Source organism: Heloderma suspectum, chromosome 2 (assembly GCF_057233095.1).
Source record: "Heloderma suspectum isolate Gila_16-S chromosome 2, 16-S_ref, whole genome shotgun sequence".
Classification (NCBI taxonomy): Eukaryota; Metazoa; Chordata; class Lepidosauria; order Squamata; family Helodermatidae; genus Heloderma; species Heloderma suspectum.
The window spans coordinates 69,697,361-69,841,539 of NC_139459.1; the positions used below are offsets into that span (position 1 = coordinate 69,697,361).

The window sequence follows — 144,179 nt, forward strand, 5'->3', positions numbered from 1 at the left end:
TAGCTTCAGCATCATTTGTCACACAGCCAGGTACTGTGTGACATTGGTACTTTTAGCAACAGGCTTACAGCCACAGAACAAGAGCTCAGAAATAATGCTATATGCATTTTGTTTAGAGAATTCTAGAAAAAAAAGTGTTCCATCCCTTGTCAGCTTCTCACTGAAAACTACCTTCACTCCATACAAACTTCAATATTTACTACATATCCCACCACCAGCCCAAAAAATTATAGTGAAAGAAACCTTGTTGTGGAAAAATACTAGTGATTGCATCTGTTAATAAAATATCCAATATACCCTGCCACAAAAATTAAAAGAATGCTTGTCAAGGTTGGTTGTGAGACAAATGGTAGGAAAGAAATAGCAAACTGAACCATATTTCAAGTGTTAAACATAAACAGAAAAATGATTAGCCTGAAAGTAGGTTACATGCTATCAACAGCTCTTTATAAGATCCATTAGTTGCTTTGCTTAATTTTAGGAGGATTTAGCACTTATAGACAAACAGTAACAGATGTTGGAAATAGGGATGTCAGAGAATTTCACCACGAATCTCGGGGAGGCCGAATGCCAGCACGTTCAGCCCCCCAAAATTGGTGGCGAAATGGTCTGCCTCCCCTGCCCCCCCCCAGGACAGGACTTACCTTGTGTGAATGTCCCTGGTGGTGGCGGCTCCGGCGGTGGTTCAGCAGCAGTTCGGCAGCTGTGGTGGCCAGTCTTCCGACCGGCTGCCACTGCTGCCATTTCCAAGTTAAAAAAAAAAAAGTGATAGGCTACGTAAAGATTTACGTAGCCTATCATGGCTAGATTTTTTAAAAAAACACCGTTATAGGCTATGTAAATATTTACGTAGCCTATCACAGCTGAGTGGGGGGGAAAACTGCGCGTATGCAAATGGCGGCGCCCATGGGCGCCGCCATTTGCGTACGCGCGGGTTTGTTTTTTTTTCACTCAGCCGTGATAGGCTACGTAAACATTTACATAGCCTATCCCGGCTGACTGCAGGGACGCAAATGGCGGTGGCTACGGCCGCCGCCATTTGCGTCCCGGCCAGCCAGGATTCGCTGAGGGAGGGACGGGGCGCCTCCCCTCCGGCCAGAATTTCGGGGGGAGGGACGGAGTGCCTCCCCCCCACCGCGAATCAAGTTTCGTGAAAGGTAAGGGACTTTCGTACATCCCTAGTTGGAAAGGGAACTGAACCCAACTCAGAGGAATGAAAGGAAGGTGAACAGAAGACAACAAAAGAGACATATGCCATGGAACTACTTCTTCTTCTTCTTCTTCTTCTTCTTCTTCTTCTTCTTCTTCTTCCTTTTCATTCTTCTAGGATAATTTGTATGTTGTGAAGAAAGCCCCTTGGTTCCACAGGAATGCTACACATGGTCCTCAAAGATTTTTTTGTCAAACCTAGAAATTATAAACATGCTGGATGACCAGGACCCCCTCCCACCAAATATCTTTATACAACTTCACATAGTACTTTTGTGTTAGATGTCTCTGGTCTTTTAAAGATTTTTCTTTAGGGCACAGACACAGACACGTGTGTGCACACACACAAACAAAGTCTGAGGGCTAATAATCATATCAGAATAGCACCTTATAAAAACGGGTGCAGAATATTCCCACCCCTGAACCACAAGGATTCCTGAGGCAGCTAACAATATGAAACAGAAAATAATATAAGGAAAATTCAGGCAGATAAAACAGTTCACCAATTGACTCAGTCACAGCAACAGGCATCAGATACCATTAAAAGGGGAGAAAACAACATTTCGAGCTGTTTCCTAAAAATCATCAAGGAAACAGCCTGGAGAATGTGCAGTGGGAGGGAGTTCCAGAAGCCAAGTGCCACAAATGAAAATGTCCCCTTCTTGGCACCACCCACCTCACCTCATAAGGAGAAGACGCTCTATCATGGCCTCTAAAGAAGATCTAATACTAGTAAGACAGATTTGTATGAGATACCCCCAGACGCTGCAGTCCCAAGCCATTCAGGGCTTTAGAAGTCAAAACCAGCACTTTGAATTGTGCACAGAAACTGGTTGGTAACCAATGTAATTCTTTAAGGATTGGCAAGATGAGGAATTGCCTTTGGTGATGAAGGAACAGTACAGATATTAAAAAATAAATAATACCAGTTAAAAGTCCAGGTGATGGATTGTACATACAGATGCCAGTGAAGTTTGCCTGAGCCTGGCTTGGAAACGAAATTTGGAGGTTTGTAAGAGGATCTAAAGAGCCTCTTGTTGAGGGTGAAAGAGGAGAGTGCAAAAGCTGGTTTGAAACTCAACATTAAAAAAATGAAGATCATGGCATCTGGCCCCATCACTTCCTGGCATATAGAAGGGGAAGAAATGGAAGCAGTGACAGATTTTACTTTCTTGGGCTCCAAGATCACCGCAGACGGTGACTGTAGCCATGAAATTAAAAGACGCTTGCTCCTTGGGAGGAAAGCTATGGCAAACCTAGACAGCATAGTAAGAAGCAGAGACATCACCTTGCCAACAAAGGTCTGTCTAATCAAAGCTATGGTTTTCCCAGTAGCAACGTATGGCTGTGAGAGCTGGACTATAAGGAAGGCTGAGCGCCGAAGAATTGATGCTTTCGAACTGTGGTGCTGGAGAAGACTCTTACGAGTCCCCTGGACTGCAAGGAGGTCAAATCACAGTCAATCCTAGAGGAAATAAACCCTGAGTGCTCATTGGAAGGACAGATACTGAAGCTGAAGCTCCAATATTTTGGCCACCTGATGCGAAGAGAAAACTCTCTGGAAAAGACCCTGATGCTGGGAAAGACTGAAGGCAAAAGGAGAAGGGGACGACAGAGGATGAGATGGCTAGATAGCATCACCGATGCAATGAATATGAACTTGAGCACACTCCGGGAGAGAGCGGAGGACAGGAAGGCCTGGCGTGCTATGGTCCATGGGGTCACGAAGAGTCGGACACGACTGAACCACAACAACAAAACAGGGCTAACGTCAGCACCTGGTATCCTTGGACAGTTGCCAAGGCATCAGGGCCCTATGATGATGACTGTGACTACCCTGGGCCCCTCTTAAGAACTCCTAGCAGCACAGGGCAACTGGATCTAGCCATTGTTTTAACTTCCCAATGTCCCTGACTTAGTGTCACTCTAGTGCATTGTGGGAAGTATAAAGACTGGTTAGAGATATAGTCATCCAGTGTTGCTTGAAGCTCTGCCACCACAGTCAAGTAAGCCTGCCAGGTCCAGTTACAGAGGGTGATTTCCACAAGAAGACACTTTGTCCAGGGTCGCCTCAAACCCTGCACAGCGAATCCCACCAAAAACAAAACAATTGAACCCCCCCCCCCAATTTCTCCCTGGCTGGCAAAGACTTTGTACAGCAAAGTCTTTGTCGGCCAGGAATCAGGAAGGCTTTGACAGCTAAAGTCAATAGCACTTTGTCTACCAAAGACACCACAAACATCTTAAAGCTGGGTCATTACAGGAACAATTTTAAGAGGTGCAGGGGCAAAAGAAAAAGTGGATAACAAAGATCTGAATGAGGGTGATGCCACAGGTAACATGGGAAAAAGCCATGTTGACTCAAATTGTAGTCTGTACAAGTTTGGCCGTTAAGTTAAAATGACCTTGTGGATGTGTGTTTACCAATGGGGAATAAGAAAAAGTGCTTTGTCCAAGGCTACTCTTCAATGGAAAGATGGGCTGCTCTTTCCCTGTGTATGCCACATTCCCAAGCAGTTTTTCAAAGGAATCTCTTTGGCATGCATTTCTAGGTAAATGCACCTATTACTACATTGCTGCTCCTTGTTGAATGGCATGGGGCATAACTAAGGAGAACACCATGATCGGGTGCGCGAAGTGAATAATTACACTCACCCATCAAAGTACGTTTCCCTGTTGCAAGCAGAGATGGGTAAATAAAGAGACTGACACAGGTTCTTAGGTTCAAACTGGGCCACATGTATTGATAAATCTGCAAAAGGGAAAAACAGGATGGGCAACTAAACTCGGCCAGCCACTAGCTGTCCCTGACATGGGCGAAAACATTCAAAGCCTGTGTGGTGGCATGTCATCTCACCACACCATAGGGCTACCCCTTTGGGGGGAGGTAGGCCTTCCCCTGTCACCCCCACCCAGGCCGCAAAACACCTGATGGGTGAGGTGAGTTGTCCTCCCAGGTAACCGTTATCTCCCCAAAGAGCAGCCAAACCCAGAGCGGGAAGTGTCAGGCATCACCTGTCACAACAACTGTGTCTCTGAATGCTCACCATCCCTATTCTCATTCCCAATGCCCATCCTAAGAGCCACAGGGAGTGACAAGCCTAATGCTTAGTCAAACTCCCCCCACCTGCACTGAATTACTTCCTGCAGGCCCCTTTGCAGATCCAACAAAAATATATCATTACCTAAATTGGACAGGTGCACCCCGTCCTGCCTATAGAGCTCCCCCCGCATCTGTAGAATTTCTGGATGAAAAATGATCCCATCTCCATGCTGGAATAGCCCCAGAGCTATTTCCCTGTTAACTTTCTGCTGAGCCCTTTCAATGGCCTGCTGGTTCCTAATATTCTGCCAGAAAAGTCTGGGGAGCAAGTATAACCAAATGATAGTTACCCCCAGCCAACAGTGCCTGATAACCTGAAAATCCCCCAATGCTTGCAAAATAACACCCTTGCCTTTTAAACAACCTAGGTCGTTCCCCCCAAGATGCAGCACCAAAACCTGCAGGGGGACATGCACCAAACCTTGATGGAAGAGTGGGTAGAAGGCACTCCCACCGCATGCCGCATCTACCAAGCCACTGTACGCAGGCATGCCATGTCAGTCCGAGCTGAGGTCCACAGCCTGCCCTAGAAGCCCTCTTAAAATCTTATCCCTAGTGGCGGGCAAAAGGTGAAAACCTAGTGGTGTAGATGTACTACCACTACCAGTGGGTATGGCATCCTTCCCAACATTAGCATATGGGTCTGCATGTATCGAGGAGGACTGAGTAGGGATGTCAGAGAATTCCGCCATGGATCCCAGGGAGGCCGAATTCCAGTGATTTCGCCCCCCCTGGAATCCATGGAGGAAGGGAGCAACCCACCCCACCACCCCGCGAAAGCCCTGTGAAACAGAGCCTACCTGGCTGCGGCTGCGGCAGCAGCGGCTCCAGCGGTGGCAGTGGCAGCAGTGGCGACAGCAGCAGCCGCGGTGGCTCGGGCAGCAGTGGCGGCTCTGGCTGCTGCCGGGCTGCAGCTGCAAATGGTGGCCGCTACACCGGCTGCCATTTGTGTCCCTTCGCTGAGCCGTGATAGGTTGCGTAAATATTTACGTAGCCTATCACAGCAAAGAGTGGGAACATTTCTGTTCTGTTCTGCTGTGCCATTTGCGTCCCCGCTTTTGCCATGATAGGCTACGTAAATATTTACATAGCCTATCATGGCTCAGCGAGGGGACGTAAATGGCGGCCGCTATGCCAGCTGCCATTTGCATCCGCAGACCTGCCGCAGCCGGATGTCCAGCTGCGGATGCACCCGGCCGGCAGCTCCACGGAGTCGCAGAGGAGCACAGCCAGCTGGGGAGGATTCCGGGGGGAGGGACAGAGCTCCTCCCTCCCCACCACAGATGCCACATACAAAATAGGTAAGTGGTTTCGTACATCCCTAGGATTGAGACTGGACTCCCTTGGCAGGGCCCACAGGGCCCTGCCAAACTGATGCTCAGGCTGCCGTTGCTGGAGAAGGCTGACATGAACTATCCTCCAGCAGGGTTGCCCTGCCAGAGGCGCCGAAAGGGGCGCAGAATCGCCTCCAGGCTATGTCGGGGGGTGGGGGATATGGAAGTTTCTTGTGCACTTACAGCAGCAGAGGCGTCAGAGCTGGGATGTGCTGTGGCTGACCTCCCTGCTGGCATTCCTAGGACAGCTGGGGGCTGCATGACTACCTGAGGCAAAGTCTCATTCCCGACTGCATTTGTGTCAACTTGTTCTCCAGTAGGTGGAGAAAAGGGCCATGTAGGGGCAGCCATCCATGGACACCATCCCCATGGCCCCATCCAGCCCCACCCTGGCCAGTGGAAGGTGTCAGAGGCAGTTTTCTCACCTGCAACTTGGGCAGTCAGAGCTGGGTCCCCCAGGGATGCAGAAAGCAAGGCTGCGCCCAACGCTGATGCCTGCATCGCAGCAGACGTCGGTCCGTCCTCTGCAGGGGGAGCCGGTGAAGGATTCTGTGTGGAGACAAAGCTGGAAGATGCCTCAGTTGCATCTACACGCTCTGAAAGAGAAAGCAACAATGTGCTGTGGGTCTGCCACCTAGTCTGTTTAGGCTGTGAACCACCCCACATGCTTGGCCTAGGTTGGTGGAGGTTTCATCCCCTTATCTTTTTCCATGGCCTCCACATGCGCAAGAATCAGTGCCAAATCGGGCTCCTCTTCCCCTTCTGATGAAGACTCATGCCTCCATTGAGGCTGTTTTGCTGCTGGGCAAGGGGCTTTGCCCTTTCCCTTCTTGCCCCCCTGTCCTTTTTTAGGGGGCATATTGCCAAATGCTGACTAAATATGTATGGGTTCTCGTGTGGTCACCCCCACCAACACCCCCAAGACTCAAACTCACTCAGTATAAGGAAGGCAAACCTCCCCACCCTGACCCCATGCCTCCAACTGGGTTGGATCCAGGATCTGCCTTCTGTGGTTGAAGGGGTTCCACTCACAGAAAGTGTCTCCACTTAACTTTCAGGAATCCTCCTTCTCTCTACAGTGCATCCCACCCCATTCATCAGGTTCCCCCAACCCTCTCTGTAGCATTGGGGGGGGGGAGATTAGAAGGGCTTCCATGATGAGAAGGGATTGAGGAAATCTCCTTCAGCCAGCCCAGTTGCATGGACCTAAATCTGGATCCAACCGATTTAATAGGGTTTTCAGATTTAATAGGGATGTCAGAGAATTCCGCCACAAATCTCGGTGAGGCCGAATGCCAGTGCATTCAGCCCCCCGAAATCTGTGGCAGAACGGCCTGCCCCCCTGCCCCCCCCACGGATCCTCCCCGGGACGAGACTTACCTGGGGCGGATGTTCCAGGCGGCGGCGGCTTTGGCGGCTGGTCTTCTGACCAGCTGCCGCCACCGCCACCATTTGCAGTCTGGCGTTTGGATTTTTTTTTTTTTTTTTTACAAAGACGTGATAGGCTACGTAAAGACTTATGTAGCCTATCACATCCCGGTAAAAAAAAACAACGCGTACGCAAATGGCGGCGGCTATGGCCACCACCATTTGCATTCCTTATTTTTGGCTGTCTTAGTCTACATAAATATTTACGTAGACTATTATGGTGAAAATAAAGGGGAACGCAAATGTCATGACCCCGTCATACCCCCTCTTTAATGAGCTTCCGACTTGCATTAAAAACGTGGTTGTTCAGGCAGGCATTTGGGGTGGGTTAGGGTATTTTAGAAAATGTTTTTATTGTAGAATTTTATTGTTTTAAACTGTTTTATTTTATGTTGTACATCGCCCAGAGTGGCTGGGTGACCAGCCAGATGGGCGATCAATAAATTTAATAATAAATAAATAAATAAATAGCATAGTGGGAGCTATTTGCGTCCCTTTTTGATTTGCCGTTTTAGCCTACGTAAATATTTACATAGGCTAAAACAGTGAATCAAAAAGGGACACAAATAGCGCCCACTACGCTATTTGCGTTCCCCTTTATTTTCACTGCAATTAATATTTACGTAGACTAAGACGTCGAAAAATAAGGAACACGAATGGCAGCGGCCGTAGCCGCCGCCATTTGCGTACGCCTTTTTTTTTTTACCCAGCAGCCACCGTGGCCGGAAATCAGCCGGCTCCGTGGAGCACAGCTGGCCATCGAGGACTCCGGGGGGGAGGACCGGATCACCTCCCCCCCTGTCGAGGATTCCAGGGGGAGGGACAGAATGCCTCCCCCCCCCATGAACAGAATCCGCGGAAAGGTAAGTGACTTTTGTACATCCCTAAGATTTAAAAACCAGAGGTCAAATGGAATCTATTAATAATATTTGCTGGTTAAGTAAGTATGCCTCAAACTCAGTTGAGGGGTGTGTACATAAGATTTTAGAGTGTAATACTCACAGTGCTTTTGCTCAAATATACACAAAGGCTCAGTCCAAAGCCAGATCTCTCCCACTTTGAGAAGCAAACTCCAATTTTAGGGGGGGGGGTCCCTTTGTAAGTGGAACATTTGCCTTTGTCCTGGCCAAATGAAGTTTTCTAAATAATATTTTTGCAGTAAAGGCTAAGCTTACAAACTGCAAACATTTGCAACACTTCTTAGGTCCTTTGTAAGAAAACACACTGAACAACCACAGCATAGTCCCACAACCAATAGAGTGTTGCCAAGTAAAAGCACGTAAATGAGCCTTCTCGGTAGTGACACCCACCCTCTGGAGCACCCTTCCATGCATTGTTCAAGAGGCTAGAAATGTGTCAAGCTAATGCCTCTGTATACACAGTCTTTCCCTGATTGGCAATGGATTATGACAGTGCTCCGTTTTATTATTGTCTTGCTGTAATGGTTTTAACAGTGTAATCCTATGAATGTCTACACAGAAGCAAGCCCCATTGCATCCAATGGGGATTACTCTCATGTAAAGGGCTATCCGATTGTAGCTGCTGAACTAATGATTGTTCTTTCACTGTTTTTATATTGGTTTTATACTGTCTTTTATATATACATGTATTGTGAACTGCTTAGAGTTCTTAGGATGTTAAGCGGTATAAAAGTAGCATAAATTCATAAATAGTGCATCTGCAACATAACTAGCACTTTGAAACACTGCACAGCTCCTCTGAGATCGAATGAGTGCATCATACATTGTCCGGGTCCTTTCAAAGTTGAACTTTGCACCAAAATACCCTTTTTGGCCAGACAAATTCACCCATTGCCTTGAAAACCCCTGCAACGAGTGCAACTGTGTTGGGGGGTGGGTTCTTCACTGCTGGAAGAAAAGAAGTGGAACACCACAAATACTCATCATCATCTCTTGTGTTTCGGAACTAAATGCTTGTATGCAACTGCTTAGCCACATGAGACCATTGTCTCTACAGAACTAAATTATTGACCTTCAGCTTCTACTACTATTATTTACTATTTTAAAAACAACAACAAAAACCACTTCTTTTAATAGAGCTTTTTAAAACCCCATATAAACCACACTATATAACTCCTCATATTATGGCAGCTGTCTCCAGAGGCCTAACAGGGATAAAGATTCACCTCTTAAATGTTCCTACTTTGGTAATTTAAACTCCAGCAGCAAAATGTCTAATCCCTCAATCAGCCAAAGAAAAAGGAAAGAAGTGAAAATTGCTAGGAGGATCACAAAGAGAAATTCTGCTGTGTTTTCATTTCATGTGACAAATCTTTCAGATGAAAACATTACATCTGTATAGAGTTACTAAAATATTTATAATGCAGATATTAAAATATGTAATATATGTCCAGTAAAGAAGGGGGAAGTGTTGCAACATTATGCCTCCATGTCCAAATTTAGTATAATGCAAATGCATCATCTTCCTTTAGAAATATGGATGTATTCGATCAGAACTGCCTCTTCTTTCAAATATCCCCCCCCACACACACACACACACACACACTTCAAAATGGTCAGGCCAACAATGAACATTCCATTAAAAAATGCAGTATTTGTAAATAGTAAGATTGGGAAGAACAATCCCCTTGTTTTGAGCATAATGGCTACCCTGAAATAAAGAGAGTAGATCGAATGGGAAAGCATTTGCTCAAAGAAAGCCAATCAGGATCAGATTTCTTCACTCAATGCACATAGAAAAACTGAAAGGCCAGCTTGTCAGCAAATGTTTAACTACAATGAAATTCATGCCTGCCTACAGGTTTCTAATTGGATATTTCAGCATAATTTTGCTCTGGGAAATTCCACAGGGTAATCTTAGAGCAGGCTTGCATCTCAAGCTGGAGCCTGATTATAATTAATAGTCTCTGAACATTGAAGGTGTCACCCTTGGATTCGCTTGTTGTGGGGAGGGGAGGGGAAAATAGAAAGAAAGAAGTGAAGTGGATTTAACTTTGGGAGCAGTTCATAAAATATGACATGAGGAACCAAACACTCATTGGGGCCGTAAAAAAAAAAATAAACGGGGGAAGTATTACCATAAAGCAGAAAGCTACATTGAAGTGAATTACCTTCATGAAAATTTAATGCAAATGACAGAGGAGCACAGCAATGTTTTATGTTCTGGTGTTGAAAGGAAGCTGGTAGAATTACAATTTATGAAACATTCTCTCTGTCATGCTTAACGTAGATCATACTAGTGAAAACAAAGAAGGCTCTCTCTGCCTTATTACTTTTGCAATATATGTAGCTATTTACCAGTAAAATATTTTCATTGCATTTGTTATTTGCTTATATTTCCCCCTTACAATATTCTGTAGTCTCTTTTACAGCCAGCATATTTTCCTTTTCTCCAAAAAGACCCCGGACCACAAGAAGTGGATCACTTTTCTTTTTCAGATATGTTTCCAAGAACGGGATTAGTAGTTTAAAATATCTAATTAAAAGTGATTGCATTGTTCAGAAATAGCTGTTTTCTTCAATATCCTTAACTTCAGAGAATGAGCCTGACAAAAAAATCTATGTTTCCTATTGCCCAGAAACGGTGCTGAATTAAGGTCACCACTTCTCTTTTTCTGACAGGCTCCTCATTTTTAACAGCTACATGGCAGGCTGGGAACAGATGCACCTACTGAATTTTCCTGATGCAGATGGGTGAGAATTTCATTTGGTTCATTTTTTGATAGGATCCTATCAAAATTCACAATTTCATAAATAAAATAGAAATGAACTTGATATTTAAAAACAAATCTAATGTGCGAGAAGATGAAACTGACAGATTCATCCATCCCTACCCATTGGTCACCTCTCACCTGTTCTGTTCCCAGCTACATCCTGCTCTTGTATAGTGGAAGGGGACAGAGGGAGTGTCTGGATTGTGCCAGGGGCTTTTGAGCCCCCCAAGTCCTCTTCCTGCAACCCACAAGCTCTGTGACTTCAGAGATTGCTATGAAACTGCGGCTGTCCAGGAATCCAGCCTAATCTTACAGAACCTTACAAGAGCATGCTCCATGGATGTCTTATTTGGATGGCGTGTTTTCATGCATACGCTCTGTGTACACCATTACCATGCCTTCCTGCCCCTTCTCCCTCCCCCTTCCATGCTGAAGCTACCGCACTGCTCCTGGAATCTCAAACTCCTCTTTATCCGTTTTGAACTTATTGGCATTTCTCTGATGCCAGGCTACAGCTCAGCGGAAGGCTGCTTCCTTTGCATGTACAAGGTTCCATTTTCAACCCCCAGTGTCTCCAGGTAGAGGAGTGCTAGAAAAGGCTCTCTTCTGAAATCCTGGAGCATGCTGCCACTCAGTGAATAAAATGCTCAACAAGATAGACCAGGGACTAGGGATGGGAGAACTAGTAAGGCTCACTGGGATTCTCCTGGTCTCATCTCTGAGCTTGGGTTGTCTCATTCCCATTCCTGAATGCAAGCTTCTTCTTTTTTAACTGAAAAGTGCACATTTTGGTGCACATTTTTAAAGTGAGCACCCAAAATGCACACTTCCCCCCCCATAGTTTTGAATGTAACCACAAGTTTGAGAACTTGCGAGCTTTTCCAGAAAATTATGCTCCTGTTTGCATTTTGGGTTGCAAATGGGGTGAATTTGAAGTGAAAATGAACCCCAACTAGGTTTTAGTTACAACCAGACAGAAGTCTAAAAGAACTATCCAAGGTGCTGGGCCCATGTTGAGGAGAGGGTCCAGCACTTTGGATAGCTCCTTTAGACTTCAGGCTGGTTGTGACGAAACCAGAATGGGATCTCCACCCCACCAAAATTGAAGCCACCTGCCTCCCCTGCTTGAAGGTCTTCCCAAGGAACGTTAGACACACTGCTGTTTAGTACTGGCAAAAAAAGCACAAATTAGAAGGTAGGAAAGTTGTACAAGAAAAGGAAGGAGCTGAATACTATAGGACTGAAAAGAAACAACCTGCTTGTTCACTCCATTTATTTTAACTAATCAAAGCTCAAATACCTAAAGACAGCTTTGCAATATGAAGCGTGACTTTGTTTACTTTTAGCTTTGTATTCATTATAATGGCTGGTTTTATTTATATTAAACTTATCAAGATATCGTTTTGTTTCTTTACTTATTAAATGCCGCTATTCCCCTGCCGCCTGGAGTTTCATCTTAATTCAGCCTCCAAAGACTCTTTAGTTAATGTATATTTGAGGTATCACTCTGCTTACAATGAACTGTGTTGAAAAGTATCATCAAGCCTTTAGCGCAGAAAGAAATCAATCTAGTGATGGTAAATGGTCTGTGGTCTCATAGGGATAGGCTCATCTGTTAAAACTTTAAAGCCATACAAATCAAATATCCCTTCCCTTTGTAGACAGCTTTATCTGGAATTAATGTGTATTAACCCTCTGAATACTGGCATATACCAGATTGCCAGCCATGCATCCAGTGTCTTGAAGATACATATATATATATCCCCAATTTTTTAAAAAAAATCAATAACATTTTGATATTCTTTTTAATGTACAAGAAATTCTGCTGACCGCACTTCTTTCACAATTATATGCATTTCACCAAGTGTTTGTAATATTCTAAATTGTCTTAAGCTGACAAAGGCAGACTGGAATATTTATTATGATACATTAAAAATGTGTACATGAAACTTACTTCTCTTGACTCTGCCACAAGAGATAGTCTGCTTTTAGATTTTGGGGGCAGTTTCTATACAGTCCCACTCAGAACTTCTGTGGTCCTAAAAAAATTAGTATGATTTTTCCCCTTCCATGCTAAACTCATTTGTTCTAGATTAATCCTGCTGGGATCAATAGAGTTACTCCAGGGCAAATGGCTTAAACAGCTGTGCGCTGCAATCCTATACACATCAACGCAGAACTTATCCCCAGTGAGTTCAATGGAACTCCCAGGAAAGTGTATATAGGATTGTAGCCGTAGACTTCCAATTACTATTTTGCTAAAATAGTACCCTATACTAACCTACCTGAGTCTTTACGCACAAATATCAAACTTCGGGACCTCGATTGGGATCCCAAATAGTGCCATGGCCTAGGAGACATGATCTTTAGCTGCAGTGGAATCACCAGTTTGTACTGTGAGTCAAACTAACGTTACATTAAGGGCTTAATCCTATGTCCAGTAGAGAGTCTCTCGATGGCCATAAGATTTTTCAGTTTCTGGAAACTGAGCTCAGAGCCAGAAATCCAACTCCCCACCCCCTCCCCCGCCACCTAGTGGGAGGCATAGTTCTTCCCCGGCTCCGTGCTTGGAAGAGCAGTGCAGAGCAGCCAGAAAGGGGGTGTTCCTGGGGACAGGGAGGGGAGGGAACCTTGGAAGCACCATTATGACGGTCCCTATGCACCGTCCAGCCTCATTCCATCCCCTGCTCTGAGATGCCCCAATTAGACAGCCTAGATCAGCCATCTAGCTGCAAATGTATGGTGGCTGGATCGTGGAGGAGAGGATCCCCTTCGCACGACATCTGCCCTGCAGTGGATAGTCGGCTGCCTCCGAGTACGGAGGTGACTGACTATCCCCGTAGGATTGCACCTTAAATATTAATATTAATTAATATTAAATATTAAGATGGCCTTGTAGGCCCCTTCTAACCCTACTATTTTATGAAATATGTAGTAGTGCAGGGATTAAATATGTAGTGAACAACAGGCACCAATGTGCCCCAAGTCACCTTCCTTGATGCCAGCTGAGACATTCTACTTCTGTGGTCTCCAACGTGGTGCCTGCGGACACCTCTTTCATTGCCCTCCAGGCTTCCTGCCCCTCCTGATTTATTTATATATATAAACTAGAAGGCTGGCATGTTGCATAGCAAAGTGCTGGCTTGTACCACTAACTTGTTTGTTTTTGTTTGCTTTATACCCATCCTTTCTACCAAAATAATGGCACTCAATTTCATTTCCAATATGCCTCTGGGCTCCAGAGGTAGTCTTTGAAAATATAAAATGTGGGTACCCCCAGCCATGCCAAGCAGCCCAGAAAGAAAGAAAAAAGTATGCTGGGAAATGGTAGGAAGCATCTGGAGGGGCTTGAAAGGCTAGTTTGTCTGTGTGGGGTGGGGGGGTGGCTTGTTTGTTTTTTGTTGTGGGTGTAAGGTGTGGGTGGGTGTTTTGCCTCTGTGTGTGTGTGTGTGTGCATGTGTTTCCCTGAGCCCCTGCAGTTTGCTTTCTGTGAAATGAGTATTTTTTTGTACCTTTGGGGGCTCGGGGAGCAAATACATGATTTGGCATTTGGGGCTCAGCCCTGCCTCTGCCTTGTATTAAGTTTCTTGGCCCAGTTACTTATCTCATCAGTTTTCCTTCTATGAAATGGGTGTTGGAGCAGAGAGCTACAGGTTCAAAAGAGTGGTTTTGAGTTTTTGAATTCAGATCCTGCCTCTGCTTTGTCCTTAGGTTCTTGGGCACATTACTTTTCTTTTAGCCTCACCAGTTTGCCTTGTGGGACATGGATATTTTGTGGCTGGCCACATCCACCACAGGAGCCATTTTGTGAATGGGCAACCCCACACACATGGTAACCATTTTCTCGGAGTGCCAGCAACACTTTCTGAAAATTCCATATGTGATCACTGACCCAAAAGCTTGCTTACCCATGATGTATTGGGAAGTTGACACTCTTTGTTTTTTTATTCACAAGTGCACAGGGCCCAAATCTATGTTGGGACCACCATAGGCAAGCAGGTGAGGTTGAAACCTTCTCCACACCACCACCACCACCAATGGAGGCCTATTTCTGTTTTAGTGACCTCATGGGCAGGGACAAATTTTTGAAAACAAGCAGCTAGGGGAGGTGTTCCCAGTCTGCATTGCGGTCCTGCATACTTACTTGTGAGTAAACAACAAAGAGAGGCTCAGCTGCATGCTATATATTTAATATAGTTTGACCCTGGCTTGTCCCTTTTTGCATTGCATGCTTGCCAGGCAATGTTCTACCTTTTCTCTTACTACACGGAGTTGTTGACAAACAAGTATGTCCCAAGCTACATGAGTCCTGAGGACCAAAAAAGCCCATTGAGTGTTATGTAAGTCAAACAGGAAAAAAAACTGTCACTGCTCTATCCCTGTGTTTACCCATGTAAACCAGCATAACTGCCTTTACCTGAGTGTTTCCACTCTGCAAGCAACTATAATAAATGTCACACTGTTTCTGGGTCTCAAGGGAACTGACAGTGTATGTGTGGTTTCTTCTGCATGGTGGCTGACAGGTATTGCATATAGATATTGAATCATTGTAAGTTCCAAATCCAATGCATGTTTACTCAGAAGTAAGTCCTTGTGAATTATGGGCTTACTCTTAAGTAAGGGTGCATAGCATTGAGGCTTAGAAACATAACAACAGCAACCAAAAGCTGCTAAGTTTCATTAGATATGCATTGTGTTACCTGCTTACGTGGTGAGAATCATTTTCTATTTGGGGAAGAAAACAGTGGAATTTTCCTCAGTGCAATCTCCCATTGAAGTCATTAAGAACAGAAGGCCTGGAGTTTTGCTTGAGTAGTAATTAAAGATCCAACTGTACATTTTACAGAGATCAAAAGGGGACACAAGGTACAAATGAAATTTGTTAAGGGGAAATAGAGTTTTTCTTGTAAACAGCTTCATCTCCATTATGAGGAGAGAATGCCATCTATCAGCATTTAAAAATAAAGCAAGGTACACCAGGAGAAGGAAACCCCCTTAAATCGATTAGCCAGAATGGCATTTTTGATGTTAGTCTTGTGGGATTCAGTGTGTTTTTCATTATTTAAGCTATAAACCATTTCAAATTAAGGGAGTGGTTGTCATGGATGGGCTTATTATAAAGCACTAAAGTCCAGGGTTGAATTAGTTTATGATAACCACATATCCTAGAATAACCTTTTGCCATTATAAGAAAAAGAAGAAGAAATATTTATAATGTGGGCAAAGTATGTATTTTTTGTGTTAGGAGAATTTAAACTGGCAGTTCAAAATGTTTAATAGCAGTTCCAGCTGAGCACTGTGGTTTATGCGGATTAAACTGCCTACTTAGAATGACAATAAGACAACCAACTCAAATTATCCTTCAGTCTAAGCAGTTTTTTTAAAAAAATCTCATATAATGAAGACCAGATTTTTTTGTGGGGGAGGAGGAATCATGAATCCATACATGAATCCACGTTGCACCTCAACATAATTTTATTGTTTTCCATAAATATATAATATTAATACTACTGTCAGGTTTCTGAGAACTTTCAAGCTTCTCACCGTCAACAAACCTGTACAAGATATTATGCCATCAGGTGGAGCAGCAACCATCTGCAACTAGGGATGTACGAAATTTAGGGATGTATGAATCCCTTGCCTTGTTCCGTTGTGGGGCTTCCACAGTGGGGGGGAGGCACTTCATCCCTCCCCCCGGAATCCTCCCTGGCTGGCTCCGCTCCGCAGTGGCTCCACGGAGCCGCCGGCCAGGGCCGTCCACAGCCGGACATCCGGCCACTGGGCAGCCTTCTGGGGAAAAAAAAAACAAAAAGAGTATGCAAATGACAGCGGCTACAGCGGCCACCATTTGCATTACCTTTTTTTCGCTGTTTTAGCCTACGTAAATATTTACGTAAGCTATTATGGCGAAACAAAGGGGAACGCAAACAGCGTAGTGGGCGAAATTTGCGTTCCTTTTTTTTCTCGCCGTTTTTGCCTACATAAATATTTACGTAAGCTATTACGGGGGGGAAGGAATGCAAATAGCACCCACTATGCTATTTGCATTCCCCTTTTTTCACCGTAATAGCTTACGTAAATATTTACATAGGCTAAAGCAGTGAAAAAAAGGGAACGCAAATGGGTCCCACCATAGCTGCTGCCATTGGCATACGCAGTTTTTTTTTCTTTGCTTGCCGTGATAGGCTACGTAAGTATTTATGTAGCCTATCACGGCAAAGGCAGCTACTCAAATGGCGTGGTGGCTGCCATTTGAGTCCACAGCAACCAGCCGAGAGACCAGCTGCCGCTGCCAGAACCTCCACCAGAGCCGCCGCCGGAATATCCACCCCAGGTAAGCTTCGTCCCAGGGGGGATTCCATGGGGGGTGGGAGGCCGTTCCACCATGGGTTTTGGGGGCCAAATGCCAGTGCATTCAGCCTCACTGAAATCCATGGCGGAATTCTCCGCCATCCCTAACAAAATTCTTACCTTGCTCCATGCTGGGCAATCCGCAGTGGGGGGAGGTGCTCCGTCCCTCCCCCCGGAATCCTTCCTGGCCGGCTCCACTCCGCAGCTACTCCATGGAGCCGCCAGCTGGACATCCGGCCACTGGGCTGCACAGGGACGCAAAAGGCAGCCACTACGCTGGCCACCAATTATGTCTGTGTCTTTAGCCGTGATAGGCTAAGTAAATATATACGTAGCCTATCATGGCTAAAGAAATGGATGCAAATGGCAGCTACGCCATTTGCGTCCCTGCCCTGAACCGTGATAGACTACGTAGATACTTACATAGCCTATCACGGCTTGCCAGGGACACAAATGGTGGCCGGCATAGTGGCCGCCAGTTGTGGCTGCAGCCCAGCAGCAGCTGGAGCCGCTGCTGGAGCCACCACCACCGCCAGAGCCACAGCCAGGTAGGCTCCATTTTGTGGGGCTTTCACGGGGCTTTTGCGGGGTGGTGGGGTGGGTTGCTCCATTCCACCATGGATTCCAGGGGGCCAAATTCACTGGAATTCAGCCTCCCTGGGATCCATGGCGGAATTCTCTAACATCTCTATCTGCAACTCTACATATTTATTTATTTATTTATTTATTTATAGTATTTGTATACCACTTCACATCCAAAAACCTCAGAGTGGTGAACATCAAACAGGATAAAGAGTAAAAGCACCATGTTAAAATAATTTTGAAAAAAACACACAACAGAGTTCTGATAAAACCAGGTTTGATAAACTGTGGTGGGTCCCTTGAGGAAGGCTTTCTAAAATAGCAATGTTTCCAGAAGGCACAGAAAGCAACACAACGTTGGTGCCTGCCTGACCTCCAAAGGCAGGGAATTCCATAGGAAGAGGGGCACCACATATTCCTGGTGGACTCCAGTCAGGCCATGGGTCCATGTGGAACCACCAGGAACATGCCGTCCGATGACCTCAGTGACCGGACAGGTTGGTAGGGGAGAAAGCACTCTCTCTGGTATCCTGGCCCCAAGATGTGATCACTTCACATGATCTCACTGTCATCACTCTGCTTTTATAGATATAGGCTCCAGGGCATAGTCTGAAGGCACATGAGGCAGCTACCTTGCTGAAGCTAAGCAGGTCTGGGCCTGGTCAGTGCTTGGAGGGGAGACCACCTGGGAACCAGATGTAGCCACCTTAGGGATGTTGGAGAATTCTGCCATGGATCTCAGTCAGGTCGAATGCCAGTGCATTTGGCCCCCCAAAATCCATGGCGGAACAAAGCCCCCCGCCCCACCACCTCGCGAAAGAAGCACGAAATGGAGCACTTACCTGGTGCCATTTGCGCTGCTTTGTGAATGGTGGCCGCATCTGCGGCCGCCATTCGCTTCTTCATTATTGCCGTGATAGGCTACATAAATACTTATGTAGCCTATCACAGCTAACACAGGGATACCATTTGTGTCCCTGCAGGGGCCGTGATAGGCTACATAAATATTTACGTAGCCTATCATGGCAAAAAAACCAGGAACGCAAATTGCGGCCTCCGTAGCCGCCGCCATTTGCGTTCCCTTTTTTTTGCCGTGATAGGCTATGTAAATATATACATAGCCTATCATGGCAAAAGACAGGAATGCAAATGGTGGCGGCTACAGCAGCCGCCATTTGCGTCCCTGCACAGCCCAGCGGCCAGATGTCCAGCTGCGGGCGGCCCTGGCCAGCAGCTCCGCGGAGTCGCTGCAGAGCAGAGCCAGCCGGGAAGAATTTTGGGGGGAGGGATGGAGCACCTCCCCCCCACACCACGGATGTCCCTGGATGAAACCAGTGTTTCGTACATCCCTAAGCCACCTTGAGTTCCACAATGGAAGAAAGGTGGAATATAAATGTAATGAATAAATAAATAAAATAGATATTCGGAGATGGTATGAATTTTTTTTCTGAGTCCATATCTTGGGACAAATCTCAGTGTTTGAACCCAAAAGAGTGCAGAAATATATAATGTAGGAAAGAGGGCTCATAGTTCATGTTCAGCTACCCTGTGATCATGGTTCTTCAATGAAAGTAACAGAGAAGCATACCAGCAAATCCATTCCAGACTGACAATTCTTGCTCCTCCATACTTACTGTTTTCCTCCCTCACTGTTTCTTCCATGTCTTCTTCTTCCTCTGGCTGGAGAAAGTTAACAAAGCAACTTGCAGCAGGGTGCCTAAGATGGACATGATGGCACAGCCTTCTCCCATGTCACACATCTGGCTGCAGGATACTTGTTTAGCTTTCACCAGCTGGAAGAGGCACAATCACCAATGGCAACTGACTAGTGAATGAAAGAAAGCATGCAGGGGAATGCTTGAACCAACCTTTGATTCACTGGGATGTTCATCTGTTAGAGCAGGGTGCCCAACGTGGTGCCAGTGTGGACTTCCAACAGCACTTGTGATGTTCTCCACTCCCTGACCCTGTCAAAAAATTATTTGTAATAAAAGCTTGAAAAAGTTAGGGCACCAGGTTCTCCTTCCTGTTCACAAATCTGTTGCTGATCAGTGGGCAGAAAGAGAGGTAAAGAGTTGCTTCCTGGCCCCACCCAATATTCTTACATCTACCCAGAACACCTCCCTTTGCTCTCTCTCTCTCTCTCTCTCTCTCTCTGTCTTTCCATGCCCAGCTTCTAGCCTTTCTATTTCTCTCCACCCAACCCTTTCCCTTGCCATTTCTCTCCCTTCCCTTCCCCTCCCCATCCCTAGCCTTCTTCTTTCTCTCTCTTCCTAATCCCTAGCCTTGCTCTTTCTCTCCCATTCACTCCTTTATCTTCCTGCTTTTCTCCACTTCCATTATCTAGCCTTATTATTTCTCTTCCCACCACCACCTCTTCACCTGTTTCTTCCCCTTCCTGGCTCTAGCCTCACACTTTCTCTCCCTTCTACTCCCTTGCCTTGCTTCCCACCCACCCCAGCCCCTAGTCTTGCTATTTCTCACACACACACACACACACCTTCACCAATTTCCACACCCACCCACTCCAGAGTAATTCATTTCTTGCCATGGATTACAGTTAGTCACCAGCTAATGGTGCTAGGAAGGAATTTTACCTGCACACAGATTGGCACCATGGTGCAGGGTTTTAGCCTTCCCCATTGCAAGACTATTAACTCAGTGATATTTGGATTTGTTTGGCTTGACAAGTATAACTTTAAGGTTGGTTATAAAACTTTCAATTCTAAGTCACAATTTTGTAAGCATGGAAGGCATTGGGCTGGATCCATTTGTAAGGGGAATGGGATTGGGTGCCCCATTTTCTCCTTTAAGAGGGTGTCCCCTTAAGGGACCATGGGGGGGGTCATTAGGACCCAGCTTAATGTGGGGCTGCAATCTGGGCCACACCCCAGGGAAGCAGAAAGGGGCCCACTTCAACAGTCTGTACCATGGCCTCTGACTCCTGCCCCCCCCCCGAGGCACCTGGAAGAGGGGCCAGGTTGATGGGATCGGACAGCAGGCAAGTAGTCTGATTAATGAATCCATGCCCTATGCCCCTGCCAACTCTGTTCCAAGCTGAACCAATAAAGTCGTGGCCAATTATTTCACCCATCCAAATCTATGTCTGAATTTGTTTCCCCACCTCCCTGTTCTGCCCTAAAGGGACTAGCTATGTGCTGCCACACACAAACAACATACTGAAATCAATGAGATTTGGGCTTGATTCATGCAACACAAGCACTCCTAATCCACAATCAGTTGTACAGTCACATGGGAAACAGTCATATGTAGAAACATGTGAACTGGAATGTGCAGGGGGAAAACAGCACCGATTTACATAACTGTTGTGACTGGAAGATGTGTTTCCATCAGTATCCTTATCCCCCTGGTTCACAGCAACACTTTTCTCCAGGCAACTGGGTGTATGCTTGTGGCTAAAGAGAGGCTGTGGTTATATGACTGTGTGGAGGAAACTGACTGTGTGAGCCAGTAGTTACTTACAAGTAAATGTATTTGGAATCCAGATTCCCAAGGCACTCTTACATCTCCAAGCAGATATCAATTTAATGTGCAATCTTGCTTGTTGTAGAGTAGCTTCAAATATTGTACTATTTTTAATTGGTTGTGCCACTTAATACTTAAATAAGACGGGGAGAAATTATGGAGGGTAATAATTTGGAAATATCCTTACAGACACCCTGGCCAGGCACACACTTTCATTTTTCTGTGTCTTCATTTGTTCTTTTATAAATAAAAGTCTTGTTTGAAATACACATACACCTACCTTTTTCAGAAATCAAACAGGATTTTTATTGTTCAAGAACATTTACTAATACTAAAAGTGTGTGTTTACCTCCCCCACTCTGGTTATTGCATCTGCTGCCCATCTTTCTAACATCTGGGATGATGACCGTTCCACTAAACAGCATAATCAGTGGTTAGAACTGGAAGGAACTTCTTGTCTCCACAAGCCTTCTAAAATATTGGAAAAATGTCAGACGTTCTACTGAAATTAACATATAAGGAAATTAAACAGAGGAACTGTCTGGAATGGTTGTTACTAAGAAGGTGGTTAACTAAAAACATTTAAAGAGTTCAGCCCATTAATGTGCCTCAGTGCAAAAATGTAAAAAGCAGGCGCTCACACACAATGGCTGAAGCAAGCAAATCAGTAACATGTCTGAATACGGCTGTTCTAGCTTTGTTTCTTTCTATCACCAGTTGTATCTCTTGGACAAAGGGCGTTCTTCTATTTTCTATTCTAAGCAATATCAAATAACTAATAATGAAAAGGCAAGAGTATTGTAACATTCTGTTGTTTATATGGAAGCTCAGCGTTAACAGGAACTATTCAAATGCTAACATTTGGCATCATGTTACCAGAAAAATCCCCACAAAGAGTGCCAAGTTTAAAGAAACACACAGCTAATGTAATTTAGTTTTTATTTTAAAAGAGAATCTATGATATAAGCATATAATAGATTCTCTCTTTAAATAAATAAAAAAAATAAGAGTCTGTTTGCAGTGGGAACTGTTGATAACGCTGAAGAGTTGCTAATTAAAATAAAATGAGGATGCATTTTAGTTGATTGCAGAAATGTACTGGACAAACTCTTAAACTTTCAGCTGAAGAAAAGCTCTGTAGTTTGGGAAGCACAAATGTAACTTTCGTCTCTTTACAAAATCATTGAGCAGGTTCACATTAGAATGCTGAGCGAAAGAGACTGTCTGACAGAGTGGTTAGAATGTTGGGTCTGGGTACTGAGAAGAGATATTCGAATCCTCCTACAACTGTGAAGCTCACTAGGTGGCTTTAGGCAAAGCACCTCCCAGGATTATTGTGAGACCACAAAAATGTTGCTGTGAGCTCCTTACAAAGGTAATAAATAAAGAAACTCAACGCCCGGGACCTGCGTAACAAGTAATGTCTCGATACATCCACACAGCAGCTTCCATACTCAATCACTTTGCATTAAAGGCAGGAAGTGGACTCATGTATCCGTGACCATGTATCAGTTTCACCCACTTGTGGTGTCGACAGGGCAGGAAGTGGTTAATAAAGAATGAGCACAAGATGCACTCATTAGAATTGTATTTGGCGGGATGTGACAGATGACTTCAAATAGCATTTAGTAAATACTGTACCTTTGAATGGGAAGTGAAGATTGTTAAATCTGATCTCTTGGTACATAGAGTGATAGAGTGGCACTATAGTAAAAGGCTATGTTTAGCATAAACTCACCAACCGTTCCCAAATTCCTCTGTTCCACATTTGTAAAAATATAGAGGCTTCTTCGAATTCTCTGTTTCTCTAGATGTAAGACTATGTCCTTAGGGGTGCAACCCTATGCAAGTTTAGACAGAAAAAAAGTCTGACTACTAGGAGTTGTACAACTTTTTTGTGTCTATGCGTAGGATTGTGCCCTAAATGTTCAAAATAAATCTTTTTTGTGCGCTTTGTGCAGTAATCCAAACATTTTTTTCTTCTAATAAAATTTGAAATGAGTGATGTTACTCAAAATATAATATTACCTGAATACATTCTCAACATTATAAAAAGACAGAATTTATCTGTTTTGTTTATCTGTTTCAGAATCTATCTGTTTTGTTTGCTAATACAGGAATCCAGTGGTGGTTGGTGGTGGTGATTTTATCCCACTCTCTTTAACAAGCTATACTCAAAGCAGCTTACAAACATAAAACTAACCATCAGTATAACAATATTTTATTCATAAGAAAAATACAAAATATGCAATTGAAACAATAAAATGGCACCATTACAGTAAACAGATTTCTTTAAAGCAGTTTGGGGGATTAAAAATAACAATGGTTATTTTAAAACCACTGTTTAAAAAAAAAATCAGTGCACATTAAGAGTCTATTTTCAGAATAATTTTCAGAATGGGTCTAAACAGAGGAAGAGAGAGCCCAGTGGAACTTCCACTGGAGGGCATTCCAAAGTTTTTGCATCCCCACCATAAAGGCCCTGTCCTCTTTATCTGCATATCTTATTTGCCATGGAGACTGAAGAGAAAGCAGGCCTCTGGAGTTGACCTAAAGGCTTGGGAAGCTCATATGGGAGAAAGAGGTCCTTCAGGTATACCGTTCCTAGGCAGTTAAAGCTTGAAAGCTTGAAACCAGCACCTTATATGGAGCCTGGAAACAAATGGCTAATGATTGTAGACAGTGCAGGATTAGCATGATACATCCTGATAATTAAACTCCAGCCCAACCTCAGGCACCTGGGGTTCCTGTTCGCATGAAAGCCTTTGCACATGGAGCTGTATGCACAAATGGGCATCTGGTTGGCCACCATGGGAACGTAATGCTGTGCTAGGTAGGCTTTTGGTCTGATCCAGCATGGCTCTTCTTAGTAGTATTATGTTCTTAACATCTGAGTCAGTGCCTAATCCACATAGAATCATAGAATAGTAGGGTTGGAAGGGGCCTACAAGGCCATCGAGTCCAACCCCCTGCTCAATGCAGGAATCCAAGTCAGAGCATCCCTGACAAATGGCTGTCCAGCCTCGTCTTGAAGGCCTCCAGTGTGGGAGAGCCCACCACCTCCCCAGGTAATTGGTTCCATTGTCGTATTGCTCTTACAGTCAGGAAGTTTTTCCTGATGTTCAGCCGGAAGACATGACCCTGGCACCTGGGAAAAACACACTTGCAGGGTTCAGCCTTGTTTTCAGTAGCCTTAAAGGTATTCATGGTAAACAACCTGGAGGACCATCACCTCCCATATGACCCTATGTGATCACTCAGATCTTCGATAGAGGTTCTGTTTTGAGTCTTGCCACTATCCAAGGTGCAGTGTATGGATGCATGGAATAGGGATTTCTTTGTCAAAAGCAGCAGAGACCCAGAAACTGTCTACCCTGGAAATCTCATCTGACTCCATCTTCTGGCATTTATTGGGTTACCAATCCCACATCTAACAGCCAATCCCATACTAACTAAAGAAAATACCTGAGACCCAGATAGCTTTAAGGCTGGTTTGGTGGAGGCATCCAGAGAAAAAAGATTTCCACCTGGTAGCAGCAGAAAAGGCCACAGGAAGGGAAGGGCAAAAAGGAGTGTAGTAACACTATTTTGCCTGTTTTCCCTTCTACCCATGGAACTGCCTAGAAGAAAGAGAGGGGGGGGGGACAGAGAGAGAGAGAGAGAGAGAGCAAGCAAGCAAGCAGGGTGCTTCCATAGCACCATGTGAAAACATTGCTATCCCTGCATGCTTTAGGCATGAATAAATTCTGTCTCCCTTCATTTTATGTTTTAGGCTAGTTACACTGCTTTTTCTGTGGCTCTATGTCATTATGTTTTACTCTTCCATTTACAGTTATTATTTTAGTGGGGTTGTTGTGTTACTGCTTGATAGCTGCCTCGGGAGCTACCATATCTGGATGGAAAGGCAGTGTATACATAGTTTAATTAATAAATAAAATAAATACTGGTATTTGTGAGAGCGGCTTGCATTTAGTGTGGACTACCAAATGCTTTTTGGCCACTACCTCTCAAGCCATGTTAGGAAGGTTTTTCAGTGGTGTGCCAAAAAGTGCAATCTGTGCTCAGATAATTGGTTTACCATTAGCAATTTTTGAAGCCAGACTGAAAACAAGCAAGCTGACTAGGAGTGTAAGGTCATGTGACTTTGCCCTTGGAGTCTACATTAAAACAATTTTAGAGCAAAATGCCGTGAGCTAAACTATATTCCAAACCTGGTGGACTTAGATCAATAGTGATTTTCTTTTCGATGTGTGCCATAGTTTCACTGACTGTTGTGAAGAGTCTTAGAAAGAAGAAATCCCTGTATATGTTATTAGGCAGAGTTCTTCCACACCCACATGAATCCATCCTTAATTATCTGCTGAAACTCATAAAAGAGAAACCACATCAGATCCTCCTTAGTGCATAACTCCTTATTAAATACAAAACCCCAAATACCACAAAACTTAAAAGAAAGCCAGCAAAATGACACAATGGTAATGTACTGTGAATGTGAATGTTACAACATATGGAGAGCAAGTATATAAAACAGCAAGACTTGCAAATCTAAAATTAACACACTTCAGACTCCTGCAGAGATCAGAGTGGACTTCAGAAAGAACACACTTATTAAGCTAAAAGGCTCTAATGAACACTGTGGACATACAAACAAACACTGTGGTCCTACCCTGCTGAAAAGCAAAAGGTCTTTAGTTTAATCTTACTCTAGTGTACAACAGAAGCAATTTCAGGGACCATTCACCAGCACAGAAGTGAGCAGCCTCAAACTCTGGTCTGGAAATTTTGAGGGCAGTTAAAATCAGAGGAAACGTTTTTTATTGTGTCCATCTAGCTCAGTATTTTCTACATACTGACTGGCACAGCTCTCCAGAGTTTCAGACTTGACGCTAAAGTCTTTCTCAGCCCTATCTGAAGATACCAGGGATTGAACCCAAGACCTTTTGCATGAAAGCATATTTTCACCGTTTAGCTGTAGGCTGGGCTCGTGCTGGGAACTGGCATTTAAAATTTGGCAAGGAGTGATAATGCAATCAAAACAACAATGACAATAGTGACAATGTCATTATGTTAAATAAATACTACATGATTAGGTCATTACAGGTGGGGGCCTACAATGATTTATAGGAATGGACAAATCTGTCAGTTTGACTTTCTCCTGCATTTGAATTTTTTAAAATCTCAAGTTCTTTCCATCCTAAATATGAAGACATTTGTGAGCTTGGGTAAATTTTTATCAGAACTAATTGAAACAAAATTTTCAGCTATTTGCACTGGTCAGATTTAATACATACAGCTATTCTGAGCATGGAGAGCCAACCATGTAGCTGTTAAAGATGAGGATTCTGTCAGAAAAAAGATGGGGGAAACCCCAGTGAATTTTATTTTAGTGTAATGTCTAATTGTTTTTAAGGTTTTACCAAAATTCACACAGTTCTTCATATCTGGGAGAGAAAGAACTTGAGATTTTTTATTTTATTTTTAAAAAAAAAAAAACCAAATGCAGGAGAAAGTGAAATGGACAGATTCACTAGGGATGTAGGAAAGTCACTTACCTTTTCTAAGGGTGACATTCACAGTGGGGGGGAGGTGCTGAGATTCCGCAGAGCCGCTGGCCAGGGCCGCCCGCAGCCGGACATCTGGCCGCTGGGCAGCCTGCAGGGACGCAAATGGCGGCTGCCGTAGCTGCCGCTATTTGTGTCCCTGTATTTTGCCATGATAGGCTAAGTAAATATTTACATAGCCTATCACGGCAAGCAAAAACAACAACAAATGGCGGCATAAATATTTACGTAGGCTAAAATGGCGAAAAAAAGGGAACGCAAATGGTGGCCGCCGTAGCTGCCACCATTTGCATCCACTGTTGTGGGATTTTTTGCTTGCTGTGATAGGCTACATAAATACTAACGTAGCCTATCACGGCCTCCGCAGGGATGCAAATGGCATCCCTGCGTTAGCCGTGATAGGCTACGTAATTATTTACATAGCCTATCACAGCTATAATGAGGAAGCGAATGGCAGCCACAGATGTGGCCGCCATTTGCAAGTCAGTGTGGACGGCAGCAGGTAAGTGCTCCGTTTTGCGCGCCTTTCGTGGGGGGGGGCTTCGTTCTGCCACAGATTTCGGGGGGCTGAATGCACTGGCATTCGGCCTCACCGAGATCCGTGGTGGAATTCTCTGACATCCTTAAGATTCACCCATCCCCAACAACAGTATTGCACCAAACAACATCCATGCTTTCCCTAGTCTTCTTCATTGCTGTACCTGCTGTATTTATTTAAATTATGGGACAAAAGGAAGGGGCCCTGAATGAGATCCACAAACCTAACCCACTAATTTTAACTAAAGCATGCCACATAACTTTCTAAAAAAAAGAAACTGTGGATTGCAACAAAAGCCAAGAACCCCCTGCCCTCGCAGTTCAAGCACCAACTCCATGGTGTGTCATATTTTGTACACTTATATTGTCATACATGAGTCATAGCAAGTTGGTGAAGGTCTTCAATATGCACTGTAGAGAATACTCTTCCGTACAGAAAATGTAACCTACTTTGTATCCCCAACCCCAGCCCAGTTTGTATGAATTATTAGGAGGGCAGCTGCCTTTACAATTGCTGTTCCTGCTGTTTCTGCAAAGATGCTGTTTATGCCGGAGCTCAATTATGGTGCTTTTAGTGCATGTCCACTAGTCGTTAGCCTTTTAATGAGAGTCAGCAGAGTAACTAATCCTTGTGATATGTATTAGCTGCACTTGGTTTATTTTCTGGCGATACTCCTGTCTCCCTCATTATTATTTTTCTAAACTGCATTTGCCTTAGCAAGCTTGAGGAAAGAGTGTTGAAATTCAGCCATCCAGCCCCAGAATGTCAGGTGATCAAAGCGATGAGTTGTCACAGCTGGCGGATACTTGGATGAGAATGTTCGGCATCCACACATGGGCAGAGCAAACCATCAGTGAGTAAAAGGCATTCCCACGCTACTTGCTTCTCATCACATTTTGTTAGCAGTAGCAGATGCCGCTACTGATGTCTCTCTCCCTCACACCACACCCTGCTCGCAGCTAGAGGTCACTGATGACCCCATGGCCTCTTTCTCTTTCATCCCACATGTTCCTTGAAGTTCAACTGGTTCCCCTGCATAAACCACACTGTCTTTTCCTAACCTTCAAATGCTCAGTCAATTTCTGTTTGGTTTGCCATCAAATCAGGACTGGTTGGGTGGTTTTTAAATCTCCCTATATAGAAGGTGACTATTTTGTCGTTAGGTCCAATGAACTGTGTTGGCCCCTGTAAACACAATGTTTGGGAGATGAATGTTGTTCAAAATCCAGTTCATGTAGATCTCCATCACGAAGCAATTGTGAAAAAACAGACATGTGAACTCATCTGAATCCAATCTGATTGTTGTTCTGTGCTTGTTTTGCTGATCAATCACACATAGTAATGATTATCTGTTAACTGCTGACAGGCCATTTGTCATCTCACTACTGTCATGTGCTATACATGGGGCTAACTTTGTAGACTGTTCAAAAACTGTTGCTGGGACAGAATGCTGCAGCTACTGTGGGACTGGACATTAGGATCAATCATATTACACCTGCCAACCTCATGGCTCCCATTTTGTTTTAGGGCTCAATTCAAAGTGCTGGTTTTGAACTTTTTAATATATTAAATTTAACTAATTGATTAATGTAAGTATGTATGTATCATTTAGCTTGGGGGTAGGTAGGCTTCAACCCCTTTCCCCCCACTATGGGCCCAATCTGGATCAGGAGCAAGGCCCCAGGTATGTGGGAGAGTACAGGGGCTATAACCTTTCCTCCCCCCTTCCTGTGAGCCTTATCCTTGCACTTGCAATTTCTATAGGAAAATAAAAAGGTAAAGGTAAAGGTGTCCCCAACCAGTTGTGTCCGACTCTAGGGTGTGGTGCTCATCTCCATTTCTAAGCCGAAGAGCCAGCGTTGTCCGAAGACTCTTCCGTGGTCATGTGGCCGGCATGACTGAACACCGAGGTGCACGGAACGCTGTTACCTTTCCCACCGAAGTGGTACCTATTTCTCTACTTGCAATTTCTTGCTTTCGAACTGCTAGGTTGGCAGGAGCTGGGACTGAAGACGGGAGCTCACTCCGTCACGCAGCACTTGGGTCTCGAACTGCTGTCCTGCCGACCTTCCAGTCTGCAGTTCAGTGTCTTAACCACTAAGCCACCGCGGCCCCTATAGGAAAATAGTAGTCCATAAAGCAAATGGATCACGATTTTTCAACAGAAATTGCAGGTGCGGTTGGGGAGCAATATGGATCAGGCCCGTAGCAGGGGGAAAGGATTAAATCCCCCTACCCACCCACCCTGATATTGATCAGGCCTCCTGCACCAACTCTATTTACATCTTTAAAGTAATGTAACTTACATCGTTAAGGTACTGGGAAGCCAGTGTGGTGTAGTGGCTAGAGTGTTGGACTGGGAGCTGGGAGATCTGGGTTCTAGTCCCCACTCAGCCATGGAAGCTCACTGGGTGACTTTGGGCCAGTCACAGACTCTCAGCCCAACCTACCTCACAGGGTTGTTGTTGTGAGGCTAAAATGGAGAGCAGGATTATGTAAACCGCCTTGGGTTCCTTAAGGAGGAAAAAAGGTAGGATATAATTGTAATAAATAAATAAATAAATAAAGTCCATTTTGGCTCTTAGGATCCTGATTTTCCAGGTTTCTAAGTCACAGGAAGAGCCTGCATGGATACAAGAAATCTCCCCGTAGAAAATTGCCTTCCAAATGTACAGAGTGACAAAAATAGTGATGGAGACAGAGGGAAACATGCTCCCCCCCCCCGCACACATGCACGCACTCACATTTAGTATACCTGGATTCTAGATGCCTGAATAGTGCTTAAAGGTGCAATCCCATGGGGATAGTAGGCCACCTTTGAACTCAGAGGCAACTGACTATCCAATGCAGGGCAGAGAAAGGGGGGTAATTTTCTCCGTACTCTGGCCACCCTGAATTTGCAGCTAGATGGCCAATTTTAGCTGTCTAGCCAGTACGCCTCAGAGCAGGGGTGGGGGAGCTGGAAGGCACATAGGAAGCATAATGGCATTTCTGCTGTCCCCTCCCCACCCCCAGAAATGCCCCCTTTTCGGCCACTCTGCACTGCTCTTACAATGCAGAGCGCTGCCTCTGAGGTCGCTTCCCAGAAAATGAAAAATCTTATGACCATCTAGACGCTGTCTAGTGGCCATAGGATTGCGCCCTAAGCTAGTTTTCCTTTTCCTTCAAATTCCTTTTCAACCCTAGCATCAATCATAGCCATGCAGACATTTACTATGCGATCCTATGCATATCTATTCAGGTTCAGAACCAAGTCCCATTGAATTCCATGGTGCTTACTCTCAGGTATGTAGATACAGGATTGCAGCCTTAGATTCATCGCCGTTGGTTCTTCTAGTGCTGGTTATATTAATGGTGTTATTTGTATTTTATTTATTATATTGTACTGCTTTTATCCTTATTGTGTATGGAATTCTGGGTACAACAGTAGAAGAGTAGCATGTAAATAAATAATTTATCATTATCATTATTAAGCAATATCAAGGGTTTAAAAAAACATGAATTAGTGATTGCACTGAAGTTATTCATTATTTACATTGTCATATTAGGTTGCAATAATAAAACTGAGACATCTTGAAATCCCTGGTTGATATCCAAATCGAGCGCCATTCCCTCTCCCAGCAAACTACTCTAGCTTGGATTAATAAGCCAACTTCTGTGCATACTTGATATTGTACAATAATAATCCATGTGCTGCAGATCAGGTGAACAAAATTAGCTGGTATATGCAAGGGATTTCTGGATGTTCTTCTGTTAATTCTTTATTCTCAGTGCAACACATCATGCTGGTAGGCACCAATCCAACTAGTGGATCCAAAAGAACAAGCCATCATCCCGCCTGGGCCACAAATCACGTAGTATACCCATTGGAAGCTTCATCCTGGTGTAGAAAAGAGATTTGGATGTGATGGTCTTATAGGCCCCTTCCAACCCTATTCTATGATTCTGTGACTTCCCATTCCACCCCGGATTTCTGTCCACTGTCCTCTGCTACTCAGTCCTCATCCATCTTTGTGCCAGCCACAAAATGGCAACACAAATACGGCTTCACTCATCCATTCTTGCACTTGGAGGTCAGTCACAAAACTGAGGCATCCGCATATGATAAAAATTATGGAAGTGCCAGTAACACCACCAGCTCGCATCCACCAACATTATGAACCTGGAGAGAACTTTGGGAGGAGGGGAAGGGCTTTTTCATGTCCTAGTCAAGAAATCATTAGAAAAGACAAATGAAACTGGGGGAGGGGAAGGGAGGGTTAGGGGGCTTTTCCATCACAGTGCTTGGAATTGTCTATTGCCAACTGCTTGTATTCTGTACCATTCCACGACTTGGGAGGAGAAAGGTTTCTGCTTCAAAGTTCTTATATTCTAAAATCTTCCTGTGTCAGCAGCAATGGTTATACTAGACATGGTCCTGTCTTAAATGTGGAGCCAATAATACCACCACCAACAACAACAACAACAAAAACCCCTCATGTTCCAACAGTTCCTCAGAGATGTTTTTCACAAAAATACTTGAAACATAATTTGAGCCTACTCGAGTTTTCTGGAAATTGCTAGAAGAAAGGAGGCTGATGGCTACGAACACATACTATTTACCATATCCTTTCTACAGTGTGTTTAATATACCTCTAACTGGTAGAATTGTTTGGGTTTAATCATATTTACTTGCACTTGACATGGGAGGATTGTCTCTATAGGAATCCTGGGTCGTATCTGACATAAATGGTCATTTGGAACAATCATGGCTAGTTGGTTAGAAAACAGAGAATACACTGCTTAAGTTTGAATCAGGTTGTCTCTCTGCTAAAATAATATGTTCTCTTTGAAGAATACATGACAGCGGTGTCAGTTCCAGGTTTTGGGGGGCCCTTGGCAAGATCCTCCCAGTGGGCTCCCCTGCCTGAGTAGATCCACCTCTTCCTCATAGCACATTCCCTTGTACCCAGTCTGTACAACTGTCTAGAGGGAGAGCACTAAGGATGGACAGACTCACCTGCGCCAACTGAGCATGGGCGCTCACTGAGTCACCACTGCCGCCTGCCCCTGCTCGCTGGACTGAGTGGCGAGCGGTCTGGGGGTACCCCACAGCAGCCATTTTTACGCAACATGGGGAGTCCATAATTTTTGCATATTCAATGCTGCACACAATGGCAGCTGTACAGGTACAGGGCCATTTCCACAACATTAGAGGAGTGAAGGGCCCCTTTATGGCTCTAACTTTGCAGAGATGGCCCTGTATGGCTGCCATTGTGCGCAACATTAAATATATCAAATGTATGGAGCCCCCATCTTGCATTAAAATGGCAGCTCGCAGCAAGGGGCAGGCAGCTGTGGGGCGTTCCCGAACTGCACAGTGCTCAAAGAGCATGCATGTGAGCGCCCCACAGCTTAGTGAGTGGGGGCCAGGGGGCAGGGCACAGGGGAGTCTGCTGGACCCCCAGACCCAGTCGGGTGCTCGTGACATCCCTAGAGAGCAGAAGGCCAATGGAGGATGCTGCTCCATATTCTCTCTGGTCATAGCTTGCATGCTTGGAAAGGGCAGGTGAACATGCCGTCTCCGCAAGGAGCAGCAGCAGCAGAAAGGCCGAGAGCTGGCAGTGTGCTTCAGCAAGTGCCCAACAATGCCTACTGCTGACGCTGGCCCTGCATGACAGGATACCCCCACCATCCATATGGGGAGATGGGGGGGGCACAAAATGAACACTCACAACAATTTAAATGCACATTTGGTTTTCATAGCCACATTTAAAGATTCAAATTTGCATTCTTCAAGCAAAGTCTGCAGTTCCGTAAATGTCTGCCACATTTTGAAGGGGATTCCATCAAGTGACATACAGGTTGCTAAAGCGCTGCACCTCCACAGCTCTTTCCACTCTTAGGCTGCAATTGTGTACCCTCTTACTGGGGAATGAACCTCATCAAACTCAGTGGAATGATGTGTGCAAATGTATAGGCACTGTAAGGGTCTGCACAGCTATGACTCATGCTGAAGTTGGACAGGAATTTGAAGGAAAACATTTCAAACGTATTCTCAAATTTGCTTTCAAAATGCTATTACATTGTCTCCTAAATCAATAAATCATTTTCTAAAATATTCTCTAATATGAATTTTGTGGGACTCCGTGGTTTTAGAGCTTAACGCCGATAAACAAGATGAATTTTACATAACATCCAGAGCATACTAGGAGGTGATGATCAAAAGAGACTTCACCATTTTACTAATATTTAGCATAAATGAATCAGCCAAACAATTCAGCATTTAGGTACCCCTGAATCAGTGGGAGAGATTTAAAGTCATACTTAAGTCTCCATTTGAAAACAACATACTAAATTGTTTTCAGTATTAATAATTTCAAAAATTAAAGGCTTTTAGACATTATATGCTTGTGCTTGCACAAATGGAAACACTGCAGACGTTTTAGGGTGACAGTAGGGATGGGGGAGAAATCCTCCATGGACCCCAGTGAGGCCGGATTCAAAAGAATCCGCCCCCCTGGAGTCCGTGGAGGATTGGAAGACTTACCTCCGCCTCCTGGAGAAATCCTCGCTGGCTGGATCCTCCCTGCCTGCCAGCTCCGAAGTGCCAGCGATACAGCCACCATTGCCGTATCACTGGCTGGGCGGATTAACTGCAGCTGCAAATGGTGTCCGGGCTGTAAAAACCTACCTTCACCTCCCTCCAGAACTATGCGGAGCTAGATCCTCCTTGCTGGCCATCTCTGTAGCACCAGCAATACGGCCACCACTGCCGTATCACTGGCTGGGCTGACTGACTCCAGACGCAAATGGCATCCGCTATGCCATCTGCGGCTGGAAAGCAATTAGATTAAGCTAAATGCAGCCATAAATGGCTGCATTTAGCTTAAACTAAGGGCTTTACAGCTGCAAATGGTGTAGCAGACGCCATTTGCGTCTGGGGTTTTTCACGCGATAGGCTAGCCTATCGCGTGAAAAACTGCAGACGCAAATGGCATAACGGATGCCATCTGTGTTCGGAGTCAGTCAGCCCAGCCAGTGATATGGCAATGGCGGCCGTATTGCTGGTGCTCCAGAGCCGTCCGGCAGCTCCGTGGAATTGCCACGGAGCAGAGCCGGCCAGCAAGGATTCCGGGGGGAGGGACTGATTGCCTCCCCCTTTGCAGACCCCTCCCACTGGAATGGCAGGTAAGTAATTCATACATCCCTAAATCCTGAACACACTTACAATTGAAAACAGTGGGACTTCTGAGTAAAGTTACATAGGATTGTGCTGTTAGGTTCCAATCTTAAGCACAAATTCCTGGGAGTAATAAGCACAATTGAACATACTGGAACTTACGTCTGAGTAAACATGAATCAGATTGCATTGTCGTTCTCCACTGTAGAAAGCTGCTAATTTAAAGCTATCCAGTAAGTTCATGCATAATAAAACCTTTGAATCCAGTTCTGGAATCCCACAATGTCTGCTCTTTACCAAACCCTATTACATTCTGTAGACTTTGGCCTTGATTTCCTCCATCCAGAACACTGACATTATATACCTGAGGCAAGGGGACCTGCAGTATTGGTTCCTTGCCCAGTATTCTATTTTTTGTTCAGCAAATATCAAGTTACATGTGATTAGAAACTATCCAATGAAATATAGAAGTTGGCACTGGTCACCTTGATGAATAATAGCTAAAACACACACCTATAAATTAAATTATATGCAATATTCTAACATTTATAACACCAGAAAACGGTTTTTAGAGCTAGTATTACCTTAAATTACATTAATGATTATTTTAGAATTTATGTCTTCTGAACAAGACTGAGGTATTTTGATTACATTCCAAAAGACATAATGTGCCTTAAAGCTGTATGCTACTGTGTGGATACACTGACAGTATTTTGGTGAGGTGGCTGACATTTGTCTGTTTTAGGTATTTAAGGTTGTTTCAAATTTTGTTTCCCCTTTATTAGTGAAAGTGGAACATCTATTTCGGAAATTTATCTTTCAAAATATCCAGGGGACTGAATTCCTCATTGATGGCTGTGATATTATAATATTACCACTGATCCATGGAGGGAGCAATCCTACGAAGATCGACGGTCGCCTCCAACCCCAGGGGCAACCACCTATCCAGTGCAGGGCAGGAGGAGTGGTGAGGACGGATCTCCTCCATGCTCCCCCAGCCCTGCTTTCGTGGCTGGACAGCCGATTTCAGCTGTCTAGCCATGGGACCTCGGAGCATGGGAACTGGAGGCCAGATGACACATAGGATGTGTCGTACCAGATTTCTGACTTCCCCGCCCAAGCCCACTCCCAGGAATGCCCCATTTTCACCACTCCATGCTGCTCTTACGAACACAGAGCCTGGGGCCTATCCACACTGCTGACAAGGGAGAAAAAAACCCAGTGTACACAAATGGCGGCAGCTACTGCCATTTGCATACGCTGGGTTTTCTTCCCCCTGCCGTGATAGGCTACGTTAATATTTACGTAGCCTATCACGGCTAACGCAGGGATGCCATTTGCGTCCCTGCAGAGGCCGTGATAGGCTACGTAAGTATTTACGTAGCCTATCATGGCAGGGGGGGGAAAAAACCAGCGTATGCAAATGGCAGTAGCTGCCGCCATTTGCGTACGCTGGTTTTTTTTCCCCCCTGCCATGATAGGCTACGTAAATACTTACGTAGCCTATCACGGCTAACGCAGGGACGCCATTTGCAGAGGCCATGATAGGCTACGTAAGTATTTACGTAGCCTATCATGGCAGGGGGGAAAAAAAACCAGCGTACGCAAATGGCGGCAGCTACCGCCATTTGCGTACGCTGGGGTTTTTTTCCCCTGCCGTGATAGGCTACATAAATATTTACATAGCCTATCATTGCTAAATAAAGGGACATAAATGGTGGCGGCTACAACAGCCGCCATTTGCGTCCCTGCAGGGCTGCCCAGTGGCTGGATGTCCGGCTGCAGGCAGTTGGAGCCGGCTGGCGGCTCCGCGGCTTGGCCACGGAGTGGAGCCGGCCAGGCAGGATTCTGGGGGGGAGGACCGGATCGCCTCCCCCCCATCGAGGATTCCAGGAGGAGGGATGGACCGTCTCCCCCCCCCCAGCAGAAACAAAATGGAACAGAAGGTAAGTGTTCCATCCATCCCTAATCATGGCTAATGCAGGGACGCCATTTGCATCCCTGCGGAAGCCGTGATAGTCTGCATAAGTATTTACGTAGCCTATCATGGCAAAAAAAAAAAAGGGAATGCAAATGGCGGCCACCGTAGCTGCCGCCATTTGTGTTTGCTGTTTTAGTTTTTTTTTCCGTGATAGGTTACGTAAATATTTACGTAGCCTATTACAGCAAAATACAGGGACGCAAATGGCGGCAGCTACAGCAGCCGCCATTTGCATAGGGATGGCAGAGAATTCCACCACGGATCTTGGTGAGGCCGAATGCCAGTGCATTTGGTCCCCCGAAATCCATGGCAGAACAAAGCCCCTGCCCCCCCAACCCACAAAAGGTGCGCGGAACAGAGCAGGACAGCCACCGTTCGCAAAGCAGTGCAGACGGGAGCAGGTAAGTGCTCCTTTTCATGTGCATTTTGTGGGTTGGGGGCATCCTGAGCGCCTTTCATGGGTTGGGAGGGTGGGGGCTTCGTTCGGCGATGGATTTCGGGGGGCCGAATGCACTGGCATTCATCCTCACCAAGATCCGTCGTGGAATTCTCTGACATCCCTACCTTTAAGTGACCACAACAGCATATGCTGGAGTGATGGGTTTTCCAGGAAACCCACTGCTCCAGCATACATTATTGGTGTTGCACTAGTAGTCATTTACACTGGCACTACATAAATAGCATAAGTCGAGTGGCAGCACTGATACTGCCCTGTGACATATTACATTCCCTAGGTTTTGTCACCATAATCTGGTAAAATTTGATAAATAATGTTTCACATAAAATTAATTGTAAAGACTTTCTTGTATATACCAGGGCTATTGTAAACCATGCACATTTGTACATTGATGGCACTACATATGGATAATGGATTCCCTTCTTGTGACAGAAGTAGCTTCGTCTGAAGGCTTCCCTAGACTACAACCCTGTTCCCACTTGCCTGGGAGTAAGCCCCACTGGATTCAATAGGATTCGCTTCTGAGTAGACATATAGGATTGTGCTGTTAGATGGAGAAGGGAACATTTAGATCCAGCTCATTATGTAGAAGAAATATACAGGAATCATTTATAGCACCTAATAGCCTGTGCCCAATATATTTCTTTTTCTCATGCTCTTATGACCAAAACAGACACTTTAAATCCATAGCAGGCACATATCTACACTAGGGGTGGTGGGCTTTTAAAATCTGGATTGGGAGCCCTGTGACTACTCTAGAATAAAAATGAAAAAAGATGTAGCTGCCTAGATATGGATGTAAAGTAATGTCTGTTTGGGCTCCTAAAAGCTCAAGTTTCCTCTGCAGGGGTGGGGGCCCAAATTCAATGGCCCATCCCTGGAGGCTGATGAAGCCAGATGGGTTTTTGAGGTCTCTTAGGGATTTTCCTGCAGGCTTTTTATTTTTATTTATTATTAAATTTATTAATCGCCCATCTGGCTGGTCACCCAGCCACTCTGGCTTAGCCAGCAGTCCTGCCAAGGTCCTGGTCACTGCTTAGAATGAGATGACCCGGGCTATCAATATGATCTCTCCCAAATGTCCTTGACCTAGTCGAAGAACCATGTCAGCTCTTTGGTATTCTGAGGAGCTGTCGAAGACTGGAGTGCAAATGGCAGAAGACTCGGAATTAATATGATTGAACACAGGTAAGAATCCATTTGCAATCTTATTCTGTGGCAGTGATGGTGGTGAGGAAATCTACTTCTCTGCCACCATTGCATCTGCTCAGTGTCATCCAGTGGCACGCTTTCATGTGGTTAAGGGCCTTTTAGCTGTAGGCCTTGGAACACAAGGCCCACTTTGAACAATTTGCCAGACACTTTTCAGATAACATTGCTCGTATTCATGCTGACTTGGATGCCATTGTTTTGACAGAGCCTGCTATGGACAGGGCTGGTGCAGCATCTAGTCATGTTATGTATACCTTTCAGCTTGTGCAACCTGAGGATGTGGACAAACTGCTTGGAAGACTGAGGACTGCTGCTTGCCCTTTAGACCTTGTCCATCCTAGCTTGTGAAATCTGCCATTGCTGGGCTGGATATCTGGAACTCCAAGGTGGTAAATACGTCCTTGAGAAACGGTGAGGTCCCTGCAGCTTTGAAAGAAGCTATGGTGAGGCTCTTGTTGAAGAAACCAAATGTAGATCCTATGATTTCAGATCACTATCTCCCTATATCAAATTTGCCATTCTTGGGCAGGGTGCTGGAGGATGTGATGGCCTCACAACTCCAAGATGTTTTTGATGAAACTGATTACTTAGATCCATTCCAGTCAGGTTTCATGCATGGTTATGGGATGGAAACAGACTTGGTCACCCTGGTTGATTACTTATGCTGGGGAATGGATGGTGGGAGTGCAACCCCGTTGGTTCTTCTGGACCTCTCAGCAGCTTTTGATACCACTGACCATCATATCCTTCTGGATCGTTTATCTGGATTGGGCTTGGGAAGAACAGTTTTAAGGTGGTTCTGGTCCTTTCTGGAGGAGCACTCTCAGAAGGTGGTGCTGGGGACTTCTCTTCCACCCCATGGCCATTTGCCTGTGGGGTGCTGCAAGGTTCTATCTTGTCCCCCCATGTTTTTTAACATCTACATGAAACCGCTGGGGGAAGTCATCAGGAGGTTTGGTCTGAAATGTTATCAGTGTGCAGATGACACTCAGCTCTACCTCTTGTTTCCATCTGAACATCCCAGGGAGGCTGTGGAACTCTTGAACCAGTGCCTAGAGGCTGGGATGGATGAGGGTGAACAAGCTGAAACTTAATCCAGACAAGACGGAGGTTTGTGGTTTGGGAAACCAACTCATTTGGATGGAGGTTTACAACTGGTGTTAGATGGGGTTGCTGTCCCCATGAAAGACCAAGTGCGCAGTCTGGGAGTCCTCCTGGACTCTGAGCTAACCGGGGAAACCCAGGTGGCTGCAGTGTCCAGGAGTTAATTTTATCAGCTTAGGCTGGTACGCCAGCTGTGACCCTATCTGGAAAGGGTGGACCTTGCCTCAGTTATTCATACATCTCAAGGTTGGACTACTAATGCGCTGTACGTGGGGCTGCCTTTGAAGACAATTCAGAAACTTCAGCTGGTGCAGAATGCACCGGCCCAAGTATTGGTGGGGACAAGGCGATTTGAACACATAATGCCTATGCTGCACCAGCTGCACTAGTTACCAGTGTGTTTCTGAGCCCAATCTGAGCTGGTTTTGACTTTTCAAGTTGTAAATGGTTTGGGACCGAGTTACTTCACCCATATCAGCCTGCCTGCACTTTAAGATCAGAAAGAGAGGCCCTTCTCATTTGTCCACCCATGAGAGCAGTTACATGGGTGATCACAAATGAGAGGGCCTTTTCTGCAGTGGCCCCACACCTTTGGAACAAGTTGCCATCAGAGGTCCACCATGCTCTGTCATTGCAGACTTTTGAGAAGGCCTTGAAAACGTATTATTTTACCATGGCCTTCTTTTGATATGACGTTGTTGTCATTGTTGCTGTGTTGCTGATTTTATTGTCAGCTTTTATTGTTGCTTTTATTGCTATTTTATTGTGTTTATGTTTTTATCACTTTTATGTGTTACTCACATGACAAGATAAAGTGTGTAGAAATGGGCTATGGGGCCATGCCTGTACTCCCACCCCCAACACTGTATGCTTCTTTTCAGCTCCACCCCCACAATCCAGTTTACATGGATGTCTGAGTTGGGGAAGTATTTGCACATAGACTTCTATGGAGGCTTCCATGGTTTCCAGAGCCTTCATCGTTCAGGGTTCCAGGATCTAGGGGAGCCTACCCCTGAAGAGGTCTAGACTTCCCAGCACACTGTCATACTTTAGCATCACTACAAAGAACAGAACACAGGGCAGGAATGTGCAGATGAAGGAGTGGGAAATATACAACTGGCTAAAGGGCAATGTAAACAAGTTGCAATGTAGGATGCCCTCCCAACAACAGGTTCAACAAAAAGGTTGAGCAGGTTTAGCCCTACTCCTATAGTGTCCTCAGATGAATCTTGCTACTTTCCACCATATAAATGAATGGCTGCCATTCACTCCCACGGGGAAGAATAAAACATTACACTTCAGAGTGTTAGGAACAATGTTAAAGAGGCAACAAAAAAATACCCTCTACTCTTGGACTGTATTGAACAGGACACAATATGTCTGTGTACACAAAGCTGACAGAGGTACATGTAACCACTACCACTCTGTGTCTCTGCAGTATACAGGCCTTCCCTCCTCACACATCACACCCATAATCATGACTGGTAATTCACTAGCAGAGATAAAGAACATTTTTGTTAGCACTTTCTATCGCAAAGAAATGAGGAATGAAAGCACAATATAATTCCCTATCATTCGCCATTGAGTTTTTCATAAACAGAGACAAACAACTTAGGTGTCCATTTTTGTAAATGCTTTTAACCTTTTGATCCTTGTGGCCTACTAAACGATTTCTTATCTCCTAGAAACAAAGTATTACCTGCCATATCCTTCAATGTTTCATTGCATGTGACATCTCACATATGTCAAATCAGTCATACTTTAACATAACATTCTGAAATATTTTTTACATCATTTTTTTTTACAACCTCTCATAGGTTGTATGACCTTTCACTCCCACCCATTTTGAAAAAGAATTTTAAAAAACAGACTTCAATCTCTAAGACCTTGATCCAAAGAATCCCCTGTTCTGGTGAGGATTAGGCTGTACACTACATCAAACATGAGTCAGTGAAGTCACCTTTAACAGCATCACTCACCTCATTACTGGAAGAAGGAGAAGTGGGGACAAGGGGAGGAACAAATTATTCCAGGTACTTGTCTGGGACATGAAATTCCCAATCTAAAAAAAGGTTTATCCTAACATGTTTTTTGCCACTACACAAATAGCCAATGTACCCTCCCACCCCACTATCTGTGAGCACTTCCTAGAACTATCACCCTGCAGTGTAGTCTGGTGTTATTATCCAGTCTTCCTGCATGTTTTTCTTGTTTTGGAAAGTTCAGTCTCAGGGAGGGAGGATGCAAAGTTAATTGGATGGAATTGCTAGGGCAGGTGAGGAGGGGGTGATCAATCCTTTTCCTGCAGACCACTTTGGGATCAAAATTCCCATGCTCAACAAAATTCCTACAACTTTCCCACTTGTCCCTTGTTGGTGGCAGAAGAGCTGGTGATTTACAATTAAGACGAAGGAGGTTATGAAGAATAAAAGACTATAATAAGGGTAAAGGTAAAGGTGTCCCCAACCAGTCATGTCCAACTCTAGGGTGCGGTGCTCATCCCCGTTTCTAAGCCGAAGAGCCAGCGCTGTCCGAAGACGCTTCCGTGGTCATGTGGCCGGCATGACTGAACACCGAGGTGCACGGAACGCTGTTACCTTTCCCACCAAGGCGGTACCTATTTATCTACTTGCAATTTCTTGCTTTCGAACTGCTAGGTAGGCAGAAGCTGGGACTGAAGATGAGAGCTCACTCCGTCACGCAGCACTCTTAACCACTAAGCCACCGTGGCCCCTTAAAAAGACTATAATAGCGACTACCAAAGAATGAGTGCCTTAGTTGTGGAACGTTCTTGTCTGGCACCTGAAGTCTTAAATAAATAACCCCTAATTCAGAGAAATTAAGTGAGTTTAAGCCAGAAATAGCCTCCATCACTCCTCCCACCCTGCTGGCAAGAGCCTGGTGGGGCAGCAGATAGTACTCAGAAGCTTCCAATCTCAGAGGTTTCTGTCATTCGGATAACGATCCCATACGATCATACCCTAAGTAACTATTTTTCTATTTCCCATTCTTTGTTTACTTTTACCTTGATTGTTTTCCCACTTTCAGTTTGCAGACCTTAACCAATGAGAAGAATACTTGGGACACAATCCAGCCAAAGCTAAGCAAAGCCCCACTGATGTCAATAGGAGAACTGAGCACACTTAAATCTCTCCTGTTAAAATTAATGAAGCTAACGATTGCTTAACTTTGTCTGCCATGTATGTTTAGTTACATTTAATTAAAGCTGTTAAATTCCAATTGAATGTTAAGGTGAAGAACACTTAACTAGAACACACTCACAACAACAACTTTTCTAAAACCCTCCCACCTTACCTGCTAAAGTTTGGAGTTCACTCTGTGTACAGCTTTTCACCCTTGATGAAGCTCAGGAAAGGTTATGTGTGTTTTTTTCTTCCTGCCTGCACAGATTGGCACGTGGACAGTTTGGGGTTATTGATGTTTTTTTACTCCCTCAGGCAAAGGAAGGAAGATGGTTTCAAAAGCTGACACAACTTGCATATATGATATAAGGCATGATTGACTGCAAAGCTACCTGTAATGGAAACTCAAAAACAATAAAAAATAAATACAACAATGGGAGGAATCCAACATTGCACAACCGGACTTCCGCTCCTGCAATGACACTTCCTCCTCCTCTTCTTCCCCCATCCTCCAAAAAATCTACTCCGCAGCAGGATGCCCTAATGCTCCAGCACAGATTTTAAAATGTGCACGTGCTGCAGGAGGGAAAGGGAATCACTCCTCTCCTGGTTCTGCTGACAAAAGCAGTTCCAGCCACAGAAGAACTTCATTGGGTTCCTATAGACAGCTGACTGGCCACTGAGTGAACAGAAGGCTGAGCTAGATAGGCCCTTAGTGTGGTACAGCATGGCTTTTCTTATGTTCCTTATGTTTATGTTCTTATGTACCTGATAGCAGGTACAGTGAATAAAATGACTTGGGGTCTATATCTAGATCATGGTCCTCCAATTGTCTATTCCTTGCTGGGCATGCTAGCAGCCTGATGCTCCTGTCCCTGACAGAATTCTGCTATTTTAAAAACCTCACTGTATTCAATCAACAGTAGGGATGGGCAAGCCACCCCATGACCACCCTGCTTGCTGGAAGCCTGCCACTTACCCACCCCTGTTCAGCTCCCTGGTCAAGCCTGCAGGCGGTCCACAGGTTCCTGTCAAGTGGCTGCCCAACTCCTCAGCAAGCCACCATTTTGCATAAAATGGGGGCTCCTTCTGTTATGTAAAAGACATTGACTATTTCTAGTAGCCTAATGGAAAATAATATTGGGAAATCATAATATCTGTAGAATTAGGAACAATTCATAGTCATGCATGACTTATTGGAATTTCAAGATTTTAATGACAGAATGTAAACACTCACTGAGAGAGAACACCTGTCCCAGTTAAAAATATCTTGCCTATTAATATAATGTGGGACACAGTGCATTCATCCTTAATTGATACTGATCTGGGACAAGAAGTATCAGTGTAATATTCCACAATTAGCATTACAGGTCCCTTTACTAGCTCGGCACAATGAATACCTTTGGTGAGTTAAACCTTTAAGAAGTCATTCAGATGGGATTCAGGCATTATTCTTTAATGAGTACTAAAACTGAAGCTACAGTGGAGGGGGGAAAGCAATACTAAAGCTAATCACACTCAGTGTCTCAAAGGGAGACTTCATTTGTGAATTTCCCAAAAGAAGGATGGCACAGCTGTCATGGGTTCATGACTCCCCAAATGCATTTCTTTTTCTCTTCATTAATCTGTCACTAATTCAATCTATCATGCCTGTGTTATAATCATATCTTACATTTCTCTCCATTACAGTGGAACAAATTACAACATTCTTCATTTCAGAAGTCTCTGCTATTATTTCTGCTGTCGGTTCCATGTTCATGTTAAGGTGTTTTTCTCTCCCTTTGGTAAAAAGTTAGGGCTATGACACTGAAACTCAATCCAGATGAGACGGAAACGTGAATCATGGCTCAGATGATCCTGAAGTGAATATGGTATTTTGGATGGTCTTGATAGGGTTGCATTCCCTTTTAAGGATCCAGTTTTTGCAGCTTAGGAGTCCTGCTGGATCCAGCTCTGCTCCTAGATGCCCAGGTGGCACCTGTGGTCCAGTGCACCTTTCATCAACTTCAACTGGAGTGTCAGTGTCCCCTTCTTGGAAAGAAAGATCTTTCCAATATCAGCCATGACTTGCAAGATCTTTCCTTTCACCACCATCCATGCCTTGGTAATTTCCAGATCAAAAGGCATTTGGAAACTACAATGGTTGAGAATATGATGCCTGTGTTATTTATCAGGATTCAAAATGTATTATCCCAGTGTGGTAAGACCTGCATTTCTTCTAGGTCTTTGTCTAAGCATAATTCAAGTGCTCCTGTTGAGCTATAAATGCTTAGACATTCTGGGACAGTGGTATCTGAAGGATTGCTTTCTCCTATATGTACTTGCCATGTTGCTGAGATCTTCATCATAGGCCTTGCCATCAGATGCCAGACGGGTAGCAACCAGGAACAGGGCCTTCTCTGTGGTTGCACCCAAGCTATGCCCTTCCCTGCTTCTGGTGACAAATTAAAGTTTTATTTGGTCACACATTTAAGGAGGATGGAATATAATGATTGCTTTGATGTTTTAGTCATTTGTATTTGAATCTTAATTGAAGCTATTTTGTTAGCCTCCTTAGATACTTTTAGTCAAGATGTGAGGTATCAATCATTTTAACTAACTGTCTAAATAATTAATTAAAAGTAATTCTTTGAGGGTTCAGAATTAAGAAAAAACAAACTATTCTTACTCAAATGCTGAGATTTAAATAGAGAATCTGCATCTTTACTAGAAGAGAGGTCTTGGGTCTCAGCCAAAGAAAGAACAGTGGGGTAGAGTGGGGTGTATGTCTCTTCAGTTCTTGAGGTTTAATGGGTTTGCCACCTGTATATGAATATGAAACTAATGTCATTTGTAGGTCTTTCCTTCTGAAAGCAGAATCTTGGGAGGACAGAAGCTGGACAATCACACAAAATGCCCAGTCAGGGGTGGGCAACTTGAGGCCCACCAGATGTTGTTGGACTATTTCTGTTTTTATTATTATTTCATTTCTATACTGCCCAATAGCCGAAGCTCTCTTGGCAGTTCACAAAAATTAAAACCAAAAAGCACACAGTAAAACAATATGAAATATAAAAGCATTAAAACCACAACATAACAATTTTATTGTTGTTGTTCAGTCGACGACCAGAATAAAACCAGAATAAAACCTAGCAGCAATGCAGAGATTTAAAATACAGATTTAAAACAGCAAAGCTAAAAGACTAGAAAGCTAAAATGCCTGGGAAAATAAAAAGGTCTTCATCTGGCTCCGGAGGGAACACAATGTAGGTGCCAGCTGAACCTCACTAGGGAGCTCATTCCACAGCTGGGGTGCCATAGTAGAAAAAGCCCTCCTCCTAGTAGCCACCCACCTCACTTCCTTTGGCAGGGGCTCATGGAGAAGGACACTGAGGATGATCTTAAGGTCTGGGCAGGCACATCTCGGAGGAGGGGATCCTTCAGATAACCTGGCCCCAAGCCATTAAGGGCTTTGAATAGTAATGCCAGCACTTTGAATTGGGCCTGGAAATGGACTGGCAGCCAGTGCAGCTGGAAAAGTACTGGCATAATATGAGCTCGTTGGCCAGTCCCTGTTAACATTCTTGCTTCCCTATTTTGCACTTGCTGAAGTTTCCAGACTGTTTTCAAAGGCATATATAACGCATTGCAGTAATCCAGACGAGAAGTTATCAGAGCATAGATAAATGTAGCTAGGCTATCTCTGTCCAGATAAGGGTGTAGTTGGTATACCAGCCTAAGCTAGTATACAACTCCTATCATCTCTCACCATTGGCAATCATGGCTAAGACTGATGGGAGTTGCAGTCCAACATCTAGAGGACCACAAGTTGCCCATCCCTGATCTATGTTTTCTAGCTGAGCTGGTACATGCATGGTATTGATAGCATGTCTACTTCTTGAACCGCCTCCTATGTAGCTTTAGTTTCAAGTTACAGATGTTTTAAAATCTCTTCCCATTCTATGGCAGAAATATCAATATCGAGCTGAGGTCATAATGGATTTGTCAATGCTATTTTCAATGTCCATGAATTACCGAAGCAATATTATCCTCTTCCATTTAATATTATCCTGCGAAACTATCCAAGGATCTTATTCATATTTTATCTCTAGAGTAAATGGTTTGTGGATTGCAACCTAATGGCCTCATTCTAAAATTTGCTGTACTAGCAAATGTATACTTACAATTAGTTATGCCAGCTTCTATAGTAATGCAACATCACCAAACATTTGTTTTGCCCCCTTTCTATCCCTCCCTTCAACAAGGTCATAATGCTGAGCATAGTATTATTCCATTTTATCTTCAAATCCAGCCCTGGTCTTGACATGGAGTCTACCAGGAGCAAGTTAGGCTGGTAGTTGCAGTACCAAGGCTAGCTCAAAGTGTGCAACTTGCTGCAGGGAGGACCAGAGGTGAACTGAGACCTTATAAATTTCTGCCTCCAATCTGTCCCTCCTAAACTCCACCCCTTGCTTGAAGAATAGAAGGATCGAAGGGATGGGCCTCTGTTCTGGAATCTAGAAATTCTCCTCTGTCCCTTTGGGCATGTCACCTATGTTACTGGGTTAACATGGGGACATGTGGGCTAGTTCCTGTGGGGGGGAGGCTCTATGGGGGTCTTGACTTGGAGGGTCTTGACTTGTAGGCTTAAGAGCCCTGATCTGCTGTGCTCAGGCTATGGTTCAGGCCTGGTCATGATAATGAGGCCTAGGTTGTCCTCTGGTGCCACTGGATTGATGAACTGGACAGGCCCATCTAAGTCAGAGTCATAACCCAGGGTGCTGCTCTGGCTGGCTGTCCTCTCATCTGTCTCCAGTGCTGCTGGGTTGATGTATTCAGCTGGCTGCTGCTCTGGACAGAAGCCCTGACACCTGTGAAGGAGATCAGGCTTGAGAGATACTGATTTACCCAGGGCTATCTGAGCAATGATTCCACAGGCTGTCCCACACTCTTCTCCATATACAATACACACTCTTCTCCATATACAATACACTGGCTCACATGATGTGATGCTCAGGTTAGGGATCATCAAGGTAGCACTGTGCCAGTGGGTTCCCCCTGCTACAGCAGTGGTTTTGTACAAGGCACCTGTGCAGGTGCCCAAGTACAGATCTGTTTTGCCAGTTTCAGGAAAAGTTAGTCACAACTTGACACCCAGTGAAAACCACAGTAGTAGTTGCTAACATATTCCCATGGATGTCCATGGTACTAGCTAGTTTTAGCTGGATTGTGCCCAGTTATCTTTGCCAAAAATACCACATGGATAATCATTTGTGACATCTGATTGGATTGTGGCTTCTGATTCATTTCCTTCCCAGTTCACAAGTTTCTAAGCCATTTAATATAGGCGACATTATTATTGTACAAGACAAAAAAAAATGGCCCCGTATATCATTCTGAAGAGAACCATCCTGCTCAGTATTTTGCAAGGGGTGAATTTATTTCCTAGACATTTAGTTTTTGTTTTATAGGTTCCATTTCTTACTCACTGTGTTCACACATGCATTAAAAATATGACAATCTACTTCTTCCAGTGCTGAATGCCAGCTGCCACATAACAGTACGGCATAACTTCAAAGAACTGCAAATAATCTATGTGCAATGTCTTCCCAGCTTTGCTTGAGTAAGTAGAAACTCCCTGCTGGCTACTGATCCCCTTCAGTTTCCCAAAATGATGACCATAGATGGAAGCAGCGCAGCAGGCTAAAGCTCTAGGGGCCTATCAGAATAAAGCTTAGCAGCCCAGCATCTATATAAATCCTAATGTCTCAATGCAACATTTGTTTTTCACTCTTTGCTTTCAGCAGTGAGCCAAACACAGGAAAAACACACTTCTATGGTTTGCACTATTAACTTTATCCACATAAATGTCCTCACAGGCTATTCAACCAGTCATTAGCTCATGTCTTCCTTTTGTACAATATATGGATATTCCACACAGTTGTACCTCTCCCATTACTCTAAAGTCTCTCACTGTAACCATTCCTTCTGGTCAGAAATGTCTCTTTCCTTCACTTTAAGAATGAAAGAAACTATTTCATGGAGTTTAGCACAAATGAACAATGGTTATTTAAAAAATAATAATAACTGAAATTTGCCTTGAGACTGCAGTCAGATCTCTGGAAGCTAACTTAATCATTTTAATTTGATTAATTGTTTTCTTTTAACCAATTAACCAACTCATTAAAATATATCAGTCTCTATATATGTTACTTTATAAAGATGTCTATTAACATGACCTTATCAGTCAACTGAAAATATTTTTTTTTTTAAAAACATTGTTTGGAAAATAACCGTAAATTTATAAACCAATCAAAAGTTATAAGTAAGTTGCTAACAATGTCATTATTAACCCATGATTAGTGCAGTAAATGACTGGTTATATTAAACAATTGATTAATGTCTTCCACCCTGACTGAATATATATATATATATGCAGTTCAGTTATAGTTATTACATTTCTAGGTCATTTTTAAAGTACAGCTTTAAGTGTGATATTTTACAGAAGTAATAAATGAAGCAAGGGCTCTTTTTGGAAAGTGAGCTTTAAGTGTACAGCTGTCACATAACATTTTCAAGATCAGCCTTAATCCTGAGGCCTAGAGGCTTTTTTAATTCAATGAAAGCTGCTATTTTAATTAATTAGCAGCTGGGGCTTTAAGGATATGGCTCAAATCAAAAGCACCTCAGTGAATTTACAAGTATTTTCAAGTTTTCTACTGGAGAATAAGAGGGGTTTTTTTTACTTCAAGTGCATACAGATCTGGTTTAAAGGTTGATTTACTATCAGCCATGGCCACAACACAATTCTGTAGCACTCTCAGTGATCTACTACCACAGTGCAGCAGCTCATAGCATCAGGTTGACAGAGATTAAGAGATCTGAAAACTATTCTAATTAGGAGCTACTGATAATAATGACGTTTCAAGAGTGCCTGTGTCTGAGAAAACAGAAGAATGCACTGATGAGTATGACCCAGTTCACACATCAAGCTGCAATTTCTGGGCTGTTTAACCCAGAAATTGCCAGGGACTAGTGAAGCGAGAAGTGTGCTGCCTCCCATGCATTCGTTTCCACTTAGAATTAACAACCCAGGAATGCCCCATTCTTGGGCTGTTTTTATGATGTGCAAACCCGGAAACTCTGGGTTGTTTATGGGTTAAACAACCCAGAGTTAACCCGACAATTGCCATGGGTTAACTAGGTTAGGCTTGTTACTTCTGAACAAGCCTTCTGACCAAGCTTGTGTGTTCTTCCTCCCCTTCCTCTTCTGGAGCGGCCACGAGGAGTTGATAGAAGCTTTCACTTCCATTTTTTATTAGCTGCAGCTTGCCATGTTTACTGAACTTGGACAAACTGATATTCATCTTCATTATAGTTAGTGGAAACAAGCCAACTTCAAACCATAGTTTTTTAAGCTGGTTTGTTTCTACTATCCCATAGTTAAGATTAAGCACAGTTTAGAGTTCAGAGGACATGCTAAATTGCCATTAATCTAAAACAGAAATGGAAGCTTCCAATCTCCTTGCAGACATGCTGGAGGATGAGAGAAGGGTGAACAACAGGAGTGAGAAGAATGATAGCAGGGGCAGAAGCAGTGGTAGCAGGGAGAAAGAAGAAGAAAGGAGAAGCAGTGGGCTTCTGTCTATGGGCCAGAAAAAAAGTAAAATGTCCCTGTCCCCCCCAAAAGTCACATGTGCCTGCATCCCCCTTCCCCAAATTGTCACATATGCCCACAGGCCTCAAAAGGTGCCCACCTTTGGTTAATATTATACCCAAATGCAGCTCCACTTCTCTCTCTTAAGATCACACATCATCATCCTGGCCCAGTAAAGTAATATTAGAAAGGTCATTAAGTCTAATAATATGCACAAAGGTAGGGCCAGCCACAGATAGAGAAAACCTTATGCCAGTGTATGAAGACAGATCAGAGCAACATGTACAGAGAAGATGTAAAGAGGTGTTTTGAAAGAAGATGCCTGCAGCATAAATATTAGCATCTTAGCCTGAGGTGAGGATAAAATGGGATTAAACCCATGTTTGCTTCCCCTGAGCTCCTTGGAAGAAGGGTGAGATATAAGTGTGACAAACCAATAAATCATTGCTTCATAACATCATGATGTCTTCATCACATGACATTACCAGTAATGCAATTAAAAAAAAGTTAATTGCAAAATATGAATGAGTAGATTCCAAGTCATTCACTGTCAATGTTTAAGCATAAAACATGTATGGCAGCCTAATGTCATTTTTGCCAGTACTGGGTTCATTGTAGCAAGTAGTTAGCAGAAACAAAAGTGCCTCCCACTCTAAACTGTCAAATAAATGTACAAACAAATACTCAGTGGTGGAAGAAACCATATAGAATAATTTTCTTCCCAATGAACTGTAAAGTTAAGTTTCTTTCCAGCTACTTACATATTGTAATTAAACTATGGGGTGCATTAAGGAAGACATATCAAGGCAGAGCACCAAAGATGGAATGGATAATAGGCAGTAAATTAATTACTTATTATCTGCCTTCCAGATCACAAGGGAAACTCTGTTCTTCAAGCTATCTTTTGTGACATGCCAGCCTTGTGTTTAGAGAAGGTATCACTTTGGGCCATGTTACTGAATAATGGGTGAGACATACAAGTTGACAGTTTGATAGGTCAGCTTGATATCTCTCAACCTACATAACAAAAGCAAGTGATTCCTTACAGGGAAACCTTCAGTGAGGTGGAGGAAAGCTCAGGAAATCAGGCTGTGGCATTCCAGCATAAAACCTTTGAACAATTTAAGCCCCTGTCCATACTCTGTGAATCAGATCCTGTCAATCAGCACAGAACTAGAGTTCTTGAATGTATTTGCAAGAACTATCATATACAGAGAGGTATACATAGGGATGCTGAAGGACATCATTTGGTCTGCATTTTAAGTGAACTGACCAGATTTGCACTTCCCAGACTAAAACATGGATTGGAATGCTGTTATCCTTCATGGATTGGCACTTCCCCAAATTTTGTGATAGACTTTTTGCCTCAGAAATGTACCAAAATGCATATAATAAAATGCATACAAATATTGTGAAGTTTAGGATAAATTGCATATAAAAATTGTGTATTTTGCGGGGTAAAATGAATGCAGCTGGGGGAGGGAGGGAGGCAGGGTTTTATTGCTGTTTGCAGTGAAAATGGGCTTTTAAATGAACACATACTCCAGAAGACTGATGTGCACCGGAAACAGATTGATCCATCCATCCCTAGGCATCAGACCTTTTTTTGTTTAGATTATATCTGTGTTTCCTCCTGGTTTTTTGAAACATTGCCTGGCCCTGTTAGATTGTTCACTGCTTCCCTGCCTTATGACTTTACTGTTTAATAATACTTCCGAATAAGTGCATAACAATTTTCTCATTGTTTGTAGAGGTTGTTGCTGTGCAGTGAATTGGCACTGTCCAATGTGTCTCTCTGGCTTGCAAAACGCACTGTGACATATGACTGTCAGACCAAAGGCCTATCCAGTCTGGCATCCTGTTTCCCACAGTAGCCAATGAAATTCCCATGGGAAGCCCCCAAACAGGACATGAATGCAATAGCTCTGTAGTTCCCCAGCAAGGTGTATTCAGTGGAATACAGAAGCGGGGATGGGCAACTTATTGCCCTCTAGATGTCCTAGCCAGCATCAATGGGGAGGGAAGGAGATAGTGGCAATCCAACAACATCTGGAGGGACACAAGTTGTTCACCCCTGCAATAAAGGACCAGGGCGATATGGGGCAGTTTTGCTGTTCCCAGACACTGGATCCTTCCCATCTGGATTTGGAAAAATGTGGGTGTATAGGGGAAGTTGTAAGCAAAAACTGTCACTGACATTGCACAAGATCATTACTGACTGCAGGACGCATTTCTTGCATCCCCAACTGTTTTGGGTCAGTGAGCACATTTGGAATTTTCAGAAAGTGTTGTGGACACTCACAGAAAGTGGTTGCCATGGGGTTGGGGGCCCATTCACAAAATTGCTGCCCTGATGGATGTGGTCAGGCACCCAACATCCATTTCCCAGAAGGCAAGCTGGTGAGACTAAAAGAAAAGTGACTCGCCCAAGAACCTAAGTACAAGGCAGAGGCGGTGTCTGAACTCCAAAACACAAAACCACTCTTTTGAGTCTGCAGCTCTCTGCTCCAACACACATTTCACAGAAGGAACACTGATGAGACAAGTAACTTGGCCAAGAAACTTAATACAAAGCAGAGTCAGGAGCTGAGCCCCAAACACCAGATCATGTATCGTCTTCCCCCACCACAAAGGCACAACAAAATACCCATTTCACAGAAAGCAAACTGCATGTGTTCAGGAAACACATGCACACACCGTACCCCCACACCAAAAAAACTAGCAGGCTCTCTCACATATACAACAAAATGGCAGAACACACAGCACAGAGAAAAGACTCCCTCTAACCCTTTCAGATGCTGCCTACCATCCCTCAGCTTACCTGTTTCTTTTATTTTTCTTGACCACTAGGCATGCTGGAGTGCAGCTTCCCACCATTTTTATTTTCAAAGACTGGAAATTTTCAGTTCTTGGAAATGAAGTTGGTGCTGGAAGCCAGAATTTTGCTTTGCAACATTCAGCCTTTCTATTAAAGTAATAGTAGAGGTAGTAGTAGTAGTAGGAAGGAGAAGGAGAAGGAGAAGAAGACAACATATATTTTAAAATCAGGAAGGGGCAGGGAGCCTGGCAGGCACCAAGAATTGTCTGTGGGCACATTGGTGCCCATGGGTACTGCATTGGAGACTACAGGGGTAAGGCATTAGCCTTCGCTTTCAATTTCCAGGCTTTGTAGAGCTTAAGCCAACATGAGATACTCTGGTCTTAAACAAGGAGGGTTTTTTTTAATAATTGAATATACACTTCAGTGTAGAGAAGAAATGTAAGCAGTGAGGGAAATGAAATACACAGATTGTGACAGTTATAGAAAATGTACAACATATGTAAAATAAGAACTGTACCCATCCACAAGCGAGTATTGATGATAACAGTACCATCCTGGCATTGGCAATCCAAATAATACCTATAGTTGGATAAACGTGTATCTCAATTCAGGCCACAGATGATAGAACTGAATTTCTTGAGAAAACATAATTCAGTGGTTTCATACTGGAATCTCTTTTGGAAGTTCCTTTATTCAAGAATGACCACTTTAAAGTCAGTAACAGAGTGTCCTGGGGGGTTGAAATGTTTTCCCACTCCTTTCTGAATATTGTCTTTTCTGATGTCAGATTTGCATCCATTTATTATTTTTCACAGAGACCGACTTGTTCTTTCCATGCAGAATGCAGAAGGAAAGTAATTTTTGTCCAGGAAGAGATCCTTTAAAAACCCGATTGTTGTACCAGTTCTAAGGGCATTTCTTTTTAAAAGGACTTCTTTCAAACTTTTTCAGCAGCCACTTAACTTTTTCTGAGGTACATCTTCAAAGTAGTGCTTCATAATTTATTTACACTACTCTAGCTGGAAAATGAACCCATTAACAACCTCTAGACATGAAGAATGGCTCAGCTTCTTTTTTTTATCATCATATGGTGGTTTCCCCTTCCATCTTGCCAGAGCCTACTAATCATGGTACCAGGTACTGCTCTGTGTGAACTGCACATTTGTCATTCCCAGAACTGCCCTGGAGTGACTTTTTAATCACAATATGTTTATTTATTCCATATATAGGACAATTTACAATTGTAGAACAAAAATTAAAGTAACCCATGACAACATTTTAAATTAATCTGAGCTTAGACAGTAAACACGTAGAAGGAACAAACTGGGACCACGCCTGCTGCCCCTGCTCCTGACCTCTATATGTTCATATGAGGGTCAGAACAGAATCTACATGCATAGAATTGTACACTCATAGAATTGTACATGCATAGTCTCTGTATGTGCAGTCAAGGTTCCTATCATTTGCAAGGTTCCTGATCTTGCAAACAGAGCCTACACATACAATTCGAGCAGTGGCCCTCTGGCAGGTTGTTTTTAAAACCCCAGTGCATGTCAGCTATGGATGTCCATCACTGTAGAATCTGGCCCTTCTGGGACTTGACGGACTCCCAGTAAGCACCTGACTGAGCTCCCACTTGTGGGCCGAACTCTGGAGCTTTTCCTGGAATCCAGGAACTTTTTCCATTTAAAAAAAATATTATGTAAATAGAAACGTGCACAAATTTCAAGATGCAATTTGTATGATTTACCCAAATTTGGCCTCAATTTGTGTGATTTACAATTGCACCCTGCAATTTGTGCACATTTTATTTAAGTACATCTTTAAAACCCACAAAAATCTGCAAGCTGGCCTGACTCGATGCAGATAGAGCCAGGCCAGCTCGTGGGGAGATGAGCCAAAGTCAAGGGGGGTTGAGCTGATGAAACCTTGACAAGCTCCACCCTGCGGACAGATTCCTCCAACATCCCTAGTGTAGACCACTTCTGCTCCATTTCATCCTACAGTGACAGTGCCAGAACTAGGCCAATTATGAATCATCAAAAAAGAGGAAATGCATCACCCCAAAAGAGGACTCCAATTGGCATAAGATTTGCATAAGCTAATTGATATGTATAGATTCAAATTTAGAAATAAGTACTGTCATTTAAATAGAAATAAAGTACATCTCACCATCATCTGGAAGGCTGTGACCAGATGACCTGGGTTGCTGGCCTGTACAGTCAGGTGTCCAGGGGCTAACAGTTGGTGGGCAACCATTCTTATGCTTCTTTATTTTTAAAGAGGAATTGGACAGGACAGGCCTTCAAATAGAAGATACCTTCCAACAGAGGATGGTCCTCTTGCAAGCCTTCAAATAAAGGACTGTAAAAGATGACAGACAGCCACCCTAGCACTCGAACTTGCCGCAGTCCTTCACGCACTCTCCTAAAAGATATCAGGCTGGGCTTTAGCCTATGAACAACTACCCAGATTTGCATAAGTGCACTTCTCCGTAATTGAAAGGACAATTCTCTGAAAGGACAACTCCTGAACAAAGACCTTCATTGAAATTAATGAGCAGCCTCTGGATGCTTTGGTGTTCCAATACCCTCAAGGAACCGTGATATCAGGACAATTGGCTCGCTTAATGCACCTGCTTTGTGATGTATTGCCATGTGTTACGAAAGCAGATAAATGACAACCCCACTAGCAACAGGACCAACAGGGGTCCCATCCAGACTTCTTGCAAAAGACTTTTTAAAAGTGCAGTGATAAATGGGAGCTATGGGTTTGTTTCATGAAGCTTGTAGAAATGCTAATCCTAACTGCAAAGTAATTGCAAAGTAATTGCATTTTCTGTCACTGAACATGTATAAGTACCCCTCCCTCAATTTCTTAAAGACAGGATTGTTCTTGTTCAGGATCTGCTCCTGTAGCGTTGCAGCCAAATTTGATCAACAAATGAAATTGAAAACAACAACAACACTGAATGCATTAGGACATAAATCAACAACAGCCTAGAGTCATAATGCACCTTCATTCGAAGACTAATGGCAAGCTATTATTCTGCCACAACCAAAGCCTCTTCTAAACCCATGTTTGAATATTCTGCATCTAATATTATTGCGCATGAACATTTTGCCCTGCTTGCTACAGATAGCCCATTAGGTTGTGACTTCAAAACACACAGTCTGAGCTCAGGCTGGTATCAGTGAAGCACTTCATACTTTAGCATCCTACGAAGTAAACATGAATGGAAAAGGTGGAAAGGGAAACAGTCCTCTGTGGATTATTTTACTTTGTGATTTATCACTGTAGCTTTTTTAGTTTTGTGGTTTTACTATGTGCCTTTTAATGTAATTCTGTAAAATAATAGCTTATTTAAATATCATCTGAGAGATAGGAATGCCTTGTAGTCCTGAAACTTCTTAAAAATGGTATAAACGTTCAAGCTTTGCAATCTTCCAATGCAAGAAATAAAAGTAATTTTATTATCCAGCAAGTAGGTAAGCCTTAAATAGCCCTGGTCCATGGCAACTTGTGTGAAAAAGCAGCCTACATGCCAATCTGACTATTAGTACTACTGGTGGGGTGAAAGGGAGAAAAGGTATCAGAAATAAATCCATCTGTTGTTTAGAGTCAAAGGCTGCAATTCTGTACCCCAGGGGTATAACTCCCATAATCTCTGACCATTGGCCATGCTGATTGGGTCTTACTAGTGTCAAAGTCTAAACCATTTGCAGGTTGCCAGGTTACCTACCTCTGCTATACCCACTGACCTGAGAACATGCCTCATTGAACTTAATGGGGCTTACTTTGGAGTACATATGTATATAATTCCACCTTACCGCAATAGAGCAGAAGAAATATACTAAAAGAGGCTTCTGCCTCTTTCTAGATGGGATCTGAATCTCAGCCTTTGTGGATGAGATCTGATACATGCAAATGAGATTATCAATCACACATCATAATACTAAAATACGATAGCAGAAAGGGCAGGCCCTGCTATGCAACAGGGTGATGTGATCTGTTCCAGGCAAAACCATGAAGCATGGGCTAGATGAAGGCAGGAATTGGTGTTTTAATGGCACAGCAAGACTTTTTAAATTGCTGGCCCTAGCAGTGAGACAGGTGCAATTTGAGCTCCACTTCAGGGATGAAAATGTCATGGGTCAACACCAGTTGTTAGGTAAGTCACTTACCTTTTCACGGATTATGTTGATGGTGGGGGGGGGAGTTCCATCCCTCCCCCCGGAATCCTCGCCGGGGGGAGGCGATCCGTTCTTCCCCCCCAGAATCCTCAACGGCCGGCTGTGCTCCACGGCAGCTCCACAGAGCAGCCGGCCAGGCCCAGCCCAGGCCAGAGCCGTCCGCAGACGGATTTCTGGCCACGGAGGGCTCTGGGTAAAAACAAAGAACAAAAACCCGCGTACGCAATTGGCAGCAGCTACAGCCGCCGCCATTTGCGTTCTTTATTTTTGGCCGTCTTAGTCTCACTGAGATCCGTGGCGGGATTCTCTGACATCCCTAGTTGTGATGTTCCTGTGAGCAGGGTGGAAGGCCACAAGGAACAGCCCTATTCACCCAATACAGAAAGTATTCTCCTCCACCCTCAGAATATAGTTGACTGCTGCGAGCGTAAAGGTGGAAATGAAGAGATGAGACACAAGTGATTTGTACCAAACTGGGCCACATTTATTGATCGATCTGCAAAGGGGAAGACCTGGACAGGCAACTAATCTGTGCCAGCCACTAGCTAGGCACTATATCGGGCAAAACATTCAAAGCCTGCTGAGTGGCATCAAAGAGATTGCCTCCCTCAAGACTACCCCTCTGCGGGGAGGTAGGCCTTCCCCTGTCACCCCCTCCTGGGCCACAAAACACCGGGTGGGTGAGGTGAGTTGGCCTCATAGGTAACCCTTATCCCCTCGATGGGCTGCAAAACCCAGAGCAGAAGGCCTCAGGCATCACTAGGGGTGGACAAAAGTCACTTACCTGTCGTCGAAGTTTGTTCGCGGTGGGGGGGAGGCGCTTCGCTGCTCCCCCCACGAAGTTCAGGCCTTTAAAAAAAAAAAAGCGCATACGCAAATGGCGGCCCCCATAGGGAGCCGCCATTCGCGTTCCTTATTTGGTCGCTGTAGTCTACGTAAATCTTTACGTAGACTACGGCGAAAATAAGGGCAATGCAGCGTTGCCCTTATTTTCGCCGTAGTCTACGTAAAGATTTACGTAGACTACAGCGACCAAATAAGGAATGGGAATGGCGGCTCCCTATGGGGGCCGCCATTATCCGTACGCGCTTTTTTTTTTTTTTTTTAAGTCACCCGTGATAGGCTACGTGACGATTTACGTAGCCTATCACGGCTGACTTTGCAGATCTAGCCGTGATAGGCTACGTTAATCGTCACGTAGCCTATCACGGGGGCGTTTTTTTTTTTTTCTTTTATTGCAATGGCGGCGGCGGCAGCCGGTCAAAAGACCGGCTGCCGCTCCCGCCCCGCACGAACACCCGCCGAACCGCCGGCCGGACCCGCCGCCAGGAGGGACATTCAGCAAAGGTAAGTCCCGTCCCGGGGGGGGTGCGGGGGGCGAGGGGGTGCGGAGAATTTCTCCCCAAAACTTGTTCGGGGGGCCAAACACGTTGGCGCTCGGCCCCCCGAAGCTTCGGGGAGAAATTCTCCGCCATCCCTAGGCATCACCTGTCACCAAAACAGTGCCCCTGAATGCTCACCCTCCCTGTTCTCCTCCCAAAGTCAAAGCTGGCACCACAGCTTGACCTGGAAGCCCTCTATCTGGCCCCACTGTGCGTCTGTCCAACAACTGAATGTTGGCACCATCTGCATCCACAGTGGCTCCTCAGCTTGACCTGGAAGCCCTCTGTCTGGCAGGGAACATGAAATCAAACTGCATTTCCTTACAATGCAAGATTACAATGTAAGTGTTATAACCCAGGAACCAGAAAAAAAATGGATATCTCTGCATACTAGACCAGAGATGTGTGATGCTGCAAAAGCAAGCAAGCTTTGCCCAGAGTAGGGTATATCTGGCAGAGCAGCCTACCTTAGTCAAAGCAGTTTGCCATCTGAGCAGGCACCAAAAGGCACCAATTACTCCATTCTTAATGGAGATAAATAAATGCGTTATAAAAGTATGAATTGCAAGTCTGTCTGGGCCACATATGACCATATCAGTTTTTTCAACACAGAAAAAAATATTATATGATATGGGAATCAACAAAACCTGAGCTTGTCAAAGGTTTCCAAATTCCAACTTAAAATTTGTTCCAACTTGTGTCCTTTTCAGATCGTGAGCTTTGGTTTTTCTTTGTGCATGAAATTTCATGTGTATTTTTGTGTGCATTTTTCCAAATGTATACATCAATTGTGTGCATTTTTTAATGTACACACTTTTCTCCCATTGATTAAAGTGTTTTGTATGCCTTTTCCAAAAGTACACATTTTTTCTTGTGCATTTTTCAAAGATTTGCATTTTTCCAATGCAATTTTGTTTTTATTCCACAAATTGCAGCTCAGGCTCAGAAATGTACGGACTTTGACCACAGATCACATTCGGGTCCATGTTTGGATCCAGAACTGAATAAATTCTGTTCAGAAACAAACAAAAATTAGTTTCTCATACCTTCCTAGTATGGTGATAAATATCCAGTATCATCCAACTTTGGCCAAAGGTCCACCCTGAAGGTTTTGCAAAGGCCATGACCTTATCCTACACACTCTGTAACCAAATAAACCTCGTTATGCTGAACACAAATGACAGTTGTGCAATATGTTATTATTGCAGCAAGCAATATGTAATTTGGCCTTTCTCAGCCAAGAAATCCTAGTGATGCTTATAACCCTGTTTCAATGCAGAGAAAATGTCAGAAGAAATCCAGCCTGTGATTTTACTCTCTTTCCGGCTCTTTGTCCTTAAAAGTGTTTGAAACTGGCAAGTCAGAAATGTTAGTAACATATTCTGAAAAATGTCATGGCTTACTTGAGTCTGAATTAATACCAGCATATTCACGTTAACATCGACCTCATCAAATTACAAGATAAGTCATTTTTCTTCTCTGTCTCCTGCCATTGTTGAAGCCAAAGCTTATACATCTGAGAGAAGGGAAGAAGAAGAAGAAAAAAAGCCCTCCCCATGACACCTTATCTGTGCAGCAGGGAAGATAGTCAGACCATGACTTCTAAACTGTCCTTCACATTAGGGAACTGAAAGAACAGTTCTGTCTGTGCTCAACCAAGTCTGTGAGTTCATTTCTCCAGTAACAGCAATACAACGATGGCTCCAGTTTCTATGGATGACAATCCAAGTGCAAATGACATGAGTGAACAATGGTGGACTTTTAACACAAAATAAAACTGATTAGGTCTTAATAGGAAGATTTTTTTTTTTCTTTGCTCAGTAGTACACCTTTGTTACCAAGAAGAAGAAGAAGAAGAAGAAGAAGAAGAAGAAGAAGAAGAAGAAGAAGAAGAAGAAGAAGAAGAAATAATAATTCTTGGCAAGAGAATAATGTATTCAAAGCAGAAGAAATCTCTAGTTGGTTGCCTTTGTGTAAGGGTCACCATACTTACTAAAGAAAGCTTATATTTGTCCATTTCTGTGATGATATTAGGCACTAAACTAAACCAAACAAATAACTAAGTAGAACAATGAAGGTGTGGGATAAAGAACCATGCCTAGTCTACTGTTTTCTCTTACAGCATCTCAGGTATTTTTCTATCTGGTTGCAGTTTATCTGGTTTATATGTTTAACACTGAGGCTATGATCCTGCATCCACTAACCTGAAAGTAAGCCTCAATGAATTTAATGAGACTTACTTTTGAGCAGTCATGCACAGGGCTTCACTATAGCTTACCAATCTGTTTGATTCTTGATAATATGGATATCTACTCAAAATTTGGGGTAACATTATTAACCCATTTTAGGCTGTAATTCTATACTAACCTACCTGGGAGTAAGCTCCACTGAACTCAATGACATTTACTTCTGAGTAGACATGTCTAGAATTGTGCTATTAGATTATCTTACCTTCCCCATCGGAAATGATGGTTAATTTGTAATTCTTAACTCTGAGCACTTCTGCACACCATGTACATGTTCACTGTTTGGAATGGTAAGGGGGAGATGTCCAACTCTCCTCCAAAGGTATTAGATGCCTTGCCCTTACTAAAGTGCACAGGATATTGGGAAGTTCTGCTTAACCTGTCAGGATAAGAAGCACACCACTTTAACTATGTCATGAACACACATTCATGAATTATTTCTGCAGTAATAAAGGAAAACAAACTAGATAAAATACAGGCATTTGGGGTAGACTGCAAGAAAAATACATGTATGCCAATTTAAATTATGCCCCAGTGGTGGTACTGGGGCCTAACAGTTCAGAAAGAAAAGGAAACTCCTACACATAAAGTGCTTGGTGCAATATGATGTAATGCAGCCTTCTTCAATCTGGCATCCTCCAAGTCTGTTGAACTACAACTTCCATCATCCCCAGTCCTTGGGGATGATGTAGTCCAACACATCTGGAAGGTGCCAGGTTGGGGAAGGCTGGTGTGGTAGATAGAGTACTGAGCCTGGATTCAAAATACCTGGGTACATCATCTCTCCAACCAGCCATGATGAACCTCATTAGGTGACCTTCAGCAAGTCACTTTCCAGGCTAATCTATCTCATGGGACTGCAATGAGGATACAGTGGGCTAACCCCATATACACTATCCTGAACTCCTTGGAGGAAGGATGAGACAGAAATATGATAAAGAAAGATTTGACAGGACTTCAGCTATCCTATGCTTTCTTGGAATATGAAGTTCCCATCATGTATTAGCTGACAGAGTCTTTTCAAAATATATAAGCAGTACCTGTTGATTAGAAGTGTAGCTAGCACAAACCAAATCTGTCATATGAAAACTACCAGATGCTGTGCTTAGACAAATCCCCATACTCAACCTGTGTCTTAAAAAAAGAAGAAAGAACAGAAATGACAGACCAAAACAAAGTTTAATTGTGTTAATTTGCTTTAGCATCATATTTGCTATTTTAATGGGTGTTTTATTTTGTTTTATTGCATCAGTGTTGTTTTACAATTGTAAGCCTTTGTGATGCGTTAGTCAATTAAAATACAATAAAATTAATTTCTAGTATAATATCTAGATTTTTAGTAAATTACTCTAAATTGGTAATTTACATTTGACATTAGTGATGAAAATTGTATTTTAATTTAGCAGGGGCATAATCCAAAGCATATTAGGTCCAATTAAGTCCAAGTGAAAGCAATCAGTGCATATGCCAAGCACTACTCCTGATATTGGTCAATATGAAAGCTCATTGGCATAGATACTCAGAATGCACACTGGTGCATGCAGTGGCTGCTTGGGATCATTGTCTGTGGCCCACTGTTTTCTAAAGAACAAAGACTTCATAACAGCACAACAACAAAAGTGGAAATGCCTAGCTCACCAAAGCAAAGAGTTCTGAAATAATCTCTATTTTAACTTCAATGGCTGTAGACTGGAAAATGCCTCTAACAGAATTCCATCAGGATGAATTTGGCTAACTGTGAATCTCTAATTCTAAAGTATTTGATAATCTCATTGGAGTCATGCTGCGGAGAGCCTTCCAAAAGTGCCATTTGTAACGTCTGCTAAAATATAATTTGCTAAACCCTTAATATACCTTCATTTGGAACTTGGCAATTTCTGTATAGTGCAAAAGGCTAGCTTATCCCCTTAATTAGGGTAGTTAAAGGGGAAAGTTGCACATTTATGGACAGTGTTAAACCTCTATTTGTGCGTTCTTGCTTCTCCAGGATGATTTTTCATTCAAGTTCTATTACCAAAAGATCTTGCACTACAGAGCCAAAGCACCACTTGGGTTCCAATTCTGTATGGCTTTTGAAACCTTGTCTCCTTTACTTTTGCCTACAGCTAAGTGGCTGCAGTAAAAAAAACCTCCTGGATGATAAACTAAGCATTTTATTCACCTCCTGTGTTGTCCTACATGCTGAATGAAACATGCAGTGATAGATCTGCTTTACCATGTGTATTGTGCTGGTAAAAAGAAAGCAGATCAGAAGCCAACCGCTTAGCCTCCTGGAAAACTTAGTTTCTCAGATGGTTATGACTCTCCAGTTCTTAAACCATTAGATACCGAGTGTGTCATACAGATGGCGTATTCATTCCCTGTGGAGTGATGTTGCTGTCAGCAGCACTGTACCAGATGTACAGCTAAGGCGCACAAGTATTCGTGGCTGGAATAGAAAATCAAGGAAGAAACAAGGAATAAGATAAGACAATTATATGAAGCCAGTTTAATGTTATCATGACTGATTTTCCACTATTTTAATTAAGCCCTTGATCAGAGATAAGTATTTGAATTATATATGTATGTGTACATGTGTTACTGTTGGTTTTTTATGCATGCGAATTCAAAATATGTAAAGTGGCATGTAATGGTGAACCAGCTCCTGCTGGCTTATGGGTGTGAAGGATTTTGAGCAACACAGAACCCTTCACCAAGCCGAAGGGGAAAGTAGCTAAGCTCAGAAATAGGTAAAGCAAAGCTGATACAAGTGGACACTAGTTGCTGGCCACTATATCTGAGTCTAACTTGGTTCACACTGGGGTCTCTTCATTGAATCCCTCTAGGCCAGTAATATCTGGGGTTGGGTCACTCATTCATGCCTCTTTTTATTTACCCTTGCACTTTGTAGCCTAGGCTCTAGGGTATGAAGTGCAAGGGGAAATAAACAGCAGGCATGAATGAGTGACCCAACAATGGATATCAATATTATCTAGCCACCCAGGTAAATAACTGCCCACAGAAATCACAAAACCTAAACTATAATCTCTCTAAAGATTATGAATAATCTTCCTTGATTATAACCAATTTGATGTTGTTTGTTTGTTTGTTTTTAACCAAAGTATGGGAAAATTCACACACCAATTTATATTCAGAGTTAAGAATTGGAACCACCTTTTCCCCCTTATTTTATAATGGCAGCTTGTTGCTAGTTTACATTGACTTTCATGGGAGCCAAATGATAAATATGAACATATTGCAAACTCTGTTTCTGTTATAAGGGGCAACAGAGGCTGTCTGTTTCTGTACCCCAGATGGGACCCCATAGGCAGATAGCAAACAAAATTAAAAGCAAGAACAATGAAATGTACATCAACAATAAATAAAAAATACACCAGAGTAGGTAAAATAGCAGGAAAGGCCCTGCCTAAAAAAAGGAGAAGAAAATTTTATATATTGCCATGCCAAAAGCACACCAGAATGAGGCTGTTTAATTTTCCCTCCAGGGCCAAAGGGAAACTCTCTCAAGGCAGAAAGTTCTGGATACCACAACTAAAAAGGCTCTATCCACTTCCACTTGCCCACTTGGCAGTGGAACATAAAACAGGATCTTCATGATATTGATGTTCATATCATTAAACTGGGCTACTCATCTAATATTATTTATAAGAACAATAATAGTAGTCTCAGTCTAACTGTGGATGGATGCAATACCTGAGGCTGCATGCCAAAATTCCTCATCAAATAAGAATAATTACACTCATCAGTTCAGTGAAGAACGAGGACCATGGACAGGGAAACAAAGTCCAGCACTTCCCTGCTCTCCTTCCCAAAAGCTGATAGACCTGATGACATTTATTTAAAGAGGGTCTGCACAGCCCAGAGTATCAAGTAGATGTTCCACATGCAGTTCCTTGTCCATCTGGGGATATGTCATATACAAATGGCCATTCAGTTGACCAAAGGGTAACTTGAATTTATCGCAGCACATCTTCCCAAAATATCCTTACTGTAACATTTCATCTGCAGCTTGTATTCAAAGATGATTATTCACATTATTAATATTCCTTATAGTTCCAACTGAGTTCAACAAAATTCTAACTAATTCAATTATCCAAGTTCAAGAATAATATAAAGTTTCACCACTAATTGATAAAAGGCTACAGCAGGCAAAAGATCTTCAGCTGCAGGACATATATACACGAGATGTAAATGATGTTGAACCAATTGGAAACAGTGATCACAGTGCTATCAGATTTAATATATATTTTTGTGGAAAACTTCTCTAAAATGAGGGAACAGGTGAAAAGGAAGTTAAAAGGAGGAGTCAAGAGGATTAAATTCTTTCAAAATGCTTGGAGATTACTCAAAACCACAATACTAGAAGTCCAGCTAAAATGTATACCACAGGTTAGGAAAGGGAGCACCAAGTCCAAGAGGTCACCGGCATGGTTAATGAGCAGTGTTAAGGGAGCTCTTAGAGAAAAGACTTCCTTCAGAAAATGGAAGTCTTGCCCAAGTGAGGAAAACAAAAGGGAGCACAAGCTTGCACAAAGGTGATGCAAGCAGACAACAAGAGGTTCAAAAAAGCAGTTTGAAGAGCATATAGCTAACAGCAGCAAGGCGAATAATAAAGAATTGCTTAAATGTATCAGAAGCAAAAAACCATCTAGGGAGGCAGTTGGTCCATTGGATGACAATGGAGTTAAAGGAGTACTGAAAGAGGACAAGGAGATTGCAGAGAAGCTGAATTAATTATTTGCATCCGTTTTCACTGCAGAAGATATAGGACAGATACCTGTGCCTGAACAGATGTTTTCAGGAAGGGAGTCTGAGGAACTGAGGCAAATAGTGGTGACAAAAGATGAAGTTCTCAACCTTGCTGATAAATTGAAAGCAAATAAATCACCAAACCCAGATGGTATCCATCCTAGTGTCCAAATAACTCAAATATGAAAATGCTGATCTTCCAACCAAATATGCAACATGTCCCTAAGATCAGCCTCTGTACCAGATGACTGGAAGATGGCCAATATAACACCAATTTTCAAAAAGGAATCCAGGGGGGACCTGGGAAATTACAGGCCGGTTAGCTTAATGTCTGTTCTAGGTAAATTGGTTGAAGGCATTATTAAAGATAAAATTAGTAAGTATATAGAAGGACAAGCCCTGCAGAAAAAGAATCAGTACAGCTCCAGCAAAGGTAAGTCCTGTCTCACTAACCTTTTAGAGTTCTTTGAGAGTGCCAGTAAACATGTAGACAGGGGTGATCCGGTAGATATTGTTTACTTGGACTACCAAAAGGCTTTTGACAAAGTCCCTCACCAAAGACACCTGAGCAAACTTTGCAGTCATGGAATAAGAGGAGAGGTCTTCTTATGAATCAGTAACTGGTTAAAGAACAGAAAGCAGAGAGTAGGAATAAATGGTAAAATCTCCCAATGGGGGAAAGTAAATAGCGGGGTCCCACAGGGTTCTGTATTAGGACCAATGCTTTTCAACCTGTTCATAAATAATCTGGAATTAGGAGTGAGCAGTGAAGTGGCCAAGTTTGCCAATGGCACAAAATTATTTGGGGGGGGGGGACAAAAAGGGATTGTGAAGAGCTCCAAAAGGATTTCTCCAAACTGGGAGAATGGGCATCTAAATGGCAAATGCAGTTCAATGTAAGCAAGTGTAAAGTGATGCACATTGGGACAAAAAATCCCAACTTCAAGTATAGCCTGATGGGATCTGAGCTAGTGTTGACCAACCAGGAAAGAGATCTTGGAGTTGTGGTGGACAGCTCAATGAAGATGTGAACCCAGTGTGTGGCTGCTGCAAAAAAGGCAAACTCCATGTCAGGCACAATTAGAAAAGGAATTGAGAATAAAACTGCCAATATCATACTGCCCTTACATAAATCTATGGTGTGGCCACACTTGGAATACTGTGTCCAGTTCTGGTCACCACACCTAAAAAAAGATATCCTAGAGTTGGAAAAAGCACAGAAAAGGGCAATTAAAATGATCAAGGGCTGGAGCCTCTCCCCTATAAGAGAAGGTTACAACAGCTGGGGTTGTTTAGCTTGGAAAAAAGGAGGGTAAAGGGGAGAATGTACATTTTGTACATTTCTCATGATAGAAATGTACAAAATTATACATGGTGTGGAGAATGTGGATAGGGGGACAGTTTTCTCCTTCTCTCAAAATACTAGAACCTGGGGTCATCCCTAATGAAGCTGATTGGTGCAAGATTCAGGACAGATAAAAGGAAGTTCTTCTTCACACAGCGCATAGTTAAACAATGGAATTCGCCACCACAGCATGTGGTGATGGCCACCAATTTGGATGGCTTTAAAAGGGGGTTAGACAAATTCCTGGAGGAAAAGGCTCTCAATACCTACTAGTCTTGATGGCTATGTACTATCTCTAGAACCAGAGGCAGTGAGCCTGTGCACACAAGTTGCTGGGGAACATGGGTGGGAGGGTGCTGTCGCACTCATGCCCTGCTTGTGGGTTCCTGGTTGACAGCTGGGCCACTGAGTAAACAGAATGCTGGACTAGATGGACCCTTGGTCTGATACAGCAGGGCTCTTCTTATGTTCTTATATTTAGCATGCCTGGCTTCTTCTGCTACCTAAAAATATAGCAGGAAAGGAGATGATACTGATACGTATCTTGCATGTCCGAGATGAAATTTACATAATTTATGAAAAATGAGAAATGAATGCTATGATGAGAATATAATGAGCTTGTGAGGAAATAATTGTTTTACCACTCCTGTAGTTTGAATCCCACTCTTTAAATTGACCCTTGCCACTCATTCTGGAAAGCAGTGGCAAACAGTAATTTTACTGACAATGAAACTGTCAGCCAGAAAGGAGCATTTGTGAATGTGCTTGACATCTTAATCCAGCAGCTTATAGAGCCACTTTAAAAATATATTAATGAGTTCAGCTATAGTATCCCAAAAAAAAAAAAACATACAGGAACTTGTTCCTCATTAGAAAAGAAAATATGAAGATGACACATGTCAGGGTTTTGCCAAATATGGCAAAAAAATGAATAGAAAAGTATAGATTCAGACATGGATACAGAGAGGCATTATTTTTCTCCATTAAACTGGGTCCATAAGCAGATCCTTATTTTACAAAATATATATTCACCCTAGGAGCAATTCTGCTACATTTCTAGTAAAAAAGAATGAGAACAGCTGTGAATGCATATATCACACTTATTTATTTGGACTTATAATACCTTCCTATCAGAAAAACTCTGGTGTCAGAATAGGATAGCCAAGTTTCATTCCCTCTGCCCTATAACTCGGAATAGGGTTCAAGTATTTATTTATTTATTTATTTATTTATTAAATTTATTAATAATAAATTAAAGTAAAGTAAAGCCATTTAGTCAAAATAAATCACTTTCAGCTTGTGCCCATCCCAAAGTTTGTGCACATTTTCACTCCTGGTGATGTCATTAAGAATAAACAGCCTCCCTTCCCCCAACCTTTACTTGAAAACCCTGCTACCCATGACACCCCTTCTCTCAAACCTGCTTGATGTTGGCAGGAAAAGCACACAGCAAGGCCTCGGTTAGAATCTAGCAGCTTCTGTGACCATGCATCACTCACGGTTTCCAGGAACCATATACGTTTGCAGCAGTGTCTAGGGGTCTAGCCCTGTTATGAAGCTTCCCTATCACTACTACCACTGCTAGATAAGTTACTTCAGGGGTGGGCAGAAAGCAGAGGTTTGGGGGAGTTCACATTCAAAACATCTGGAGATCTACCTTCTGCCCATCTCTGAGTTACCTGACATCAATTTAGGTAATGGTATATTTAAGTACAATCGTTAACTAATTCCTCCAAGCAGCAACTTTTTAGGGCACAGTTTTTCGTAGAGAGGGAATTGTCCCTGAGACAGACTGATTAGAGGCCACTCCATATGTCTGTGGCTGAGCAGAACCCTGTACAATCAAGCCCATGCCCAATATTCAGAACACAGGACCACAATGGCTATACATATCCCCACATTCTATATCGGCAGCCCAACACGCAATTATATTTACGCAGAAACTTCAGTTTCAGGTTTCATAAAAGTCAACAAAGAGGTTATCTTGGGCATTCTTAATTAAGGTAGTTTTAATATCTGTAATTCTGAATGATGATTGGAACAGACAGTGTTCGCCATGAAGAAACTTCCAGACATTTCTCTGATTGTTGAGTTCATCTGTGTACACCAGAGCTGATGAGATTACCTCAGAGGGCAAGGGTAAAATTGGCTCTGAGGCATCTTTAAACCTCGGTACAGCTAGTTCAGCTGCAAGGCTGCCCTCACATAGTTATAGTTCTTCCCACAGCATTAGTTCTATGCTGTATCAAAACAGTCTTGTACATTTCATTTTTATTTATTATTTTATTTATTACATGTTTATACCACCCCATAGTCAAAGCTCTCTGGGCGGTTTACAAAAGTTAAAACATTAAAATACAATAAATGAAGTTTAAAAGCCATTGACATAAAAGCATATGGAGAATATATACAAACAACTTTGAACTAAAAACAATTTAACCCCAAAAAAATCCAACAATAACACAACACAGCTTAAAAACAGTATACAAAGGTCAGCAGAAGGAACAAGAGTTCTAAAAAGGGAAGGCCTGCCGGAAAAATAGAGGCTTTAATGCCTGCTTAAAAACCTTCAAAGAGGTGAGCAGGCGCATTTCAACCAGCGGGTCATTCCACAACTGAGGGGCGGCAAAGGAAAAGGTCCTCTTGCGCGTGGCTGCCAATCTCACATTAAGCAGCTGCAGCAGATAGCCCTCTGAGGAGTTTAGGTGGCAGACTGGGTCTTGGGGAGAAGAAGGCGCTCCCTCAGGTACCTGGGACCTAGACCATGTAAGGCTTTAAAGGTAAGAACCAGCACTTTATATTTTGCACTTCAGTGCTTGTTCCTGATATGTCCTGGGACAATGCTGCCCAGTCATGCCACTGGGCCACCTCAGGCTGCAAATACTGGGGTTGGGGAGCAGCTGCAAGGTTTTTAAGGATGAGAACGTCGAGTCAGTTTTTGTGACTGACTTCCCAAAGGGATTTCACGGTCAGCTGCTGGACCTGACTGCTTCATAGAGGTAACAGGGGATTCATGTACCTGCTGCAGTACCCAGCAGGGGAGGCTGGTGGCTCCAATGTCAGTAAGGTGATAAATCCACTCTGGGTTTCAGTCAGAACCAGTCAGAACTCTAAAGGAGCCATCCAAGGTGCTTCCACACCTTGGATAGCTCCTTTAGAATTCTGACAGGTTCTGACTGAAGCCTGGAGCGGATTTATCACCTTACTGACATCGGAGCCACCACCCTCCACTGAGCAGTAGTCTCATCTTTGATGCTTTGGGGTGTTGAAGAGTCATTTGTATCCATAGCTTAGCTGTTCTTGAAGTTAGTGATGAGTCCAGAGAAGGTGCTAGGGGTGCAAATGGCTGAGGTGCAGCATTTAAAGAACTGGATATTTCCATGTCCAGTGTAATTTCTCTAGGGATAAGTAAGTCTCCAGGAGCTGGCAAGCCATGCTAGGCAATGGACATGATTTTCCACTGCACAGTAGCCCAAATCACTCTTCTCAGTCTCCAAGTCTCTACACGAGGGTAGCCACTTCTTCCTCCTTCAGCAGCAAATTCTCCCCCGAGGCCGGTTGGCCATCCCTGACCTAACATATGCCCATGTTTTATGTGAATGCACACAGCATGATCCAGGACCTGCTCTCCAGACCAATGGGAAATTATTTCATGTCTTAATGAACTGTGCACTGCACACATCAAATAATCTTCTACACATCTTTAGGAACTAAAACCAGTTGAAAACACACACTTAAATCTTCACACATCATTTGAATACTCCCTATGCTTCTACAACCTTCAGGTTTCCTCCAGCAAAACTTAAAACCCAAATACTTCTCATGTGGTAGGCATCATTAAGATGTGCAACACCTGCTAGGCGGAATTCTGACTGCTCATACTGAAGGTACAAGTTATGGAATGTTAAGAATTATAGAGACAAAATTTCCACAAGTAGGTAAGCAGATAAAAACTTGAATCTGTATATTAACATTTCAGAGAAAGGTACATCATTTGTTGCCAGAAGAAAAGTTCTCCTGAGTTGACATATAACTGTTTGGACTTTCAGTACTGTTTTAATACTGCATTATAGAGATTAGTGGTCATATACATATGCAGTATGTATATACATACATACATACATACATACATATATTCATTCCACAATATTCCCATTGACCTTTATGGAAAAAGAATACACTTCCACAGAAGGAATATGTAAGAGGAGCACATGATAATATACAGGTACTTAGATTATAGATTAATTGCTAGATATTAAACCTGCAGCCTTGATGCAGTTCTATTTTGGAAGGCTGGCAGATATAATATCATCTGTTTGGCTTAAATAGACATCTGTATTGTTTTATTCTCCCATGCAATACTACCAGAGAAAAAATGGAATGCTCAGTTCATCAATGAAATACTTTACAGATTACAAATAATTCATTGTGTAGTTGGTTGTTGTTCAGTCATTAAATCGTGTCCAACTCTTCGTGACCCCATGGACCACAGCACACCAGGCCTTCCTGTCCTCCGTTCTCTCCCAGAGCATGCTGAAGTTCAAATATTTGAGCTTCAGCTTCGGTATCTGAGCTTCAAATGAACAGTCAGGGCTGATTTCCTTTAGGATTGACTGATTTGACCTCCTTGCAGTCCAGGGGACTCGTAAGAGTCTTCTCCAGCACCACAGTTTGAAAGCATCAATTCTTTGGCACTCAGCCTTCCTTATAGTCCAGCGCTCACAGCCATACATTACTACTGGGAAAAACATAGCTTTGATTAGACGGACCTTTGTCGGCAAGGTGATGTCTCTGCTTCTTACTATGCTGTCTACGTTTGCCATAGCTTTCCTCCCAAGGAGCAAGTGTCTTTTAATTTCATGGCTACAGTCACCGTCTGCAGTGATCTTGGAGCCCAAGAAAGTAAAATCTGTCACTGCTGCCATTTCTTCCCCTTCTATATGCCAGGAAGTGATGGGGCCAGATGCCATGATCTTAATTTTTTTTAATGTTGAGTTTCAAACCAGCTTTTGCACTCTCCTCTTTCACCCTCAACAAAAGGCTCTTTAGATCTTCGCTTTCTGCCATTAGGGTGGTATCATCTGCGTATCTGAGGTTGTTGAGAATTCTCCCGGCAGTCTTAATTCCGACCTGTGATTCATCCAACCCGGCGTTTCTCATGATGTACTCTGCAAATAAATTAAATAAGCAGGGTGACAATATGCAGCCTTGCTGTACTCCTTTCCCAATTTTGAACCACTCGGTTGTTCCATGTCTGGTTCTTACTGTTGCTTCTTGACCCTTGTACAGGTTTCTCAGGAGACAGGTAAGGTGGTCTGGTACTCCCATCTCTTTAAGAATTTGCCAGAGTTTGTTGTGATCCACACAATCAAAGGCTTTGGCGTAGTCAATGAAGCAGAAATAGATGTTTTTCTGGAATTCTCTTGCTTTCTCCATGATCCAGCGAACGTTGGCGATTTGATCTCTAGTTCCTCTGCCTCTTTGAAACCCCGCTTGTACTTCCGGTAATTCTCAATTCACATGCTGCTGAAGCCTAGCTTGTAGGATTTTGAGCATCACCTTGCTGGCATGTGAAATGAGCGCAACTGTACGGTAGTTTGAACACTCTTTGGCATTGCCCTTCTTTGGAATTGGAATGTAAACTGACCTTTTCCAGTCTTGTGGCCACTGTTGAGTCTTCCAGATTTGTTGGCATATTGAATGCAGCACTTTAACAGCATCATCTTTTAGGATTTTAAATATCTCAGCTGGAATACTGTCATCTCCACTAGCTTTGTTGTTAGTAATGCTTCCTAAGGCCCACTTGACTTCACTCTCTAGGTGGGGTATAAATGCAAGCAAGCAAGTAATAAATAAATAAATATCCGGCTCAAGTTCAGTGAGCGCACTATCATGGCTATCAGGGACATTAAGATCTTTCCTGTACAGTTCTTCTGTGTATTCTTTGCACCTTTTCTTAATCTCATCTGCTTCTGTTAGGTCCCTGCCTTCTTGGTCCTTTATCATGCCCGTCTTTGTACAAAATATTCCCTTGAGATCTCCAATTTTCTTGAAGAGATCTATACTCTTTCCCATCCTATTGTTTTCCTCGATTTCTTTGCATTGTTTATTTAAGAAGGCCTTCTTATCTCACCTTGCTATTCTCTGGAAATCTGCATCCAGTTGGATATATCTTCCCCTTTCTCCCTTGCTTTTCACTTCTCTTCTTTCCTCAGCTACTTGTAAAGCCTCATCAGACAGCCACTGCTTTCTTGCATTTCTTTTTCTTTGGGATGGATTGAGTTGCTGCCTCCTAAACAATGTTACGGACCTCCATCCATAGTTCCTCAGGCACTCTGTCTATCAGGTCTAATCCCTGAAATCTATTCCTCACCTCCACTGTATATTCATCAGGGATATGATTTAGGTCATACCTGAATGGTTTAGTGGTTTTCCCTACGTTCTTCAATTTAAGCCGAAATTTTGCGATAAGAAGCTCATGATCTGAGCCACAGTCAGCTCCAGGTCTTGTTTTTACTGACTGCATGGAGCTTCTCCATCTTTGGCTGCAAAGTCCATAATCAATCTGATTTCGATATTGACCATCTGGTGATGTCCATGTGTGGAGTCGTCTCTTGTGCTGTTGGAAAAGAGTGTTTGCTATGAACAGCATGTTCTCTTCACAAAACTCTATTAGCCTTTGTCCTGTTTCATTGTGTACACCATGGCCATGCTTGCCTGTTATCCCGGTGATTTCTTGACTTCCTACTTTAGCATTCCAATCCCGTATGATGAAGACAACTTTTTTTGGTGTTAGTTCTAGAAGGTGTTGTAGGTCTTCATAGAACCAATCAACCTCAACTTCTTCAGCCTCAGTGGTTGGGGCATAGACTTGAATTACTGTGATGTTGAATGGTTTGCCTTGGATTCGTACTGAGATCATGCTATCATTTTTGAGATTGTACCCCAGCACTGCTTTTCCCACTCTTTTGTTGACTATGAGTGCTACTCCATTTCTTCTAAGTGATTCTTGCCCACAGTAGTAGATATGATGGTCACCTGAATTAAATTCGCCCATGCCTGTCCATTTGAGTTCGCTGATTCCCAAGATGTCAGTGTTCAATCTTGCCATCTCATGTTTGACCACCTCCAGCTTACCTTGATTCATTGATCTGACATTCCAGGTTCCTAAACAATATTGTTCTTTACAGCATTGGATTTTCTTTTCACCACCAGACACATCCACAGCTGAGTGTCCTTTCGGCTTTGGCCCAGCCGCTTCACTCTTTCTGGTGCTACTTGGAAATTCCCTCTGCTCTTCCCCAGTAGTATGTTGGAGACCTTCCGACCTGAGGGGCTCATCTTCCGGCATCGTATCTTTTAGCCTTGTGATACGTTCCATGGGGTTTTCTTGGCAAGAATACTGGAGTGGGTTGCCATTTCCTTCTCCAGTGGACCACATTTTGTCAGAACTCTCCGCCAGGACCTGTCCATCTTGGGTGGCCCTGCACGGCATAGCTTATGGCTTGGCTTCACTGAGTTGCGCAAGCCCCTTCGCCACAACAAGGTCGTGATCCACAAAGGGGCATTGTGCAGATAGGAAATACCAATATGTTTGTCAGTGACTGACATTGTGCTAGATGCTCTCTCCACCAGTTAGTTCTGGTTACCAGCTTACTGAATTTTTTTCTTGATTTTATTCTGTAAATTAGACCTCCTGAAGTTGCTTCTCATGGCTACCCATATGTCATCTATATCAAGAGGGGGAGAAAAGAGGCAGAGGGAGCAATCCTAGGGCCCCTAGACAGTGTTTGAAGGGCCATAGGAAAGTTTGGATTCCCCAATGCAAAGTCAGAGACAGCACTCCAACTTCAGAGAGGGGAATTGGAGATCTGAACCCCGCTCCCTTCTCCTCACAGCCAGTATGGAAAGATATGCACCAGCTGGCCTCCAAGGTTGGAAGCTTGACCTTGTAGAGGGGGAAAAGGGAGTGTTTTAATGGGCAGGGATGGGAGGTGACTGTAGAGGTCAAGATATGAGCTTTCCTGAGGCATCTCCAGCCTCGTTCCCTCCTCCTCTGAAATGTTGTTGCTAGATGAGCAAAAAAGCCCCTTTTACATAAAAAAAGCAGGCGGGATGACAGGGTAGAAAAGATCACCCACACCACTCCTCCCACCCTGCATAGGATGCTCGTAAGCCTCCAAGTTTGGGGTCTTAAAATCATTGAGAGCACAACCCATAGGATTGCGCCCTAAGGCTGCAATCCTATAATTCCTGGGAGGGCACCCTGGGGGCATGGGATTATTTGGATCTCCCTCTTGAAGACTAGACAGAGACTTGGGATCCCTCCTTCCAGACACCTCCCCCCCCCCCTGAAATATCTGCTTCCCAAAGTTCCCTTACTGCTTTGACATCAGGAGAGGGGGAAAGAGGGCTTATTTGGGGTGTGGTGTGTGTGGATCATTGAATTCAGTAGGTTTTACGACTGAGTAGACATGCCTAGGAATGCACTGTAATCTAACTAGAACAGCAGTTTAAAACCTAAGTTATGGGGAAACCTAGGATCATGCAGTCAATTACTGGATCTTATCAGGGAAGGGGCCATGGTGGCTTAGTGGTTAAGACGCTGAACTGCAGACTGGAAGGTCGGCAGGTCAGCAGTTCAAGACCCGAGTGCTGCGTGACGGAGTGAGCTTCCGTCTTCAGTCCCAGATCCTGCCAACCTAGCAGTTTGAAAGCAAGAAATTGCAAGTAGAGAAATAGGTACCGCCTCGGCGGGAAAGGTAACAGCGTTCTGTGCACCTCGGTGTTCAGTCATGCCGGCCACATGACCACGGAAGCGTCTTCGGACAGCACTGGCTCTTCTGCTTAGAAACGGGGATGAGCACCGCACCCTAGAGTCGGACACGACTGGTTGGGGACACCTTTACCTTATCAGGGCACTTGACAACATAGTTTTGGCATACGTAGATTGGATTTTATCTGCCATTTTTAAAGTGTTATGGCCTTGCATGGATGTTTGGAGATGTCAGAGGTATTGCATAGGCAGGGAGGGTAGGTGCTCTCTCACTCATCTCCATGCATATGGGCCAAGAGATTTAAGCTTTAAGCTGAAATGTGCCAGTATTTGTGGTTCCCCTTTTTCATTCAGCCATGACCACCACTAGGTACATATGTATGTGGATACATACATTCCCATCAAGAGTAGGAATGCATCGTTTTGGGTCTTGTCATTAGGAATGGATGAATCTGTCTGTTTGATTTTCTATAAAGTTCAATTTTTTCAAGAGCAAGTTCATACTGTCCTACTTCCACAATAGTTTGCAAATGATTTCTTCAAGTCCACATTTTTGTGTGCATTCACTGTGTGCATTAAGATACATTTTTGTGTGCATTTTTGCAAGCCATTTCTGTCAACGTGCACTATTTTGTCATTATCCCCGATGTCTGGATTTGATATTTTGATATTTTCCTTAATGTAGACGTTTTTGTATGGAATTTTCTCTAATGTGTGCATTTTTGTATGCGTTTTATGATCAGAGAACTTCATCACAAAATTCAAAGTGTGAAAACCAAAGGATACTTGTATTCCAGTCTGAGTATTAGTTCAAGAAGTGTACATTCATACAGGACACCACAGAACACTTGTCAGAATCCTTTGCAACGTATGAGGTACAGACGTATACATTGGCTGACAAAATATGGAAACGTTTCCCTGAAGATAGGAAGCCTGAAAACCACTGACCTAAGAAAAGATAATTCAGATACTGAAGAGGCCTGATAGCAACCCTCTACCCCACCCCAGCTTTAAGTACGTAGTGTTTCTTGAGTAGCCAAATATGACAAAGAACTACTGGCTTTTTTATGTAGGACCATAAGAGATATCAGTGTAAAAGGGAGATAAATAGAGAACCAAACAAACAAGGATTATTTTAGCATGTCGAGTCTATGTAACAGTCTCAGCTTCTAGAGGCCAGGGCTACCAGCTAAAGTAGGTGCTGATACAAAGAATCATCATTACCATCGTGCAATTCACAGGGTTCAAAGTTCGCACATATTATCTTCTCAAATCCAATGTATTAGCGAAATACCTTGATTAGGCCCACCAAAAGATGTGCAAGTTTTTGATATCCTTTATGATCCTTACAATATTCCTGTAAGGTAGGTTAATATTATGATCCTTATATCGCAGGCAGTTGTGGGGGGTGGGGTAGGGCTCAGAGACAGTGGCTTGCTAAAGATCAACATGAGTTCATGACAGAGAGGAGATTTGATCTGAATTTTTTTAGTTCATAGTCTTTTAGCCACTCTGTTCCAGTAGCTGTCAGACCGTAGTTCCAGTGAGCAACAAAGTATTCAATGTTATTGTAAACTCTTCTGTTATTTCATACATAGAAGTTACACCAATTAAACAAAGGCATGCCTTGAACTGAACAAAGAAAAATGGAGTGCAAATGTTTCAATTAATTAATCTGAGAGCAAAACCTTATTGCTGTTTGGTTCATCTGCATTGGAGTTTTCAGCAAATGTGAAAAGGAACAATACATAAAATAACACTGCAGAACTCTAAAATGAAAATGGTGGTTTTGCATAGACATAGACATCTGATTCTTAGGACAACCAGGCAAGACTGCTTAGATTAGCCTCATCTGAAAGAAGCAGCATCAAGGGAAAGGGATAACTGCTTTTTCTAGTATCTCCACATTTGTATGCAGTCAACAGTGCCAGTCTCAGCCTAAAGCATGTTAAACTGATTAGCGATGTTTATTGACATAATAGTTTGTAGGCTAGGTAGGACACATGTTGAGAAATATTATCTAACTTATTAATAGGACTTATGACTTGTGAGCTGTCATAAATGCTTACAAAGGAAAAGCACCACAATTTGCTATTATTTTTGCTGTATGCCAAATCTTACATTTATAAAATATATGTTTATAAAGGAGTTGATAGAAGATTTTAACAGTATTATTAACAGCTGCTTCTTCTCTTATTGGTAAATCGTAGCGCAAAGTACAAATGAAAATATTAAGTAGCCACATACTATTCTACATTAAATACCAGATTTAGCTTTTGAAAGGCAGATATTAGGATTTCTCTTTCATTTGTTTAATATTATCATCCTTATTATTAATAATACTAACACATATAGGGTTGAAAAGTCATCATTCACCTAGGAAGATTTTCACTTTCCATACTTGGTATGAACTTTAAGCATGACTAGATTTTTGAACTTGCAATGCAAAGCTTATATAAATAAACAGAGCAATCATCCAAGAGTTATGTCTGCAATAGGATAGCTCCTAAATCCTTTTGCTCCAGCAGAGTCCATACTGTACTAGCAGGAAAAGTTTTTCTGGCATAGATATACCTAAGTATGCTTGAAGAATTCAATCTCCATGAATTCTTATATGAAATGACCTAATCCACACTTCTCAGACTAATGTACAATTGGAGCTTCACTATCCCCTGGATATAACACTTTTCTGAATGTTGTGAAAAAAATCTTGGCGGTTAAACTTATCAAAATATGCAGTTTAATACATCTTTAAATCATTAAAGATTCTGCATTAATCTGCAGCTTTAAAAAAAAATGAAATCCACTAAAAAATATTTTAATACATATTTAACTAAGTACTTTCATGTGTATTAAAATATGATTTCTAGTAGATGTAGATGTTTTAATAAACGGAAGATTAATGCAGAATCAGAAATAGGGATAAAAACATGTGAAATTGACACTGACTGGACATAGATAGATTTACCAACCCGAGTTATATCCTTACAGTACTGAGACTTTGCCAACACAAGGAGCGGAACCTGGAATGCTGGAGCTGTGGGCCTTAGCTGTAATCTTATACTCACTTAGGTGTTGGTCCTGTCCCTGATGGTGGCAATTATGCCTGAAAAGAAGAGGTAGTGTAAGTTTCAACAGTCCCACTGGAGTCACTGAAGGGCCCTATACAACTAGCCCCTGTTTCTTCCCTCTTTGCCAAAATAGAGGATATTCCAAACTAACCAGGGGCAATCACTCATCCCACCACTGGAAAATCTTTAACTGACAGAATTCGCCATATCCACTTCTACATGTTTCCATGATATAAACAACTAGATCTTTAAAGCCCATTTAAAAACAGTCAATGAGGCAGCAAACCACACTTCTCATGGAAGGGAATTCCATAATGACAGGGCCACCACTGAGAAGTCTCTGACTCTGGACTTTACTGATTGGCTGATTTAAAGGGCCAGGCAGGCTCATATAGACTCAGGCAGTCTTTCCAAAAAAAAATTATTTTTTTAACCAAAAGCAGCTGTGAGGAATGGGGGGGTGGTGCTTAGCTCTTTCCTTTCTGAATGTTTTCCCACTCAAACTTGCCCTCTCACCAAGCTACTTTTGCCTGAGGTGGGGTGGGGGAGAATATTACTATCAAATTTCAAAGACTGACATTCAAAAAACAAATTGTGTCATTATTAGACAATGCTCCCTTGACAATTTTCAAGTGTCCAAAAGGAATCAAAAGGCTCAAAGGACCCAATTCATTGCAAGGATAAGAACAAGGCTGCCTAGTGGTAACTATTCAGAACACCACTCCCAAATAGGGATGGATGGACTCACCTCCATCCACGCTGCCAGGCATTCACCGTGCCACCGCTGGCCAGCTGGCCCTCTTCAGCTCCCTGGATGAGCCTCTGGGCATTCCATGGGCTCCCGGCGAGTGCCCAGTGGCTGTCTGACCCCTCAGCGAGCTGCCATTTTGCAAAAGTGTGATGGCTTTTTTTCCCACAAATGTAGAGTCGGACATGACTGAACGATTGAACAACAACAAAAATGCTGCATCAATGGCAGCCGTAAAGGACCCATTTATGCAACATTACAGGCTGCTTGCTTTGGGGTTGGGCAGCTGCCGGGCGCTCATGGACCATGTGGTGGCTCAGCGAGCAGGGTCCAGTAAGTGCGGCAGCTTAGCAAATGGGGTCCAGGAGGCTGGGGAGGGGAGTCTGCTGGACCCCAGCCCCCGTCCGACTCCTGTGACATCTCTACTCCCAAACATATAAACACAGACAGGCACACAAGTCACATTACATGGACCAAATCTACCCTCTGCCATTCCTTCCCCTTCTGACATATACACACCCACCTTACTGGCGCTTTTCTCCTTTTTATATTGGTGCTGTTCAGATGCAGCCACTAGGGAGCTGCTTTTTCATAATGTGAACCCTGGTGGTGATGTGCCAGTTTGGTGGAAAAGACCCATGGAACTGGCCACACTGAATAGTCACATCAATGTGCAACCCCAGCTGTTTAAGATTGCCTCAGTGAAAATCAGCTTCCATCTGACTACAGCTCCATCTGAAGGGCACACCTTCTATTCCTTACCATTGGGTGTGCTTTCTAGCCTCTGCCCCCATTTCATCTATCTTAGCACTGCTGTGGCTTCCAGTGAGTGAACAAGCATTAATAATCAATGAATTTAAGAGGAAAGCTATTCATTTCAAGTGAATAAAATACTTTACACTCCCTGTCTCATTCATCCCTGCAACCCTGTGAAGTAAACCGCTAGTATTCTAATTCTACATGTGATTTTACAGGCCTCCAGGAGAGAGAGAGAGAGAGAGAGAGAGAGAGAGATTTCTGAACCCAAATTCATCAACTATTTCCCTACAACTGTCCTAGGTTTTGGCTGCATTCCTATACTGACTTACCTGGGACTATGGGCCATTGAATTCAATGGGGCTTGCTTTTAAGTCAGCATGCATAGGATTGCACTGTACATAAGCTAGCCCTCTTTGATGGGAGCCTCCTTGCTCCCCCCAAAATGAGATAATTTCCCCAGTGACGTTATAGACAAAATGCAACCTGCCATCCTTCCCAAATGATAATAGTGATCCTGTAAATCCCTAGTCATTTTCCCCATTCCATCTCTTTGAAAAAATACAGTATGTTTTGTCTATAAACTGAAGCACAAATCTTGATCATTGTCCTTCTCTTCTTTTTACAAATCACCTATCAACCCCCACACCATGAATAGTCATTTTCAGAAGCGATGCTGCGGAGTACTCACTATTAGAATGCTTGTTGGATTGTCTTTACCCAGAATGCATTTTTGTGTCAGACTTGTTTCATACGGATCCTAGTGGCGGAGCTCTGGATATTGATCATATTGTGTTTTTTATTAAAATGTGGAACTTTCTTTTCTGAAGTACTTTGTCACGGTTCTGCTTTCTCTCTGAAATCTTTACTCTATTTAAGCTTTTCTTCCTTTAAAATGTAACTTCCTTTTGATCTTGCATACATGGGATACCAACAGATATCTCAGAGGATTAATTTTTTCCCCTCTCTTTCTTGTGTAAAGCTTTGCCTGTTTATCATTTTCAATTATTACCATAAATGAGATATGAAAGAAGGAGAGAAAATAATGTAAAGGAAAGAATGTTGACCAAAAATAGTTACCACAATATCCCATGTCTCTTTAAAGTGTTTTATGATTGACGTAAGAATGCTTGTGGAGAAAGTTGCACTTTTGATTTATGGCAGATATATTGCACATGGAAAAATATAAACTGGCACCATTTCAGAAAGCATTTCTAAAATTGCGTGGTATCCTGGAAACCAAATCTAGACCAGTATTTCCCTGAAGGGGTAGTTACGCCTGGCAAATTGGGCTATATCCAGTTTAACTATATCCTAGACATTTCTAAGGAAAGAAAGAAAGAAAGAAAGAAAGAAAGAAAGAAAGAAAGCGCACATACCTACAGTAGAAATTGCATTTAAATTCCATGACCAGGAGAAAATCTCTGGATAATATCTTCTTGGCAGCATTACACTGAAAATGGTGATCACTGTGGTTAATTATTATAAGCTCATTATGGAAGAGATATTACTTCCAGATATTACTTCAGTATAGCTCAGGGCTAGTTCTGACATTACGGTTTCTTGGCTTGCATTTTAACATGCCAATACAGAATTGGATGAAGACTGGAAACACCAGTTTCATTGCACTGGGAGGGGAGAGGTCAGCGGTACGTCCGATTCATGCATCTTCCTGAGTTCGTGAGGCAGATTCATCGAACAAGTATGTTCAGACTCACTCACAGATTTTTCTAACATGAGAAAGACTTTTGCTTTTTGATATTCATGTCTTTTGCTAATTTTTATGTGTAAAGGATGTCTACTGATATTACTGAGTAACAACAACAACAAATACACCTATTCAAGTTTTGTATCTGAACTTTTTTATTGATTTTTTAAATCTAATTTATTTATTATTACACTTATTTCCCACATGTCTTCCATCCCGGAACTCAAGGTGGCTACATTGGCTTCCCAGGTTGTCTCCCTTCCAAGCACTGACCAGACTCAGGGCTGCTTAGCTTCAGCAAGATGGTTGCCTCATGTGTCTTCAGACCATGCCCCGGGACCTTTTTTGTTTTCATTTGTTATTCATTAACACAGCTACTGCTATTATTCTTGAATTGTTTCTTTTTACAGTTCTGATGCATATATTGCAGAAGTGGAGGAGAGGAGGGGGAGGAGTCCTCCATTAAATGTATTATGACTGTAAATACCCTTGCTATATAGGAGCTAACAATGTCGTCCAGCTCCTATTCTTTTCTTTGGATGATCATCTCTTTTTCATGGAACTCTCCAATTCCAAGGTACGCCACTTCCTAATAAGTATGGAACCCACATTTGGCAAGCATCGCTTGTTGAAGACTTGGGAATTAAACATGTCATCTTCTAGTACAGGCTATTATGGACTTGCCAGGCCTGTCAAGGGGTGGATCAAGTAGTAGGAAACTGATGGTCCTGATTCAGAATGCATAATGGTGAAAAGGAAAATGTGAAATAGCCAGGCAACATGAACGTAACAATATTGCATATTCCATCACGCAGAAATAGAACATTAATTTATCTGGAGTAAGTCTAGCACATCCATCATAACTGACAGTAGTGGTGTCATTTGTACTGTGAAAGATAGCAAAGGCCTCATACATATTTCCCTTTCTTTCTTTCTTTCTTTCTTTCTTTCTTTCTCTCTCTCTCTCTCTCTCTCTCACACACACACACACACAGAGAGAGAGAGAGAGAGAGTTAGATGGAATGTGGTTGTCTCTAGACATGTGGCCAAGCCATCCTTACAACCCCACCCCCCTTTTATGACTCAGAAAATTGTTGATGTGGGGCATGGCTACATGGCCAGAGAAAATCAATGCTCTGTGTGGTTAGCCACCATGTAGTCAGAGGTTCCTTTTCATGTGACATTTGCAGTGTAGAAGCTGCTATAGAATGACTCTTCTCTATGCTGCTCAGGGAATATGACAACTCTTAGGCCACATTGGAGGACCCCAAGCATTGGTTCCTTCCCATAGCAGTAGTTTTTAGAGGAGTGACACTGGAACAGGCTCCTCTCACATGAGCTGGAGACTGTCACATTGACCAAGTGGAATGGGAAGGAGCCATGCTTCAGCAGCATATCCCACATCACAAATGTACCCTGAGAAGGAGTCCTCAGTCTTAAATGGCTACTGGATGGTTTGTGGTCACCTGTTTCCATGCTTTCTAATTAAAATTGGAGGGGAGTGGACACAATTAAATGAAATCAATCCTGATTGCCAAGAACTTTATCTTAGATGTGGGTGAAGAAGCTTCTTTACTTAAATTGTGTGCATAAAAATAAGAAGTACCCCTTCCTTCCCACCGCACAGCCTGTCAATAGTACACACTGGGGCAGTTTGCATCATATGCCACAGCTCATCATGGCCACGGGCACCATCCTGAATATTCAAGCCCGCAGTCACGGGTTGTTGTGTCATGTGAACCTGGCTGGCAGGGGTTATGCAATGGTTAAACTAGTGTGTCATGCAAAGCCAGTCATTGATTCTTAAATCTTGGCCAACTTCCATTTCTCCCATGTAGCGGATGCCTTCAAGGGTGGGTAAAAACAAATGCACATGACTACCAGCAAGAAACAAAACCCAAACACTATAGAATATATATATATATATATATATATATATATATATATATATATATATTGAATATGTTGAGATTTTCCCTCAGTTTCTAACTCATGATGGCAGGAAATACCTAGTTTTCTTGAGCAATTTTACCTGTCATCACATCTAATACAGAAAGACCAGTAGTTACCACATAGTACCAAATACACTGTCAAATTTCATAGTATGGACTTGTCATTTTCATTCCTTTGATCTTATTCCTTTCAACTGGGGGGGGTTGTTTTGTTTTCGCAAAAGTTCTTTGCAGCTACTTGAAGAATCTGAGATCTAAGCTCATGTCTGGGACACATTTGCAAATAACTAAGCAGACTAATTGGGATGCATCTATGTCACTGCTACCTGCCAGGCACACTGTAGCCTTAGAAACAATGTTTAGCTGATGCTGAGGGGTCAGTTCTAGATGTACATCTGAAATGACAGCTTACCTTGCCAAACAGCTTTGCCATTACCAGGGGGTATGTAGATTTCACTGCAGGGAACAGGTACTTTGTTTTCAGTCTATCCCTTGATGCCCAGAGGTATTCCCATTATTCTTCTTGAAATATTTCCAGTGGTGCTTCTTGTCCATCAGAAGTGATCCTTAAATAAAAATGTCATTGTTCTTTCCAAAGTCTTTAGTGCCTCAGAATGCAAGAAATAGATCCAGCCTGGATATTAGTGATAATGACCGTTATACATTCTGGATGTTCAGACATGAAAGGGAAAACATTTGGATAAATTACATATTAAAAGTCATTTTACTCCTCTCCTATGGATGAAATATCTCTTCATAGCTATTCAGTTCCTACTACCTCTGCTCGGAGCTGACATTATTAAACAGTAGGGGTTTCTCAATATGTAGGAAAATTGATGCAGCTAAGCAGATTGAGAATGTCTGAAGAAATGGAATTTATATAGGACTGAATTTATCCCCCAAACAGGCATGCCCAAACCTTTCAAGGACTGCAAATTACCTGTTTTCCTAAACTTTTCCAACACCTACAGCTCTCTCATATGAAAGGCTATTCGGAATAACATTCTGTATAAAGAAATCCAGTCCATAAATCACAGTTACCTTGATGCAGGTGAGGAGATTCACATGTATAAACAGGCTTATGCCATATGTATCATTTGCTGGGTTGAAAACCATGGAGCATCATAGGTCAAAAGTGTACCAACCAAGGTGAACATTCCAATGCATATACAAGTGAGAATGCAGCCTATCAGGATTGCGTTGCTTCAAATGCCCCCTGAATGGTCATTCAACTGAGTATTCCTAGCCACATACTCAGCCAATTTGTCACATATTAACATCATTGGGAGTGACTAGAGCTGGATCTGGGACAATTGTTTTCTATTCTAATATTTCAGTTAAAAAAACCTCATGCCCACAGCTTTTTACTAGGTGAAGGAAACAATCACCCTATTCAAATGTTCTTGTAAAAAAGGTAAAGGTGTCCCCAACCAGTCGTGTCCAACTCTAGGGTGCGGTGCTCATCCCCATTTCTAAGCCGAAGAGCCAGTGCTGTCTGAAGACGCTTCCGTGGTCATGTGGCCGGCATGACTGAACACCGAGGTGCACGGAACGCTGTTACCTTTCCTGCCGAGGCGGTACCTATTTCTCTACTTGCAATTTCTTGCTTTCGAACTGCTAGGTTGGCAGAAGCTGGGACTGAAGACGGGAGCTCACTCCATCACGCAGCACTCGGGTCTCAAACTGCTGACCTGCCAACCTTCCAGTCTGCAGTTCAGCGTCTTAACCACTAAGCCACCGCGGCCCCGTAATGTTCTTGAGGTGGGTATAATAAATCTACAGGATCAGATTGTGTTGGCAAGATCAAGGCCAACCTCCATATGTTGATTATTCTTTTGTGTACAGACAGACAGAGCCTATGGGTTGAAATTAAGTATGGAAGACACATTTGTTTGGCTTGCATTTTAATGCAAATGTACCTGATTTTGCATTTTCGAACCTGTATAGAACCAAAACTCAGTCATTCGGATAGGCACAAGATTGCTCAATCCTGGTCTACACTGACTGGCAGTGGCTCACCACCATTTTGTAGCAGAATCTTTCCTTAGCCTACATGGAGATGCCAGGGATTGAACCTGGAACATTAACATGCAAAGGATGTGCTCCAAACCACTTTGCTAAAACAATAGCTCAAAGGAGCATCACTAGCAGCATTTTATCATCAGTGACAGAGATCCTAAGCGGTGCCCTTGAATCAGCACTCAGCCCATCTCCAGGAGCAACATTTAATTTTACTACACCGACAGTAGTTCTTAGCCATTGCTGCAGTACAGCTGCTCTAAGAAAGCTTGCTGTGGCAGGGCCAGAATGGTGGTAGCTCTATCTTTAATATCAGCCTGTTATATTACAATAGAAAGTATAGACACATTGCCTATGCAGCCTTAGTTCAACATAACCTGAAGCTGACTTTAGGTCAGTTGAAGTCAGCTGCTTGGTTGGAATCTAAGATGGCTGGATTAAGGAATGTAAAGTTGGAGTCACTGGGTCTGCATGTACTGTTGAAAGGTTGCCACAGAAGAGCAGGTGATGTTACCCTCTGGAAGACATATGGATCAAAAGACAGATACTACACATTTTATGACCCATGAAGCAAACTGTTGTGTAACCTGGAAAACTGTGTGATTTTGTGATATGTTGGGACAAACATTTCTACTCTCCAAGTGGATAAAACCGACCTGTTTTATTAATAATGTCTGTGGCTTCAATTCTGAGACCATGAGCAAATGAAAGCTACTGGTAGTGGACTGTCCCATCCCCTCCTCCCTCCTGCAGCCTCATTTACTCCTGAAAATCTTCATCAGAAGGCTGGTTGACCCAAATGGAAAGCATGAGATGGAATGCAGAGGTGACTGCAGGAGAAATCATCCAAAATCTGACAGAAGCATCTTTCATCAGCAGTGCCAGCGTGTGGTTCAGGTATGCTTGGAGTGAACCTTTTTCTTACACAACAGGTTAACTGAGGCTTCGTGGACTCTCTGCTTCAGAGATGGGGAAGCCCAGAAGAAGAGAGAAAGTGGAATCTGGTTAGACAGTTTCAGGTTACATTGCCATCGGTACACAAATAATGTACTACGTTTTTGCACTGTTGCTGTGTGTTACTGTTCTGGTTTACAGCAGTATGATAGTTAATCCCCTCTTTGCCGAAGGGACTTGCAGCAAAGAACAATACACAGTACTCCTCCTACATGAAATATTTTGCTTCAAGCTTATTTAGTTTGCTATATGCATGATGGATAGTCCTATCTGTAGAAGTGGAAACCTTAGGATAGTTTCAGAAAACTGGCAGCTGTGCCATATGGGGAAATCTGATCACCTGATAGGGATGGCAGAGAATTCCGCCATGGATCTCCGTGAGGCCGAATGCCAGTGCATTCGGCCCCCTGAAATCTGTGGCGGAACGGCCTGCCACCCCCCCGCCACCCCCCGCAGATCCCCCCCGGGACGAGACTTACCTGGGGCAGATCTTCCGGGCGGCAGCAGCTCCAGCGGCGGCTCCAGCAGTGACAGCAGCGGCGGCGGCGACTGGTCTTCCGACCAGCTGCCGCCGCTGCCATTTGCGGACTTGTGGGGGGGGGTTGTTGTTGTTTTTTCAAGACATGATAGGCTATGTAAAGATTTACATAGCCTATCATGGCTGGGTAAAAAAAAAATTTAAAAAACGTGTATGCAAATGGCGGTGGCTATGGCCGCCGCCATTTGCATTCCTTATTTTTGGTGTCTTAGTCTACATAAATATTTACGCAGACTAAGACAGCGAATATAAGGGGAACGCAAATAGCGTAGCAGGCGCTATTTGCGTCCCTTTTTGATTCGCCATTTTAGCCTACGTAAATCTTTACATAGGCTAAAACGGTGAATCAAAAAGGGACGCAAATAGCGCCCGCTACGCTATTTGCATTCCCCTTTAGTTTCGGAGTCATAGTCTACGTAAATATTTACATAGACTAAGATGGCCAAAAATAAGGAATGCAAATGGTGGCGGCCGTAACCGCCACCATTTGCGTACGCGGATTTTTTGTGTTTTTTGTGTTTTTTTTTACCCAGAGCCCTCCGCAGCCGGAAATCCAGCTGCGGACGGCTCTGGCCTGGGCCTGGCTGGCTGGCTGCTCCACAGAGCCGTTGCGGAGCACAGCCAGCCATCAAGGATTCCGGGGGGGAGGAACAGAGCACCGCCCCCTCGTCGAGGATTCCGGGGGGAGGGACGGAACGCCTCCTCCCCCACCATAAACATAATCTGCAGAAAGGTAAGTACATTTCGTACATCCCTATCACCTGAATCTACTGCTAAGACAGAAGAGAACATAATCGGCTTATCATAATTAGGTGTACAATTAACTAGGGCATCATTTCAGTTCCTTTGCTTCTTGGAGTCTGAACTATCTAGCCATCACCTACTTTTATCCTCTATTGTTTGTTGACCTTCCACTGATCTTTGGATTAATTAGCCTTTGGTTGCCTTCTTCGGAATAGTAGGTGCCCATTCAGGTGTGCTGTCTTTTTAAAATTGATTGATGCTGACAGGATTCATCTCATTGAAATGTAGAACAACAGTTATATATGGTATAACACATGTGTAGTACTGTGCACTCCTTGGTGGAATTTGATCCAATGTATGGATGCAATATATTGTGTAATAAATGAAAGAATACAGCTTTATGAGATGCCATATTTTGCTGTGATATAAAAATATCCTGTAATAGGGTGACAGACTTTATTACCTTCCATAAAGATTTAGAGCTTCCTCCAGTGAACATCCTGTTAGCTGTGTAAATTAATGTTGAGTCATCCTAGTGAGAAGACTCAATTACCTTCAATATTGAAATTTAGAATACCATTCAGGGGAAAGGAGGAAAGGTTGGTCATAGAGCAACCAAGGGTACAATCAAGAGCAGTGAGAATGATTTTATGATGTATTGAGTCAATAATATGGAGAAAACCTACAAAACCATTCAAAATATGAGTGGAAGTTTCCAAAAGAATCAAGCACCCTCAAGGGAACATGGATATTAGAAGAGCCTCAGTCCAGTTTAATTAGTTAGTGAAAGTAAATGTGTACTTGGGGGGGGGGGAGCACTGTTTATCTCAGCTGTCTATAATCCTTTGTAGTTTTTATATATTTTATCTCATGGTGATGCCCCAAACTATAATGGTTGATCCCATAACTAGAAGTTAGAGATGGCAACCTTATATTAGGTCCCCAAGGCAAGGAAACAAACTAGAATAAAAAGTATTATTTTCCATGCAATTGGTCTCTCTGAGTTTCCTCCCCCAAACCCTCAGTGCAAAATGCAATTGTGATGCTTTTACTACTGGATATTTTCCCCTTCTTCTCCTAGCCCACACAGCTTGAGAAAATGCCAGACAAGCCACAATTTACAGGGGTGACAGAGAGGGGTGACAGGAGATGTTTGGGCCAGGGAAGGGGCTGGTTCATCTGCCTGCCCACTCTCTTCACTTACTGAGAAACTACATTGATAATCCCGGGCTATGCATGTGCTTCAAGACTATCTGTTCCTAAACTGTGTGAGGAGACAGGAGACTGTTGCTCTGTGATAAGAAAAATGCATTATGAGCGGAGATGGGTCAAAAAAGAGTCAAACAACAAGGCTTCAGTTGAAAATTGGGCCACATTTATTGAAAATATATCTGCAAAGGGGTACATAGGATGGGCAGCTGACTGTGCCAGTGACTAGCTGGCACTTCTTGGGCTAAAGCAGACCCAGACTGAGGGGTGGCGTCGATCTTGCCACCCCTCCGGACTGCCCCTTGTGGGGGAGGTAGACCTTCCCCTGTCACCCCCTCCCAGTGCCGCACAACACCTGGATGAGTGAGGAGGCTTGGTCTCCCAGGCAACCTTATCCCCCCGCCGAGCCGCACAACCCATTCGGGGGGCCTCAGGCGTCACCTATCACCATAAGGTGCCTCTGCATGCACACCATCCCTAATCTCTTTCTGCTTTTGCCCATCCTAGCCGCAAACTGAAAAGCGACCTATGAGAGTTTGGACCGTATTCGCCTACTGGACTCACCCTAGCCCCAATAACAGTGTGAAGTAGGCAAAAAGACACACAGTAAAGGCCAATTGAACTGTGAGCCAAAAATTCCTACATGGTTCCCCAAAGGGCAACCGATATAAACCCACACTGCTTAAGGGAGGGCGGGAGGGAGCTGCGCAAGTGACAGAGTTGGATGGGGAAGGGGCGCAGAGCTGAAGAGGGCTCTGCCAACCCCTCCCCTGCCTGGTGGTGCCATGGGGGGGCACCCAATAGGCAGCAGCCACCTCTTCTCTCCCCACCCGCACACAACGCCCCCCCCCCTTTGCCAGACAAGGTGGCGCCAAGGTTAGGACATTTCTGCATATGGTCAGTGGTACTTTTCTTTCCATATTCCAGGCATTGAACACATACACCTAACTGAGCCTTGAGACATCTTAGCACATTACATGTTAAAGAAGGAGGGGAAGATGAACAGCTTGTCTGTAGCAAGAAAGGAAGGAGGAGAGTTGTGAGGAAAGGACCCAGATTTGTTTGTGAAGTGTTGTTGGAAGGATAGTAAGAGAAAAATGGGGAAATATTGTTGTGTGAAAGGACAGAATGAAGGGCAGTTTTCTGGCATCAGTGCTTAAACCCTCATCCAATACCATTAAAAACTTATGCATATGGCTTTTGAGGTGTTTTGCTACTTCAAGCCAAATTCTAATGTATTTCAGAGTAGTAAAATGTCACAAAACAAAGCCATGTGTGTGTTGTCAAGGGCTGTATCTCTCCAAAGCACTTAAACCTATTTCCTTGGATCTTTTTGGTTTGAAAAACATCACGGGACATTTTTTAAAAAAATATATATTACATTGGCTGAGATGAAAAAGCAAAAAATGGCATAAAAAAAACCAATAGATTTCTTGGAATGTTTTATGTCCCAGTACTTCTTTTGTTTATGGAAGAAAACTGTAAGTTGTAAGTGGCTGAAATGTGTGGACATCATTTAATACTGTGCAGCTGACAATGTCCTAGAAGAACTATGTTACAGGTCTTCCTCTGTGTAAATTCTGAAACAAAAAGTGCACTTGGGAAAGACTTTTGTCCACAAAACTAGATATCTTCAATCTGCATAGAAAATATGTTCTGCTTCTTAATTTGTGTGTGTGTGTGTGTGTGTGTGCGCGCGTGTGTGTGGTGGGGGGAGGCAGGCTGTATTTTCTCAGTGATGAAGAAAAACTCTCCATATATGCTCAGAGAAACTTTATTATTAACTTATTTCTGCTTTCTTTCATAGCATTCTTTGCTGTGATTTCACTGACTGATCTTGGGCTAATCATTTATCACTGAGACTTGGTGATCATCATTTGTAAAATTGAACCAATGTTCTTGAAATGATATAGATGCAATATAATGACTATATGTGTTATGTGTGTGCATGGGTGGGTGTGTATAACTTGTCTTGAAGACAACCGGTGCATACAACTTTGCCTCCCATTTTTTGCATGAGGCACATTTGAGTCTGGATTCTTTTCACCGTTGGACCTCCAGATTCTGCCCCTAGTCCCACCCACACTTACACTGGTATGCCTCAGTTTTCATCTGTGCAACATTGGATGATATATTACACAATGAGAAATTAATGCCTTTCTTGCTTTTGTTTATCTTGAGAATGGATTGGATTCCAGGGTCAACAAGGTAGACAAATTAAAACTACATGTGTCTCATTTAATACAGTGGGTGTTCTAAGTAAACATGTTTAGGGTTGGGCTGAAGGCTGACACTAAGGCTCCGCGGTCTGATACTGAATGCCCATTAAAAGAGATGCACAGCCAAAACAAAATGTCAGGATTCCTTCTACATTTTAAATTAAAGTGCTACATTTTAAGAACAGCAAGAGCTACACAATAACCGTATACCTCTGCTTGGTTGTTTCTTAGTACTACAAAAATATGCACCCATTTCTCAGGAAAGTGCTGAGAACATAACCCTGATTTGTTCATCATAACAACTCCAAATAATGGGTATAACATTTTCTTTCTTTCCTAATTATTCCAGGAAACAATCTGGTTTGATAAACAAAATGATATTGCACTCTGTCCAGATGAGCAAAGAGGGAATGGCACTAAATGGCAGCTGGACTGTTGCTCTGTATTGAGATTCTCTAAGGAAAGGAGAAGATGATTTCAGCTTATTAAAGAAAACTAAATTACATCTTGTGTACTGACCATATGGACAGCGAGACAAACCCCTGATTGACCAATGAAAATCCTGTCACTTGGCTACGCTAAAAGGGATGTCATTCAGCAATATACTGGAAGCATTCATTATGCTAATTTGGATAAATAGATGAAGGGAAACATCACTGATGCATTTCTCTTTGCAGACAGGTGTGACAATGGGAAACCTTATCAGGCAGGCAGTACAGCTTTTAGAGGATGCTTTCAAGAAGAGAGAGAGGAAGACATTAAGGGCAGCAAAATGGTAATTTGAGAGGTAATTTGATTTTGTGAACTCTATATGACTTTTGAAACTCCACATGAAATTTTGATGAGTGTCCATGGCTAATCTGGGAGGGTGGGAGGTCAGGTATGACACCTACCTGCTGAATGTTCTTTCTTCTTGCAGACTCAAGATACATTCAATCAAGGTGTGTGTTTCTCATTGAATTGTAATCTAATACCTAAAATAATGTTCTATACTATGTGCATTAATGTTTGTCGACTTTAATTTGTCATCCTTTTATGCACAAGCAGTCTGAGGAAGCTCTTTGGTTACAGAATCTATTTCCTTGATTCTTTCAGGAGGAAAAAAGAAATGAGAGCGAAAGAGAGAGAGGGAACTTTCATGAAAAGAAAAGGGGTGGTGGAAGGAGGCATGGAAGAAAGTAATAAAAGAGTTGCAACTAAATGACTGAAGGATGGGGATGTGGAGAGAGAAGCTCGGCCACAAAAGTTAATGCAAAAAATGAAAGAGATTTGATGACTAAGCACCCCATGAGTTTGTTCAAGGAAAGGATGCCATACGATTTAGAAAGAGAGGTGAATTCAATCAGCAAAGGGGAATCTCTTCTCAGTAAGGGTTCCAGAGAGTCTTCCTCTGCTGAGGTATGGTTGATAATTGCTAAAGACTTTTTTATTTCTCTTTCTTAACAGTGGCAGTAGTTTTAGAAATGAAGAGGAAGAAGAAATAATAAAAGGAACTGCATTCTGAAGTTAAAAACAATATTATTCTTCAGCATGCTATTAAAATTTATGCAAGAAACACGTTAATCTGTTCTGTACATTTCATGACACATTTTGAAGAATATCTAAGGTGGTACCCTTTAATTTTATGTAGCATTTATTCTAATCTGTCTGTTGTTGCCTGTCCTTGCCGCCACAACTCATAAGAATATCTTTCTCTTTTTTAAAAATAAAGTACCAGTGTCATTAGGATTAGATAAAATCAGAATAACTTTTGTTCCTTATCCTGAGTTATGTGTGTGTGTGCTATTATTTAGGTTCCACTATTATCTATCACCCGTACAATAAAATGGCTATCTTTGAGTGTGCTGTGTGACATGGCCTTCACACGTACACGTCATTCAAAACATGGATTTGGCGTCATAGTCCATGCAGAATTCACATTCTTGCCTTACAATAGGTGGACTTTTCAGACCTTATTTGTGTACCCAGAGAGTGCTGTTTAGTGAAAATATATAGCCCTATAATCCATAATAATGCTAAAAGGTGCAGCGATGGCCTTACTTTCTCTTTTCCAACTAGTTTGGTGGAATATATCATTCTAGATTCATATAGTAAAATATGACCTCATGGTTGTTTAAGAACTTAAATTTAGCCTCAAATTCAAGTTTATTTTTTGTATTTTCTTTATCCTGTTCCCTTTTACAAACTATAGCGTGAACACAATAATCTTAACTCCAGGTACTACAGGTTCAGTCCTAAACATACTTGGTTGGGAATCGGCCCAGCTGAACACAGTGGGATTTACTTCTGAGTAAGTCCCCTGAATAGATTTAAGGGATTAGACCAGATAGACAGAGTGCCTGAGGAACTATGGATGGAGGTCCGTAACTAGGGATGTCAGAGAATTTTGCCACAAATCTCGGGGACGCCGAATACCAGCGCATTCGGCCCCCCGAAATCGGTGGTGGAACAGTCTGCCACCCCCCCGCCACCCCCCGGGACGGGACTTACCTTGGGCGGATCTTCCTGGCGGCGGCGGCTCCGGCAGCAGTTCGGCGGCGGCGGCGGTGGTGGCCAGTCTTCCGACCGGCTGCCGCCGCTGCCATTTCCAGTTAAAAAAACAAAAAAACAAAAAAAGTGATAGGCTACGTAAAGATTTACGTAGCCTAGCATGGCTAGATTTTTAAAAAAACACCGTGATAGGCTACATAAATGTTTACGTAGCCTATCACGGCTGATTTAAAAGGAAAAAAAAGCAACGCACGTACGCAAATGGCGGCACCCATGGGCGCCGCCATTTGCGTACGCGCGTTGCTTTTTTTTTCTTATAAATCAGCCGTGAGAGGCTATGTAAACATTTACGTAGCCTATCACGGCTGACTGCAGGGACGCAAACGGCGGCGGCTACGGCCGCCACCATTTGCGTCCCTGCTAGCCAGCGGCTGGATGTGCGGCCGCTGGTGGAGCCGGCCAGCGGCTCCGCAGAATCCCTGCGGAGCAGAGCCGGCTGGCCAGAATTTCAGGGGGGAGGGACGGAGTGCCTCCCCCCCGGCCAGAATTTCGGGGGGAGGGACGGAGCGCCTCCCCCCCACCACAAATGTCACCCTTTGAAAAGGTAAGTGACTTTCATACATCCCTATCCGTAACATTGTTCAGGAGGCAGCAACTCAATCCATCCCAAAGAAAAAGAAATGTAAGAAAGCAAAGTGGCTGTCTGATGAGGCTTTACAAGTAGCTGAGGAAAGAAGGGAAGTGAAAAGCAAGGGAGAAAGGGGAAGATATACCCAACTGAATGCAGAGTTCCAGAGGATAGCAAGGGGAGACAAGAAGGCCTTCTTAAATGAACAATGCAAAGAAATCGAGGAAAACAATAGAATGGGAAAGACTAGACATCTCTTCAAGAAAATCGAAGATATCAAGGGAATATTTTGTTCAAAGACGGGCATGATAAAGGACAAAGAAGGCAGGGACCTAACAGAAGCAGATGAGATTAAGAAGAGGTGCAAAGAATACACAGAAGAACTATACAGGAAAGATCTGAATGTCCCTGATAGCCATGATAGTGCGCTCACTGAACTTGAGCCAGACATTTATTTATTTATTTATTGCTTGCCTGCTTGCTTGCTTGCTTGCTTGCCTAGAGAGTGAAGTCAAGTGGGCCTTAGGAAGCATTACTAACAACAAAGCTAGTGGAGATGACAGTATTCCAGCTGAGCTATTTAAAATCCTAAAAGATGATGCTGTTAAAGTGCTGCATTCAATATGCCAACAAATCTGGAACACTCAACAATGGCCGCAAGACTGGAAAAGGTCAGTTTACATTCCAGTTCCAAAGAAGGGCAATGCCAAAGAGTGTTCAAACTACTATACAATTGCGCTCATTTCACATGCCAGCAAGGTTATGCTCAAAATCCTACAAGCTAGGCTTCAGCAGTATGTGAACCGAGAACTACCAGAAGTACAAGCTGGGTTTCGAAGAGGCAGAGGAACTAGAGATCAAATTGCCAACATTCGCATGGAGAAAGCAAGGGAATTCCAGAAAAACATCTATTTCTGCTTCATTGACTACGCTAAAGCCTTTGATTGTGTGGATCACAACAAACTCTGGCAAATTCTTAAAGAGATGGGGGTACCAGACCACTTTACCTGTCTCCTGAGAAACCTGTACGAGGGTCAAGAAGCAACAGTAAGAACCAGACATGGAACAACCGAGTGGTTCAAAATTGGGAAAGCAGTATGACAAGGCTGCATATTGTTGCCCTGCTTCTTTAACTTATATGCAGAGTACATCATGAGAAACACCGGGTTGGATGAATCACAGGTCAGAATTAAGATTGCTGGGAGAATTCTCAACAACCTCAGATACGCAGATGATATCACCCTAATGGCAGAAAGTGAAGAGATCTAAAGAGCCTCTTGTTGAGGGTGAAAGTGGAGAGTGCAAAAGCTGGTTTGAAACTCAACATTAAAAAAAAAACTAAGATCGTGGCATCTGGCCCCATCACTTCCTGGCATATAGAAAGGGAAGAAATGGAAGCAGAGACAGATTTTATTTTCTTGGGTTCCAAGATCACCACAGATGGTGACTGTAGCCATGAAATTAAAAGACGCTTGCTCCTTGGGAGGACAGCTATGGCAAACCTAGACAGCATAGTAAGAAGCAGAGACATCACCTTGCTGACAAAGGTCCGTATAATCAAAGCTATGGTTTTCCCAGTAGTAACGTATGGCTGTGAGAGCTGGACTATAAGGAAGGCTGAGCACCGAAGAACTGATGCTTTCGAACTGTGGTGCTGGAGAAGACTCTTATGAGTCCCCTGGACTGCAAGGAGGTCAAATCAGTCAATCCTAAAGGAAATCAACCCTGAGTGCTCATTGGAATGACAGATACTGAAGATGAAGCTCAAATATTTTGGCCACTTAATGTGAAGAGAAAACTCACTAGAAAAGACCCTAATGCTGGGAAAGATTGAAGGCAAAAGGAGAAGGGGATGGCAGAGGATGAGATAGCTAGATAGCTATCCACCAGTGCAATGAATATGAACTTGAGCACACTCCGGGAGAGAGCAGATGACAGGAAGGCCTGGTGTGCTATGGTCCATGGGGTCACGAAGAGTCGGACACAACTTAATGACTGAACAACAACAACAAGTGCCCTGCAGAGATATGATTTAGGCCCAGTCCAGAGCTCCGTGTACATGCAGAATTCCTATGGGTGGAGTCTGTAACCATAGGAAGATTCCTTATACCAAGTCTGACCACTGGTTCATCTAGCTTCATATTATCTACATTGACTGGCAGCTAGGGATGGATGGAACACTTACCTTCCGTTCCCTTCTGTTTCTGCTGGGGGGGAGGCGCTCCATCCCTCCCCCCGGAATCCTCAACGGGGGGGAGGCGATCCGGTCCTCCCCCCCAAAATCCTGCCCAGCCGGCTCCGCTCTGTGGACAAGCCGCAGAGCCGCCGGCTGCCTCCGGCCGCCCACAGCCGAACATCCGGCCACTGGGCAGCCCTGCAGGGATGCAGGCGGCGGCTGTCGTAGCCAATGCCATTTGCATCCCTGTCATTAGCCATGATAGGCTACGTAAATATTTACGTAGCCTATCACGGCAGGGGGGAAAAAACCCAGCGTATGCAAATGGCAGTGGCTACTGCCATTTTCGTACGCTGAGTTTTTTCCCCCCTGCCGTGATAGGCTATGTAAATACTTATGCCGTAGCCGCCGCCATTTGCATACGCTGGGTTTTTTCCCAGGCTACGTAAGTATTTACGTAGGCTATGTAAGTATTTATGTAGCCTATCACGACAGGGGGGACAAAACCCAGCGTACGCAAATGGGGGTAGCCACTGCCATTTGCGTACGCTGGGGTTTTTTTCCCCCTGCCGTGATAGGCTATGTAAATACTTACATAGCCTATCATGGCCTCCACAGGGATGGAAATGGCATCCCTGCATTAGCCATTATAGGCTACATAAGTATTTACATAGCCTATCATGGCTATGAAGAGGAAGCGAACGGCAGCCGCAGGACGGCCACCATTCGCAAAGCAGCGCGGACGAGAGCAGGTAAGTGCTCCATTTCGTGTGCCTTTCGTGGGTTGGGGGGGCAGGGGCTTTATTCCGCGACAGATTTCAGGGGGCCGAATGTACTGGCATTTGGCCTCACCGAGATCCATCGTGGAATTCTCTGACATCCCTACTGGCAGCATCTCTCCAGGGTTTCCAGTAGGGATGTACGAAAGTTACTTACCTTTCCACGGATTATGTTGATGGTGGGGGGGAGGCATTCCGTCACTCCCCCCAGAATCCTGGCTGGGGGGGGAGGCGCTCCGTTCCTTGCCCCCGGAATCCTGGCCAGCCGGCTGTGCTCCGCAGCGATTCTGCACAGCCGCCGGCTGGCTCCCCAGCAGCCGAACATCCGGCCACTGGCTAGCAGGGACACAAATGGCGGCAGCCATAGCCACCGCCGTTTGCGTCCCTGCAGTCAGCCATGATAGGCTACTTAAATGTTTACGTAGCCTATCACGGCTGATTTTTTTTTAAAAAAAATGCATTTACGCAAATGGCGGCGGCCATGGCCACCGCCATTTGCGTACTTTATTTTGGCACGTCTTAGTCTACATAAACATTTACATAGACTAAGACGGCGAAAATAAGGGGTAAGCAAATAGCATAGCGTCTACGCTATTTGCGTTCCCCTTATTTTCACTGTCTTAGTCTATGTAAATGTTTACGTAGACTAAGATGTGCCAAAATAAGGAACGCAAATGGCGGCAGCCATGTACGCACATGGGGTTTTTTTTTGTTTTTTTTTAAAGTCAGCCGTGATAGGCTATGTAAAGATTTACGTAGCCTATCACGGTGTTTTTTTTAAATCTAGCCGTGATAGGCTACATAAATCTTTATGTAGCCTATCACATTTTTTTGTTTTTTTTTGTTTTTTTTAACCTGGAAATGGTGGCGGGGGCAGCCGGTCAGAAGACCAGCGGCCTCCGCTGCCGCCGCCGCCGCCAAACCGCCGCCAGAGCCGCTTCCAGAGCCGCCGCCGCCAGGAAGATCCGCCCGAGGTATGACTCGTCCCAGGGGGGCAGGGGGCGGGCCGTTCTGCCACCGATTTCGGGGGGCCAAATGTGCTGGCATTCAGCCTCCCCGAGATCCATGGTGGAACTTTCGTACATCCCTAGTTTCCAGGGTCTTTCATAGCCCTACAGTACTTGGAGTTGCTAGAGACTGAGGCTGGATCTACACTTACCGCCTTTTTTCACTTCCAATGAGGTTTCACAGCCCGCCTATCACACTATGCAGTAGCCGCCTCGAATTGGAAGTTGTGAAGCTGTGAAGCTTCACAACTTCGAATCTTCGAAGATCATGCCTGAATTAGATCATGCCTGAATCATGCCTAAATTAGAAAAAAAAAAAATACATCATGGAGAAGCCCCAATTCTGCGAGGATAATGCCTCAATTTTTAAAAAAACATCCTGAGTGGGGGATAGGAGGGGGCAACACTTAGTCTCATTTGAAGGGATTGAACAATCCCCTGCTCAGTGCAGGAAGCCTGATTCCCAGGCGGTTGCCCATCCAACTACTGACCGGGGCTGACCCCGCTTAGCATCTGAGATCAGACAAGTGCATGCAAGAAAACAGCAGGAAAACAGCACAGCACTTGAGTGTGAACCGAGCTCACGCATTTGATGAAGCACTGCAACAGGGAAATTGGTGAGTGTGAATAATCACATTTTAATGTGAGAGCATTTAACTCAACAGGACACCGAATTCATTGCGATAGCGGGTGCAATGTAGATCGGCCCTGAACCTGGAGCCTTTTACATGCAAATTATTTGCTCTACCCCTGAGTTACACACCTTGGAGGTGGGGGAGTTCCATATATGGATCAGAATCTCCACACCCAGAGCAAATCAAAACACTGGGGAGACTGTAGCCCTATCCAGACATTCTACATCTGAGTAAATGTGTGAGGAGGGGGAGTGCACTATCCCACCCTCTCCTTGCATGTTTCTGTCATCCTCTGTCCATGGAGGGTGGCTATCTAAAAAAGAGAGTCTCCTGTATCCATGGAGGGTCTCCATGCAGTGTCGAACATTATACAATATTCTTGTTCCTTCCTTTGGGGAGAATATTGATTTAAGAATCCAAGCACAAGAAAAAAGTGGGAATAATCATTACCTTTGTCCATGTTAGTGAATGAAATGTGCATAGCAGACACTAATTTCTGATCCTGTCCCCTGGAATCTGGCATTATACTGTGCTCTGGCATTTTAGGTGTACACTATGCATTGTCTGATCCCATAGCTCTTAATTAAAACAAACATACTATACAACACAAAATGATCCTTACTAAACAGTTCATATGTACAAGACATAAACAGAATCTCCCTTCCTTTCTTTTGGCAAGAAAACTATTACCAGATGTGATTTTTCAACCACTTGCTTTGGATAGCGAACTCTGTATTTTCATTATAAAATTCTTTAGGAGTTCAACTGCACAGAAACACAGAGTTTACTGCCTTTGAGTTCAACAGCAAGCTTCTGAATAGTTTCCACCTTTGTTTCAGAAATAATTTAGAAGACTCTTTTTTCCTTGACCCAATAGAAAAGCTGGATTAATATTTCACTAATTATTCACTGAACAAGAGAAAAAATAAGCATGCAAAGCTAGCATTTAACAAATTCTAACATCATTACATTGAACTGAAGGCATACAACTGTGACTTGCATATAATTAAAACAAAGCTCCTTCTCCCTGGTCTCAGCAGTATATGTGAATTCTTGCAGTGAATTTTCAAACAGACAGTTAAAAAAAACTGTGCAGTCAGTTTGGAATGCTATAAAACTCTGGAGTTCAAGTCAAAACTAGAAACCATGCAAATTTCTATGACATCCCAAGTAAAAATGCATATTTCATGTCACCTCACCTACAAGCAGACATTTCATGATTAAATATAAGTATTTTGCATATGGAGAAAAATACCACAGTGGCACTCAGTCAATTTCTTGGAAATATGGGACCATAAACTAAATACAGGTGTGTGTGTGTGTGTATGTAATCTGTTGAGACCTATATGTACCCTTCTACTACATCCATATTCTTCCCGGTAGTTTCTTAAAAGGGACATGCTTTGGCTGACTTGAAACCCTGTTCCCTTCCCTAATTCCAGATTTAGGTAGGTAGGTAGGTAGGTAGGTAGGTAGGTAGGTGTAGGAGAATAACCCTTCACTAGGGTACCATGTGCTACCACCAAATGTGGTATTTCACCGCTATTCCCTTTTCAAATACTTTAAGGCTTGGGTCTATGAAATTCCTTGCCACAAGGCCATTTCAAGTATAAAAACCCTTAATCATAAAACCATTGCCACCAGAATAAACCCTTTGTATCTTATACACCTCAGTAGTCTTGTAAGTAAGCCATTGACATGGGATTGACACCACCACTAGAGACAAAATGAACAAAACTAAGAGGTTTATAAAGAAATCTATATACAAAAGGGGATAGAGTGCTATTCACATTATAGGATGGAAATGCTTAAACACATTAAATTAAATACCCTTGGTTACCATACCTAATACTAGTGTCTTCCCTGCTAATAAGCTATCAGAAGTATCACAAATGAATACTATACATGAGCCTTGTTCTGTATTCAGCCTCTCCTCTTGCCTCTGGCTTTTAGGATGGTTATACTATATCAGGGATCACTTGTTGAAGCTCTTTCTGGTCAGGCCTTTGATTGAATCCCCCAGTGCTGGGATCTGCTGCCTCCTTGAAGCTTCACAACAACCTCACACAGCACAGCCTCCTGCTCTCCACAGCCATCAGCTCCAGATCCCAGGTCTCCTTCAAGAAGAGTTCTCTCTGGCTTTCTCTTTTCCCAGCTCTGAGCACAGCTCCATTAGCTAATCACCAGTAACTCCAGCTCCCTGTCACCCACTCTATAACTGTCCCTAGAATTCTCTAACTGACTTCTCCATAACCTTTTAAAAATCTCCTGACTAATCATGTTCCTTGTGGCTTCTTCCCTTTTCCTTGAAGTGTCCATCTAAGGTAGTGGCTATGTAACTTCTATGTAACACACAGTCAGTCATTTTATGAGCAACAGAATTCACAAAAGGAAGGAAGAATATGCCAGATTTTTTTTTAAAAAAGAGGGGAGAAAGTAATGCCTTCTATTCTAGACAAGAGACTGAAAACAAGTTTGGGTAGTTTTACTTTTTAATACCAGCATCAGTTTGGCTTGCAACTACCTGACTGTAAACGGTAAAGCTGTGAATTACTGGGTAAGTAGCTTCACATTCTCTGGGTAGGGTAGTTCCACGTCAAATCTAATCCATGTCTTCTGGCCACATTGCACAAAAAGCAACATGCCAAGATTAAATCATATACTACTTCAAGCCTGTGAAGTAATGTGCTACCCAATCAATCTAGACACCTGAATCTCATTTTCAGGATGCCAAAGGTTCTTTCAGTGATGGATCTGCTGGCTAGATGCACTGCATTATAATTTTCCTCTGAGGGAACAGAGGGATTATCAACAGGATTCATGAACCATGGCCTTAAGGAATGTCTCCTGAAACATAAAAGTATATTATTCGTACGAAGTGCTGTCCCCAATAGTAATTGAGATAATGATGATAATGATGACAAATAATGTAATTATGCACTATATTTAGCCAGAAGTCTCACTCACTGAAGCAATCTGTTCTGAAACTCAAGTGCCAGCTTATATCTCCTGAGAATGCCACAGTCATTATATGGGTTTTCTGGGACCATCTCTCTCTCATATATATATATATGGCATGTTTATTGAGCTCAAGTCCATTTTGTTTTCCTGAAAGCCTCTTTTGCATACTGAAGGGCTATATGAATGTGTTTTAATAATTTGACTCTACTCAAACTCTTTTATAGCTGTTACCACTGGAACTTCTGGAGTGTTCATGATGGATCCATTCCATCATCCCTGACAGATATTTCAGAGTTTCTGAAAAGTTGCAGTCTATTCTAGTCCAGATTTTACACTAGACTAGAAAGCCAGGGAGCACTCTACTAAGATTTACTGAATAGTTTGTGTGTGTCTGTGTAAGCTTGCTCCAGTATCTTCCTACTAGGGCTGTGTAGGAACCCCTTGACCTGCCTCAGAGGCTGCTTCAGGGCTGCAGAGGTAGGCCCAGCCCACTTTGGGTTGATTCAGCCCCCCCCAGCCCACTTCAGCCTCTGGAGCAGAAGCAGAATTTGGATGTCTGAATTCTGTTGTGGGGGGGACACCCTTGCCATGCTGCGCAAGTCCCCAGCTCCTTACTTGGGCCCTCAGGATGCATGATGACAGCTGTCTTCTTCTTCCAAGGAGTCACCGCCGCTGCCACCAGCTCCTTACCTGGGCCCTCAGAACACGTGCCGGCAGTCTTCTTCTTCGTCATCCAGGGACAATGGACAAAAATGGAAGAAAATGGGAGTCGCCATTTTTAAAATGGCAGCTTCCTGTGTTTCCAGAAATAGATCCTGTGCAAATGGCAGCCGTCAAGTATGCTACATTAATGTTGCATACTTGACAGCTTGATGGCCAAGGACCCAGGTAAGGAGTCCTGGGTCCTTACTGGACTGGGGGCTGGGTGGCAGCAGTGTGTCTGGGCTTCCAGATTGCTTTCCAGGTTGCTCCAGATTGCTTCCAGTGACCCACCCCACTTCATGCTGCTTCATGCCCCCTCTGCCCCCCTCGGAAGTGGCATGAAGCAGCATGAAGTGCCCCACTTCAGCTTGGAGTTCGGGCTTCAGGCCAAAGCAGCGCACAGCCCTGCTCCCTACTCCATCCTCTGAGTTTCACTGTAAGAATTATCTTTAGTCCATAGAGATAGAATTCAACCTTCTCTTCCAGATCTGCTGTCCTATTAGACGTAGTGTATGTTGTTTTAAAAAAAAGGGAAAAGATCTAAGACAGCTTTCTCCAATCTGGTGCTCTCCAGATGTCTTGGACTGCAACTTTCATCAATCCCAGCCAGAATGGCCATGCTTAACATGTGTCCTCTTCAAACATATGTACACCTTTAGACACAATCTGAAAAATATGAGTAAAAAGGGATCTTTTACCCTTGGCAATACTGCATCTTAGCATATTTATTTATTGGTTTGTTTGTTTGTTTGTTTGTTTGTTATGTATACTGCCCAACTGGCAAATGCCCTTGGGGCAGTTTACAATCATAGACCCAAACAGCAACAATAACAATAACAGCAACAATAATGACAAAGTAACCAAAAAAAAAAAGTATCAAAATAATACAATATTCAACAAATTTATATCCCACCTGTTCACCAAAAATGGTGCTCAAAGCAGCTAATGATAATAAAATAAAATAAAAAATTATCCCAACAATGCACACACATATATTCTATTCCAAAAAGGGGTTGGCTTATCAACCATGGTATTCTTCTGGGATGCCTCACTGGGATGGGACTTGGGGGTACTGTTTTACAGTAGATCTATTCTTTCCTAGTGGGGTGAACTCAGAAGGTGGTGTTGGGGGATGCCTGTTCGACTCCGTGGCTGTTAGCTTACAGGGTCTCTCAGGGTTCTCTCCTGTCCCCCATGCTATTTAATATCTACATGAAACTGCTGGGAGAGGTTGTCCGGAGTTTTGGAGTTCAGTTCCACCAATATGCTGATGACGCCCAGCTCTATAACTCCTTTCCACCAGATTCCAAGGAATCTGTTTCTGTCCTTAACCAGTGTTTGGCATCAGTAATGGAATGGATGAGGGAGAACAAATTGAAACTTAATCCAGGCAAGACAGAGGTGCTCCTGGTCAGTCAAAAGGCAGATCAGGGAATAGGGATTCAGCCTGTGTTGGATGGGGTTATACTCCCTGAAGACTCAGGTTCTCAGTTTGGGGGTGCTCCTGGATTCAGCCCTAAACCTGAATGCTCAGGTTTCAGCAGTGGCCAGGAGTGCTTTTGCACAGTTAAAACTAGTGCGCCAACTGCACCCGTTCCTGGAGATGTCTGATCTGGCCACGGTGACACATACCTTAGTTACATCCTGTTTGGATTACTGCAATGAGCTCTATGTGGGGCTATCTATGAAGAGTGTTTGGAAACTGCAGTTGGTTCAAAGAGCTGCTGCCAGACTGTTGACTGGGGCTGGTTACAGGGAGCATACAATTCCCTTGTTAAAACAGCTTCACTGGCTTCCAGTCTGTTTCCGGGCACAATTCAAAGTGCTGGCTATGACCTATAAAGCCCTATACAGCTCCGGTCCAGGTTATCTGAAAGACCGTATCCTCCCTTATGAACCTGCCCGTGTCCTGAGATCTTCTGGGGAGGCCCTTCTCTCAGTCCCACCACTGTCACTGGCACGTTTGGTGGGAACCTGGGAGAGGGCCTTCTCAGTGGCTGCCCCACAGCTATGGAACACCCTTCCCAGAGAGGCTAGGATGGCTCCTTCCTTGATGTGTTTCCAGAGGCAGACTAAAACATTCTTGTTCCAGCAGGCCTTTGGGACATAGTTGGAACCTGGGGATAAGCTGCTAAAATGCTGTTTTAAAATGCTGTTTTAATGTTTTAATGTAATTTTAATTATATTGTTGTTTAATTTATATTTTAACCTTTGTATATTTTCATATGTTTTAATTGTATATGTTTTAATGTTTGTAAGACGCCTTGTGTCCCAGTACTGGGGAAAAGGCGAGGTATAATAATAATAATAATAATAATAATAATAATAATAATAATAATAATAGGCTTATTGATTCCAAAAGAATTTAAAAAGTACACAGTTATTATGTTGGGAATTAGCTTGTTGGTAATAGGCCCTATATGAACTCCAACAGAGAATTAATTAGATCGTATTCTACTGACAGACTTAGGCACACTGGACATAGGAGGCTTACACACCAATCAATGCCTAAGTCAAAGGCAGTTGCACTTAGGAAATAGGCTGCGGCACTGTGCATGCCTGGTTCATAAGAACGTAAGAAGAGCCATGCTGGATCAGCCTTAACAGGTTGGACTTCCCTGCAAAATCTAATCCAAATAGATTCTTCCTGGAGCTCTGCACCCAGGAGGGAGGACCTCTGCCCAACCATCAACACTAAAAGTATTTAAGCAACACCTTGGTGATATGTAACTCTTTGCCTGGGTGTATTCACACCTAACTTCTGATTAATGTCCCCACACCCCATCACGAGGCACTCAATTTTAGTGTGGCTAATTAGGAAGCGAAATCCTTTGTTTATTTCTTAAACCTCTGGCTTGCCTTTCCACTTAGGGCAACAGATGCATGCACAAAACAGATGTACAACAGATTTGAACTCAACATAATACATTTTGTATTCAGCTCCTGAAGAGCTAAAATCCAGTTAGGGAAGTGAAAACAAATTCCCAGCTATTGTTAACATAGCAGCTCTTGGTTACAGCAAGTATGAATTTGTTCTAACCTGTTGATGAACTCTGATAGCATCACAGGCCAGATAATTTGAAAAAAAGACATTCCTGCTCATCCATGACTAATATCAGTCCAAAACCGAGACAGCGAAGACAGCACAAAATAATCCAAAACACCTAACTGGAGACAGACTACAACAAAGTATAGTTGGCAGGCATACAGAATAATGCATGATGTCAACAAATCCTGTCATCCAAAGTAAATAGTTAGGACTGCCATCAAATTGGAACCAAGGGAACTGGCTTTTGCTCTTTGCGATACAACCAATCCAATCTCCAAACCGATTAAAAAAGTTTTTAAAAAATCATAAGACTGAAGAGACAAGCAAGCAATGGCCAGAGAGATAAGAACCAAATCAATCAAGGGAAATATCTCTAAGCTGGAAGGGAGACTTCAGCAGACACACTACTAGTCCAACATATATCGTAAGATTTTTTTTTAATGTACCTTTCCCAAAGTGGCTCCCTGTGTTAAAAGCTATGTGAACTAGCATCATCTCACCATCACCACCACCACCACCACCAATAACAATTTTACATTGTGTCTTGCATTATGGAATGGATGGATGACAATGTAAGTGCATGTCTGAGGAAGGATTTCAAAGGCTAGTGAAATAGCTTATACAAAGGAAAATGTTTTACGTTTAAATTCTTTATATTTTACTCACTCTTCATACACCTTGTAGATTCTACTCACTACTGTAAACAATATCAGGTGCGGAACATAATAGCTTTGCATTATTTATCAGTCAGGTTATCTCTGCAATTATTCAGAAATCATGTTTAAATAACTTTACCCTTGATAGGCAGACCAAGGTTCCAATGAAGAACTGAAGAATAGAAAATTAATATTGATTTTGTTGTAAGCTTCACTAACAGCAGCAGGCTTACTTTTATTTCTGTGCATTTGTAACTATTTCATTTGGTTTGTATGTCACATTGTATGTGATGTGGTTAGTGGTTAGTTACAATGGTCAGAATTCAGAGCAACAGCTAAGTACTTGTCTGACTTCAGTTATACTATAGCTGCATGAACTTTGTTGAATAAAATGCCATTTTTGTTTAAAGTTTAGTCCCTTTTCTCACAGAAGGAGTTTGAGATCCTTCCTTCTACCTAAATCCCATACCTGATACTAAAAAGTCTTCTACTCATCGATGTGTCTTCTAAAGGTTGTCAGTGTGGTATAGAAAATGGAAGAAGATTGTATGAATGTCAAAAGGATATCAATCATTCCCATCAATGTAGATTCCCTTCTCCTTTGATTTACACATGCATAATGTTCAAATATTCTTGGAGTCACTGGTAAAAATGCCCAGCTTCCATGATATGTCTTCCCACAATATTATTTTTAACATGTGCTGACATTAGCTGCCCATGATAAACATGTTTGCTGACGATGACGAGCTTATCACTACATGAATGTGTTTTTAATGCATTATCTGAATCTGTAATCTGAAACAATACACATCAACCTGGAAAACAACTTCAAAATCAAGCATGCATTTTGTTTAAATATTTTGGTGGATACCCACAAATGGGGATGTGCAGATTGTGTAAAATCCATTCCGTTTGTGTTTCATGGACTGTCAGGCACCTTTTGTTCCATCGCCCACTCACAAACAGATGTGATTTTCCCCCCCCATCATGCGGAAAATATGCAAATAATTCCGTAAGAGGGTTCACAACACTTTATATAATTTGCCTTAATACATAGCATTTAACATATTGTCCCCCATTCCATTCAACTTTTCCTCAGCAGAAACTTGCATATTTTCCAATGAATAAATATGCATAAATTTTGGGAAAGTAAAAAAAAAGACCTGAAAATTCACAGACACCGCACAGCCTGAGGGGGGCAGTCTGCAATGGATTCCACAAGTTCTTAGAAATCCAAGCTCATTTTAGTCCATCTCAAATTTTTCCACATCCCTAACCTTAAGCCATCATCTTCCATACCAGACACTGAGTAACTCAAGTAAGATGCCAGCTTTGAAGCCCAGATGGCACAAGGAGACAAATTCTACCCAATTTGATTATCCTTATACCTGATGGTGTAAGTCACTGGATACCTTCCCACACTCACCTGATAATGTGGGGGAGTTTCTTTCCAATGGTGTGATTCCTCCATGAGCTTGGAGCTGATGGTAGACATCTTTTCCACCCAATTGATACACTCCCTCTCTCCCAGTGGGATGCCAGCTGGGTGGGGAAGAACCACACAGCAAGTCCTTTCCACGAGGCTGAAGTGTTCGCACACACACATCCCAACAAAGCAGTTCCCATACCACTGACTGAGTGGTGTGAGAGTGGGATGGTCCTTAGTTTTCTGTAGTAGTAAAAGTTATGTATATGTCCTGAAACAGTTTTTTAAAAGGGTTAGATAGTCATATTGAGAATGTCTAAATGGCAATTCAGTGAGGATATAATCACTTACCAAGTAACAAGTTCACATATATAAATGCAGATTGTTAAGAAAGTAAAAAACCCAGAGAAGCAGAAATAGCTCATGTGTTTGAACTATTACTGCATTGCTCTTGCAAAAAAAATCAACGTAATCGTCAAGAGTGGTTGACAAATGAATTGGCAAGGAACTGAACTGGATCTCTGAGCCAGGTTTCCTCCCAGTAGAGGAAAAGAATGAATCTATTTATTCAATCTTGTTGAGGAAAGCCAAGCAAATAAGATGTAAGATAGTAATCTGATACTTCAAGATTCAAAACTGGCCCATCAGGCATAGGAAGTACTATATTATCGTCCTAAATAAATATTCCTCAATAGTATCTGTTCAGACATGCCAACATCCTGAAGAATTTTCCCATGGTTACACATTGATGCTTAGCTCTTATAAAGCACTCTCGGAGCAAATGAATTACTTATATAAAAAGGCAGATGTCTATGGATTTCAAATTTGTTATATCAAGAGACAGGGTAAATGAACTTTGCCCTCGATCCACAACCATCCTGCATTGTACAGTACAAGAGGGCACTACATAGATGTGCTCTAGTGCTCTTATCACTTACAAACCATAGCCATGCATGCAGAAAGAGGCTGCCCAGTCTTGCTGCCTTGCTCTTTGTGACCAGAACCCCATAAAGGACAAGGCTGCACATGGAAAGTTTGGTAAAAAGAGGTCCACAACTTTATTAACTTAGCTACAAGAGATATGCAAATGAGAAAAGGAGTCCAAGATGGGTGGGAGTTTTTAAAAAAGGAAACTCTAAAGGTGCAATTACAAACAATTCCAATGAGAAAAAAAGGTGGAGGACAACAGAAGAAGCCAATGTGGCTTCACAAAAAGCTTTATCTATAACCTATATCTCAGAACCACTATGCTATTTTGAGCAGCATTAATAGAAGTAAAGCTTCCAAATCACGTAAAGTACTAGTTCCCCTCTACTCAGTACTGGTTAGGCCTCATCTGGAGTACTGTGTCCAGTTCTGGGTGCCACACTTTAAGAAGGAAGCAGACAAACTGGAGAGGGTTCAGAGGAGGGCAACGAAGATGATTGGGGACTGGAAACAAAGCCCTATGAAGAGACACTGAAAGAACTGGGCATGCTTAGCCTTGAGAAGAGAAGACTGAGGGGAGATATGATAGTGCTCTTCAAGTACTTGCAAGGTTGTCACAGAGAGGAAGGCCAGGATCTCTTCTCGATCATCCTAGAGCGCAGGACACGGAATAATGGGCTCAAGGGACATGAAGCCAGATTCCAGCTGAACATTAGGAAAATGACTGTTAGAGCAATACAGCAATGGAAGCAATTACCTAAGGAAGTAGTGGGCTCTTCCCACACTGGAGGCATTCAAGATGAAGCTGGACAGCCATCTGTCAGGGATGCTTTGACTTGGATTCCTGCATTGAGCAGGGGGCTGGACTCGATGGTCTTATAGGCCCCTTCCAACCCTACTATTCTATGATTCTATGAAATTGTTGTAGCTCTGCAGGTCTTACTAGGTTAACTAACATGGGCAAACCTGACCCATTCCTTAGTCTGCGCATAGCTCACTGTCTGACCCCACCTTCCAGCCATACACTTAGGGATTGAGGAGTGCCCTCCTGAGTCTCAACCCCCTGACCCCCATGACTTTAAGCATATGACTCATTTGGGTCCAAGGGAGTTCCAGGCCACATAGCTACAACCCTCTCAGTCCATCTCTCCAGAAAGCTGTGTATGTACGCAGATGCTCATACAACATTTGACTCACAGTTTTGTTCAAAGGGCTTAATCAATATTAATAAATCAGTGTTCATAATACTACCAAGTTCTAAGACAGGATTGTGTAGAGTATGCTCTGCCCCACCTGCCAAAAATAATCCACATCCTTTCTATATACCCACAGGCATGTGCCCCAGTCTTTTATTTTAACACACCATCAGCTTTAACATTGTCAAAGGTTAGAATATGAATTAGTGTTTCTGCTAAGAGAATTACTTGTTTCTTATGTGGTAGAGTTAAATTGGATTTAACCATCAACCTTTCATATATAATGCATCCCATATCCCCTCCCCCACAACATGCGCTCTAAATTTAATTAAAATAACTGAAATGAAACTAGAGATAATTTGTTTTTTAAATAGACTGCCACATGCTCCATTTACATAAAACCCATTAGTTTGCATTAAATACAAATTAGCTGCTGATATGAATTAAATCACATATAAATAGTTCAGAATAGCCTCAGTTCCACACATTTTAATTAATATAACAGTTAACCAGATTTATTTGTAAGGTAATCAAGACTCTTACTCATTCATTCTTCAGCACAATGGGCCAGACAATATAGGGCCTGTCCTGCAACATTTGGCACTTTTAATAGCCACAATGGAAGACCAGACTATTGATGGAATCTATAATTTCCTAAGAAACATGGAGTCAGGCCAATTAAAGTTGGTCTTGAAAAGTCCCAGTACACTTGCTGGTTTTTAACCTGGGAAATTACAACAAGAAGAAGAGAAAGTGGTAGTAGTGGGAGACTCCTTGCTGCATGGGATCGAGACCCAAGTATGTCGCAAAGACCTGTGGACTCGCCAGGTATGTTGTCTCCCGGGAGGACGGATTAGAGATGTGACTGAAAGGTTGCCTGCACTCATAAAGCCCACTGACAGGTATCCCTTTCTTCTCATCCATGTGGAAACAAATGATACTGCCAAGAGGAGATATGAAGAAATCACATCAGACTTTGAAGCTTTGGGAAGGAAACTCAAGAACTTGGGGGCCCAGATAGTTTTCTCATCCATCCTTCCAGTAGTTAGAGGAGGGATAGAAAGGAAATGAAAAATACTCTGGGTGAATGACTGGCTATGAAGGTGGTGCTGACGAGAGAGATTTGGATGCTGGGACCATGGGCTATACTTCCTGGAAGATGGGCTGTTGGCAAGGGACGGGTTGCACCTCACAAAGGCTGGGAAGAATGTGTTTGGCCACAGCATGAAGAACTTCATCAGGAGGGCTTTAAACTGAATCCTACAGGGAAGGGAGATGTAATGTTGGGGGTAACAATAGACGTAGGCGCATGCACTGCAACAGAGAGAACAGCTCTGATAGCGCCCAATAATAGTCTTCAGACACATGTAGGAAGAAAGCCAGACTATGAAGCACATGGTCTTCAATGTCTATATACTAATGCCCAGAGTATGGGAAACAAACAGAACGAACTTGAACTCTTAATACAAGAGGGAAATTATGACTTGATAGGTATAACTGAGACTTGGTGGGATGACTCTCATGACTGGAGTACAGCAATTGAAGGTTATAACTTGTTCAAAAAGAAGGAGGAACAGAAAGGGAGGTGGGATTGCACTGTATGTGAAAAATACATATCTCTGCACAGAAATACAGGAGGATGAGCTTGGTAGCCCCATCGAGAGTATCTGGATCAAAATAAATGGAGCAAAGAATAAAAAGAACCTGGTGGTCGGAGTCTACTACCGGCCACCCAATCAAGGAGAAGACGAGGATGAAACTTTTGCAAACCAAATAGCCAATGTTTTAAGGAAGCATGATGTAGTAGTAATGGGGGACTTCCATTTCCCTGATATTTCTTGGGAGACAAATTCTGCAAAACATGGCCCCTCCAAGAAATTCCTGACTTGTGTGGTGGATAACTTCCTCCTACAGAAAGTAGAGGAAGGAACTAGAGGATCGGCTATCCTTGACTTGATCCTAACCAACAGAGATGACTTAGTGGATAAAGTAGCAGTTACAGGAACTCTGGGGGAAAGCAACCATGTTGTACTTGAGTTCTTGGTTCTAAGGGAAGCAAAAGCCGAGTGTAGTCAAATGCGTACCCTGGATTTTAGGAAAGCTGATTTTAATAAACTCAGAACAATAATAAGTAAGGTCCCATGGCAAGTGACGCTAACAAGAAAAGGAGTCCAAGATGGGTGGGAGCTTTTAAAAAAGGAAATTCTCAAGGCACAATTACAAACAATTCCAACAAGAAGAAAAGGTGGAAGACAGCAGAAGAAGCCAATGTGGCTTCACAAAAAGCTTAGGGATCACCTGAAAACAAAAAAGGACACATATAGGAAGTGGAAAGAAGGCCAAGTAACAAAGGAAGAGTACAGGCAGGTAGCACAGAATTGCAGGGATGGTGTCAGGAAGGCTAAAGCTGAGAACGAGCTGAGGTTAGCGAGGGATGCTAAAAACAACAAAAAGGCTTTCTTCAGCTACGTGCATAGTAAAAGGCAGAGGAAAGAAATGGTGGTTGTTCAGCTATTAAAAAAGGATGGCAAAATGATAATAGAGACAAAAAAAAGGCAGAGGTGCTCAATTCCTACTTTAGCTCAGTCTTCTCCCAAAAGAGGGTCTATGATCCCCCTGGCAAACGTGAAGTAAAGGCTGAAGGGGCAGGATTGCAGCTTGAGATCAATAGGCATCTGGTCAAGGAACACCTAATTATTTTGAATGAGATCAAATCTCCAGGGCCAGATGAACTGCATCCTAGAGTAATAAAGGAACTGGCAGACGAACTCTCAGAACCACTGTCTATTCTCTTTGAGAAATCATAGAAGACAGGTGAAGTGCCAGATGACTGGAGGAGGGCTAACGGTGTCCCTATCTTCAAAAAGGGTAAAAAGGAGGAACCTGGGAACTACAGACCAGTCAGTCTGACATCAATCCCTGGGAAAATTCTGGAGCAGATAATAAAGCAATCCATCTGGAAGCACCTTGAAAACAATGCAGTGATTACTCAAAGCCAACATGGATTTGTCAAAAACAAGTCCTGCCAGACGAATCTGATCTCATTTTTTGATCAAGTAACCTCCCTTGTGGACCGTGGGAATGCTGTAGACATCATATACCTCGACTTCAGCAAAGCTTTCGACAAAGTGCCCCATGATATCCTGATGAGCAAACTAGCTCAAAGTGGGCTAGATGAAACAACGATCCAGTGGATCCACAGTTGGCTACAGAATCGGACTCAAAGAGTGCTTATCAATGGGATCTTCTCAAACTGGGGAGAGGTAACGAGTGGGGTACCATAGGGCTCAGTCCTGGACCCAGCGCTCTTCAACATTTTTATTAATGACTTGGAGGAGGAGGTGCAGGGAATGCTGATCAAATTTGCAGATGACACAAAATTGGGTGGGATAGCTAATACTTTGGAAGACAGAAACAAAATTCAAAGTGATCTGGATAGACTGGAGCGCTGGGCAGAAAACAACAGAATGACATTTAATAGGGATAAATGCCAAGTTCTGCACCTAGGAAAAAGAAACCAAATGCACAGTTACAAGATGGGGGATTCGTGGCTCAACAACACTACAAGCAAGAAGGATCTTGGAATTGTTATAGATCACAAGCTGAATATGAGCCAACAATGTTATGTGGCTGCAAAAAAGGCAAATGCTATTTTGGGCTGCATTAATAGAAGCACAGCTTCCAAATCCCAGGAAGTACTAGTTCCCCTCTACTCAGCACTGGTTAGGCCTCATCTGGAGTACTGTGTCCAGTTCTGGCTGGGCACTGCACTTTAAGAAGGATGCAGACAAACTGAAGAGGTTTCAGAGGAGGGCAACAAAGATGATCAGGGGACTGGAAACAAAGCCCTATGAAGAGAGACTGAAAGAACTGGGCATGTTTAGCCTTGAGAAGAGAAGACTGAGGGATGAGGGATGATATGATAGCGTTCTTCAAGAGAGAGGAAGAGAGGAAGGCCAGGATCTCTTCTTGATCATCCCAGAGTGCAGGACACGGAATAATGGGCTCAAGTTACAGGAAGCCAGATTCTGGCTGAACATCAGGAAAAACGTCCTGACTGTTAGAGCAATACAACAATGGAACCAATGACCTAGGGAGGTGGTGGGCTCTCCCACACTGGAGGCATCCAAGACGAGGCTGGACAGCCATCTGTCAGGGGTGCTCTGACTTGGATTCCTGCACTGAGCAGGGGGTTGGACTCGATGGCCTTGTAGGCCCCTTCCAACCCTACTATTCTATGTGATTCTATGAAATTATGGACAACCTAGCCACCCCACTATAGTGGGCAAAACAAACAGGAAAACAAGGGGATTGTTACAGCCACAGTATAATCATAGGCATCTAATCACATTGTTTTACCGTTCCACACAGAGTTTGCAAACAGGACACTAATGTCTAATGGTCATTATAGATTCTTATTTTTCTACACAGCCATTTCAGTTTTCAGAATGTTTATAGTATCGCAAAAGATAGAACCATAAATCATACTGCATATCATATTTCTGCAAAGCAACCTGCTGTTATGAGCTTTTGTATTTCTAAAACATACCTGAAGCTGCTGTTTGCTGCTTCCAGATGTTCTTTCTATTCCAGTGGTCATTTCTGAAACAGGAGGTGCGGGCAGAACTCCTAAAAGATGATGCATCCATACAATTTATGAACACTTGAAAAACTAGAGTCACATTTATCTCAATGGTACTTGGGCTGCAGTCCAATACACACTTACCCACAGGTCCCACTGAATTCAGTGGGGCTTTCTTCTGAGTAGCCATGCATAGGATTGCACAGTTAAATGTTTATGTGCATACTCCCAGCCCATGAATTCCAGTGTGTCAGGTGCTCAGGTCCAGGCAGCCAGAAATTTCTCCTCCTAGTGATAGCCTGCATAGTGTGTGGGCAAATTGGCAACTCTCAGCATTGTGTGCATCTTACATAGTATGCATAAAGTTATTGTCAGGGTGGAAACTGAGCCAATAGAACCCCAGAGCAGTTCTGATTCTGAGGAGGAGCAGCAATCCGTGGGAGAGGAGCCAGCTCATCCCTCACAGGCACAGCAGCTGGCAGAGATTCCTCCTGCCAGCATTCCTGGGATAGATAATGATCCTAGCAGTGAGAAAGTGCAGGAGGGGGGCTTGCTAGATGATCAACGCAGATGCCGGGGGCGATGAGCGATGAAGGGCATGGAAAGGAGGCGTAGCGCCCGTTTGGCACGCAAGCAATGGCTGCCTCCCGTGGACCCAAGGGAAAGAGGGAGGATCTCTCCCTAGCCCATAAGTTCAGGGTCTTCAAGTGATTCTCCTTCAAACGGGGATCAACTGCCTACGCCGAGAATAGGCTACTCTGCTGTTCCTTGCTTAGTTGCTGGTGATTAGCATCTGAAAGAGTCATTAAGTTGTAAAAGGATTAAAGCCTTGAAAAAAAACCTTTCATCTGTGTCTTGATTTGGCTGTTGGAGTCTACTGAAAGAGGCCACTAGGGCGCTCCTGACAGTTATGTGTAACCTAGGGTACACATATACAAGATATGTACAGTTCACTCAATTTCTTCTTCCTTTCCAGCCATTTGAGAAATGGGGGGGGCAGAGGTGGGGGGGGCAGGTGGTTATCTGGAAATGAAGCAAATCAGACATGTGCAAGATTGTAGGTGAACATGATCTCATAAACTTGCCCCTTGCCCATCCACATATAGTCCATTACAATGAAGATCAGTGTTTTCCCCTTTAGTTGCAGCTGATCTTCACTTGATTGTGCTAATTATTTTTTAAAGGCTAAGGTATTTATTCTTTGGCATTTGTGAGGGGGGGAAACCACCTTAAGATATTCAAGTTGGGAAACAATGCTGCAGGAATCATTTGAAACTCTTGATTCCCCTAAGGACATATCCAGCTGTTAAATAGTTTTTCATTATTTAGTCTTTGAAATGACATAGATCTATGGATATTATTGTTATTCATTAGTCCATATGTATTTCATGGCAATCTCTTTACTGCTTGTTGAAGTTTTACCCATAATAAACGTAACTGGAATGAACTGGAATGGCTGAAAATTGCTTTTGTGCCATTTTTACACTTTGGTCGGTTGTTGTTTTTCCTTGCATGAACACTGCTGTGCATTGCTGTTTTAGTTATTACTAGTCCTAACTGCTGATCAGGGCAACTTGTCTTCTCCATTCTTTACCATAGTAAACCATTTTTAACTAATTTTCTTAGGGCACAATCCTATGGCCGCTAGTCAGCAGCTAGACGGCCATGGGATAGGTCGGTTTCCAGAAACCGACCTCGGAGCCTGAACTCCGAGGTCGGTTCCCTGAGAACCGACCTCCACCCACTCCCATGCCTCTCCCTAGGGAGCACAGAATGTCCCTGCACTCCATGCTCAGAAGAGGAGCATGGAGTGGCAAAAATGGGGCCTTCCTGGGGCTGTGCCAGGGTGGGGAAGTTGGAAATGCTAGTACGACACATCCTATATGTCGTCTGGCTGTCGCTTCCTGCACTCCGAGGTCCCACAGCTTGACAGCCAAAATCGGCTATCTAGCCACAACAGCTGGGCAGGGGGAGCAAGGAGGAGATCCACTCCTCACCACTCCTCCCACACTGCACTGGATAGGCAGTCACCCCCCAGGTCGGAAGCGGTCATCGATCTTGATAGGATTGCTCCCTCACTGTGTGAAATGGTGGTGCACAAGAGTCGGTGTGCACATTGTTTCAAAGCAGTGAGACCTTATCTGTGTGCTAATAATTTTACTAAATGATTACATACTTCATTTGTGATGTCATCCCAGATTCCGCTTTCAAAATACTCAGAGTCCAGCCCAAACCATAAGAAATTGGCTCTTAGATCAAACTGAAGGTATGTCTAACTCCGTATTATGCAGTTCCAGCTGCATCCCTCCCACCACGTTCTCTGTTCCTCATGCTGTCCATTTCCTCTCTCTTGTTTCACTTTTTTGTTTGTTTGTTTGTTTGTTTGTTTAGAGGGCAGTGCCTCTGTGAAATCAATTGCAAAGTAATCCATCACCACCTTTTCTTGATAACAAAAGTGTGCACGAGTAATTCCATTAATCACTCTTGAAGCAAACATTCAGTGCCAATTTTGATACGGGTAAGCATTTTAGTTTTCCCAATGCTCATGGGATCAAAATCCAGGTGCTTTGTTTTACTTTTTATTTTCCGCTCAAATATGTGCCTTGACTTACTTGTGTAAACATCTGGCACAGGGGCAGTGGCCTCTGAGCTGACGTCTGAGGTGAGGATTTCCCAAGGGCTTGCTGTAGGCTTTGACAGACGGCAGAACTTGCCCGTCATCTGCAGCTGTCAAGAGTGGGTGTCACCGCCTCTCCAGGAGTCGCATGAGATTGTTTGTAGTGGTGGAATGTTGTCATTATAAATGAGAAGTTGGATTTAGATTGCTTACGGGTGAGAGCTGGGAGAAAGTAAGTGAAGGAAAGGTTATATTACATTCTTCGGAGCCTCATAGGTAACATTGTTTAGACTAGCGATTTCACTAATTGGGTTATTTGATTTCTCAGCATGTTGTAATTAATGAATGTGAGTTCGCAATGTTTTAAAAGTTGAATAATTTCATTTTCTGCATTTTTAACATCCTATTTTTATTTATTGGCCCTTAGCAATACATTGCAAGTAGGTTGCACTTTACTGAATTTTATATCTGCATTTAGCGCTCTATCAACTCTTTCTGAGTAATTTTCTGCTAACTGTTGTTCAATTAAAGCTACTGTCTATGTGGGAGATAGGTAGGGCACTGAAGGAAGGAAAGGTGCCCAAATGACATGAGTGATGGGGAAAGGGAGTGATGGTACTGGGGATTGGATGTGCCGGGTGAGGAGATGGGTGGTAAGACAATATGGAGCAGGGGTCCCCAACCTTTTTGAGCCCATGGACAAATTTGGAATTTTTAAAAAAGGCTCATAGGTGTGAACACAAAATGGCTGCCGTGGGGTGTGAGGACCAGCAGAAAATTATGGGAGTACCCCCCACTCTCACTTTCTGTATGTTTTCTCACTGGGTATGAGAGAAAGAGAGAGAGAGAACACATACACATACAAAACACTAGACTAGTCTGAGTGGTTTAATGTGTATACAGCAGCTTCCCCCAGCCTAGTGCCCACCAGACATTTTGGACTTCAGCTCCCACCAGTCCCAGCCAGTATGACCAGTGGTCATGAATGCTGGGAATTGTAGTCCAAAACATACGAAAGGCACCATGTTGGTGTTAATGCAGAAGGTAGAGCTAAGAGTATTTGGTTCCTTCTAGTATTTGGTTCCTCATGTTTTATGATTACTTGAGTTTTCACAATCACAATAGTTTGGGGGGGGGTTGTTTTGTTTTAAGTGTAACAGACAACTGTCTCAATCCAATGAGGGTAATATATCTCTGGGACTGGAAAATGTTAATGCAAAAATGTACTGTGGGCATGGCTCCTAGTGGGTTGTACATTGTATTTTCTTGGTAGCCTGTGCACAATTTTAATCCAGTATCAGAAAATTTCTGACACCAAATAAGTAAACATTTTCAGTACATAGCGATGGGTGAACAAGCAGTGTTCAAGCTTGTTGAGATTCTTCAAATTCCTCCTTGAAGCTTGGTTCACCTTGTTTGTGTTCCTGAACACGAGCATTGTTTGCACAGGAGCACAGGAAAAGTGCGCTTTTTTAAATGGCGCACCAAAATGCACACATCCCATCCACAGGCTAAAGTGTGAAAATGCAGGTTTGGGGGAGGGGGAAGTGCACACTCACACACCCTCAAACGCTAACAGAAACTTGAGAAATTGCAAACGTTTCCTAAGAATTGTGCTCCTGGTTGCAGGATTGTGTACATACCTATCAGTGCATCAGCAAAGATGACTGGTGCTTTCAGCTTTGTTTGGAAGGATAGGAGGCTGAATCCGTTCTCTATCAATAACCCATGCCTCTTTCAAACAAGGGGAAAGAGAAGGGGAATGGATCCATTGACCCTGCCCATTCCTTGCAAGCAAGAGTGCAAGCTAGGAATAAAGTGCAGCTCATAGCCCCACTGTGGCGTACTTGAACTGAGGCAAAGAGGGGCAACTGTGACCAAGTGGGTTATATTCTCAGAGAAACACCTTTTAGAAATATCATGTGTGCTTTATGACATTTCCAGTACAAAGCAGCCAAGCCACTCCCAAATTACATTGCATTTCCAGGAGATATCTTATGTGACAAGTAAATGGCATGATGGTGATGATGAACATTCTGTGGCCCTAAAGTACTATGTTCTATACTACTGCAGGAGCTTTGGAAGATCTGTTAAAATGTATTATCATTGAAAAGAGTAAGATTACCCTGGCACTTGTCTTTGCAGGTCACAGATTTGCATGGGTTATATGATGAAACTGGTATGTGATTAAAGTTTAGTCCCAGTACTTTTTGCAAAGGAGAATACGGAGACTAAAACCAAGAGATATTCATGCTGTTATATCTCTGGCAGTACTGACAGCAAGGGAAGTGGCACTAAGGCAGAAATCTTACAACTGCTACAGGTTTAGTACATGAAGCAAAGTCAAGGTTGCAGCTGTTCTCAATGATTCACATAATTCAGCTACTGCTCCTCTAGCTACTAGATAGAATAAATCCCCAACTGGCTACACAGTGCTTGTCAAGATATTGGCAACTATGCTTCCCACCCGGAAGGTTCAGAGCACAACTTGCAAGACATCAAATTCATTCAAGACTCAGTAAGCAGAAGGGGAAGGGCTCTAGCTGAGTGGCAGAGCATAGATTTTTGCATTCAGAAAGCCTTGGTTCAAGCTTCTCCAGGTAGGGCTGGGAAAGACCTCTGTCTAAAACCCTGGAGAGCCACTGCCAGTCAGTGTAGACTAATAATTCTAAGCTAGATGGGCCAATGATCTGACTTGGTATGAGGCAGCTTCCTAAGTGAATGGAATGCCATGGCTCTTTCCCTTGAGCTTCAGCTTGCAAACATGATGAGTGGACTAGAGTCAATGAACATTTTGCTTTACAAAGCTAATAGTCACTGAGGTCATCAGATGGCCTGCTCCTGTGGCTCCGCATGGACCTATGGCCCGATTGGAGTCCACTTAGGAAAGAGCCTTCAGTGTGGTGGCCCCCTTTCTATGGAACTCCCCACCTCTGGAGGTCAGGCAGGAACCGACATTGTGCTGTTTCCGGCACCTCCTGAAAACATCTTTATTTCAAGAAGCCTTCCTTGATTGACCAGCCATGGCTTTTATTGGTACTCTCTTTTAAAAACAACCGTTTTAACATGGTGCTCTGTTTTTTTTAAAAAAAAAACTTTTTATCTTTTATTGTTCACCACTCTGGAATCTGTCTAAATGTGGAGCAGAACATAAATGTAAATGAATAATGTAAGACCTGGGGAAAATGTTATATATTGTTTTTCCCTTATAGTCCTGGTAGTTCAATGTTGTTCCATGAACCCAATGGCACATAGATATGATTTGCATGACCTATGCACAGCAAAAAATACACAGTTGTTCTATACTTGTAGGCTGCTATGCAGACATTCTACCATACGCATTCTGCAGTATGTGTCAGGGTGGAAACTGAGCCCAGAGAGCCCCAGAGCAGTTCTGATTCTGAGGAGGAGCAGCAATCCGTGGGAGAGGAGCCAGCTCATCCCTCACAGGCTCAGCACCTGGCAGAGTTTCCTCCTGCCAGCATTCCAGATATAGTTAGTGACCCTGGTAGTGAGGGAGTGCAGGAGGGGGGCTTCTTAGATGCTCGACGCAGACACAAAGAGTGACGAGCGATGGAGGGCGCGGAAAGGAGGCGTAGCGCCTGTTCGGCAGGCAAACAACGGCCACCTCCCGTGGACCCAAGGGAAAGAGGGAGGAGCTCTCCCTAGCCCATAAGTTCTAGGTCTTCAAGTGACTCTCTTTCAAACGGGGATCAACTGCCTGCCTGAAGCTTAGGCCATGCTGCTGTTCCTTGCTTTAGCTGCTGGTGATTAGCATCTGAAAGAGTCATTAAGTTGTAATGAGATTAAAGCTTTGAAAAGAATTCCCTTTCTTCTGTGTCTTGAGTTGGCTATTGGAATCTACTGAGAAAGACCGCCAAGGCGCTCCTGACAGCATGCGCTGGGCATGGAAACTGCCTTGGCAGTAATGATTTCCTTCCGTGCATATGGAAGAATGTCTGCACAGGGCTTACGTGAACTAAGCCAAAGCCCAGTGAACAGATTGTTCAATACGGTGGAAATATTACCTCAAAGAACAAAAGAAAAGCTCTGCTGGATCAGACCAATGGCCTATCTCGTCCAGCATTCTGTTCCCACAGTGGCTAACCAGAAGCAAGACATGAATGCAATAGCACCATGCTGCTCATGGTTCCCTTGGAACGGGTATTCAGAGGCATTCTACTCTGATACTTGAGCTAATATGCAGCCATCATGACTAGTAGCCACTGATAGCCTTATCTACCATGAATTTGTTTAATCCCCTTTTAAAGCTGTCTAAGTTGGCAGCCATCACGATGGGCTTCTCCACACAGATGCTGTTTTTCCCACAATTTTACTGAGGCTTCTGCTTCCAGATTCTTTGTGGGATTAAGATCAGCCCTTTATATACACTTCCTTCCCCCCCCTTTCCCCTTTTATCTGTGAGTTCTATAATGTATAACGTTTCATTATGCAGCCACTAGATGGTGCTATTGTTATAGCACCACTTCCTCTTTACATGGACAAATTCAAATGGATTCAAACAGCTTTTTATTAGCTCATTATTTCCATTTCAAATTAAGCTGTGGAAATGGTCAGGAAGCATGAGAGAGGTGCTGGAGATTGATGATATCATGTAAAGGACCAGTAAATTTCCATTAGTAACCAATCTCAATCACAGGATAAAAGCCCCATGTGGAGAAGCCCTATAGCTTGTGGTATCATTCAGGTGTGTCTGCTCAAGTGTTTTCCCTGCATCATGCAGTAGAAATGCTATATCACAGGAGAAGAATATGCATGCTGTGTCTTATGCACTGGCTTCACTATTGTCTCTTTTCTCTGTTTATAGTACAAATGGGAAGGGGGGCAGCCAGTGCTGAAGATGGCCAAGGTAGGAACCCTGGAATGCCAGTGGATTTCTATGTTAAACAGCCTGTGTGACACAACTTTAATTGAATCTATGCATTTATGAATGGGATGTTTGGTAAACCGTATTAAGCACATCAAGTAAAAAAGCAAAAATAAATACTATGTCCTGTGAGATTTGCTTGTTACAGTTGATAACCTATTGTTTATCGATTGTTTAGTTTCACTATATGAACATGTGCATTGTATTATTCTAATTCTTTCAATAATTCTTTCAATAAGGCTGAACAAATTTATGGATCACTACAGATTTTGCCTCACTGAAGTGATATACTACAGTGAGATACTACAGCTTTATTTTGTATATAATATTAACCAAATGTGCTGATCAAATATACCGCCTGATGTTAAAATATCACAAAAAAAGATGGCCATATAATAATGTTCTCTGACATGATATAATAAAATTAGAAGAAATAGTTCAGTATAAGCACAGTGTGGACAGATGGGAAAATAATTGAAAGGAAAGGGGGAATAAAGTTGAGTTTCCCAATCATATTAGAATAAAGTATTTTCTAGATGAGTTTATTCAAGGCTGCAAGGCGGGGGTGAGGAAACTTTTTTGGCCCATGGACTCTACTGGTGTTGAGCAAGAACATTGGACAGTTCCTGCTACTGGCATTTAGCCAGTAGTACAGCTAGGACTGGACCTTTGGGGCAAAGTCTAGGGCCCCACAGCCCAGGGGGGGGGGGCCAAATGACCACCCAGAGAGCAGCAGGTGATGAGTGTATCAGGGCAGCAGAAGTGAACTCCATTTTATTTCTTTAGTCATAATGGTGCTGTGATTTAAGTGAGTTTAAAATGCAAAACTGCACATACTCTGACTATTTATTTATTTTTAATCAGCATTGGCAAATATTCTAATGTATCAGGAATAGAGATGCAGTTGTAAAGCATGCAATACTGGTTGGGTAAGGATGTCCAGCCCTTTTGGGGCTCAATTGAGTCCTGGAAAGACCCTGACTTGGCTCACATGTATGGGCCGAGCCACAGGGCTTTTCCCAAACTCTGGGAACTTTTTTAATCTTTGTTTTAATTTATGTAAAATGGCCTTTCCTTCTACCAGTGTGTTGTAACCTTTGTTTATTTGTTTTTAATTGTACGCTGTCTCATATTTTAAAAAGATACTCTGCACATTTCTTCAGATCATCCAAAAGTTACCTCTATTGAAATTTGTAATTTGCAAGTTTATTTAAATGGATCAGCTAGGTTCATTTAAATAAAACCTAGCTGATCCATTAAAGCATCTTTAGCCAGTTGGCAGCCCTGTCCTACTCATCAGCCATCACAGAAACTAGTTGTTGGATAAAGAAGATGCTTGGCTTCGAAGACAAGGAATTTCAGAGGACTGCTTTAGGTGCCTTGGGTAATATTTTTCTATAACTTAGTTCACATATTGCTATGTCAGTCATATCAGTGTCATGTTCCATTATGATTTATCACAGTAGATGAATGACTGATTGAAGATTTATCACAGCGAAAGAAGAAAAGACGAAATAACGGATGAAATACATTTTAAAATGCTTTTATAGATATAAGTGTAACCCAAAACATAGAAATGAAAACTCCCACAAAATGGCCATTGACTCCCAAAATGTGCAATGTAAGGATAGCGATGGGTGAGAAAGTTTAGTTTATTTTTTTACCAGAATTTATCCAATTTGTACCTGCTGAACCTGAATGCAATCTTCAGCCTGAAGTCTGTGCATTTCTCAGCTTATCATGTGATTCATGCAACAAGAACAGGAATTGTTCTATAACTGAGTACATTTTAAAAAATATGCATGAAAAAGGTGCACAATTGAAAAATGCACACAAACACAGTTTAGTTAATGGGAGGAAAAGGTGTACATTTCAAAAATGCACTTAATTGATGTATACATTTGGGAATATGCACACAAAAATATCCACAAAGTTTCAAAAGTTCACAATCCCGTAGAGGTATGAACCAGAACAAGCTTGAAGGTGGAAATCAGAGAACCTCAATGAGGTCGAGTTTTGTTGAGGTCTTCACCTGGCACCTGAAAGATACAATGTAGGTGCCAGGACAACATAAATATTGTTCCTCACAATACCCATATGAAATGAGTGTGGGGAGGAACATGCTGACTTAGCTTCAACTTTTTTAACCACCCTCAACCTGGGAATTACAGAATGGCTAAAGGGTGTGAGGGTCTATAGCTCAGTGGTGCAACACATGCTTTGCATGCAGGTTCAGTTCCTGGCATCCAGGTAAGGCTGCAAGAATTCCTAAAACTCTGAAAGGCCTCTGCCAGTCGTGCTGTGTGTTTCCCCATTTGCAAAGTGTTGCTGCTGGGTTCCAAAGCCTCCTTTTCTATTGTGTGGCTCTGAGGGTATCTTTTGTTATTGTTGTTGATGTTGATGTTGTTGTTGTTGTTGTTGCTATTGTTATTGTTATTATTTTGTGTGGATCTTCCCACTGCTTTGCAGACATGAATTAAAAATCACTTGATAGTCTATGCAACGGGAATTATTCCTGAAATCAAAATAGTGCTTTTGTGTGGCTGTATGAATTCACCCCTTCCCCCCATTGCATTTAAACTTCATGCACCTCAGCCTCCCCTTTCTTTAGTTTGCTGGCTATTGGAGATTCAAAAAACTGCTCCACTTCCTGTGACTCCTTGGCTTCGCCTCCTCTGACCCGCTTTCTACCCCACCAATCAGATTGGCCACCAACTTCCACTGGGCTCAACTACACATGATGGCAGCAGACCTATGTGTTTAAATATGGACCTAAGCTAGTCACATATCAAATACTGATGTCACTGAAGTTCCGACTCACCTGGCTCAGCTTATGAACTTGTCCAGTGTATAAAGTTCTCCTGCATTTTGAAGTAAGTACTATTCACTCAAAGTTTGTTTCAGCTCTGATTGTAATCTGAAGAGGCGTGACTCCATCCCTGGTACTTTAAGTGCCACCAAGGCATTCCAGGCACAAAGTTATTAGGCATTCAGCAGAAGTCGAGGCACAAGGAGCCCTGGGAGGTGTCATCTCCAGGGTTCCTAATTTCCATATTAAGGACACAGGCACTCAAGGAAATTCACATTCCCCAGGGTCCCTGGCCCACAGCTTATGCAGTGTTCGAAGTGCCAGGGAAGGAGGGAGGAGACTTGCCTGGCATGACTGCCACCATGAGTCCAGGTAAGTGGGCAATGAAGGGAGAGGTGGGGCAGGTTGCTAGGTCTGGGGGGAGATGTTAGGGCCCCAATTATTCATACAAAGAGTGATGGGTGCTAATTTAAGAACTGGGATCAGAAAAAAGCCCAGGAGTTGATTTTGTCTTTAGCCTTCTGAGCCACTGAGCAGCCAGCAGCACAGCACACCACATGAGAGGCTAGCAGGAATGTAGAGCTGACTCTTTAGCCTTTTGCACACTTTCTACATTGCACATGGACTGAATGTGTATGTGTGGCGGGGGTAGGGGGAGAGATTGCACCTGCTAGCTCTAAGCTAAATCCAACATTCCACTTGTGTAACAAGAGTTTCCCTCCCCCTCCTCCCCACTGTAGTGTCCCATAGGTCTCCCAGATTTGTTCTGGAGGGTCTCCCAACTCCTGAAACAGGTTGGGGGGGGGGGGACAGGGGACTGCAGCAGGGATTCAATCTGCCAGTAGTGTCCATTATGCTAGCAGAAGGACACCATTCGATAGTCCTCTGACCTTTCTCATCCAGTAGAAGCTGTGATCGCTGACCTTTTCACATACAGTGGACGCTGAGAAGGGCCTCTTCACACATACAACTGTATATGCATAGGCTCTTCCATGAGACCAAGGGTCCTGTTGGATGGAGGACCCTATTCCTATTGCATTTGGACCCATCTCTGTCCTTTGGTCAAATGCGTGGAGGTCAGCGAGGGGCCAATGTTCTATCTAACTTCCACACATGTTCTATCTATCCATGATTGAAGATGGGAAAGGTGTTTATGTCATAGACAGCCCCATAGATCCCTCTGCTCCTGTCCGTCTTTACCACAACCCCTCTTCGACATGCCATTTATGGCACATATGCCTCAGATTGGCCACTCATGAGTTATACCAAAAACGCACATCTCCCAGTTATATTAGTTCTTTATATTGGGGGGGGGGGTGACACAGTCCTTCTACACCTGAAAATTATTTCAGGACGTACACATCGTAAAAAATGTATGTAAGACGTATGTACATAGGGTGCCATTTAGTACTCAGTGTTCTTCATCTGAATGCATTATACCCACAAAACGTGCGAGAGGGACAGGTAGGTATATGAGGGACACAATTTGAGAGAAATTCTCTCTCATTTGAAATACACCAGTGTCAAATATTTAATGACAGCATCTGACCTGCTGCCCTTCCCTGCCTGAGAATCTAATCATTCCTCCTTTACAGACTCAGTGCCCTTCAGGAACTGAGATCTGGTGTCAGTTTTTTCTTGCTCTTTTGAGATGTGTGAAGTGAAATAGTTAAGTCACCAGACAGGCAGAGCAGAGCAGAGCATCTGATATCATCAACGGGTGCTGTGGCCTGCCTTGTCCTAAGCATAATAGAGGGAGACAAAAGAAAAATAATGAGGATCTAGTTTAGGGGAAAGACTAGATGGAAGCTGCTTAATTTAAGACTACCTTTGCGTTAAAAATATCTATAATCAGCTGTCCTTTCCTGTATTAGAAGTACAATGTCAGCCCGCACATGTGGGATTTACTGTTGCAAGTAAGGGCACTGCCCCATCATAATGCCCACAGCTTTCCTCTGTTGGCAGCAGCTCCTGGAGAACAGGCCATCTGACTTAGTTGCCATGAGCAGAAGGTACAGTTTTGTTTACCATTGTAAACCACTTCACTAGGGATGGAGTGGAGGAATGCAAAACTCTTGCTTCTGTCAACAGCAAATTAGCTCATCATCTGGTCAATAAGAACAGCAGCATGTGCTGGAAAGAAGGAGGGAAGCAGCCACCATGAGCAGGACAGTCATGAGCTTCAGCTCAGAGCTGTCCCTAGGGAATTGTTTGGAATGCTATCATGTTCCAAGGTTCTCCATTTTTAAATTTCCCATAAGAATTAGACTACTTGCCCTTGTAGTGTCATGAGCCTGCCATAGGCTAGGAATCTGTAAACCATGCAAGTCTGACCACTCTGTGGGAGAAGCTATAACTCACATATGCTGAGGTGTGCAGAGTACCAAAAGCATAGTATTGTATGATCTACAGGGCTTCAGTCCTATATGAATTACCTTTTTCTTTTTACTAGAATCCATGTGGTCCACTGATGTGTTTTAAATCTACCGAGAATGCAAACCCAAGATTGCTTAACAGCTAAGGCCTAAATAATCTGATTAAGTGTTCTTGTTGTAGCACAAAAGAAGTCCCTTGTTGAATCAGCCCATGGTCCACCATGTCCACATTCCTTGCTGTGGTATATGTTATGGTTCTTTATGGATTAAAGGGAGAATAGGAAGGACAGGTGGAGCTCAATAAAGGGGGAGGGCTATCTCCTCTGCTGAGGCAAGAAATGATCCCACTCTGATACCATGTAGAGAGTATGAAAGAAGGGCTAACAGCCATGTTGAAATAGAAACTGAAGTGTCTTTCCCATAGGAGATAGCCCCCTTATTGAACTTCACCGCTCCTTCCTCTTCTCTCTTTAACCTGTAAAGAACCATAACGTATCATGCTACATTTGTAAGAATCCCAGCAACTGGAAATTGGCCAGTGGTCCCACTGCCCCCACCTGTGTACCCCTGAGTCCATGAAAATCTCTGAATAAGTAGGACTAGCTGGAGATGGGTCTGAGCACTGACTAAGAGAAAATAGTACCTAGCAAGGAACTGGTCCCAGGGAATCAGGAATACTGCCTCACCAGGCTGACAAAAACAGACATTGTTCCAGCAGTCTCTAAGTATATCTCCTTCAACTTCCAGAATGAATTACTGAGAAATTGGCTGTCTTGGGTCATCAGACAGCCCTCCCACAGTGGCTTACATGATAAAAACCCAACTAATGATAAAACAGCAAAAATTAAAACAATCAACAAACACCAGTACTAGAACATCCAGCCAGACAGTACTAAAATCTCAAACATAATTGAAACTAATAACCTAGAACAGGCCAATAAAACATACTCAGGGAAAGGCCAGATAAAACAGGTAAGTCTTCAGGGCCTTCCTGCTGGACCCCCAATGGCAACCCATTCCATAAATGTTGCCACATGGAGAGAAAGAAAAAAACCTCTCATGTACTTGCCCACTTAACTGCCCTCAAAGTGAGTAAGTGAGAAGATCCTCTGTTGCTGATCTGAAAGTGCTGGCTGGCTGATACAGTGAAGGTGGTCTTTCAAGTAACTTGATCCCAAACTGTTTAAGGCTTTGAAGATCAAAACCAGCACTTTAAATTGGGCTCAGAAACACAGCGGTAACCAGTGCAGCTGGTGCAGTACAGGTTTCAGATTATTCAACTTCCTCTAAGGTGGCAACATTCTGCACCAGCTGAACCATCTTCAAAGGCAGCCCCACACAGAGCATGTTACAGTAGTCCAACCTAGATGTCATGAGTGCATGGATAACTGAAGCAAGATCGGTCTCCTCCAGATAGGGCCACAGCTGGTGTCCTAGACTAAGCTGATAAAAAACACTCCTGAACACCACAGCCACCTGAGTTTCTCTGGTTAGTACAGAGTCAAACTATGCACTTGGTCATAGGCATTGAGTACTGCTTTGGGTACAGTGCCCCATTCTTCTAAGATATTCCCAGACTGCTGGCCATCCATTTCTAGAAGATACCTTTTCCATAAAAGCAGATCATTTCCCTGATCCCGCTCAGCGCTCTTATAAGTTCTTTCTCATCCATCTGAAGAGACCTTGGAAAATTTCATTCATGAGACCTTTCAGATCCGTGGTATAAATTAACTGAAGCACATTTTTCACAGGAACACCAAAGGGATTAGATGGCTGCTCTGGACATCATCCTTTAAGGAGCCACTGAAACCCAGAGAAGGAGATGGGACCAAAATGATGCTTCCTGCTCACTCGTACCTAGGGCATCCAATAGTATGTCAGGTCACCCCTTGCACAATAGCTCGAGTGCTGAATTATTGACTGTCTGAGACTGCCTGCCTTTAACTTGCTTTGTTGCTCTGGCTCATAGCTATCTCAGAACCAGTTCAGAGCTTGCTAGAGCTGACTGATCAGTGCCGCTCCCAGAAGGGAGTAGCGTACTCAGATTGGAGAAGGCATTCACAATACATTGCAACAGTTTCTTCCATGAGAAAGATATGAAAAATTCCTTTTCCCAAAAGGAACTGCTGCAATCTTCCATAAGTGCCAGCTCCAACACAAGTAGATGCCTCATGTGAGCATTTATTTGTGCTTAATCAGCTAGCTGTAATGTATCTGAACTGTCTCTTAGTCATCTGTTTGCAACCAGTCCTGTTGTGTGAGCCTCCATCGACTGCAGCCATAATCTCTGTCTTTCGGTTAACCATCCTGGTGCGTAGGCCAGTGATCTCATGCTATAGATGTCAGAGATCAAACAGGATACCTGCTCCCCAGATACAAACTCTACACATCCATTACAAACATATTATGCTTGAAGGAATCTAGTTTTTAAAAGCTGCTTATCAGTGCTCCCAGAAACAGTCACTCTACAGAGAGCAGGGTACCATTCCCAGGACTGTCAGCGCAAACAAGCCCCTTCTCTGAAGCATTCAGAAAACTCATTTGCACATGAATCCAGGGATGGGAATCAATGCAAAGATCACCCCTGTGACTGAAAGCATGTTGAATGAATGGAATCCTTAGAATAAGAATGGTTTGGCTGACAACTCAGAATAGCTGTTTAAAGCCCCCAGTTTATGCCCGCACAGCAGTCAGGTCAAAGTTCCTGTCAAAATAAATGCCTAATTTGAGGCATTTATGCTACCTTTAAATAATGCTGTTATTATATTTTCAAATAACCTATTGACTGCGGCACCCGTGGCACTTGATACACCCAATTTGGAAACTATGATCATGAATGATCCCCTTGCCTTCCAAAACTCATGTAACTATTTTAAGAAGAGTAAATTTCCATTTTAAAATTAAAACGTATCACTTTCAAACTAATATATAAGCATAAATGATTTTTTCTAAATTAGTAATAACCATCATTCACACAATTTGTACAAAAGCCTTCTGATATGGATACCTGTCACAGGGAATTCACAGCTAGTCAGAAGCTCACTGCAGCATATTCTTGTATCAAGGTAATGTCTTCAAGTGCTCTGTGAACAAAAGAACATAAAGAAGAGCCCTGCTGGATCAGACCAAGGGTCCGTCTAGTCCAGCATTCTGTTCACACAGTAGCCCACTGGAAACCCACAAGCAGAACATGAATGCAACAGTTCCCTCCCATCCATGTTCCTTAGCAACTGGTATACATAGGCTTACTGCCTCTGGTACTGGAAGGAGTATATAACTGTCAGGACTAGTAGCCATCGGTAGCCTTATGGTAGCCATGAATTTGTCCAATCCCCTTTTAAAACCATCCAAATTGGTGGCCATCACTACATCTTGTGGAAGTGAGTTCCATAGTTTAACTGTGTGCTGTGTGAAGTACTTCCATTTTTCTGTCCCAAATCTGCCACCAATCAGCTTCATGGGATGACCTAATTGGGTTCTAGTATTATGAGAGAGGGGGGGAAATGTCTCCCTATTTGTCCTATTCAATAAGCATGTATGCAACAGTGCAGCTAGGGTTAGACCTTGGGGCCAAAGTCCAGGGGCCCAAATAACCATCCAGAGAGCAGCAGGTAAAGAAGCAAGCTCCTTTTTATTCCTGTAGTAATTATTAGGGCTGTGCAGGGACCCCCGAGCCAACTCAGAAGCAGCTTTGTGGCTTTGAAGGTGGGCACAATTTGGCTCGGGCTGATTTGGGGGGGCCCCAACCCAACTCGGCCCCAAACCCTAAGTGGAATTCAGTTGCCAAACCCCACTTTGGGTCCCCCCGACACCCCCATGCAACCCCCCAGCTCCTTAACTTGCCGCCGCCACCTCCTCCTCCGTAGCCACCTTTTCCTCCTCTGCTGCCACCACCACCTCCTCCTCCACTGCCACCTCTGCCTCATCCTCCGCTGCCACCTCCGCTGCTGCCTTCTCCTTGCCACCACCTTCTCCGCCTCTGCCTTCACCGCCTTTGCTGCCACCTTCTCTGCCTTCTCCTCACCACCACCTTCTCTGCCTTCATTGCTGCCGACTCATCACTGCCACCAGCTCCTGAGGCCTGGAAGCACGCTGACTCTTATTGCAGGGAAGTTCCTGGAAGCTGCCATTTTAAACATGGTGACTCCCTGCAATAAGAGTATTGCCGCAATGATGGTGGCAGAGGAGGAGGAGAAGGTGGCGGCAGTGATGATGGCAGTGGAGGCAGGGGAGGAGGCAGAGATGGCGGCAGTGGCGGCGATGAGGGCAGTGGAAGATGAGGAGAAGGTGGTGGTGGTGATGACAGTGGTGGAGGTGGAGGAGGTCGGCGGGTCAGGTAAGGACCTGGAGGTGCCAGCATTGCTGGGCCGGGGGTGCCAAAGCTCCGAAGTGCACCGAGCACTTCAGAGGGCCCCTGACCCAATCCGGGTCACTTCTTGCCCCTTCAGCTTTGCCTTGGAAGGGGCTCAAAGTGACCTGAAGCAGCCCACTTCGACTCGGGGTTTGGGTCTTGGGCCGAAGTGGTGCACAGCCCCATTAATGATGGTCCTATGGTTCCAGTGAGTTTACAATGCAAAACTCTGCATGCACAGAGTATTATTATTATTATCTGGGTTGACAAACTGTTTTGTTGTTCTAGCATATGAGGAATGTAAAAGCAGTTATAATGCATGGAATGGTGATGTTGAGGGAGAGGGAAGAGAAATGTTAGTTGTGAGCATCTCTACACCAGCCTAAAATCCCGCATTTAAAAGGGGGCTTTCTGCTTCCATTTTAAATGCAGGATCACAGTGGACTCGCCTTACACGTGCTTCCTTTTTCCCCTCCCCTTTCCCCCTTCTTCTCCCCCTTATTTGAGTCTTCCATAAGTTTCATTGATCTAGCTCCTTTTCTTGCCGCTTTTTCACAGAGGGCACTCAAGCGGAACTCAAGTGGGCTAATTGGATACCTCATTATCTCCAATCTATTTAAAAATGGAATAAAGATCATTTAGTGCAGGAGACGCCCTGGGGGTTCACATCGTCATCTAAAGGGCCCACAAACTTCCATGAGGGAGCAATCTCAACAGCAGGATAAAAGCTCTGTGTGAAGAAGCCCATAGCTACCTCCCCATGCTCCCCCAAAATCCATGCATTTAGTGAAACATCTGGGGTTTTCCATGAGATCTACAGCATCTCTACACCAGCCTAAAATCTGGCTTTTAAAAGGGGGCTTTCTGCTTCTGTTTTAAATGCAGGATCACAACAGACTCCCTTTACACTCACTTCTTTTTACCTCTCCCCTTTCCCCTTCTTTCTCTCCCTTATCTGCATCTTCTATATGTTTCATTGGTCTAGCTCCCATTCTTGCAGCTTTTCCTCTTTTCACAGAGGGAACTCAAGTGGAGTCTTTTGATAGCTCATTATCTCCAATCTTTTAAAAAATGGAATAAAGGTCATTTAGTGCAGGAGACACCCTGGAGGTTAACGGCATCACCTAAAGGGCCCGCAAACTCCCGTGTGTGAGCAATCTCAATAGCAGGATAAAAGCTCCATGTGAAGGAGCCCTGTGTGCTTTTCACAACTAAAAAGGGGGGGGGGGAGATAAAATCATTAAGTCCAGGTTCTAAAATTACCTAGCTGCACCACTGCATGTATGAGTCAGGTATGTACTAACAACCTATGTTCTGAGTGCTAACTTTAATTGATTCACATGATCGGTTTATGTGTTCCTGCATAGTTTTCCATATGGTAACTGTAACTTTCACTTCCCTAACTGTATGAAACCATCATTCTTCCCATAATGACCCATGATCAAAAGATCACTGGAGTTTATCATGTGCAGTCAGTTAAAACATGGGTAGAAAATGTATGACCACCAGGGTCCATGTAATGCCTGGGCCAAAGTATGTTTCATGTAATGTGCAAGTCCATGTTGGCATCTTTAAAAATACCACCTTAGTTTTAAATCCATTTCTAGCTTCCACAGTTAATGTTAAATGCAAAAACATGGAGTCAGTAGGTAAACCCATTAAGAATATAAGAATTATCTTGTTGGATCAGGCCAAGGTCCATTTACTCGGGTGTTCCGCTTCAAATCATGACCAACCAGATGCCTTTGAAAGCACACAAGCAGGATAAGAAGGTGATTGGCTATTCCCTAATGTTTGTCCCACTAAACAATCCTTACTTATCAGCCCCTTCTGTGCTGGGCATGCAGGCAGACAGTGGGAGGATGGAGCAGTGAAGATCTGCAGCCTGTGACTGTGGCACCATGGTTCAAGCAGGTGCAAGGCTTGGTCCTACTCAAGGGAGCCACTCTGGGCCCTGGTTGGCCTCGGGGGTTGGGGCTTCAGGGCAGACCACCCCAGGCTATAATTAAGGGCCTGGCTGCACTGTTGGCATTGCTGTCGCAGATGTGCCCACCCACCCTCTTCTCAGTTATTCTGCAAACTTGCTATGGATGGTAATCAGCCACCACTGGAAGGGCTGGGAAGGAAAGTTACCTGCATATGCAAATTTGGCCAGCAGGATATTTGCCTGCCCCTTAGCAAAAGTTATTAGTATGGCTAAATGTCACATAGTAATCTAAGCATTGCTGTTGTTGTGATATGTATATGTTTGTTTTTAAGTTACAACTTTCCATGCAGGCATTGGAGGCATTGGGCTGGATCCATATGTAGGGATACGTGGGATTGGGCTCCCCACTTCCCATGGTGGGGGTTGCAATAATGGATCCTCCTGGGGTGTGTGGCATCAAGGCACAGCCTAGTGTGAGAGCTCAGGAAGGGCTCACATGATCAGTTTACACTGTGGTGGGCTCAAGATTCCTGCTACCCCCACCTAAGTAGGGACATCACCATCAGCCAGCAAACGGGCTGCTTGATGACTGGATCCATGCCCTTATGCCATAGCAAGTTTTTCCAACTTGTAACCAATAAAAGTTGTGTCCAGTTTCAACCCACTCAGGTCTGTATATGTCTTTGTTGACCTCCACCCAGCTGTGGTCCAAAGTTTGCACTGTCTGTACAGTCTGGTAACCTGCAATATACCCCTAAATATGGAGTCTCCCATTTTGCTATCATTCTTAATAGTGATTGATAGGGAAGTTGAAAATAAAGAGACAGACAAAAAGAGGGCCAAATTCAGCATGTTTTTCCATGCTCTTTTAACATATGCCTGTTATATTAATGTATGGGTTTTCATTGTTAAATGTGACCCAGGTAAGATAGGGTTAATAATGTGTCAGTGAGTAAGTGAAAAGTGGGTGGGGCTTGTGTGTATGTGAGGATTCTGAGGTTATAAAAGGAATGAGTTGACACAGTTAGTCTGGCAGATAGGGATTTAGGGATTGTGGAAGCTACATCTAGTTTGTAAGTGGGGTTGAGTATAGGATTTTAGAAGGGGTAGAATAGGTAGATAGGTTAGGACCAAGCATAGATGAATGAATAATAATAACATATAACTCTTGTGTTAAATACATTTTTATTTGTTTTTTAAACTACAGATTCTCATGTGTTGATTGAATTGTTATACTACAACTATTAAATCTGTTTCCTTGTTACTTCCCCTGTAGTGGGTTGGGAGAACCAATTGAGCATCTTGAATTTCTCTGGAACCCAGAGACAGTAAAAAGGCTGAAACTTGGGTGTCAGTTTGAAGAACTGCTCCAGGTGAAAGCAGGCATTTCCTGAGGGGTTATTTCTCAGTTTCAGAGGTGGAGGCTGGCGAGAAGATGGAGCTCAAGCAGGAACGTCGCATTTGTCATGTCAGAGGCTCAGGTTTTCTAGACCTGTAAGTACTAATTCCTCTTCTTCCACAGTTGCCCTTTTCTAAAGTCATCTTTCTCTTTGTTCAGCATGACCATGTAACTGCTCCATTGATAGAGCCAGCCCTTATGTACAGCAGGTCAAAGCAAAACCTTGTAACACCAAAACCCTCTATATATATACCAGCAATTATCTAGAATTTATAATCTTCATGAAGATAACATGCAAATTACATTAATCATACACAACTGAAACATTGAAGTTAGCTACAGTTCTCCAGGATCATCTTCAGTGATGAACCAATTCTATAAACTTAGCATACATCGACATATACGTTCCCACTCAGTTACTCTGCTTCAGTGTTATCAGTACTTCTAAAGCTGATCGGGTTACACAGAAGCTAGGTACAATAGTATAGTAGGTATACTTGCTTGGTTGTTGAATAGCAGACGCAGTTAGTGCCAGCTAATGGAAAACATTACAAAGGTGTATATTGTTAATCAATCACATTCCAGTATAAAGCTGGCTGCTGTATTAATGAGTGTAATTATGGACTGATGAACTGTTCAGCTGAAAACTGGCCTTAGCCAAAAAAACATTCCCCCCTTTTTCTCATTTCTGCAAGAAATGAAAATCATAGAATTTAACACCACTTTATTTCTCACATTTCTGTGACATGAATCCAGCCCAGACAGTTTATGTTGAATTATAAATATTATGCAAGGTTAAATAACCTTGGAATTATGAATCTTGACATAGCAAATGGGATCATTTCCCTCACTGAGCTAGGAAGGTTTAACATTTCTGCATAAACAATTTCTCATCTAACACCTACCCTTTCTTTCGTATGGCTCTTCTACTGACTAATTAAAGCCAAAATACATGGAAGGCATCAGCCAGAAGCATACTTAAGTAAACAGGTGTGTTAAGTGGGAGGCAAAGAGTTATTCAAATCACCACTGCAAAAAAAGACACTGTTACGCTGCAAGCCTATAGCCCCTGGGAGGGTGTCCCAGGGCCCATGGGGTAATATGGATCATGCCCTCCAAGGCTGGAGACAGAGCTCCAACCTTGGAAGAGGAGATCTGACTATGGATCCCCCCTCCAAGCCCCTCCCAGCCACCATGGAAATGTCAGTGGTGGTTCCCTCTCCTGTGGTCAAAACTCCAATCTGGGGAAGGGGCAAACAGGTATCTCAAGGGTGTGCTGGTGGGTGGCCAGGGAGAGAGAAGCCATAGATTCAGTGGATCTTGATCCCTCTCAGACTCTGACCATGCCCCATCCCCAGACACATTTAGACAAGCTCAAGGACTCATCTAAATGTTTCTTTCCCATTGCTGGCAAGTGGAGGGATTGAGTTTTCTTCCATTTGTAGGTGGAGGAAAAATTCTTAAAGACCCCCCTCCTGCTGCCTTCTGCCCTGTTGGCTCATGCCGACAGGAGACAAGACACAGTGGAGCCTTTGATATTGGAGGCTCTGGTCAGAGAGTTTAGGGTTACTCTTTTGGTAACTAATGTTATCAGCAATGCAAAACAATATAGAAGAAACCATTGTTGTTTTTAATAAAAGTACAGAACGATAAACTTTACAAAGATGGAAAATATGTCAAAGGCAATAATAGTCTGATCTGAGCCTAAACTCTATTGTCTCCCACACACAACTTCCAATTTAAAAGTACTAGAAGTTACAAATATAACATACTCCTAACTCAGTCCTGGGGCATGAAATACAAAAGTTCTGTACAATTAATATAGAACATAGGAACTATGAACATTGTCTCTTTTGATACGTATTGCTTCAGGGACCATAGTCTTGTCATTGTCACATATGAGGCAGTATCTGGCTAGGATTTTGTCCTATGAAGCTGTTCATTGACTACAATGTTATGTTTTTAATAGTAATAATTTTGAAGTCCAGCATTGCCTCAGCTATGGCTGGGCCAAATATCCTTCCTACAGTTTTGCTTGGCCATTTGACCCCCCCCCCCCATGAAAATGAGGTGAATATCATTGATTTGGGGGATGAGCAAAATCAACAAACTTTCAAGGGAGAATTTACCGTAAATCTAAGTGGGGAAAGGATTTATTCTTTTTTCCAGAAAAAAATCAGTAACTTTGCTGATGCTTCAAGCAGTGGCAGCCTCAGTAGCATGGCAGTCCTCCTTAGTAACTAAGGACAGAATGTCTCATGGGAATGACACTACATCGTGGTGTAGGGCCATTTCCTCAAGCATTCTTAGGAGGAAAAATGGCTTTTCTATTGGCCAATGGGTTTTTGAGAAATCTTTGAACACTTCATATTTATGGTAAGCCCACCTAAAAGTTCTTTGATTTTTGTCTCAATGTTTGTCCCCACACACACCCAAAATAATTAAAAGGACTGGGCCAAAAACATCAGCACAGCACTAGCCACTGCACAAGGGAGGCAACTGCTATTTTGGACAGAATGTTAATGATGTGTTGCCATGTGACATCCTTCACTTCCCACAACTCTTTCCCACTTACAGCCGAGTCCTACAAGTTCTTGGCTGTGTAGTTACACCTGCACAGATACAGTATCATAGGCACAGGTACACATCACGTGTACAGGTGCAACATCATGGTGCTTTAGCTTTGACAGCACAAGATGGCACTATTGGGTTTGTGCAAGGACACCTGGGAAAAATCCTATTTAGCTTGCACTAATTTGACAGAAGAAGGGATTGTCCTGTTAAAGGTATGCTGCTCAACATTTACAGAATCCCAGCGTTCTTGCTGGCTGGGATCATTTCTGGTGCTTCTCAGCATCTTGGTAGCTGGAAAGAAGATGGACTTCATTCACACCTGCATTTCTTGGCATATCTTCAATAACCATATTAGTATGCTACTTCAGAATAATGTTGCCTAAGCAGCCATCTTCTTTTATTTATCAGTTTGTTTGTCCTTTTTTTAATTCCCACAGAGAGGAAAGAGAAACTTTTAAAATACTATATGAGTATTGTCTGTTTTAGGTCCTAGCATACTTTAACATGCAGCATCCAAAACTAGCCTCTGGATATATTGTTGAACTGGGAATTCTATTTAAAAACAAAAACAACCCTGAAATGCTTAGGAGTAAGACCTTGTGTAAAATATTGATTACTATTTATATTTTAAGACCAGCTTTTTATTTATCTGCCTACATTTTTGGTATGCTATAGCCTCTGATTTAACCATTTCCATGCAGTGCTTTTCACAGTGGTGATATTAAATTAATGCAAATCTGTAATAGAAATGGTTGTTATCAGACTTTAGAATCAGTCAGATACTATTATTTCAAATTATAGTATAGTCACCACTTAAACATTAGAAATGAGGAATGTAGGTTTTTCATTCAAGAACAGATTGTTATTGCAGGGTGTGAGGGACTAAATGCCCTAGCAAAATGAATAGCTTTAAGTTCTAAGCTTCAAAATGCTCTGGACAGAAGAAGAAAATGAACCAAAGGCCAGGAACATTTTAGTCATGTAAATATTTTGAGGCCTGGACCTTGCAACTGATGAGTGGATAAAGCAATCATAATTACATGGAGGAAGGGGAAGATACATCACTTCTCTGCTCACCGAATGGCTACTGCATTGAATAGGAACTAAACCTGGGAGCACTGCCAGGAAATGCAAAAACTGTGTAAAAATGACAGACATGTTCCCAGTGTCCCTTGAAACACTGCCACAGCCCATCAGTCAGGGACCGTGATGGAAATGCCACCCACACACGGAGGGAGCCAATAACCCCATGATGATGGAAGGGGGACACCCTCAGCACACACACCCTTCATCAAAACATGCACAGCATGCGCGGTGCCACAGTGCCTCCAGCCCACCAGCCCTAGAAGCTCAGGCAGCAATGACCCCACTACTGCTCATGCATCCCTAGAGGCAGGAGTTCAAATCTCCTTCTGCTGCTCACAAACACCACTTTGGGAAGGAAGGAGAGACCACAGACCAGGGTGTGGGATGGAGCCTGTAACTGGGAGAGCAGCCCGCTGAGAGCAAGGGGAGACACAGGCAGAGAGCAACAAGCATTTAGAGCACATGCTCCTTGAACCTGGGCTCCCAGTGGGAGAGGTTAAAGAGAGGAGGGAGCAGTGCCACATTGACTGTGACTATACATGCTCCTTCCTGTATACAGTCCTTGGTCCTGGCAGCTGCAGCTATTGGAGTAGATTGGTGTTGGATGTTTGTGTCTTGAACCCTGAGGCAAAGTACCAGATAGGGTTCTAGCCATAGCAGTGCTATGTGTTCAGCTTCCCTTGAGTACTGTGAAGTGAGGCTGTTTTGTGCAAAATGCCTTTTCTTTGTGTTTCTCAACACCAAAGCCCCCTCTTCTGAGCTCTAAGTGTGCGTGATGTGGGGCCAGAGAGATATAGTGCCATGCATGTTATGATCTTCCTGGGTAGTGTGGTGTGCCCTGATGGGGTGTTGAGTTATACCATATCTCATGCTCTGTGCTGTGCCACCATAGGTGGGGCAGTTGTTGATGCAAGAGCTGTTAAAATGCTATTATGGCAAGTGGGACAAACTTATTTATTTTTCCTATGTAAAAAGTAATACCAATAAGTGAGTCTAGGGAGGGTGTTCCACAATTGGGATGCCACCATATGAAAGGTCCTCTCACCAGTAGCCGCCCACCTGACTTCTGAAGGCAGGGCATCCAGAGAACAGCCTCCACAGATCCTCAATTGATGGGCAGGTTCATGTGGGAGACACACACAGAGTTTAAAACATTTTATTTAATTTATATCCTGCCTTTCGGCCCAAAAATGATGCTCAAGCTGGCTAACAATAAAATACAGATTAAAAACACAATCTTAATTAAAACATAATGTTAAAATGATTAAGTTAAAAACACAATTACAAACACAACAATCAAAGAAATAGGCAGCACCCAACCAATTAAAAACCCATTCAGCAACAGATCAGTTTATATGCCAAAGGCGTGCCTGAATAAAAACGTACTTGCCTGCTTGTGGAAGGACAACAGATGGGTTGGAAACATGCCAGATGGGTTGGAAAGCTAGAAGAATAAAGGGTTGGTTGTGTCAAGGTACTTGGCCTGGACTGGGCCATTTTCTTGAACCTCTGAAGAGTCTCTGATTGGGGTTAGAACCTCAGCTGAAAGGCACCATAACATGAAGCCCATATATAGCAACTGAGGAGTCTCAAGTTAATAAGTGTCTCAAGATTGGACCCAGGTGTTTCTGTATAAGAGGCTCAAGCTGCTCTTAATAGCTCAACAGGGTTAGAGTCCCCCAACAAGAATCAAGGGTGAGATCTTGTCAGCCAAGACAATTAAAATATATAATGTTTATCCTATAGACTCCTGAAGCATGAGGAATACATCGTCAGGTCAGCATAAACGGGAGCTAAAATAAAAGCCAGGGGTGTGTAGTGTCTGACTTATTGGGAAGGCCTGGATTCAAATCCAGACTCAGCTATGAAGCTCTCTGGGTGATCTTGGGCCAGTCACAATCTCTCAGCCTAACCTACCTCACAGGGTTGTTGAGAGAATAAAATTGTGGGGAGAATCATATATTGTGCCTGGAGCTCCTTAGGGGAAGGACCAGATAGAAATGTAATAAATAAGTAAAATTCTGATGTTTGTTTGAATGAGCGTTCCTCCCTAGTGCAAATAAAAAGCACTGGATGACTTTTTAAGGCCTTCCTAGATCAACAATCCTATAATTCATTGGGAATAGTGTAGTGATAAAATATCGTGAAGAGGTTGTACTTAACTAACCAGCTAATAAAGGCCTTCGGAGGTAGATTTGTGCTAGGATTGCAAGCTTTGTAATCTAGACAGAGCACAGCCTTTAAGTCTAAATGTGCTGAAACTTAAGTTCTCAGCACTTTGCAGGATGAACCTCTTTAGCCATAGCACTTATCACCACAGAGAGAGAGAGAGAGAGACTCTTCCCAAAGGACTTGTTTTAAGTGACAAAGAAGTCTCACCCATCAGAGTCATTGCTGGAAGCGCCCTGCAAATATTGGAATGAAAACCTTGTCCTCCGGCTCTTTTGACACCTCTCTGGGAAAGATGAAATGTTACAGCTTTCTGAAATGTGATCCACTGAAATCTAATTAAATATTGGCTATTCAAATTACAGAGATGGCAAGCCAAAGGGCCCCTAGGCTGGGCTGGCAAAACTCACACACTATTTTCACTATTGGCCTCCTGATGAAAAGCAAACCTGAAAGCTGCCAGTTTAGATATTTGTATTTAATGAGTGAATTTTAACAGAGTCAATAGAAAGACAAGGGGAAAGAAAAGAAATGAGTTTTATGTTTGGGTTACAAAAGCTGCCGCATTCTGCATTTCATCATCTTCTTTTTTTGACAGACCAACATTTAAAAAAACAGCAGATTTTTATTTATATTTTAATTTGCTTGGAACCAACATGTCACCTTTTATGATGTGTACCTCCCACATGTGTTGGTTAAGAACCAAACAGTTGGTAATAGTAAAAAGGAGATTTTTTGGTTTTTTAAGGATGGGCAGGTTTTTTAATGTGCTTTCTATCTATCACGCACACACAAACCTGACAAATATGATTGTTACGTCTATCAGAAACATTCATTTACAGAAGACAAAGTACAATGGAGATGATAGTGGCAGCTCTTTGGAGAATAGGGGTTAAGATGGGGTCCAGATGCCATCCTGGCAACAAAAGGTCACCTTTGAGTAATTCTCAGCGCTATCTCAGTTTGAAACAGAGCTGGTTCCAGCAGTGAGGGAGCCCTGAGCAAAGTGCCCTCTGATGGGCCACCTCTTCTATTGTCACCCATCAGTAAGCTTTAGCAGGCTTTCCTGGTGGCAGAAATGGGCTTATCTCTTGGCATTCAGCCACCTGGCACTGCTCAGAATGCCAGTCCCATCAGAGGGGAATCAGTAGGGATGTCAGAGAATTTCTCCACGAATCTCGGGGAGGCTGAATGCCAGCGCATTCGGCCCCCCGAAATTGGTGGAGAAACGGTCTGCCCACCCCACCCCTGGGACGGGACTTACCTTGTGCGAATGTCCCTGGCGGCAGCGACTCCGGTGGCAGTGCGGCGGCGGCAGCTGGTCTTCCGACCAGCTGCTGCCGCCGCCATTTCCAAGTTTAAAAAAAAAAAAGAACGTGATAGGCTAAGTAAAGATTTACGTAGCCTATCACGGCTAGATTTTTAAAAAACACCGTGATAGGCTACGTAAATGTTTACGTAGCCTATCATGGCTGAGTGAAAAGGAAAAAAAAACCCGCACGTACGCAAATGGCGGCGCCCATGGGCACCGCCATTTGCGTTCCTTATTTTGGCACGTGTAGTCTACGTAAACATTTACATAGACTACAGCGAAAATAAGGGGAACGCAAATAGCGTTCCCCTTATTTTCGCTGTAGTCTACGTAAATGTTTACGTAGACTACACATGCCAAAATAAGGAACACAAATGGCGGCACCCATGGGCACCGCCATTTGCGTACGTGCGGTTTTTGTTTGTTTTTGTTCACTCAGCCGTGATAGGCTACGTAAACATTTACGTAGCCTATCACGGCTGACTGCAGGGACGCAAACGGCAGTGGTTACGGCCGCCGCCATTTGCGTCCCGGCAGGACAGGATTCATGGCCGGAGGGACGGGGCGCCTCCCCCCCCGGCCAGAATTTTGGGGTGGAGGGTCAGGGCGCCTCCCCCCCAGCCAGAATTTTGGGGGGGAGGGACAGGGTGCCTACCCCCCGGCCAGAATTTCAGGGGGAGGGACGGAGCGCCTCCCCCCCACCGCGAATCAACTTTCGGGTTCAGGTAAGTGACTTTCGTACATCCCTAGGAATCAGGACATGTATCCGTGGTGGGTCCTGGGGCCCTAGCACCTGCCCAAGGATGCCAGGTGCTCACACTGGTTAAAAAAAGAATTCAGTGCTCCTTCCTAAAACCCAATTGTAGGTGGATACCTTAATTGGAAATAGATATGTTTAAATTACCTCTGCCTCAAAAGTCTAGAGATAGAAAGGATTATGAGCTAATTGGTTGTGTGCTTATTTACAACGAGAATTCTGCTTCAGATACAATACATGATCCAAATAAAACAGAAGTTTCTGATTCACTTATAATTCCAGCTCCTGCCATTTTTTTTCTTCTAATAATTTTTCCCTGATAATTTCCCTGATGTTTCTTCAGTGTTATTATCAACTACATTTCTCAATGTTTTTCTTTATGCAATTTACCATATACTAACTTATTGTGGCTTGCATGACCACCCACGCTCTACAAAAACAGAGAACAGAGAGAGCAAGAACAGATTAGCAGAAGCCCCATGTAATAATCTATTGCTAGACTGTACCATTTCAGGTTGCAGGTGGAGAATCAAATGTCTGAATGCTCCTTCATGCAAAATATTTCTTCCACGTACAACCCTAGCATGTCAGGAGGAAACTATCCTAGAACCTTCCTTAGCATGCTAGTTTTGCATGTGTGGGGAGTATACAGAATGAATTAGGGATGATCTGTACAACCCTACAATTAAAAGGATGATAAAGTGTGAATTTAATTTCTACAAGTCTGTTTGGTAAGAGTGATGAAGCAATCATTTGATAGCTTTGGTCCATCTCCTAGTTCTGATCTTCCAATATGGCTGACATTTTACCATTCTATCAATGATCATGTCTAAGAAGTTGTTGGAAAGCTGAAGCAATATATCAGTTCACAGTTCAACCCCTTTTCAGGATTACATAAATTAGGACTCATTTGGGGGTTAAAGCCTACGATGGCCCAGCAGATGATGGGATCCAGCAGTCTCTCACAAATGCTTTCCTGATCATATCATATGAAATGTTATTCTGTATACGTGTGGGAATTTGAGACAGAAAGATGAAGCTATATTAGATAATAAGTTCTTGATCTAATTGACAATGTCTTTCTAAATTTTTGTTCCAGTAACTTAACATTTATCACATTTACTTTTTATGAGCATCACATTGTTGTTCCTGTATATTTACAGAGAAACTCACATTCCTTCAGATATGTACAGTAATGAGGTCACATTATTATATCTGTTTTCAAAATATAAATATATAGCCATAAATGAGCAACTGGATAAGGAAAAATAAGGAATAAGATGATGTTGT

General features: G+C 43.2%; 1 pseudogene; it reads right to left on the minus strand.

Annotated features, from left to right (window-relative positions):
- Nucleotides 1-4,317: 4,317 nt before the first annotated feature.
- Nucleotides 4,318-117,346, minus strand: LOC146352327 (uncharacterized; annotated as a pseudogene).
- Nucleotides 117,347-144,179: the final 26,833 nt, after the last annotated feature.